The 144,179-nt window shown below is 35.9% G+C and overlaps 2 protein-coding genes across 7 annotated transcripts; one reads left to right on the top strand and one right to left on the bottom strand.

The window, feature by feature from the left end:
- Window positions 1-30,078: 30,078 nt before the first annotated feature.
- LOC122026945 (testis-expressed protein 10-like) lies at window positions 30,079-63,225 on the top strand. 6 transcript variants are annotated; one of them, XM_042585706.1, is made up of 21 exons: window positions 30,359-30,536; window positions 32,266-32,380; window positions 34,143-34,207; window positions 34,292-34,364; window positions 34,448-34,570; window positions 36,536-36,705; window positions 38,489-38,638; window positions 39,975-40,121; window positions 43,002-43,068; window positions 43,484-43,773; window positions 44,515-44,640; window positions 47,867-47,986; window positions 48,250-48,336; window positions 49,180-49,308; window positions 50,598-50,709; window positions 50,845-50,979; window positions 52,537-52,671; window positions 59,058-59,203; window positions 59,363-59,503; window positions 61,397-61,720; window positions 62,857-63,225. In XM_042585706.1, exons 2-21 carry the CDS (start codon window positions 32,353-32,355, stop codon window positions 62,959-62,961), a joined length of 2,673 nt encoding a protein of 890 aa, XP_042441640.1. In that variant the 5' UTR covers window positions 30,359-30,536; window positions 32,266-32,352; the 3' UTR covers window positions 62,962-63,225. The 6 variants fall into 6 exon arrangements, with proteins under 6 accessions (XP_042441642.1, XP_042441639.1, XP_042441640.1 ...); XM_042585707.1 differs by lacking the exon at window positions 32,266-32,380 and adding an exon at window positions 31,369-31,475; XM_042585709.1 differs by lacking the exon at window positions 32,266-32,380 and adding an exon at window positions 30,884-30,935.
- Window positions 63,226-71,725: 8,500 nt separating this feature from the next.
- On the bottom strand, window positions 71,726-72,174 carry LOC122026946 (auxin-induced protein 6B-like). Its single transcript, XM_042585710.1, has one exon. It carries the CDS (start codon window positions 72,123-72,125, stop codon window positions 71,733-71,735), a length of 393 nt encoding a protein of 130 aa, XP_042441644.1. The 5' UTR covers window positions 72,126-72,174; the 3' UTR covers window positions 71,726-71,732.
- Between the last annotated feature and the right edge of the window lie 72,005 nt (window positions 72,175-144,179).

Here is a 144,179-nt window from a genome sequence, read left to right as displayed (position 1 = left end):
CCTCAACTGGGTCAAACAGACTATTTGTGAGTGGATAAAGTTTTATCCGCTTATCCCCTTGGAGGTGCCCTCAACCTCTTTGGAGGCGCCCTCAAGACTTCAGATAGGATTTCTAGGAGCTATATAAAGGCTCCTGGAGCTAGGAATTAATTATTCAACTCTTGTACTAACTTCCTAGCAATACTTAAGAGCTTTCAGTGTGTAACAGGCTTCTCCGCCTTCAAAGAAGGAGATTCGTAGTGTGTTTTTTCAACCGCCTTCGATCAACAACTATCTAGGTTGTAATCAAGTCAAAATTGCTGAGTCTTCTTATTTTCTGTTTCTTTTATTTTATTATTATCTTACTGTTGCTATTTTAAGAGTTGAAAGCACGAGGTGAGTATATTTTATTTTTGCAGGCAATTCATCCCTCTTGCCGACCCCGCTGCACCAACATTAACGAGTATAAGAGGCTTATTCGTCTTCACCAAAGGAGATCTTTTAGAGTTTTTTTATTGTCTTTGGATTAACAACCACTTAAGTTGTAACCAAGTAAATCTTGTGTCTCGTCTTTTTAGTTGTTAATTTAATTTACTATTATTGTTGCTTTTAATTATAGTTGAAAGAACGGAAAGGGTGTTATTTTTTGTTGATAGGTAATTCACCCCCTCTTACCGGCCACCAGCAGCCCAACAATTGGTATCAGAGTCAAGTTACCTTATAAGGACTAACCGCTGACTGAAGCACTAAAACAATGGTCGGACCGATGATCTTCCCACTAAAGTTAGAGGGAAAATTTGCATCTTGGAAGAAACACACGGAGGTATTTTTCAAAACTAATTTTGAAATAGTGTTAATCATTAAATATGATTTTGTAGCTCCTAAAGACTCTCAAGGAAATGAAAAGGAAGAACATCAATAGACCAAGAAGGAGCAAGCAGACTTCGTAGCGAATGGAAGAGTCGAGTTCTACCTACTTGGCGTACTTCCACCCTAGGAAGTAAATCAGATTGGAGATTACAAATCGACAAAGGAACTTTGGGAGAAGTTCCTGGAGCTACACAAAGGAACTTTCGAAGCAAAGCTCGCAAGACAAGACTTACTTCGGAACCAGCTGACAAATCTCCTAATGGAAGAAAGTGAAACAATTGCACATCTGCACTCGAGGATCAAAGAACTCATCACCGAACTCATGAATCTCGGAGAAAAGGTAACGAATTGAGATTCATTAAGGTATGCTTTGAACGCATTTCCTAGGACACCTAAGTGGGCATCTATAGTAGATTCATTTTACATATCTAAAGACCTCGAAGTTAGTTCATTAGAAAATCTTTTTTCTACTTTTGAATTTCACGAATCAAGATGTGCAGACTTACAAAACAAAGGAGAAAAGACAACTCACAACATAGCACTAAAAGCCAACCAAAAGGGCGAACCAGATTCAGACTCTGAAACATCCATTGACGCAAATGAAGCAACACTATTAATAAGAAAATTTAATAAATTTATTTGATCTAATAAATTTAAGTCGCAGATGAAAAGGGACTATCGGAATAAAAGGAAGGTCCGATCCTATAACTGCAATGAGAAGGACACATCAAGGATGACACCCCAAACTAAAGAAGGAGAATGGCAAGGGCAACAGACCAAAGCACAATACTTTGAAGGATACATGGGATGAATCGTCGTCCTCCGAATCCGAGATTGAAGCTTACGTCAGACTAGCTCTACTGGTTGACCACCAAGAAGAAGATGAAAGTAGCTCAGAAATGAGCATTAATGAAGGGGAAGGATCATCATAGGAAAGCTCCGATGAAGGGGGAGCTTCAGTTCACGAGGTAAGTGAGGTACATGCTCTTTCACCCGAATAATCTTTCTAATTTATCAAAATACCTTTTTAAAATTTATGTAAATTAAAAAATAAAAATGCTTATTTGAAAAGGCAATTAGCCAAGGCATGCCCATTAGAATTATTCAATAGTTTAAAGTTAGAAAACAAAAAATTAAAAGAAAAAATAGAATTATTCAAACAAAATTCTGCATGCACAAATATCTATAATCATTCAAATGTTAGACCTATTGGTAGGCTAAACTGGTATTTATGATTTCACAGGGGTCAACTTAGAAAAACTTCCAGAAGTTACATACACTCCAAATTTTTAATTAACCCAGTAGGAAGGAACCTATATTGGGTTCCAAAATTGTATTTGGATTGAATTTTCTTTTGAGCTTTCAGAGAGAAAATTAAATGTTTAATTTCTTTAAGAGACTTTGTCTAGAAAGTGGTTGTTGCTCCAATAACCAAGAAGGCCTAGTGTCTCACTACAGTCTAGAAGTCAATTAATGAAATAAATGTTTAATGGACTAACTATTAAGCATTTAAATTAACTAATGCTTTCAATATTTGCCAAAATTCTATCAGAAATTATTTAGAAACTTTTTTTATTTCATCACTTATACTTTTTTTTAACAGTTAGAAATTTTTGAGCTTACACCTTAATATTTTTCTAAACTTTTTTTTTAGACTTTTTAATGTTATTAAAAGGGGGAGAAGGAAGAACAAGTCTAAGGGGAGGATACCTAGCAAAGTTTTTGCTTAGAAAATTTTTTACTTACAAATTTTTACTTGCAAATTTTTCCTTAGAAAATTTTTTTTACTTGCAAATTTTTCCTTAGAAATTTTTTTTCTTACTTGTAAATTTTTACTTAGAAAAATTTTTTACTCGCAAATTTTTTTTACAAAAATTAAAACTATTTCTTTTTGTTGTTTATCCTAACTTAACTTAGGTTTGATCATATCAAAAAGGGAGAGATTGTTGAAATCCCGTGGTAGTTTTGATGTGATCAACTAAGTTAAAGTTAGGTCCGATGTATTGGATCCTTGTGCCTAAGTGTGCAAGAGCTTAGGAACACAAGATGTCAAGAGAAAGATGCAGCTAGCGAGAAGGATAGCACGGGAAGGGAGCTGATAAACTCGGTGTATCTGAGGGACGAGGTGCTGTGGAAGAGTGCACCGATGGACAAGAAGAACATACACAGCATTCATGGGATGAGAAGTCGGGGAGGAAGCCTGCTCGAGGAGAAGGCCAGAAATTGGGTTCAAGTGAACCCTATTCCGGATGGACTAAATCATCCAGATGATCGGAGTAGCAAAAGAGCTAAAAGGGAGCTGTAAAGCAGCTGGAGGCACTCTCAATAGAGATTAAAGGTGCCTCCGCGCCTTTTAGAGGGAAGGCACCTTCAACAGGGTTGAAGGCGCCTTCAACCCACCATGGAAGGCACCTTTAACGCCTTCAACCTTGATTGAAGGTGCCTTAAACCTGGCGAAGGTGAACGTTGCCAAGGATAATGTTTTATCCTCGGCAGGTAAAATTTCATCCCTTGAAGGTGCCTTGAACCTCTATTGAACGCACTTTCAAGCTACGGATAAGATTCTACGAGGGTTATAAAAAGACCCCTAAACCTAGGAAATACGTAATCAACTCTAGTATTCATTTCCTAGCAACTGTCTGAGCAATTAACGAGTGTAAGAGACTTCTCCACCTTTACCAAAGGAGATCTTTTAGAGCTCTTTCATTGTCCTTGGATTAACAACAATCTAGGTTGTAACCAAGTAAATCCTATGCCTAATCTTTTTAGTTGTTAATGTTGGTCCCTTTGGAGGCCGGGAAGAGGGGAGGAGTGAATTGCCCTAAAAAAAATAAATCAACGATTTCTTGACTTATAATTGAATTAAGAATACTTGTAATTAAAAATAAAGAGACTAATTAAACAGGAAATAGACACAAAGGAGTTACTTAGTTTACAATCAGAAGATTCCTAATCTAAGGAGAATGAAGCCTACTATATGAAGATCTCCTTCGGGCGGAGTAGCCTCTTACAGTGTTAACAACACACAAAGAAAAGTAGAACAAATAGAAATGAATTACAAGTTGTTGTTTTTTAGCTTCTTGGACAAATGCTATATTTATAGCCTTAGTCGGGGCGCCTGGAAAGGTTCCAGGCGCCTGAGAGGGGATAAAACTTTATCCCTTTTCGCATAGATCACGTTTGATCGTGATCTGGATAAAATCCAGGTCCAGGCGCCCGGAAGGGTTCCGAGCACCCCAGACTAGTCCGGGTGCCCGGACTGGTTCCGAGCGCCTGGACTGGTTCAGGGCGCCTGAACCAAGAAAGTCAACAGTGTTGACTTTTTCAGTCCGGGCCCTCTGCTCCGGTTCAGCTTGCCTCGATCCGGGTCTTCCACTCCGGCTCCACTTGCTTGGGTGATCTCGGCCATCTGGAAAAGGGCTCACCCGAACCCAAGTTTCGATCCTTCTCCTCGAGCAGCCTTCTGTTGACCTCCACAAGTGTACGGAAATATCGCAAGTAATATAAAAGATAATTGTATCCACAGGGATTGGAATAAGCATTAAGAATGTCTCAAAGCGAGTTAGCTAGACAACAATTTAATGAGTTAACAAGTACAAAGTAAATCTACCAAAGGTAAAGATGCAAATGAAAAGTTAGGAAACAAGAATAAGGACAATGATAAGGGATGTTCTAGGAGTTTTGGTTTCTTTGTAAGGTTACTCAATGTAAATGATCTACCCAAATCTCATTCCTCAATTGTCCATCATTTGTAGAAGGTTGTCGGTTCTCTCTTACAATAGACAACCAGCCTAAGATTGAAATCTACACCTAAATGTGATCAAATAGGGATGAACCTATATTGTCCTTACACGGGCTTGCCTGTCACATGCGTCCCTCGGATAATCAACATAAGAATTCATCTCTCATCAAATGCATCTAGGTATAAAGATTAATGCATAAATCTATCATACCCCCTTGAATGACCCTATTTCACCTTCAAGATCCTCCCTCAAACGTCCTTACACGGGCATGTTCCTATCACGAAGATCCCTCAAAAAATCGAATGAGGAATTACCTCTACAAGATCCACAAGATATTCAAACCCTCAATCAAGCATGGTAATTAGGCACAATTACAACATTCCACACAAGATCAAATAGATACAAAACAGGACAAACTCATAGAAATGGAAAATTGACATATCCACAAGAGTTTTACATCAAGATTTCCTTATAAATACTCCCTCCATCCTAGAACAAAAGATCTACTCCATAAATCAAAGAAAGAATCCGAAAGAAAGAAATATTACAAGCATTTTTTATCCCCCAAATTCAAGAAAAGAGAGAAAGAAAATTTATCTAATGAAGGGAAATCCCCCAAATCTCGCTTTCTCCCAAAGGGGAGAAGATCCCCTTTCAATTCATGAAGGAAGTCTTATATAGAGGGAAGATTTGGGCGCCACACGGCCCCGTGGCACGGCCGTGTGAGGTTCACACGGCCAGAGTCATTTCCTTCTCTGCCAACCTTACACGGTCGTGTGTGGTACATGGCCATGGCTTGCTTCTACCAATACTCCCTTTGCACGGTCGTGTAGATCTACACGGCATGCACTACCTCTAGCTCTAGAAACCTAGCACGGTCGTGTGGTGTACATAGCCAGGGCCCTCTTGCTCACTAGAACTTCTGCATGGCCGTGTGATGTACATGGCCAAGGCCTTCCTGGTCTCTGGAAATCTCACATGACCGTGTGGTGTACACGGCCAGGGCTCCATCTGGCTTCAAATCCTTACACGGTCGTGTGAGGTTCACACGGCCATGGCAACTTCCATCTCTACTGCATCCACACGGCCAAGGAACTCCACACGGCCTGGGCAACCCCCCATGGCAGGGCCGTGTGGCTCACAGGGCTTGTGCCTTTCCTCCTTGTTCAAGTGTCAAAATCTTCTCCAAATTCGACTCCTGTGTACACAAAATGCACAAAAGCAGATCTCCGAACAAAAAGAGTAAATATGCTCAAAAGGAAAGTTGGAAGTACGAAAGTGCATAGATAAAGCATGTACAAAGTATGTGAATGTACGTCAAAACATGCTAAACAAGTGTATACAATCTACGCACATCACACCCCCAGACTTAGACCTTTGCTTGTCCTCAAGCAAAATGTTGCAATCTAAATTCATATGTTCTACAATGCTCTTATATCCCTAATGTATTCTCCTAGCTCTATCAAAAGGTTTCATTAGTAAGCATGATCATGAAAACAAATTGAGTTTGGCTCAAGCATAAGTACCCTGTGCACAATGCAAAAACAACTTAAAACTCTTCAAGTTTCAATCTATGTCCTAGTCAAGTTGTCATCAAGCTTGAATTCCTAATGTTTCTAGTGATAGACAAGTAACCAGTGATGGACACTTACTTGCCACACACTTGGTTCATATTTCTCAATCAACCCAAGGTCTAAAAGGCGTGCTCAATCTCAAGAGAAGCTAAGCAGTCATTTCTCCAGTAACCTAACTCGGTCTCAAAGGGGTGACTAGCTAGATTCCACTCACAACAACTATTTTTTATATTCCCTATTCATTTTTTTTCTCACACTTTCTTTTTTTGTCATAAGTATTTGCATTGTGCAAATCTTATTCACAAGTGTACTTTTAGCACAAATGTTGGGATATTTTGATTTTTCCAAATGAGCTTACATGAGTTGAGCCTCATCTAGTAACCAAAATGAAGTTTGAGAAATCACCATGGAAATCAAGTACTAAACAAACAAGATGAATCATGACTATTTCAATGATATCAACCATTCAAGAATCAAGTATAGGTGTAATGAAAATAAGATCCTTAAGGTCAAGCCAAAACTAAAACTCATCTCCATATGATACTTAGCTTATGTCATGCTACCCAAGATAGAGAAAAGAGGTACATTAAGCATACTACTAACATCATTTGAGCATCATGAATCTAGATAATGAACGTGCTAACATTTAATCTTGAAGACAAGAAAGCATATAAGTGGAGTTTGATGTTCTCAAGATATATGCCACAAAAAATCAAAACAAAATGCAAGACATAAGCAAAAACAAAAACAAACAAAGCAAATCAAATGCATCTAATGCATCCCCCCAGACTTAAACTTTTCATTGTCCCAATGAAAATTAAAAACAATGTGGAGGAGATTTTAAGAGAAGTTACCAAGTGATGAGCTCCAAATGGTTGGCATTCATGTTTTTAAAGATACTCCTCTATCCAATGCTCATATTCCTCCACAACTTTGAATTCTACAAAAAGAAAAAGATAGACAAGAAAAATTAAGTAGAGGGTATGATTTATTATCAATGAAGTAAAAAAGAAACTAGAAAGAACTAAAGACATAAAAGAAAACAAGGGAAATGAACTTGGGTTGCCTCCAAGAAGCGCTTGTTTAAGGTCATTAGCTCGACCACCTCATTAGATTCATCTAAATCTCGCTCTTGGAGGGGTAAGATATTTTAGAACCCTCCTACCAGGGGTTCTTATTATGGAGAGAGCTTTCATCAATGGAGTTACAAAGTAAAGTATAACTCTCTCCATCTTCGTCTTCTTAAAAGTTTTTTTAGGTGGTCGAAGATGGTTTAGATTGAGCTTCCAATCATTAGCCCAAGTGAAATTTGCACATGCAAAGAAAGAGCAAATCTCCCACAAACATATTAGATAAGATAGAGCCATAACCATATTAAGATAAGCAGAATAAGAAATAAAAACTGAATCACATCCAACAAAGTCAATGATAGGTGCCTCTATAAAATTTTTCAAAAGATCACAAGAAGTACTAACCTTGCTTTGCTAAGAAATACCTGATATTTCTAAACATGTGGATGTGATTTCCTCTAAATCAAATGATGGTTCTGGCTCAGGCTCAGGTGTTGGCGATATCAAAGATGGTGATTCTTGAGACTCAACCATATCTACATGAGTCCCTACACATTGGTCCACAACATGCTCAATCCTTGCAACTCTTACAACATCTAAGGATTGTGCGGACAAAGGAGGTGATTCTTGAGATGTTGCTTCCACAACACAGCTCCCTACACATTGTTCCATATCAACATCATCAACACAAACATCAAAAAACAAACCCACATCAATATCCTCAATAGGAGAATCAACTATAGGAGGATTAATAACTTCACTTGCAATTTTAAATTGATCTACCACATCACATTCATCATCTAAAAATTTAATGTCACTACAACACCCTGTAAAATTTGGAGATAGATCTGAAAACTTATTTACCACTGCTTTATCTTCACAATCCTCATCTGAAGAGTCTTCATATTTATACAAATTCAAAAATCTGAAGAGGCACTAGGCCTTCTTGGATATTGGATCATCAACCACTTCTAGACAAAGCCTTTTAATGAATTCAAATATTCAATTTTCTACCTGAAAGCCCTAAGTCTTAATTATTCTTTTAATTTAAACACGTTTTTGGAATCCAATAGAGGTTCCTTCCTACATGGTTAATCAGGTATTTTCTAGGTACATAAGCTTTTGATATTTTTCTAATCTGATTTTTATGAAACCTATAGTACTAGTTTAATCCTCTATAGTTTCTAAAAGCAGAAATATTTGAATAAGTAGAATTTCTCAAGTTTTCTATTTCTTCTTTTAATTTATCATTTTCTAGACTTACTTTATCAAAATCTTCTATCAGACATGATTTTGCTAAAATTATTTTTATTTCTAAGTTTTCATTCTTTAATTTATTATTTTTACTTTTTAATTTGTACATAGATTTTGCCATAGATTTAATACCATAATAAAGTTGATCAGGAGGTAAGAGGCATACCTCACTTACCATATCAAACTTGAAGCCTGACTCTCCCCCAGCTTCGCTGCATTCATCTGAAGTCACTCCCTCTTCATCAATGTTGGCTTCTGATGTGATTTGCTCTTCATGGTTCACCATCAGTGCTATACCGGCATATCTTCTATTTCGGACTCAGATGATGAGCTGTCGTCCCAAGTAGCTTTTAGAGTCTTGTACTTCTTGGATATCTTGACTTTATCCTTCTTGAGTTCAGGGCAATCTTCTTTTAAGTGTCCTTCCTTTTGACACTGGTAGCAACGAACCCTTCTTCTATTTCATGGATTTTTCTTATTCTGTATTTCTTTAAATTTATTAGATCTAAAGAACTTTTTGAAATTTCTTACCATATAAGCTTCTTGATCTTCTTTTGAGTCTGACTCGGGTTTATATTTTTTAGTTGCATTTAGCGCCATAATCTAGCTTGAGTCTTTTGATGTCCATGCATATCTGGTTTCATGTAATTCAAGAGTAGAAAAGAGTTCCTCTAGGGAACTTACCTCCAGGTCCTTCGAGATGTAGTAGGCGTTGATTATTGAGGTTCATTCTGGAGTCCTGGGAAAGACATTGAGTGCGTAGCGTATCATGTCCCGGTTGGTTACCGTTTCACCGAGGTTTTTGAGTTCGGTGATTAGTTATTTTACCTTTGCGTGTAGATCGGCTACCTTCTCACCTTTTCCAGACGGATATTTGTCAGTTTGTTTCGAAGTATGTCTCTTCTTACAAGTTTGGCTTCGGATGTGCCTTCATGGAGTTCCAGGAATTTTTCTCAGAGTTCTTTGGACGACGAGTAGTTTCCGATACGGTTGACTTCTTGAGGCGGCAACATGCTCAACAAGTGATATTCCACTTGGTTATTTGCTACGGAATCATTTTGTTCTTTCTTCGTCCAAAAACTTTCTTCTTTTTCCTCTCCATTTGATTCGTAGGAGCTACAAAATCATACTTTATTATTAAATGAATTTCAAAGTCTGTTTTCATAAACACCTCCATACGACGTTTCCAGTGTGCGAAGTTTCCCTCAAATTTTGGTGGAACAATGCTTGGTCCGACCATTGGTTGCTTTGCTTCGATCGACGGCTAGTCCTTCTGAAGCGTCCTCACTTTGATACCACTTGTTGGTCCATTTGGAGGTCGGCAAAAGGGGAGGGGTGAATTGCCCTGAAAAAATAAATCAACCCTTTCTCGACTTAGAACTAAATTAAGAATACTTGTAATTAAAAATAAAGAGACTAATTAAACAGGAAATAGACATAAAGGAATTACTTGGTTTGCAATCAGAAGATTGTTAATCTAAGGAGAATGAAGCGCACTATCTGAAGATCTCCTTCGGGCAAAGTAGCATCTTACAGCATTAACATCACACAAAGAAAAGTAGAACAAACAGAAATGAATTACAAGTTGTTGTTTTTAGCTTCTTAGACCAAGGCTATATTTATAGCCTTAGTGGGGGTGCCTGGAAGGGTTCCAGGCGGGTGGGAAGGGATAAAACTTTATCCCTTTTCACATAGATCGTGTTTGACCATGATCTGGATAAAATCCAGGTCTAGGCGCCCGGATTGGTTCCAGGCACTCGGACCAAGAAAGTCAACAGTGTTGAATTTTTCAATCTGGGTCCTCTGTTCCGGTTCAGCTCGCCTTGATCCGGGTCTTCCTCTCCGGCTCCGGTTACTTGGGTGATCTCAACCATCCGAAAAAGGGCTCACCCGAACCTAAGTTCCGGTCTTCTCCTCGAGCAGCCTTCCTCCCCAATTTCCTGTCTCTCGAACGTCGCGTACGTTCTTCTCGTCCACCGGTGTACTCTTCCGCTGCACCTCATCCCTCAGACTCACCGAGCCCGTCAGCTCTCTCCCTGTACCGTCATTCTCGTTAGTCGCGTCTTCCGCTCGACTTCCTATGCTCCTGAGCTTCTACACACTTAGACACAAGGGTTAAACCAAACAGGACCTAACTTAACTTGTTTGATCACATCAAAACACATTAGGGTTCCAACAGTTAATTTAATTTACTATTATTGTTGCTTTTAATTAGAGTTGAAAGGACAGGAAAGGTGTTATTTTTTGTTGATAGACAATTCACCCCCTCTTGCCGGCCACCAGCAGCCCAACAGAAAAGACCTTAAAAATGATGGAAAATATCCTTAAGGGGCAAAATGAGCATAACCTAGGTTCAGTAACACAAGGGTCATCCAATGACCATAAAGGTTTGGGATACAAACTTAAAGCCAAGAAGGATGTAGTGTCATACCATAAGGTTCCATATAGTTATGGAACTAATCCTAGGTCTAGGAGTCAAACCAAAGTTACAAGGGAGGCCATCCCTAGAGTTAACCTTGAGAAGACCGACGTGACTAAGGCTTTTAAGAAGCCTAAGAAAGTCACCAAGGAGGTCACAAGGGAGGTTATCCTTAGAGTTGACCAAGGGGAGTCTAGCGTGACCAAGGTTTCTAAGAAGCCTAGGAAGGTTATTAGGAAGGTATCAAAGAAAGTTATTTCTAGTGAATACCTAGCACACCCAAGGAGCACCAATCAATTTTGAGTTCCTAAGAGTGTGTTCTCCACGCCCTAGATGAGTTTAGAGAGTATCAACTCTAATCGAATGGGTAGTTAACTCAACCTTAGTGAAGTTGACACTTGGAGCCATTTTCAAAGTAGTTGTACTCCTTGAAAATGAGAAGGATTAGTTGGTTAATCTTTAGAAGAGTAAAATGTGTTAGAACTTGAGGAAGTGAACTTAATTTAAATTAACACAAATAAGAAAAATGTAAAAGAAAAACCAAGTTAAGTTTTGACATTTTCTTAGAAGGAAAAGGGAGGGGGGCAATCTAGGATTAATCTTAAGTTAGCAAATTTTTAGAGATACTTAGATAAATAATCTAGGTATATTTATTTATGCTAAATTATCATTATTGCTTGCCCATTATATGCCATAATATCATATTTTATATACATATTTATTATGAAAAATAAAATATAAAAATATCATATCATGTCATATATACATCATGTAGCTAAAAGAGTTTTTCTTTTGAAAAATATCCATTTTGATGTATGATATAAATCATCATGTATTATTTTAAATTCTTTGTAATTTAGGACAATTACATTTATAAACAAGTGACATCCTAGTTGGATGATTAATTTAACAATCCTAGATAGATATGCATAATCCCTTAGATTAGGACAAAATCAAAATCTACATCTCACAAAGATCATAAGGTGACTGTATGTGCTTTAGTATACATTATATATAAGTGAGATGTTAGGATGATGAACAAGACTCAAGAAGTTGATTTAATACATCTATTTAAGTTTTAGCTTCATCAAAACACATAGTTATCTAATAATTGGGAAAGAAATGTACAAGTCATATACACTTAGTACAAGGAATATGGTTGAAAATTAGTTTTAAAAATGATTTCAAAATACTTTTGAAAAACCTTGGTGAAGACTATTTGTTGATAGTAATCACCATTAAAAAGTTGGACACAAACTTGGAAGAAACATTGAAGTTTTCAAGAGTTACCAATTTTGTGTCAATTTTTAAAAATAAGATGTATTTTCTTATAAAATTATTTTTCTATGATAGTATATGCCTTAAATAATGTCTATAAGAATTTTCATAATTTTTATAATTTTTTAGATTTTTTGAGGCATTTCTGAAATTCGGCTGAAATCGATTTCAGAAATCAGAAATAGTAATTGGTGAACGAGTCTGTCACACCCGTAAATCAAAATTAACACTTTATATTCAATGAACCCCTTAACTACACAAAGATGTTATAGTAACAAGTCCAGGGTTGAATCTCTCACGGAACTACCAGTAGGATGGTAATTTAGAATTGTTTGTTATTCATATTTTTGGGATTTTTGACATGTAAATGGGGGTTGATTGATTTTGACTCTAAACCTAACAATTGAAATAGCATAACAAGTAGGAAACTAAGCTAAAACTTGAATGAAATATACTAAGTATCATCAATTAATCCACAACGCATTGTCACTCTATGCTATGGACTTCACCATCAACACAAGTAATCTATGGTATGAAATAGCAAGACATAAATGAAATCTAATCAAAAATAGTAAATGAATTGAAAGGAACCAATCCAACTTGCAACCAACTCTTCAATCAACCCTCTTGTTGTCACACAAAAGAATTTGCTCTTGGGAAACACCCTTCAAGCAATCGATGAAGAAGAAGAAGAACCCAACTCCCAGCTAAGGATAGATATGCCTTTGGGAAACACCCTTCAAGCAATCAATGAAGAAGATCCGAATGCCCCATCTGAGAATAGATGTTGCTCACAGCTCCTAGAAAACGCCCTTCAAACTTGCAAACAACTTTGTTGGATGATGGAAACTCAGATCAAGATCGTGGACATGGAAAACTCCTCTTGTCACGCTCTGATCCTCGAATGTCGGTTGCTGGTTTGAGTCTCGGGGAGTGAAGTCACAGATTGGGGAAATGCCTCCAAATATGCAATGATTCTAAAAATGCAAACCAGCAGTAAAGTCGTCGTTGAAACCTCCTCTGGCAAACTTCTAGGTGGTCAAAAGATGGTCTAGAAGCTGTCATGAAACTCCCTGTCTGATGGCGGTGCTTGAGGAGATGATCGGAGATAGAATCGGGAGCTGCGGGCGAAAAATCATGGATGAACAATAACCCGATCTATTGTTCATCTGCGAGAAAACTGCATTTTATACCTTGGTTTAAACCGGACTTTGGATATGGTTTGGGTCTGGTTCAATGGAAGTTTTAGGGATTTATGGAGGAGGATTTGACTTGGGTTAAGCTCCTTGGAATGAGTTGAATCGAGTAGAATTTGAGCTTCTCTATTTGTTGTATGAACCAAGCTTGTTGACCCTTGATCATTCACCAATTGGAGTCAATTTAAGTGTCCTACAAAACAAGAATCAAATCGTGAAGAAATATCAAGAATTAGAAGAGAAATGTATTTAAGCTCAAAACAATCATCCACGTATAAACATGATAATAATTGTATATTAATATATGCAATTAAATCTAATAAGCCCACTATCAACCCAAATGAATATGCCAAATTAATGAGTTATCAAATCCCCCACACTTATTCTTGCACATCTCGTGCAAGTGAACAAAACTAAAGAAACAATTAAAGTTGTATCCCCTAACAATTTTCATTCATGTTTAGAAAATAATTAAAGCAAGTTACCTAGGATTGTCAAGTTCTAATAATTCAAGCATTCATGAACTCAATTCTTAACTTGGTTAACAACATAATGACTTTAATCCGATATGAATAAACTAAGAATGATATCAATAAACTAACCCTCATTAGAAAATTTTTTGTAGCTCTCAATCCTAATCTTAAATATAAGCAATAGTAGAGATCACTCAAGCTACTTATGTTTCATGCACTACTATATGCTTGTTTATCTTCTACTCTCCACCACGAACCAAAGCATTAAAATACATAATTATGAAGGCTTAAAATGATGACTAAGAAATCATGGATCAAATCAAATCTAAGTATAAGTGTTTAGGCAAGAAAAGAAGTCAATATGATTCAAATGAAAGTGGAAGACATGAATGTGTAAAAGAAGAAAAGAAATGAAGAAGATAAAATTCAAAGTACTAGTGGAAGACATGGACACCAAAGAATGGTATATAAATGAATTCCGAACATATTTCCCTCTTTTCTTCTTTGAACTTACTGCCTAATGCACAACAATTATTTTCCAAATTTTTAGCTTCTAATCTTTTCTTCTAAGTCCTTTTCCCATTGTTTCCTTCGTTCAGTAACTCATGAACATATATTTCCTTCTAGTCTTCAACTTTACATTTTCAAATTACACTATTGACTCTCAATTTCATTTCTGATTCTTATAAAACTGCTTCAAGGTGCAGATTCTACAATTCTACAATTTCTGCAATTCAATCTACCTAATGATCTCCCTTTAAGCCAAGCTTCACCATATCAGTTCTATAATGATTTCCCACATCATATTTCTTCAATTAAAACTTGAACAAAATTAATTCCAAATCGGAAGCTCAATCTAGCCATTGGATCTGATATAGAAATTCTAAGTCAATGCAATTTCAATTTCCAAGTTCTAAATTGTATCGATTTCATTTACAGATTTCTACTTCAGAATTCAGTATCTGTTCTTCCAAATAAGCTTCTCTTTTCTTAGTTAATAAGAAGATTATCTTTAAATAAGTCGAATGACTTAAATCATCTCCAGCAGCTCACAGATTCAGCATTTCGAAACCCCTTCATTCTACATCAGTTTCAAAGATACTGATTCTTCAACCATGCCACTTCCATCTTCAGGTTCATAATTCTTAACTTGAGAACAAACTACTTAATTCATTCCGGGTGCAGCTTATACAAAAGTTTCTTTAGAGACTAAATTGACAGACTTAAGAATACAGTTTGATGTATCAACACTTGCTCCCATTACTACCTCTACATGCTTTCTATTCTCTAGTATTTTTAATTGCTTTCATTCTTTTCAAACTAGAGTAGCAATTTTGAATGTCAATCTTCCAATTAAATTCCCTATCCCACTCTTTGATCAGATTCCATCAGCTATAGAATTCTTTACTAGAAATCACATATTCCATTTCAGCAACTTTGAAACTCAGAATTTGTACCAATCAACACTTCAGAAAGTAAGAAAAAAATGTTGTCACATTTGTTTCTAATAGTACAATGTCTTCAAATAATTCCTTACTGAATTAAAGAGCTAACGATGCCAAGTTGGAACACATTTAATACTACTTTAGATTTGAGTTTGGTTTTGTCTTGCTGCCCTACTGCATTTCTTGAATTAATTCTCAACTCAGCTCACAATGTAAGCTCTTCAAACAAATTGGTACTTCCTTAATTCCATTCAAAGAGATCCAAAATGACATGGAAAGACTTGGTGCAACATTTGTCACTGTGAATACCCAAGCTTCACTATTTTCCTCATTGCTTAGGAGCCGGTGAATAAAAATTGATACAACATGTTACAATTCCAAAACTGGATTCTGTCTCCAGCTTACTACCCATGCTATTTTGTGAAATTAATTTCTAAAGATGATTTCTAAAATTTGTTCCTTGATTTGCTGAAAAATGTCTTTATCATGCAAAATAGTGCTCTACTGAATTGATACAAACAGATTAAATCTTAGCTCCCTAATCCAGCTTCTCAGTTAAAATTTCTGCATAACAACCTCTTAAATATTTAAAAATGTGTCCATCCAATTCGTGGATACATGGTAATCACAGAAAAAACATTTATCAGTGAAAGATGATCAAACTCCAGATTCCATCCAAACTTGAAACATGCAGTTTCTAAATTTTTGCAATCTGTTTCACTCTAAGCTACTTTCACTTCACCTAACTTTGAAGTTAAATCTCTGTATATCTCCATTAGCAGTTAGAAAACAACAACTCGATTCCTATTTTATTCAGCTCAAAAATATCAATTCAAAATTTTAATTCAACTTCTTAAAATTTTAGATTTTCCAACTCCTACAATTCCTGTATTATTGTGTTGTTATCACTGCTTCTCTGTTTCGACAGATGTCAACTTAAACTTTCGGGCTTCCATTAACTTTTCTTCAATTGCCATTAGTATTCCTCGTTTGGTTAGATGAAAAATAATCATTTTGTGTGATTTTGAACCCAAACAACAACTTTGATTCCCATCACAGCAGACTATCCAATCATCATGGCAACAATTCAATTTCAGCATTTGACATGGTTTCAATTTGCTTTTGTTATCTCATTGTGCATTCAATCAATGAAACAACTTGAACCAAACCTCCCCCACACTTAAAATATGTCCATCCTGGATATATAAAACAATTCTCTTAGCTGACACAGCAGAGAATAAATTCGGCATACTGAATTCTATATTTTTCAAGTTGGGCCTGATGTGTAGCATATCAGGCCTAATGTGGTCCTGATATGCACGATATCAGGCCCAATGTGTATTTCATTATGTTCAAGCATTTTCAATCCTTTTGCACTTGAAGAAGATCAAACTGAGTGTTACTATTAATTGGAATTAATTTCAGTGCCTGCATTTCACTGAATATGCCACAGTTTCTAATTGTTAAGTTCAGCTTCAGTTCTTAATTTTTTTTGTCACAACTGATTTTGTCATAGGTTGCATTGCCCTTACTTACAATTTGTTGAAAAACTCACTGTTTCTAATTTTAGCAGCCAGCTTCCAAGAAACAGATTCTTGTTCAGTTGCAATTTTGAAGCTTTTGAGTCCATGGAAGATAAACTCCTGGAGTTCAGATCTTTTGTAAATCTATCAATGTCAACTAGAAAGCCTCCAAGATGGAAGAATGATTAGTGGGTTGGATTCTTGTTGTAGATTTTCAATAGGCTTGCACAGAACAGGTTGCATTCATGTCCTAGGTCACACTTGCTGTAGAAACAAATATGAACCTCTTGGACTAAGTTTCAACACTACAGAATTATGATGATTTCAACTTCAGTTATGAAGAACTCAACTCATTACAACCTCCCAATTTGTACTGACATGATAGGAAATCAAATTCAAATTGTTGATGGTCATACGCAACATTAAGATTTGGCATTGAATAGCTTCCTTTTTAACCTTTTTGTTGATGTGTTGTTTGCTTTTATTTGTTGTTAATTATAGTTCAGATTTTCAGACCAAGTAATCCCTAAGTTTGGAATCTTGTTGAAACTGAAAATGTTGTAACCCAATTGATACTAAAAGGATAAGGACTCATCTTCAGAAAGTTCAGTTCAGTTGACACTTCCAGCAATTAAATTTAGTGAAGTTGCATGTTCTTGAATCATAAGAGGCTAAAACAAGAGAAAATCCCAATTAACAATGAGATAAGAAGATTAAATTCTAGTTCTCAATTAGCATTCAACCAATTAAAGCTCGATTTTAATTCCCTTCGGATAGAAAATTCAGTTACAAGTTGGCACAATCTTTACTACTTCATCCACTGTTTCTTCATTGTTTTGTATAGATTTGAGTAATTTTTCATCATTTACAAGTAATACTCTTCCTTGTTTAGCTGGAAAATGATCTCAATTTGTGTGGTTCATAAATCATCAATTTAACCTCCAAAACAGCAGCTTTCAAACATCACAGTTTCTATTTCAGCATCTCAGTTAAAGCACTTTGGTAATCTATTCTCAGTTTAAAACTTGAAATAACTTGGCATTTGTTTCTAAAATTTCGATCACCAAGACCTTATATAATCCTTCATTACTCTTGTAAAATTTCTAGAAATAGGGATCAAGGATTCCATCTCAGATTTGAAACTCACAGAAATTGGAATTTTGAATTTCTGAACATCAATTCAAATTCTAAAATATGATCTTACTGATTTCTAATCAAGCTTTAACATTTCATCCCTATAGATTATCTCATTTAGCCTTCAATCAATACCATCTTCAATTCATTTGGTTTAGATCAGAAAGACCAATTAAAAAATTGACACATTATTTACAAATTTGGGCAATTTCCAGCATTCAGTTTCACAGTTTCTATTTTAGCGATCAGAATTTTGTCCAATCCAATATTTTCGAAAAACATGGAATGAAAAGAACACCATTTATTACTGAAAATACAAGAGCTTCACTTGAGTTTGTCAATGATTTGAGTACTGCTCCAAAGATTTTTGATGCACCTTCATACACAATCCTGCATCTCCATGTTTCTGCATATTTTTTTTTTCTGAATTTGTAGATTTATGCATTTGAGCATGTTCCCAAAATTCAGCAAGCCATGTTTCTGAAATTCACTTTCAGTAGCATTCCAAATTTCAGTATTCATATTTCAATTTTGTTGTACACATAATTCAGTAACCTAATAAGTATCAATTTCTGAATTTCTAAATAATTTCATATTGCTTCATAAAGGATATAACTCAAGGATTGATTCCATTTAGCACTCCAGTATCCAAAGTTTGAATTCAACTCCATGATTCTTCAAAACAGTTTAATCCCTTTGGCACAAGAAAACTCTTATTCACTTCAACTCATTTCCTATTTCTGCATTCCCAGTAGTGATCAGCTTCCTTGTTTCTACCTTTTTCCATGTTTCCACAACAGAATTGTTTAGAATTAGTGATGTTTCCAAAATTCAATGGTCTTCTTCAGCCTTCCATTAGTATGGAACTCTGGAGTTAAAGCTTCATAATGGTCATTTAAGCTCCTTTCATATTTACAACAACACAATTTTAGAATTTGAAACTCACTCCCACTGATAGCTTCTAAAACTTGTTTCATTGCATTGGTTCAGTAATTTCTAGCTCTAAAATTCAGTTATAAAGTTTGTAGAGGTCATGGAGGGAGAAGAACACCATTTGTTTTGGATAATGCAAGTTCTTTATTGCTTTTTCTAACTGCTTTGAGGTACTGATCGAAATTAGTACAAATGATACAAACTTTTAAACCTCTTCACTTCTTTTCATTTCATTCTTTGTTGATGTCTTTATGCTAAAATGCATCTATTTGCAATCATCCAAAAATTGAATAACTTTCAATACTCCTCCAAAATTTGGATCCAAGTTCAACGTTAGAGATTTCTAAGCAATTTTCATCTTGAATCTTGAGAACTCAACTCAAGTAATCCTCAAAAACTTTCACAAAAGCTAATGTTACCATATGTTTCAATTGAATTCCCATACAGCAAAGAACCAATCCAAATGCTCCAAGAACCCTATTCGATTAATTCAAAAATCTAAACCCAAGAATTCAAATAATGAAACTCATCCAATAGAAACAAAATGATCTCAAAGTATATTTCATACTTCCTCCCACACTTCAACTTTATCCATCTTGGCCAAATAATTCATCATATAATAAACAAAGTATTCACATCCAAAAGATTAAGAAATGAGAGAAAATGAAATGATATGATGATTAACAAGAAGATTAGCAATAAATTGTGTGGACGAAAGAGAAACAAATAGATTCATCTTCATAAAAATGATTCAATTATTGGTATTGTGATTTTGAAAGAACCAAAGCAAGTTCTAGAGTACAATCACACAAGTACATCACACAAATAAGGCTAAATCCTCACTAGGTATTCAAATTATCATCTCAATTTATCAATCAAGAATCCATCATTAAGTATTAACTTTATGTAATCTAAGAATCCAATCATGACAATGAATTTCAAAACTTAACAATCAAATTTAACTAGCTTTTAAAATTCTCTAAAATGATATAAAGAAATGTAAGGGGTACATTTTATTCTTTGAACCAAAACTTCTTTGTAGAAATGAAATGATCCAACATAAAGAAATGATATCTACAATGAAGGATTTATTTTCAAAAACTAAAATCATACTATGTGAAAGCTAATGTAAGCAAATGAATTATTCATGCAACAAAGTAAAGAAATGTATATCTACAAATGACAAATGAAAGGTGGAATGAAACAAACTCTCCTGAATTCTGATGGTCGAATACGATTCAGTAATAGAAGCCAACTCAGAAGTGGAATACATTTAATGGTAGTGAGCCTCTTCTTCATGTGATCAATATAGTCAAGTTCAACTACCTCCATCATCAAAGCCTCAATTGGATCCATGGCTACTAAATACATATCCTGGTCTCACCTAAAATAATGAAACAAAAAAATCATTAGACACAGGAAGCTCAAAATTCCAAACACATGGATATATGAAACAAATACATATCAAGGCACTAATCAAAATATTAAAACAATCCTAAAATCACCAAACACTGTATAGTTCCCCGACAACGACGCTAAAATTTTGGTGAACGAGTTTGTCACACCCGTAAATCAAAATTAACAATTTATATTCAATGAACCCCTTAACTACACAAAGATGTTATAGTAACGAGCCTATGGTAGAATCTCTCGCAGAACAAATAGTAGGATGGTAATATAGAATTATTTGTTATTTATATTTTTAGGATTTTTGACATGTAAATAGGGGTTGTTTGATTTTGATTCTAAACCTAATAATTGAAATAGAAAAACAAGTAGGAAACTAGGCTAAAATTTGAATGAAATCTACTAAGTGTCAATAATTAATCCACAACACATTGTCACTCTACACTATGGACTTCACCATCAAAATAAGTAATCTATGGTATGAAATAGCAAGACATAAATAAAATCTAATCAAAAAAAGTAAATGAAATGAAAGGAATCAATCCAACTCGCAACCAACTCTCTTGCTATCACAAAAAAAAATTGCTCTTGGGAAACGCCCTTCAGGCAATCGATGAAGAAGAAGAACCCAACTCCCAGCTAAGGATAGATATGCCTTTGGGAAACTCCCTTCAAGCAATCAACGAAGAAGATCTAAATGCCCCATCTAAGAATAGATGCTGCTCACAGCTCTTGGGAAGCACCCTTCAAACTTGTAAACAACTCTGCTGGATGATGGAAACTCAGATCAAGATCGCGGATAGGGAAAACTCCTCCTATCGCACTCTAATCCTCGGATGCGGGTTGTTGGTTTGAGTCTCGGGGAGTGAAGTCACAGATTGGGGAAACACCGCCAAATAGGTGACGATTCTGAAAATGCAGACTAGCAATAAAGTCGTCGTTGAAACCTCCTTCCGACGAACTTTCAGGTGGTTGAAAAATGGTCTAGAAGTTGTCTTGAAACTCCCTCTCTGATGGCGGTGCTTGAGGAGATGATCGGAGACGGAATCGAGAGCTGCGGGAGAAAAATTACGAATGAACAGTAATCCGTGCTACTGTGCATCCGCGAGAAAACTGTATTTTATACCCTAGTTTGAACTGGACTTTGGATCTGGTTTGGTTTGGTTCAATGGAAGTTTTAGGGATTTGTGGAGGAGGATTTGACTTGGGTTAAGCTCCTTGGAATGGGTTGAATCGAGTAGAATTTGAGCTTCTCCATTTATTGTATGAACCAAGCTTGTCGACCCTTGATCATGCACTAATTAGAGTCAATTTAAGTGTCTTACAAAACAAGAATCAAATCGTGAAAAAATATCATGAATTAGAAGAGAAATGCACTTAAGCTCAAAACAATTATCCACGTATAAACATGATAATAATTGTATATTAACACATGCAATTAAATCCAATAAGCCCACTATCGACCTAAAAGAATATGCCAAATAAATGAGTTATCAGTAATCAACTAGGCTAGTCGATTACCACATCCTAATCGACTAAGGAAGTCGATTAGGAGAATTCCCGTGAGCACAGTAGCTCACAGAATCGATTATAGCAATAGATTAACACCTGGGAATCGATTGAATCCCAACTTCAGTCAATTACAACTGGTCTTAAGCGATGACGAGTCTCATTTAGGTGCTTAAGATCATGATTTCAGCTTAAATAAGTTTATTTAAGTTGAATAAGTCGTGTTTAATCATGTTAACCATTCCTAATCCTAGGAAGTGCTTAGATGAGCATTCAAAGGTAGTTTTATTGTTGAAACAAGAGAGGATTGGTTAAAGAAAGACTAAGTTGAAGTTTAGGATGAGGTTTGCGTTCAATTTGATTATTAAACCTTGAAACTTTAAAATTTTAGATTTCCTAAAGATTTAGGAATACCAAGTCATTGTTGGTGCAATAACAGAAGTTTAGAGCATGTTTTGAGGGAGAGCTACTCCTTAAAGACATGTATTTATTTTTCATGAAACCATGGAAGGTAGAAAACCTTTATTGTGATGAATGCTCAAGGTTAAGTATTGTAAAATAATGGAAGATTGAATATCTTCATTGTTGGAGCGTAAATGCTCTAGGATGAGCATTGAATGATGATTTAGTGCTCAAGGGTGAGCATTTGGGGATAATGAAGGGTATGAGACCTTTATTGTGATATTGTGAACAACAAGTGAGGTTGTAAACAACGTATGGATAACTCTTCAAAGGAAGAGTTTTTGACGTATGCCAAAGGAGAAAAATGTAGGGTTTAAGTTAGACCTTCTTAACCCAAGGGGGGAGTTTGTCCTCTTAGTAAGGGGAGAATGAAGGAAACTCTCATTCATGCTTTGACATGAAGAAGAAGAAGTTGAGGCTATGAGATTAGCCTAATTTAAACGTATTGTCAAACATCAAAAAAGAAAAGATTATTGGTGTAATTTCCTTAGGTCAAAGTTGACCAGTTTGACTAAGCTTGAGTTGACTTAAGTTTGAGTGTTGATGTTTAAGTTTTGATATTTGATAATATATGGAGATTGCAGGTGCAATTATCCATATGGGGAGATTATCGGTGTAATTCTCCATTGGTCAAGGTTTGACCAGTTTTGTATGAAGAAAAGTCAAGTAGGTCAAGATTAAATGAATACTTGACTGGAATGTCCTAACTGGAGGTTAGGCAATGGTAAGTTCAACAGGAAGGTTGGCAGAAGAAAAAAAATCCAAGTGAGTCACTGTTGACCAGACACTTGGTGTGGAAAGTCCTAGTGAATGAAGTCAGACAGTTGGAAATCCCTAGTGAGTGAAGCTAGATAGAAGGAAAATCCTAGTGAGTGAAGCTAGGTGAAAGTCTTGGTGAGTGAAGCCAGACAGTTGAAAGTCTTAGTGAGTGAAGTTAGGCAGAAGGAAAATCCTAGTGAGTGAAGTTAGGTGAAAGTCCTGGTGAGTGAAGCCTGGTAGTTAAAAGTTCTGGTCAGTGAAGTCAGACAATTAAAAATCCTAGTGAGTAAAACCAGGTAAAAATCTCGGTGAGTGAAGCCAGTCACGTGAAAATCTAGGTGGGTCAATGTTGACCGGACACCTAGTGATTTGAAGTCTATGTAGGCCAAAGGATTGACCGGATACTTGATACAAAGAGAAAAGTCCAAGTGGGTCAAAGGATTGACCGGACACTTGGTGAAGAAATCCTAGCAGGTCAAGATTGACCAGATTCTAGACTCTCCAACAGGTCAAAGTTGACCGGATGTTAGATAAAGAAATCCTAGACTTCGGTTTGGGAAGTTAGGATTTGGCAATCAACTAAGGTAGTCGATTACCATAGCTTAAGTGACTAAGGTAATCGCTTAAGCTTGGAATTGTGAAAAAGGTTCTTTAATTGATTGGTGTAATCAATTAAGACATCGTAAGTGATTAGGGTAATCGCTTACGGTGACTTATGCTTTAAACAGAATGGTTCTGTTCGAAGCTTAAGAGATCAGGTTGATCGCTTCAGCTATTTCTCACGATCGGTTAGAATATTGTTGAATCGATCTAGCTAATCGATTCAAAAAGACCTAGTCGACTGGGGTAGTCGATTAAGGTTGAAAATATAGTCGTTTATGCAGGTTGTTGACGTGATAATCAATTAAGGGGATTCTTAATCGATTAAGGCACCAATGGTTGTTGGTGCACTCGATCTTTAGGGTTTCGATATTTGACAATATACCTAAGTTTGGTCAATTTGACCAACGGTTGATCCAAACAGGATATGTTGTTTGGAAGAGAGAAGTCAATTCAGGACTAGATGATTATCAAAGGTAAGTCCTACCCAAAGGATAGGTAGGTGAGAAGTCTACTGAGTGGCTAGTCCTAGCTGGATGTTAGGCAAAGTGGAAGTCCTGGTGAGTGAAACTAGGCCCTAGTGAGTGAATCTAGGTGGTGGAAGTCCTGGTGAGTGAAGTTAGGCCCTAGTGAGTGAAGCTAGGTGATGGAAGTCTTGGTGAGTGAAGTCAGACCTAGTGAGTGAAGCTAAGTGGTGGAAGTCCTGGTAAGTGAAGTCGGGCCCTAGTGAGTGAAGCTAGGTGATGAAAGTCCTGGTGAGTGAAGTCAGGTAATGAAAGTCCTAGTGAGTAAAGCTGGGTAACTCTAGGGGAAGTAACCCTAGGCTATATGTGATCTACTGATTTTTGGTCGATCGCGTGTGGTCGACCGGACCAACGAATCTTGAAATATGTTAACACAGTCTAACTTTACTATTTTATGTATTGTGCTAACTCAGTATTGTAGGGAAGTTCAGCTATAGGTTAGCGGGCCGATCGAATAGCTAACACGAAGTCTAAACAGGTTGACGGGCTGATCGTATATCTGACAAAGCGGTAAGTTAAGGTAAGTCACTGGAGGGGAGTGACTTGGTGATGACGCGTTTCCCATTTGAGAGAACAGTAGACATCAATCCAACTTAGATTCATTTCAAAAATCTAAGTTAAGATCTTGGCTAGATTCTGGTATCGAGGAGATAAAATCTAATTACTACTCTGTTTTTATAATTGTGCTAACTTTTGTTTTGCAGAGGAGTATAACGTTTATTGCCTCAGACTAATTTTTTTCTGGTAGAAAAAAGCTTTGCTGGAAAAAGTGGTCCGAGCGCCTGGAAGGGATCTGGGAGCCCAAAGTTGGTTCGGGTGCCCGAAACTGGTCCAGGCGCCCAGAATATAAAAGTCTATCTTGTCGCAAACATGGAGCGCGCTGATTAGCTGGGCCGACGTCACAGTCCAGGCGCCCGAAAGGGATTTGGGCGCCTGGAGCTACATATATAAGAAGCCTTCTGCCAGAGCATGAAACACAACTTTCTACCACGATTGCACTATTGTGCATTGCTCTAAAGACGCTCCTGCGATGTTGCAAAGCATCTCCGACAACCTGCGACTCAATTTTAATTTCCTTAATGTCGGTAATTTAGTTTTATAGTTTTTGTACTAATCTTGTAACTCTTTTCATGAACTATTAGTGGATTGCCCAATGAAAGCACTCAACGAGTGTGGACCTTAGAGTATGAGTCGACGAAGGCTCTGAACCAAGTAAAAATTTGGTGTGTTAGCATTGCTCTTATTTTTCTATTTCCGCTACTTATTCGATTAAGTTTCAATAATCGCTATTCATCCCCCCCTCCCTCTAGTGAACTTTATGATCCAACAACGGTAACCCTAGAAAAGGGGTTTTCGAGCACTGTTTCAGACAACTCTTCACACCATCTTCTTAGACAGTTCTTGGAAGCTTACGGTTGAAGTGTTGTTGCACTTCCAAGCTTTAAGAGGTAGTCAAAGCAAGAAAAGATCTAGGATTCAAGGTTTAAAGTGTTAGTCAATTTATATTTACATTTGATTCCTTATTTTGAGTTGTATTTTCTTATTTTTTAGTTGTAAGAGGTTTCTCCATCTCCGGATTACTTCCAAGAATGAGTTGTTTTCATAGTGGAGAGTGTGTCGTGTGTGAATCCTTGGATTAGTCATCTTTTTTCGAGGTGAATACCAAGTAAATCCTATTATTAGCATTGGAGAGCTTTACATCAAGTTTATCCGCTGCACATCATCATCGACAAAGCGAAGTGACTAGCTATTCACCCCCCTCTAGCTCCGAAGTGTCCCAACAATTATAACTTAATTACCTTGAGGAATATTCAAGTCATTCCTTCTACTAATAACATCTCTTAAGACTACCATCTACCATAGATGCTTCATAACTCAATAAGACATGGCTAAATTACATGTTTAATATATATACACCCAAGACATTGGTTGCAATTTTACCTTTTATGTTTCAAGATATAGATCTATCAATTGCTAAGACATTGATATGAGTTGCGCAAGAAAAGATCCTATGGAAGATATTTCATTGGTTGAAAGCCAACAATTCGTAACACTGCTTAACTGGAAGGAAGACCGAGAGTCTTGCAATGAATTCAAGACCAAGAAAGGAGAATGACTCTTTGCCACTTCTAGTCAAAATAAAATGCAACCTTTCATTCATTTCCCTAGTTGCATGTATTTGTTTAATGGCACTTAAATGCATATTTGTTTAATTGAACTTTGTTATTAGCAAAATTTATGTATTTAAGGAGATGTAATGAGTGAAGAGAGATTCGAAGAATAAGTTCTATTTTCTCTTCCTAAAGGCTAAGAGATCTTTTATTGGAGAAATTCTAGAGTTTGGTGGTGCTTGTGCTGTACCCGATCATTAGTTTTCTCGCCATCAATCGAGAATTGGTGGTGTCACTGTATCCGATTCAGGGTTGGTGCTCGCAGTTTGGCATCAGACATGAACCATTATATAAGTCTCATTTAATACTCCTAAATAACCCTATATCCAAAGAAATATCACAAAATTAAATTAATTTATTATCTATATTAAAATGATTAAAGTTTTTTTTATAGAAATTATCTACTTGTACCTTAAACCAATGCCACCTCCCATCCGCATAATTTTCTATGATTAGTTATGGTTTCCTAAGCAAAATATTGTGTACCCTTATAATAAAGTTCAAACCTAAATAAAATTGGCTACTAAGTACTAATTATCTCGTCGGATCTAGTTGTTTGACATTTAAGACTCTATTCTTCACATTATGTGGAATAATATGAAAAAAAGATATTACAAGTTCACTGATTAATATATTTTTTATTTCCTTTCAATTTTTCATGGGTCATTAGCAAATAATAAAGTTTAGCTAAAGACCTTCTACCATCCTACAATTATAACTCATTGTTGATAACTATGAAAAAGCATCTTATTTAAATTTATAGACCCAATATTTTATCTATACAATGTCTGATCAATATATGATATGCTCCTCCTAAACCTAGCACTCCTCTTGACAACTAAGACAATTGTCAACAATAAAAGTATAATTATCTTGCTTTCCATCGTCTTCATACGCATAATGAGTACTATAGAAATCATTTTCATCTCTTGCCTTGTTGACAACTGAGCCATATCAACCTATCATGTAAAAAGGCAGCAAACTAAAAAAAAACTAGCAAGGTGGAAAGTCCCAAAATAGGAGGTATAATAGGAGAGTTAAAAGTCCAAAAATTTAAAGCAGAAATTTACTTCTTCACCGATGGCAAGCTTTTGAAACGAATGGATCCAAAGATGTGAGAACCACTCGGTGTTTTCAAAGCAAATGGAAACGAAGGAGATTTATATGAAGGGGGAGAAATAGTCGGCTAGGGTTTTAGTTATATCTTGTGCGGATTGAGTTTTGATACAACTTTAGGGGTATTATTGTCCGAAAGAGTAAAAATTGAAGGATAACTTTGGATTTTTTTTGTTAACCCGGAATCACGTAAAACCTCACACTTACGAGGTAATCAGTACATTCCAGATTATATGTTCTCATTTATTAATGTGACAGACATACTTCATAATCTTCAATCAAACATGCCTTAAGTGACTCTCATTAGAGAGTTTTGATAATTAAAAGTCCAGGGTAGAAAATGAGCTACATGCCAAGTATATGAACTAGTTTCATTCATTCAATAGTAAAAAATAATTGAACAAAAAAAAAATTTGACAGCACAAAATAGGGTCCGCTCAAGGTATAGACTATTAAGACATATGCCTAAGACTCCTATTATATTAGGGCCACTCAATTCTCTCTCTATATATAGAGAAAGAATTTGAATATTAAATATTTAAAATTATAATGAAAATAAGTGTTAGTCAAGAAATTTTTTCCATGATAATTTTAATTATTAAATTACATTTTCTTTACTCATCAAGATTAGATTTAATTGATAATTTTAATTTTGTTACTATTAGAGAAAAAAGTAAAGTCGTCATCTTAGCGGTCTCTCCATGACAACCCCATACTCTTTGGAATAGTGTAAATAGGGGAGCATTTGCCCTAACACAACAACCCTTTATATGGAGAGGGTTAATTTTTTATAGTAAAGTTAAATTTAATTGGTAATTTTTTTTTATTAAAATTTGATCAATAGTTTTTAATTTTTTATTGATAAAAGATTAATTTACCATCAAAATTAAGTCTGATTGATAAATAAAAAATATTTATTGATATTTTAAAAAATATTTTAGAAAATAAAAAACATATTTAATATCATACTATTATTTATATCTAAATTTTATATTTTTCTTTTTCTCTGATTATTTTATGTCCTTACTCCTCTGAAATTATTATACATGTTTTTTTTTTCTTTTTTGAATAATTCGTTGTCAATGTTTACTAATATTTTTTTACTAAATAAATTTAATTAATAATTTATCAAAATTAAAATGAATAGAAAAATAACATGATGGATAAAACTCTCACCAATACGAGATCTAGAGGAAGAACCTATTATATGCCATGTTTATATCTGTTGCTCACTCTTATTTCTTGGTCATGTAATAATAATTTTATTATTGGGTTAAAACTTCCTTCATCAAAGTTAAAATCAATTGATATTTTTTTTAAAAATAATAATTAAAAAATATATTAATATATTATTATATTTATTATGCATTACCAAATTAGTTAGTTATCTTACTATTTTATTAAAAATTTTCCTCCTTTATTAACTAACTTTGGTGAAGCCTAAAATGCATTTGCGTTAATGTCCTTTTTTTTTCTATTTACACTAAAAAAAATTCCAAGGTTTATTAGTAATTCCACAAGCGAACCAATCAGTGATCTAGATTTCAAGACTCAGCTACAACGTATTATTATGAATTTTTCTCATAATTAATTTTATTTGGTTGTTTTATATAAAAAAATATAGTTATCTTTAATCCCATATATTGGAATTGACAACACTATGATCAAAGAAACTTCTATAAATATTTTAGGCCGACGATGTTAAAAAATATACTTTTCTTAATTTTTTTTTACTAAGACAAGTATAATATTAAATTAAAATAAATTTTTGCATAGGGAAGCTCATTACTATTGCATGGTCTAACGAATATTACCCAAATAATTAATTCTTGGTTTATAAGGGTGACACTAGAAAATCCAAACAATTCAGATTTTCAAAGATCCAAATAATTTATATATTATTATATTACACACGCAATCCGTGCACGATCATACTAGTTTTAATAGTTTATTGGTAAAATTTAACGTTATTTATTTATTTAATTAAAAATATTCATTATACAATATATATTACATTATAATAACTTATACTCGGAAATTTAATATAAATTTTTGTTTTAAAAATTTTAAGAAGTGAGGTTTATGGAAAATACAGTTTCAAAATAATCCATGTTTTAAATTTTATTAATAAAATTAAATATCACTAATAATAAGTTTAATATTTTAAGGAAATATTAAGGCCTCAAAATAATAATTTTAATATAGCCTCAAATGGTTGCCACAGATCTGACACAAGAGACCGGGTTGATTTTTCTTTTTTTTTTTACCCAAATGCTATTTATCTTAACTACTTAATAATAAGACGACAAAACAAAGTGAAAACAATACATATATTTTTAAAATAACATCGGCTTTTGGAGTGACTATATTTCTTTATTTATAAAAAAAAATTCTAATTTCAAAACTACTAAAAAGAATATCAATTTTTTTTTATCGTAGAGAGAGGGAATATATTGAAAAATAATGAGAGAGATAATTTAGGAGACCACTCTTTTTTTTTTTTTTTTTTGGGTAAAAAACCGAAAATAACATTTAGTATATTTGTTTTATTTAAAATTTAAATTATGATTTTATTTTTTCTTCTAACGGCCGCCTCTTTTAATCCCTAATATAATTTATCGCGTTGGCCTCACTCATCTCTCTCGCGCCGACCTCCTGCGGAACAGCAGTCTCTCAATCCAACCGGCGATCGCCAACTTCTCGTCGCCGACGCCGTGAATACCTCTCCCTGACGTCACGACTAGGGTGGTCGACGCTGTCCGCGTTCGCCATTGTCCGTGTCTCAGTTTCTCAAAGGTGTTTCGTAACTTTCAAGTATGATTTTCTCTACGTTTTTAGTTTCTATTTTGTATGACTTTCTATGAGGCCAGGTGGGCAGCCCGACCCCAATTTTGTTTAGTTATACTTGTTAAACCCTATTCTATTTTTATTTGCGTACCTTTACCCCAATGCACGCGCGGCTGCAACTTGGCGTTTTTTCACACGCCAAGTTGCTTTACCCCGGAGGTCTCCGCCGCAGGTGCTTCTTTGCACACGATCTTCTTCTCCGGCGTTTTTTCCACCAAGACACGGATCCACCGAACAAGCTCAAGCTCAGGTAATCCTAATCTTCTCCTCTGACCTTCTTCTTCGTCCTTCAAGGCTGCATCGCGCGACACCAGTCACCGGTGACCAGTTCAGTCCTAATCGCGTGGTGGCTGTTGCACGCGATGCCGGACGCTAGACGCTAGTGTGACCTAATTGCGTGGTGGCTTCGCCGCCTTGCTGCTTCCGCAGCCACTGTATACCGTGCCCTTTTAGAAACAGTGAGGTGCCGCCATCACTCTTATAAAAGAAATTGATGTTGAGGCCAAATATTAAGTTTTTCTAACATTTAAGTCTGATCTATTTATTCCTTTTAGCAAGTCATAGACTATTGATCCAATGTCAATAATTCTTCCTTAGGATTTCACCATGGTTTGGACATATCCCGTGCTTCTGCAGCTGGTCATTTGAAGTGCGGAAATTATTATTCTGATGAACAATTCTATTTCCTTTTTTTTTTCTGTCCAAAATGTTCATCGAGTTGAAGTAATTCAATATGATAGACTTTTTTAGGGTATTTTAAGATATGCTTCTACTTGCCTTGATGCCCTCAAATACCTTCTATAGCTCAGAAATTTTTGATAAAAATTCTTTTGCTACCATGAATCACTATTCTATTTTTTATACCCTCTTTCTTGTTATATTGTGATTGGTATTGGAATCTAGCATGAGTGACAAGATTTAGTTGGCCTTATCTTCATGTGATTTGCTCGTTTTGTATTCTGCTTTTAATCCCTTAATCTTCACTATTTGATCTTAGAGTTTTGAGTTTTTGCTTGGAATAGTAATTTAGTATAACTTATTACGAGCAATAAATACTAAGAGTAAGTTTATTCAATTTGAAGATATGGATATTGATATTGCGATCAACCTCTTACAAGGACTTGATCAATTTCTTGATGAGTTTAGAGAAGAGGGGTTTGCTAGTGCCATGAATGAAGCTAAACAAATGGTAAGTGAAATGGGGATTGAACCTATTTTTTTTTTTTTAAACACATCATTCAAAGAAAGAAACAATTTGATGAAAGTGACAATGATGATGTGATACAATCAGGTGAAGAATCTTTTAGAGTTGAATATTTTCTATTTATAATTGATCAAGTTCGATCTTCTCTTCAAGTTCGGTTTGAACAATTTAAACAATATCAAGAGATTTTTGGGTTTTTATTGAATTTGGAAAAGTTAAAGAGTGAGCCTTTAACTTGCTTGATGAAGTCTTGTATGGAGCTTCACCAATTTTTGAGTCACGATGGACGTTCAAACATTAATGGTGATGAGTTGTGTTCAGAGTTGATGGTCGTGAGATGCTACTTAACAAATGAAAAAAGAACAATTGATATGCTACAATGCCGGGCAAAACTGAATGGTTTATTTTCAAATACTTACATTGCCTATAATATTTTGTTAACCATACCAGTGATTGTTGAAAAGAAGTTTCTCGAAGTTGAAGTTAATCAAGAATTATATTCGATCAACAATGTCACAGGATATATTAAATGGGCTAGCAATGTTATCGATTGAGAAAGAAATAGTCCGACAATTGGATTATGCAAATTTGATAAATATTTTTGTCTCTAAAACAGTTAGACGAGTAGTGTTTATGTAAGTATTTCAAATATTTGTTAACATTTTATTGATGTAATATATTGTTTTTGATTTATTTATGTATTTAGTGTATCAGTTATTTTCAAACTGAACTTATTTACACAACAAAAGGGTCCACTATTTATTATTCATTTCAGGCCCTATCAAACACCGATACAGCTCTATTTCTATGTCTGAGTAACGCTATTCGTGGTGCGAGAAGGCTACCAAACAAATTTTTATTTATGCGATGCGGGATTGTTACATGGCTAGGTGAAGCGGAGAATGTGGATTCTCTATGCGATTTCCTCCCTATGAGTGGCGTCCTTTGTCAATTCAACCTCTATAATTTACTAGGCTAGGTTTTTCGTATGCTTTCTGTGTAGCCTAAAAGCTGATTCCTGGAACATAGATGCATGGCTGATTTTATATGTAGATATCATTTCACTGGATCGATAGGCAATAATGTAATATGATTTAATTGTTTTTGGCATATAAATTGATTTAGTCTTTTTATTATCGTTAATATTAGCGCACTTTTACTATGATGGAAAGTTAGATTCTTCCTCAGATTAGGATATGATGAAGATAAAGATGTAACATACATAACACATACATAACATTGGATAATTTACTTGTGGACATGAGTCAGATCTAGATAGCAATAAAACCTTGCACCTATGAGATGGTTTCAGGACAATTAGTAGTTGCATCAATTTCTCTCCTTGACCACACATTGACTGCATGAATGAGGATGAGCTTGAGCTATGTTTCATAGTCACATAGTGATATGTGCACATGGTGCCATTCTCTATTGCATTTGTGTGGGACATTGCATGTCAAACCATGCTCAGTCGATGATAATTATAGTTGTTAGCAGTTGTACGTGAAATTGCGGTGTTATATTCATTATCAAGTGACCTATAGTTTAGAACTAAGATTCAAACCATGGTGCAATTTTTAATTAAATTTTAATAATATGGCTAAAAGGTTCTTACACACTAGATTTTAACCAATGTGATATGAAAACCTCTCTATATATTCAAATAATATTTTTAAATAGTTAGATGGAAGTTGGCATTTGAAATTACTATTAGTTAAAATTTTAAAATATGAAAATCTTTAGATGTTTTTAAGATATATGATGCCCTTTTAATATTTTAATTTTTCATATTAAAATATTTCTTGTGATTTTTACAATCTTGGTTTATTGTTGTTTTTGGCTTAGCAGTTGCCAAAGAGTTTGCCACATTGCCATTATTGGGACCATGACATACCAAGGGCTATGGAGATCCACTTGCGAGAACAATTTTATATAGAGTAGAATATAATTTTTAGCTAAAGAATCTAAGAGACACTCATTTTGATTTGCTTACATAGTGCAAGGAAAAGTATTTGCTTTTTGGCTGTAGCACAAATTTGATAAATACTAATGGTTTATGATGCTTTAATATGACAAAGTATCAGATTGCTTATTTTCATTCTTTAGATATTATTTATACATTCTAGGTGCACAGAGCTCACTGGAGGCATAAAAACTATGTAGCCAATCCTGAATAGCTGGGACACATACTGCTTATTGAAGATGATGATGAACCTGTGCAATATAGGATTTGCCATTTCCAAGCATATTAGAACATTTTTGAAAGATCATGACCTGTTTAGGATGTAGATGATATCTGTTCCTTGATAGTTTGTCGGACTGCTTAACAAAATGCTTGGGTCATGTTTATGAAAATCATGATATTTTGGTTCTTTGAAAGCATTTTGATTGCTTGATAATAATTTATCAGTACAGTTTTTTGTGAATAACATCATGGTATTTTTTTTCTTTTTGGCATATTATAAATAAACCTTTCCATATTGTGTCAAATGCGTCAAAATTATTTATTTCATTAGTTTCCTATGATATTGTAATCATGCTGTTATTCTTTTTCTATGAAATATTAAAAAATCACACACACACAATATATATATATATATATATATATATATATATATATATATATATATATTTGTTTTTTTTAATGATCAGAGTTAATAATGGTGCGGGCCAAGCCAGCCTCTTCCAAGAAACAAAAACGTGGAGTGGATTTCAAAGTAAACTATATCATCTTCAAAGAATTTATCCCTTTCTCTTGGTTTTAGGTTGATAAATCTTATCTGAATATTTTTTTATTTCAGAAAATAAGGCATAAGATTGGACGAAAGTTGCCACCGCCAAAGAATGCGACCATTGTGCAGATTAAATCTAAAGGTACGGAGTCTTTCTCTTCCATGTTTTGCCCAAAAACTATAAAACTTGTTTTCTTACATGTTCTTTTGCAACACCGCAAGCAGCCATTGTGCTTCCTCAGCAGAGTATTGCATCAGAGAAAGAAGGGCTTGCTGTGAACAAGAAAGGCCTGACACTAAGAGAGCTCCTTCAGCAGACATCCCACCACAATGCTAAGATAAGGAGAGGTATTCATCAAGTTTAGTTTATTTGTGTATAGGAACCATATATTATGACTATTATGTTCTTTTCTGATCAATGAATGTGATGGTTTAGAGTCAAAGAAATTGAATCTTTTTATTTTAATTTGCAATCAAAGACTACTAGACGTTAGCCATGGTGGGAAGAGCCCAAGATTTTATCCCCTTCTAATGATATCCTTTTGTTTTTTTTTGTGTGTAGGATGGGGTGGTTGGGTGGGAGGTTGAAAATTTTCTCTGCTCTGCAGTGTGTTATATATATTTTCAAACAAATCTATGTTTTTAAATATTTTTGAATTTTAGTTTGTAGCTAAATTTTCAAATTATACCTTAAAATAAATATTGGAAATTGTATTTTAATATAGTTCATAATGCTAAGATTTGAATCCTTACGTTCTACTTTAATCTTCCATAAAATATAAATATATTTTTGCATTTATTTATAGTTAGAAACTAAAGGTTTTAACTTTTAAGTAGAATTGATTGATAATATGTAAAAAACTCTTTCACAAATAAGATGAAGAAGTGAAGCAATAACCACCATGGATGGACATGAAATCTTTGCAATTGAGTGTTTTATAGAGCTTTTGTTTAACAATATGATTAAATTAATTAATATATCATTTGTGTGATAGAGGGAAATTTATAGTGTTGTGAGAAGAATTTGAATTCTCATTAGATGGTTTTATAATCCATAATAAAAGGAAAATAAAATTTTATAAGACTGTACACCACCCACGCTTTTTGTGAAGATAGAGCCAAAGATTAAATTTCATTCCATGCTGATTGACATGGGTGAAACTTCATATTCCGCTGGCTTGCCAACACACAAAACAAGCTCGAGGTGATGAAACTCTACCAAGAGACACCTTATGATGACATTGGCAATTTCATGAGACCCTTGAGACAAATGTTATTTTTTTTTCTTGAGGTTGGTGAAACTTCTGTATCATGGCGATTGCTCCAACATGACTTCTAGCAGTAGCAACAACTTCACTTGAAGTTGGTGGTAATTTCCTTCAAGGTTGGTGAGATTATCACAAGCTCTCAAGACATGCATGAGTTCCAATAACAACGACAATTTGTTGTGGTCTTTTGCGAGGAGGCTTCATGAGCTCTCGAGATGTACACAAACAAGGATCTTCTTCTTCCTTTGCTCCTTCCATATGGCCACTTTGTATCCTTCTGATTGCTTGACACTTCCCTCACCTGTGTTGTGGTTGCTACTCTCCTTGTCTTCGTTGTTACTTAAGACAACCTCTAGATCTTCCTTCCTATTCATCAGTGTTTTGTATGTCTTCCTCCTCTTCTTCCCCCATCTCCTTTTATGGTGTTTGTCTTCAGCACACCTTACACTGATACTTGGAACGGGAGACACTTCCAAAGCTGACTGGAATTGAAACCCTGACTCGGCTTGAATTTTGAACCTTGGATAGAAAACAAAAACAAAACATGGGATTCAAACTGTATGCAGTGGGAAAAAAGAGTTTTGAAATAAAATGATTTTCATTTCTGGTTGATTTTTTTTTGGCCAAATGAGTACCCTTGAGTATATTGCAATAGACCAGTTCATCTCTAGAAATAGACACACATGATCCAAGTTGAAAGTATTGTTTCTTGTCACTGCAGAACAGACATCATGTTGGTTTTGTTAGGGGTTTCCTAGAGAATGAACTGAGGTTTCAGCAATCATTCCTTTTCATATATCATTAGATTGGAGATTCTGAATGTTTGACTGTTTCAAGCTAACAACATTTCTCATGTGTATGAATATTTGTCTCTTATACACTTGTCATGGGCTTATGCGCTTTACAACTATCGGTTATCTAGTATTTTGCCTGTGAAGTTACCAATATCCTATTTTTGCTTGGCTATTCATGAATCTTCTGTGCTATAAATCTTGAATTCAAGATGCTCATGATAAATGTTTCTTCTTTCTTTTTCATTGTGAAGCTGCACTTTTTGGTATAAAGGACCTCATTCTAAAGTATCCATTGGAGCTTAAACTTCACAAGCATGCCATTATAGAGATACTTCGTGTACGTATATGTGACAATGACAAGATGGTCCGTAACACATTATATCACCTCTTAAAAAGTGTCATATTTCCTTCATCAAAAGAGGTACGTTATAAGGATGTCAGTTCCATGGATTATAGATTTGATAGGTGTATAATAACACATGTATATTTACTCTGTTGTATTACCCAAGCTTGGTACATTAGAAACCCTTAGATTGGAACATTTAGTTTTAGTCTCTTTGTTACTTATTCTGTTTGTACTTTTTTTCCAATGATGGTTTATAATTCTATTTAGTTTTAAATTCGGAAAGGGATAGCAAAGATCCCCTCTAGCACGTTAGTCTAGATGCATTGGTGAGAATCTATACTATCTGCCACGCCCTAGGGGTGTACCGCTCACTAGGAGATATCCCACTCGGCAACACTATAGTAAAAGAGACTTAGGAACCATATAATGAGGATAACTAAGAAACCAATCCGACTTTAACTTAATGCCCTCATTCCGTGTTCAGTGATTCGATTTGACCATTTTTATCGACTAAGGATTTAATTTAATAGTTTTTTTAAAAATAAAAATCAATACTTAACACTATCCCATGTTGTTCTCTAACAAATATGTGGGTTAACTGGAGCACACTTCTCAAACTGGTTAAGAAAGTCGCTATAAAGAATATGGCTAGTTATTTAACAATTTGCATGCTGAATTGCAGTGAGATAAATCAATTCTTAATGTTTTTGATTGGCACTTTCCAATTTCTAGTAATACGCCCCTTTCTTGGAAGACAAGAATTTAAAAATTAAAATCAATTAGACTATCTAACAAGAAAAATAATGAACAAAGTATGCAAAAAAGGCTAAATGTAGAAGTATTTATCTAATGCTGCCGAGTCAACAAACACATTTTGTTTTTATGTTGTTAATTGGGCTAGCAGACAATGGTTATCTGGTATGTTATAGTATCAGGATATCAGCTTGTAACCTTTTTGCCACATTGTCAAAGATTATATAAATAATTAGAGATGGGAACTAATAGTATTTTTTTCTCTATTTTCTATAAAATTGCTTTTTGGAATCTTCTATTGAAATATTCTAAAAAAGTTGAACCTAGTGAGAACATTTTATCTCTTCTTTGTAAATTTGAATTGACGAAGGAGACTGATTATCAATTAATAATTGTAAAATAATATGCTCATTCTAGTCAGTTTGAACTTTGGACAATTCAGGCTCTTCTCTAGCCTAAAAGAGAGGTGACTTTCATCTTTATAAAACTTATTGCATTTACTAAGGTTCTTATTTGTGAGATTATGCAATTTTGCATTTTTTTTTCAACTGCCATAGTATTGACATTGTGTTTGCAGACTACTGTATTGATATGCACATATTTATTGTGATACTCTGCACAAGCGAACTAACCAAACTAAAAAAATATATACATCTGAAGAAACTCCACCAATACTATGCACAAATCTCAGGAAACAACTTTGACTTCAAAAACTTTAATACGTGAACATAAACTGAGAATGTAGTATATCTTATAAAAGAATGTAATGGGCACTTGTAATCAAGGCTATCATTTTTTTTTGCCAACTCAAGCTCATTAATCTACAACTTTGAGAACTTATTAGTTCTGCACTCTTATATAATGTGCATTTCTGATTGAAATTTTGGTTTTCAAGTAAAATGATCCTTTGCATTTTTTTTTCATTCGCCCCCGACTCTAAGACTTCATCGAGGAATTTGATTTTTTTTAGGTCATACATTACCTGTTTTAGTATTCTTCATTGTTTTTCTGATCTTGTTTCGTTTAATATCTCTATTAGGTCAGTTTTTTTTCATGAATAAATCATTTCTATCATGAACAGAATTGACCATTTTCTTCTTTGCAGGATATAACAGCACCTGTAATCTCTTTACTAATGGCTTACATCTTTAATGCGATGACACTTATGACAGTTGACATTAGGCTAATGGCTTTCAAGTTTTTTAAACTTCTTGCCTTGAACTATCCATCTTCCTTCATGTTGTATGCTGAAAAGGTTGTATGCTCTGATTTCAATATGATGCATTTTATCTTATGTTTCTTTTGTCAATATATTTGTTGAAATTCTATTTACTACGGACTGGTTATTTCAGAAGTGCTATTATGAATAATTGCTTTGTAATTTGTAAATAACTAAATGTCATTTATTGTATATCTTCTTCCTTGAGTCAAAATAATTAAATATCATTTATTCTGGGTACATTGAATATTTTCTTCCTTTTAGACTTTGTTTTATCAAATGTCTTGTTTTCATAGTTGTATGCTGTTTTTTGTCATTATATAGGCTTGCTCGAACCTGCCACTTCTAATAGTAGTTTTCAACTTTTCATGTAATTTGGATTCTCAGAAAGCATGCTGATCTTTAATATTTTGGTAGATCTGCTTTACTGATTAATATTTTTGAGTAAGCTTTAGCCTCCTTGTAAATCACAAAAATGGTCTGATGGTCTAGCAATGTACATATGAAGTTCTTGTAATTTATCCATTGTACTTCACCTCTTTCTGGTTCGTCAATATCAGATGTTAGAGCCTAGAGGTGTCAAGATTGACAAGTGGCTTAGGTGTCAATCAAGCTGGACACCTTACCCAGTTTGACATGGTCCAATCCTAAATTGGCTGAGCTGTGCCTGGCACCAGGAGGCTTATGGGCCATGTTAGGCATGCACCTTGTGCCCCACATGCTATGCTGTGCCATTCCTGGTATAGGCCTGACCCACATGCAGTGCCAAGCATGGCCCATGGCTTGCCTACTACAAATCATATAAATTTTTCTATATTATCCCTTTTACCCCTAACATAATTAAAAAGAATTAAAATCTTACTTATTACCCTTATATTTTGTGAAAAATATTGAACATATTATTATTTTAATATTTTCATTTTTTTTTTCAAATATATTTCATATGTATTATAATTTATATGATCAAAATTTCTTCTCAATGAGTTGGTCATTTGGTTGGGATGGCTTGGGCTTGTGGGCACAACCTATTGACACCTCTAGCAATAAGGACAATTTTGCACCATGTGCATTTTGGTGTTGCTAGGCGAGTGACGTAAGTTGGCTGTTCCTTGCATGGGTTCTATATGTCGTGGCCTAGCCAGATTCAAACATGGAAGTATAAGGGTTAATTTGAGATCACCCCACTGTTCTAGCCATTTGAGGAATCTACTTGATCCTTAGGATGAACAAGCTAGGAACTCATCATCTATGCTGATAAAGAAAAGTTCAACTGGCTTTATAGATTAATGTTTATAATTCTGTATTTGAAGTCAGAATTTTGTGTCTGATTGTTCTGCATTATTGATCTGATAGAATTTAATGTATTTCTCAGGTTCTTGATAATTACATTGATATCCTCAGAAACAACCAAATATACCTAGTTGAGAAGAACAAGCTCATCAATGTTCTTGCTGGGCTTGCTCACTGCCTATCTTTGATAGCTAACAAAGGTCAACGTGATGATAGATTGAACAATCAGGTAGTATCTCTACTGTCTATTTTTTTTTAAAAGTGGCTAAATGCATTTTCTCTTTGGAACTATCACTTTGTTAGAATTGTTAAATTAGTGAATATAAGTTTAATCTGTTTATCCCTTTTGTGCCATGAACATTAGTGCTTCACTTCAGATTTGCTTTTCATTTAGAATTTATTTGGTGGCTTGCCCCATTCATTGACCCATTGTTCATCAAATGCTAGGATCTGATAATTTTAGTTTATTAATGGTGTTTTTTTCCTTGTGTCACTTAAGCTACCACTAATAATTCTTTTAAAACAAATCTTCTATTGCAAAACAAATATAGTGTGTACGTTGTTTGATTTGCTAATGCTGAAGTAGTTTCAAGGTAGAAGCTATGCAGTTGTGTTAAAAATACTGATATAAATGATTTTATAAAATTACTGTGCTATAAAATGAAATGGATAAAATACATTTCATCTTATTGCTTCAGTTGATTTCACCCTCATTGTCAACTTCATGTTCTTAATGACATTGATATTGTAGAATAAAGGAAAAGAAAGACAAAGTTGGCATTACATTAAGAGAGAAGATGATTTCAATCAAGGTTTAAAATCTCGACCCATGCCAAGGTTTCGGTTGTAGATTGGAACCATACCGTTTCAATACCTTATCGTGTCGTGCCGGAATGGTTTCGATATTTTTAAAATATAAAATATATATAAACTAATGAAAAATTAATCTAAATATTTTAAAAATAAAATTTTTAAAATATATATTAAATTAATAGGATAGTTTAATTAGAGTTAATTACGAGTAGTTAAATTATATTGACTATAGTTAGGAGTTGATTGAAATTATTAACATAATTTTTAAATTAAAGCCACGGTCCTGGCTTCATCTTCCGTTGCTCTGCCAATTATATTGAGGCCCACGTGAGGCCTTAGTGGTTGCCGCGGAGGCCGTGAAGCCCGCTCATGGCCTTTGCGGCAGCTGTGGCCATCGCAATGCCTTTGCGGCGGCCGCGAGGACCGCACGTGGCCTCCATGGCAGCCGCGAGGTCATCGTGATGGTTGCTATGGAGGCATTGCGACAGTTGCGAGGTCATCGCGTGGTCTTCACAGTGTGCGCGTAGAATCTTCGTGGCCACGGTATCTCGGGTGTGCCTTTGCCGATTTCGGTCAGTGAACGGGACAAATTTTTTTTGCCTATGCCGAGTAACACATCACAATATTTTAAACCTTGATTTCAATATAGCATAAATTTCTCAATTCATCATTGATTCCACTCTCCTAGGCACCATTTGAGCTTCAACATGACATGATTAGTTTGTGTTTCCTTTTCTTAGGTATTTACACCACCTTTGCCATGACACCTTCACTACTCTCTTTATCGACAAGATTCTCTTCTCTATGTCAATCTCGACTTAACTCCAAGCACTTGTTTCCTTGGGTGAAAATATGCTCCCCACTTTAGTCTTTACTTCCATTTCCTTGAACACAAATGGAAGGAGGGAAGGAAACCATTGGGGACAATTTCCCTAGACTAATGACTAATTTGGGCAGATGGAGAAGACCAACAAGAGTTGATATGATACTTGAGTGCAATGGATGACGACGAGGAAGATTCGAAGGTGAAACCTTGAGACTAAATGAGTTTTAAGAGATTATGAGCGATTTATAATGTTGGTTTTTAGGTAGACTTTTACCTAATCATGTATTCGACCAAGGAACAACTGTTTTGAGTCATAGTTGATGAATGAGGTCTATCTCGAGTTAAGTTGCGGTGGACAAACAAATTCAATCAATTGGACTTTTAGTCCAATCAATTGAATGAGGTCTATCTCGACTCAAGACGTTCTGCATGCAAATGAAATGAATTTTTATTTCAACTTGAGTTGTCTAAAGATAAATTTAGTCGGCTTAAGAAAGTACCCCTTGAAGGATAAGGATGACAACACTCATCTGAGTTGATTTACTTTTGTTAAGTCTATTGGATTGAATTCGAGTCAAATTAATATTGTTTGAATTAATTGAAATCATGATCTTATCCAGTTGAGTCAACCAACAAGTGTTGAATTGGTTGAAAATGATTTTAATCAACTAGAATAGTGTTGAGTAGACTAAAGGCATCAACGTTTTAGTTGATTATCAAAGATATGTGTCTACTGAAATTAAACAAAACAACTATGTTATCCAAGCTTGGTTTCAAGGCTCTAAAGAGATGGATAAGGGGAGCTTGTCCTGAACATTTTTACAATAACTCTACTGTTCCAAATTCACACTCGCTTTATTTTATTATAGGCCTTATTGTTCTTGTGGAATCAAAGAGCTTAACATCTTTATCTTCAAGCTCTTGCAAGGCTTTGATTTTTCTTTCAAGCTCACTTTATTTTTCTTTCAATCTTTTCCTTTTGCTTTACTTGGATTATATTCTTTAAAAGAACCTTTATATGAGTTTTCTTTGCCTCTTCAAGGAGGGACCATTAATGGGATTTGAGAAGTGACTCATTTGACAAGTCAGTATTAGGACTGGGGGTCGAACCACATTAGAATATTATTGCCAACATAGCTTTCACTCTTTTTATATTTTCGTAGCATAGCCAACTCTTTATTTAAGCTTTTGCATTCAAGTTGTTTTTTTTATCTCTAATTTTTGTCTATTCACCCTCTTAGCCTATCCTTCAATCCTACAAATTTCCTTATTATTTTTGTTCTCACATTTTTACAATCCATTATGATTTTACATTCTGGCAATAAGTAGCTTCTAAAGTCATGCTAAATGTTCACTCTTTTCTGACCCATGGTATTTTGGCTTAGAATTTGCTTAATTTCTCTATCCTTTCATCTGTTTAGTTTTAGCTTCCATGGCTTTTGTTGACAGTTGTGTCATGTCTTTTGCTAGAATCAGGAAAAATTTCAGCGAAGAGTTTTACATGCCTACAAGCTAGAGGTACATGAAGATCATGCTGGTAGGAAGAGACTACTTGAGAATCTGTACTGGAGTTATTTAATTGTTTCTTAATCTTTTATTGTCTATTTGCTAGATGAGGCCACTGCTTATGCTGAAACGGAATATACTGTCACTGCAATACCTGCACCTAGAATGTTTTAGTTGTATACCTGCATTGTTAACCTTGCAAATTCTTATCATATAACCTACCTCCTTTTACGAAACACAGTCGTCATTTATCCATGTTGCTCATAGTGCCTTTGTTTGCACTCCTACAGGATCTAGAAAAGCTTGTACTTAACTCCAGTTTGCATTCATATGGCTTTCTTTGTAACTGTGCTATATGAACTGTATTTACATCCTGTCTTCACTCACTTCTGTCAAAGTAGTACGAACTGGATCACCTAAAACTGTTGGATTTTCTTTTTCAACAGGAATTGATTCTTTGTACGTGAAACTTGAAGAACTTGTTCCAGTACTTATAAATTGTTTTTTGGAGTCGATTTCAACAACTTGTACAATGGATGTAATTGATGCTCGATCATTTAATTGCATGTTGTCTACACTTAAGTGTATATACCTGGCTGTTAAATTTCTTGGGATAGAGAAGCTTACCACTTCAGTGTTTGATGGACGTGATGTTGGACAGAAAAATTTTAATTTATATTATAACAAACTTTGGGAAACATTTCCTGTCCACCAGCTTTTTCAATCAGCAGAAAAGGTTCGTCTCTTCTTTTTTTTCTCAAATTTCTATTGTCAAAGTGCGCAGATGATAGATTTTTTAGATGCTCTCCTTTCTCCATAGATATGCTTCGTTCAATTTGCTCAGCCAACATGAGAAAGGAGAATGAGGCTTTTATATGCCTTTACATAAGAAAGTGATTAGGCTTATAGTTTCAATTTAAATAGGGTTCCATCACTGTCTATTTGTTCAGGTAATGGATGAATTTCAGGCTGTGAATATTTTACCATTCAAGTGTTCATTCAGTGATAATTTTTCAACTATTTGCTAATACCTGTGGATCTTTGAGTTCAATGGATAACTGGATAAGGTTCATACCAATACAAGGTCACGTTCATAGACAAAATAGTTGGACAAAAAATGCATCTATTGTTCCTTGGAGAGGCATGATTGATGATGATGATTTATTCATGAAGATGTATTGAGTAGTCATAGTAGAGTAACACCAGTAAAACTTTGTTATAATCAGTCACCATTTAAACTTGGAGGAAAAAAGTTTTTAAGATAGTAGACGAATCATCACGGTTCCAAACTTTCTTAAATTTAATCATAGTAGAAGTTCTAGCAAGTGTTTCCTATTTACTTTAAATTTAAGCATTCTTCATACAAAAAGCATGTATGAGGCATTTCTTTAGACTATGCAATTATCATGCGTGCTTTTTTAATTGCTTTGAAAATAGTCATGTTTTCTTGTTGATTTTTATTTGTGATCTTTGACAGGATGATGATAAATATATAATTCTTGATATCAAGATCGCTGAGATATGTTTGTGCCTAACTAAATGGGTGAATGGTATTGATTTTCTGAGTGACAAGCTTGTTGAGTTCATCGAGTATTTGTTGCTGGTAAAAGTTGCTTCTCTATTAAATTTACTTCTGGTTAGAAGTGAAAAATTAATTTTGTTTTGATTTTTTCTCAACTATTTTCCTTTTTTCTTTGTTAATATCACTGCTTAAAAGTGCAAAGACTATTGTTTGGATTTCTTCTCATTTTTTTGCTTGTTTTTGATATTATTATTTTTCTCTTCCAGCAGATGAAAATTGTTAACTAATCCTTTTATAGAAGATATCAAGTTTCCTAGTTGTCTTAATTCTTTTCTCTATCTGAAAGGTCCTTAAAATGTTGTAGTTCTTCCTTCATGTTACTTGACTCTTTTGTTTTCTCTAGCCAATGCATAAAAATCCTCTCATTCTCAAGGAAAGGTGGAAGATAAACACAGGGCAATTCCAGGATACAAAGTAACTTTTCATTAACAAGGTTACTATAATGATATGGACATGTTGGGTTGATGGAACATGCTATTAAGAGTCACAGACATAACTCATTGCGGGATCCTTATGAAGTCTTTTAGGACTATTTTTTTTCATTTATTCTTATGGTTGGTGATCGAGAAAGGATATATTGATCTTTTACCAATTTTCTCTCGGTCCTAATCCCTTCATATTTAGGCAGATTATTTTTTGAGGAAAAGAGATGTCAAGGGATCCTTAGATCTCTCCTCTCCATATCTCCATCCAAGCAGAAAGGTGTTTCTCATCCTTTCCCTCGCCTTTTGGCTCTCTTCCTTCCAAGTAAACATACTTGTCCTTAGCACAAAGTCAATAATCCTCATGCTACTTCATGGGATACAGGTGACTGGAGGGAATTGGATGTGCTATTTGTAGGAGGTGAATAAAATCTAACTACATTGTGCAATCCAAGGTTTAAAATCTCAACCGGTGCCGAGGTTTCGGTCCTAGACCGGAACGATATGGTTTCGATATCGTATTATGTCGTATCGATACGATTTTGATATTTTTTTATTTATATATAGTAATTATTAGATAAATATGTTTATGGTGTATAATTTAAAAATAAGTTGTATATTGATTTTATATAAGTTCTTCATTATTGAACAACTTAATATTATTAAAAAAATAATTAAATATAGTTTTCTTTAAAGAAAATTGATCTATCAATAACTCGAAATAAAATTGATATATCATAATATGTTACCTTAATAATACCAAATAGAGTGGGTGAATATGATGGAAGCATTGTTTTTCCATATTAGATAATCAAAATTATATAAATTAATACAAAGATGCTATTTTATGTATAATAATTATATAAATTAATTATTTATTCATTTAATTAATGATCAATTTAAATAATATATATTTAAAATAGTAAAAAAATATCAATTAAACAATAAAAAATAAATTAAAAAATTATCAAAATATAAATTTGATTTATTATTTTTTTTTTAGATTTTTAAATTTTTTATAGAATTTTTAAATAAAATTTAAAACAGCAAAAAAAATTCAGATTATTAATTAATAAAATTTATTATTATTTTTAAAAATTTTTAAATATATATTTTTTTGTTGGGATAATTTAATTAGGGTTTATAAAAACCCTTTCGAAGTATCACACTTAAGTTAGGAATTGTTTTAATTAATTAAATCTAATTTTAATTTTCTTCAACAAATAGAAGCATTGCGCTCGCGGGATGCCCTCCGACGGCATCGCATGTCGCAGGAGGCTGCAGGCAGCATTGGAGGCACCCCATGAAGCTTCGAGTGCCATCAGAAGCGTCCCAAGATGCTTCTAGTGGCGTCGGAGGCGTCCTGCGATGCCTATGGGACGCCAAGACCTGCCTTTTGGCGCGCAACACCTGCGCGTGACGCACGCGAAATCGTTCATCACGCGGTGCTGGTTTCGCTCATGATGAACGATTTCGCTCCGCCTTCGGAATTGTAAAAACTGTCTGTGCCGCCCGACATGGAACAATATTTCAATCCCTAGTGCAATCTATACAACATCATATATTCGATTTATGCGGTTATATATGCAGTCTATGTAGCCATATGCAGCCTGCATATGTAGACTAGTGAAAAATCGAAATGCACTTCATTTTAACTAGTTTAGGTTGAAGCAAATCAACTAAATGACGCTATTATTTCTTTCCCTAGTCTCTTCTAAAATAACAAGAGCTTTTATTACATTATTTGAGGGTTAATTTAAACATGTACATTAATATGCTTGTTTGTTACGTGAGATGTTCTACAATGTTAACTAAAGTATATATATGTATATATATATATATATATATGTATATATATATATACATATATATATGTGAACGCCCACGTATGCGCGTGCACACACACACATATTGGAGTCTGACCATAGATGCCTTTGTTTATGCCTCATAATTTGTATACATTATGCAATTGGTCTATCAGGTGGCATTATATACACCTCTTAAAACCTTGATTTCATCCTTTCAAATATAATACATTTGATACTATTGATGCCATAATAATCAAAATAGTAGATATTTTTAGCTAGATAACTAATAAATAGATTGATATTTATCTATCCACTAAAAGTTTAGGCCACAATCTTTACATGTAGTTTAATGTGCTCTAAATGATTTCTTGTCTTGGTTCATGTAAGATTAAACAAACTTAGGTTATGTTTTGAGAAGCTCAAATCCGTGTCCATTTGTGCAATGTTATTGCATAGGCCTTGAGTTAACCTTTCTTCTGGTTGGGGATTGCGACATGGTTTAGTTTTATGGATATTAACCTAAATCTTTCTGTGCAAATCTGTGGATGATTGAAAAGTGCAAATGCATAACTTTAGCCCTCTACCGGCTTACCTTGTATATGGTTTTTGTTAATGGAGGCTTTAGTCAACACTGCTACTTTCCATTTTCTCTCAAAAAGAGAAGGGCACTATTTCCCTTGGCTAATTTTAAACAATGTGTTAAATTTCTCCATTTTGTTGTTTATTATTCACATAATTATTGATTTCTGTGATTTTGGTTTTTACATTTTTCATATTATATGCTATTGTAAGATAAAGTGACAACTAGTGAAAGTTGTAGCCCTAGATTGTCCAAATTGTCTTAGTCAGACATCGCTAATTTGGAGTGATTCTATAATTTATCCTTGTTTTTTTCATTGATGCCAGTTTTTTGATTATAGTAGCATCTAGTTATTGCAATTTTGAAGTAAAAAAATGTAATTTGTTTGAGATTTTGTTGTAAACTCTTTGTTAGATTATTAAACTATTCTTGTTTAGGTTGGCACAAACACATGGGAAAAAGGGACACATATGGAAAACCACATTGTTTCCCTCTTACCATTTATACCAAGACTTCTTTCACAGATTACTGCCAATGGGAAGACTAGGCTTCTTGAGGTTTGTTTCCTCTTAACAAGGTTGATTATGAAATATTTATAGGTTTCAAAAAAAGAATTTGTGCACCTTTATATTTTTTTCATTTCTATATAAAAGGCAGTTCAGGGTTGAAAATCTTAGGGATTTTATTTTTTATTTAATTTATTTTCTTATTTTTTTCGTATCAATAATGTTTTTGGCATGACATTTCCTTGTTTAGCTAATCAACTCTGCAAAGGAACACTAGATGAAGCTTCTACTTACAAAGCTGAATATGGTTGCAGGCCTTTACTTGTTCTTTCAAGGAATGCAGGGTCGATTCTAGGCTATTTACAGCATATTTGTCTGTAGTTGAAGAATTATTGCTTGTTGTAAGCTCTAGTCTCATTTTTTTTTTTAAATTTGCAAAGATCATTTATTTGCCTTTAGTTAATAAAATCGTTGAAATTTAGTGTGAAAATGGCAAACCAATGATGGTGGCAGCTCTATAATACAGGCCTAAGGGTTTTTTTTTTGTCATTTTTTCTAATAATAAAAAAATAAGAGTAAGTCCCCATCATCAAGCTTTGTTTGTCCCAAGTGTTTGGGATCAACTACACTAACTTTATCCCTCTTTTATGCAAGAAATATGCTCTAGTAGTGAATAACCCTCGTGCCACATATACATGTGTGTTACAGTCGAGCCCTGTGAATAAGAAGTTAAGATTTTTTTTTAAAGGTTTAGATAAATTTAATGTTGGCTATCTAGGCCTATTGCAACCCTCAACTGTTCTCATATTTGGGATCAATATGGATGGTTTTAAAATATACTGGATAAGTGAATTATCAAAATCTTTTTTTCTAAAAATGTCAATTATTTAAATCCGTCTCAATTTTTTTTTTTAAATATCACATTTCTTAAATATAATGGTGATAAAAATAATATGTTTTCAATTTAAGTGTCTTTACTATCCTTGTGCTCCATCAAAAATTACCACTGTTATTGAATCGGGGTTTTGAGAGTAGTATAATTTAAAGACAAAATATTTAGGGGATAAATTGAGAAGCAATGAAATTTAGGTGTAAAGTGGAATGGACTTTTCTTTTCTTTATGTACATCTTTCGTAAAAAAATCTTTCAATTTCATATAATTTCATATTTTTGATTCGCCTTTTGTCTCTTGTAAAACATAATCTTATTATTTATTTTGATTTTCTCCTGTGTTTTATTGCAAGACAATCAATACTGGCCTGCAGATGCATGCATCTAGTTATCAAGATCATCTAAGCCATGAGATTGCTTGGATGAGAGAGCTTCCCAGGATATTACTGCACCTATCTGATGAACATCCCTCTAACACGATGGTTAGTGCTTAGATTAATTGCACTTGAATTCTATTGGTGGCTTTTGCTAGTTCTTGACGTTATTTTTAAAGCATGGCTATATTACTATCATTGTGCACTGCTAAGCCTGAGAATTGATAAAAAGTTAGTTACTGCGAAAAGAGAAGACCAGCCCACTTAATGCAGTGGATATTTGGTGTGGAGCATGTGAGAAAAAGCAAAAAGAAGAGAACCTAGGAGGATGAAAGGATACCTTTTTTTTTAATATATGGAGAATATCACAAACATTACCACTTGAGTCTCTTATATAGGCTTTATTACCATAACAAAATGGACCAACTATAATATTTAGTAAATAATAGATCTGGAGGTCACGAGTTCGAGTCATGAAAACAGCCTCTTGCAAAGTAGTCTGATGATGCGTATAATAATCGACCTTTCCCTAGACTCTGCATTGGTGGGAACTTCATGCATCATGCTACCCTTTAGTAAATAATAGATCTGTTGGTCAATTTGAACAAATATTACTTCTCAACAACCATTAGTTTAAGGAATAGAATAAATGTTACATTTGTTTATTATTAGCTCTATATCTTGGTTAATTACTAGAGAGTGGTGACGTATTTATCTATAGTCACACACTTTGCCAATGACCTAAATAAGAAGAATCCACAGTAATTTGCTATGTAATGTATGCATGCAAGAACTGTCATGCCAACCACATGGCTATAGTATCGGTTTAAATATATCATGCCAGTTAGATATTGGTAATTGTCATCCCATTTTATGCTATATTTGTGGGCATGCATAGCTAGGCTATTATTTATGGTTATAGACTTTGAGCATGTAAATTGAAGCAAGCATGAGATTGTACAATGCCTCATCTTGGTCTTTATTCTATCTAATGAAGTCCTTGATCACATGAATGTTGTTGACTCCCATCATTTTTATGATTGTTGTGACACTAAGACTTTCTTTTTTATGATTTGGAGCTAAAGCAGAAATGCAGCAGCTGGTCTAAGCTAATGTGCCTTGGTAGTTACTATGAACCATTTATTAGTGCATTCCTTGCACGTGTATAAATAAACTATGAAGCGGGAGTTATGCCTTTTAAATTCCTTAGGTTAGATGGTTAGTGCACTGGGCAATTATGCAGTGCACAAAGAGTTTGATCCTATTTTGACTGTCATTGTATTCATTGCTCTTAGGTATATTCTCTGAAAAATCTTTTATCTATTCATTCAGCATTTTTTGCAATTGTTAGCTGAACCTTTTTGTTTGTTGAATATCTCATTTAGAAGTTCTTACAGGTGGTTTTAAAAGTCCTACTTCGAATCGGACAATGTTTTGTGCCAAATTCACCTCTTGGTTTTGAGTATGATGCTCTGCAATTTCTCTTGCGAGAATTTTATGCTATTAGATGTAAGTGTCATTATCGTGATGGAAGTAAACTTTTTCTAGCATATTTTAATTAGTTATAATAGTTGTTGTTTCATTGTATCAACTGCTCCTGTTTGCATCCTCCAATGAAATTGAATATTTAATTGCATTTTGCAGCTCATTCAGGATCAATAAATTATGGCCCGTTTCTGAAGCTACCAAATGATTGCAAGGAACTTGCCCTTTGTTGCTTATGCTACTTTTCATGGCTGACTTCAGATTTTCTTGAATCATTAGCCTATTGCTGCTTATGTAAGCATTGATTGGACACCTGCTGTTTCAGCTTACTTATTATTAACTTTTTTAAAAAAAAAAATTAAATAAGTACTTTATCTGGGTCAAATTTAAACTTATTGGTGGCAGTAAATGTCCTCTCTTTATCAAAACCAATTTCAACTGGAAAGGACAAATTTTGGAAGAGAGTCACACTTGCAAATAGCAAGGTGAAACTATGGATTCATTTATTGGTGTTTTGGGTGGTAGAGCTATTTGTATCCCATTTGATATTAACAACAAAAGAAGTATGTTTGAGATGTCCCTCCAATGTTATGATTTATTCCAAAGTCATGTGGATATAATTTGCCATGCAAATCTAATAAATTCTTGTCCCTTACTTTTTTAGCCAATGTTCTTAACCTTTCTTTTTTTTCCTTATTAGTCCTTCAATGTTTTCTTTGTTCTCAAAGGACCTCTAGATTGTAATGTCTTCTTAATTTAATGTAATTTTTAGCACATGCTTCCCATGAGGGAAGAAATCACACATTGCAAAAACGTTATAAAACATTTTTTCCTTTGATATTTTCCCTCCATTTCTTTTGGCAGAAAAAGAGGGAGGGAAAGAAAAAATTGAAAAAATCTTTCACTATTTTTCCTTTATATTGCTTTTTGATCTGGGCAGGAAGCTCAAATCTAACCTTAAAGAATTAATTTTTTTCTTTTCAGATTTTGTTTTTGATTTATCCTTTTCATGTTGTTACCAGATAGGTATTGAAATTTAAATTTCCTTCATCCTTCCCTTGATCCATTCAAGTAAATGATCAAATGGAAAACTGTGCTTCTTACTTCGATCTAAGGAAAAAAAATAGTTTCTCACAGAAAAGTGAATTTTTTCCCTATCATCTTTCCCTTGCTGTTCTCTTCCCTTGTCGGAAACAAGGACCGGCCTTGATGGTCCCTAGATTTGTCTGATCCTGTTTCATCAAACATTAGACACTACTGCCTATAAATTTTTAGATTAGTATTTTCTTTTTCTTATTGTAGTGTCACGCATCTAACTTTGATTAATTTTGAGAGCTCCAAACACAATACACTGTTGGAGAAGTATTATTGCCAATCTTTGTATGTTGGATTATTTATCAAATGTATAAAACAAAGTCATTCTTTTGGGTACCTCTTAGCCATATCTTGGTCTCTTATATGTCAGAATAATGCGGGTAAAATGTGATCCTAAGTAGTGCGTGATTCAGCTCACAAGTTCAGCCTATTAAAGTTGCATAATGTTGGAAAAATCTTTTGAAAATTCTCTATTAGTTTGTTGGTAATAGTAGTTAAAAAGGAAAAGATATTGTTCCTATATTTTCTTGACTGACATACTAGCATTTTCTTTAGAACTAATTGGTATATTATGGTTGTCCAGTATACTACCACTTATATAGCTTTTTGTTATCTTGTTGCATGATTTTTCCTGCTTTTGTTTTATTAATGATCCTAATGATCCACCTTACCTCCTCCCCCCTTTTAAAGAATATGTATAGTGTTTCTTTTTTTTTTTTTACATTTTCTCTGTCATCCTATTTATTGTAATTGCAGGTAATGATATGGAACCACTCATACTGCTAAGAATTGTTGAGGTTCTGCAGACAGCATATATGTCTGGTCGTGTGCCTGTTTCTGAGTACATGAGTTTCTTGGTAACTTTAGTTGCACGCTTTAGAGTATCTCCTGGTAATCTCAGCAACATTCTAGCCACTACAACTATCATGGTGTTATTTGTTTTTCTAAATTCGTTCATTATTAATGGATCTTTTAGTTTGGCTTTCCTACATTGCTGCTTGGTTTACAAAACTGGAGTGAACTTCTGCATAGTTGTCCGTGTCATGAATTTTACTTCGTAACATTATTCAATTTAATATTCTTTCTTCATATGTACATTGTTAGCTGATAAACAACTAGCAATTATTGTACTTATGCCAGCCCTGTGCTTTTAATGAATGATGTACTATACCTATTTAGCATATTCTATTTTGGCATGAAAAGATCATATAAATTGTCATAATTAAAATATATCATTAGAAGGAGAGCTTTGGCGCAATGGTAAAGTTGCTACTATGTGACCCAGAGGTGACGAGTTGGAGCTCGGAAACAACCTCCTATAAAGTTGTGTGCATTGGACTGTCATTTTTTATTATTAGAAAACGATGATAAGATCCAGGTTTTAAATCTCTAGAGTGTCAAAGCTTTAGTTTTTAGCCAGAACAATACAATTTTGGTACTATGTTGTGCCCATATAGTTTCTAAATTTATTTACTTCTAAATACGAATCAATACAAGTCATTTGCACTAAGAGTTAAGAGTGAGCCATGATTTTGAGGCTTATTTACTTCCAAGAATGAATTCATACTCCGGTTATTTATGTTAAGAGTTAAAGCAAGAAGTTTCAAATTGTTATCAGCATCCATGGTAAAACTAAAACGTTAAATATTTAATTAATCTTATTAGACTCAGTATAACTTATATAAGTTATAATTGATAATTAATTACTTATAATTAATTTTTTAATAGTTATGTACTTGTAATTATTAGCCATTTACTAATAATTTTTTTTACTTATAATTATAACTAAAAAAAGGATAGTCCGGTGCATAAAACTTCCGCCAATATACGGTCCTAGTGAAAGATCCGACTACATTAAGTCTATTGTATGCAACCTTTATAAATAATTATAAATAAATAAAATAATATTTATAAAAATATATAAATAATACATTATAAGTAATTATATTTATAAAAATTACACTAATATGATATTAATTATTTAATACCAATAGTATCTATATATCAATTATATATGTATCAAGTAATTAACTATTTAATTAACTGTATTAATTAAATATATGTATCTATTAAATTTTTAATATCTATTAACTAGCAATTAATTAATAGCCAGCCTATCCCAAGGGCAAAATAAAAAAGAAAAGAAAAGTACACAACTTTCCTCTTCCCTATCAATCCCAGCTTCATTTGGACTACGTGATTTACAGCTCAATTGCAAATTGTGGCTTTGGCAAAGTCATCTAATGAAACCCCCTTTGACAATCTTAGCTCACCCCTTCAGCGTTGATGCCCCTAGATTCCTCCTTTGTGTCGGCTGCACACCAACACCCTCATCTATCCTCTATTGCCCAGTGCTCCTCTTTTATAGTTCCTCCTCTTCCCCTCCTTGTGACAGACAAGATATTTTGGTTGTGCCGTGCCACCATGTTCCATGTTTAAGTCACACAGAACGGAATAAGAAATTCTAGCCATGTATTATTTCGTAATTTCAAAAGACAATGTGTTAAGCAAACTATAGTTTTTCAATTGTTATGATCTTATACTGAATTGAATTTAATATAAGAATTTGAAAAAAAAGATAGAAAAGTTTATTGTGATTGTCCTTTGTCTTGTACACTGTCCTCTATTCTACTTGTACAGATAAAAAGTACAAACTCCGTACCTCCTACCAAGTTAATCATGCTAAAACCCAGGTTAACTATTCAGAGGAAGCTTTTCTGAGGTTCTAACTTTGTAGGATGATATTTTATTTCTTTAAGCAGTTGCATAATTGTGTAAATAGTTCAGCTTTTGCATTATGCATGTTGGTAATTTATTTTATACTCTAGCTTTATGCAATGGAGAAAGTACATATTCAAAATTTGTTTATACTCTCTTTTATGCTATGGAGAAAGTACATTTTGGAATTTTATTTTGTTTTGCATTTAGTGTTAATTCACCAAGGAGTAAATATTGCCTGGATGAGCGCAACCTGTATGTCAATAACTAAAAGCTGCTGATGTTGGAACACTATATAACAAAATATAGATTACATCTGGTAACAATCTATGCAACAAACTTCACAACAATATGTCGATTAGGGATGTGATAAGGATGAGAGTAAAAATAATTAATCGATCAACAGATTGTATGGACAAAGCTATCAATAATGTATCTGATTTATTAGTATGAATGTAACAAGAAAACTACCAATAAATGGGCAACCCAACTTAAACTGCATTATAGCATTCAGTACAATGTAATTATGATAGTAATTTTGGTTTTTCACCATAACCCTATGCTGCCCAATCTACCCATATATCAATTGCATTAGAAAATTTGTGGTCCTTAATACCTCCCTTAAATTTGCTCAAATATGTTATAATGTTATAGCTAGTCAGTTAAAGGTTAAGCAACTATGCTACTAGATCATTGTAACTAACAAATGAAAAAACAATCTTAAATGGCATTTATATTTTCTCAGTCGAAAGTAACACATATCTCTATGTATTTTGACATCTTATGAAAGGTTGAATTAGAGGTGATGTATATCTGATTGCCAAAATATATTTATTAGTTCAATAAGAGCATTATCCAACTTAGAGAAAATTATTTGTGCAAAATAAGCTTACATTTGGTAATATTCATGTCTTAGCATTTTGACTCTGCACTTTATTTGTCCACTACAGTCTGCTTTTGCTTTTTCAAAAATATCATATTCTCTCCTAGAATAATGCAACAATTTAATGTGGACATATATTTGTGGGAGAAACGTGCATCAATATATACCAATAATCATGATATCATAGAAATTCTTCTCGGGTATTCTCGAGGTACCATATATTCCTTGATTTGCCTCTCCATTGTCTTGGCATGGAGACTAGAGAAATTAGATGGCAATAAATTAGATTTTAGTCGTAACTCTACTGTACTCCTCTTGATTAGACTCCACTTGTCCTTGTATTTATCTGACATTTAGATCTATGAGAGAATCAATGGATTTAGTACTTAACACACCAGCTTCTTCAACACATCAAACACAAATTTCACTTAAATGTTTCCTTCTGAACAAGCAACTTGTATGGCTTGAAATATTCAATACCACATAAGTCTTTTGTTTAAAAGTGCCAATGGGGATAAGTTTCATCCTTCTAATTCCTGCAGTATCATTAGCGTTGATGTTATATTAATGCCATCTATATAAACATTGAGAAGAATATAATTTTTGTCCCTCGGGGCGGTGCGGTGGCTAAGGCCTGGGGAGTTGCTACATGAGATATTGGGGTCGAAACTCGGTGCATTCAAGCATACCTTGACCACTTGCACTAATGGCTAGTAGCCACTCGTGATTTACCTCCTCCGTGTTGTCCTAGGAGCGGGTTGATAGGAGCACTGGGGGCAAGCGAATCACCTTTTGCCATATGAGAAGGATATAATTTTCACTAGATACCTAGATTACCAAAAAAAAAAAGAAAAAAAAGTGAAGGATATAATTTTCAAACTGGATAAGGTGAAAAGCTGAATGATTTGATGCACTTTTGAAAAAAATTTAATTTATCAAACCTTATTTAGGAGTTTGTTTTAGCTCATATAAGGACCTTTTCAATTTATATGCAAAACCACTCTCCCTTTGAGCAAAAACCCTAGGGGTGTGTTTGGTTGGGGGTTATCCTTGATAACATTGATTCTCCATTCAAGGTTATCAACGAAAACCCTGTTTGGTTTAGGTAATCGATGATTTCCGAGTAATGTTCCATGCCCGACACGTTAGCAAAAGGAGCATGCAATCTGGAATTGGAAAACCTCGGAAAATTGAGGTTTTTCTTGATTCCGAGGTTAACAATTTTTTTTTTACCAAAAATATCCTCTAATAAGAGAAAAACGTAAAAAATGTAAAGAAAAAAAAAAGAAAAACATAAAAAAATATAAAAAACTTAAAAAAACGTAAAAAAATAAAAATTTAAAAAACATAAAAAAGAAAAAAAAACAGAAACATGTAAAAAAATGTAAATAAAATAAAAAAGGAAAGTAAAAAAAATAAAAAAGGAAAAAAGTAAAAAAAAGAGAAAACATAAAAAAATGTAAAAAAGGAAAAAAAATGAAAAAAATAAAAAGAAACGTAAAAAAATAAAAAAAAAAGAAAAAGTAAAAAAAACATAAATATGGTTGGTTTTGTGAGGGTAATATAGTAAAATATTAAACTAGGTTATTCATTAAAACCTTCAAATAAACAAGTTTTTGTTACATTACTTAAGTTGAATCAAACAACATTTGGTTTTGTTTTATTTCCCATAACCTTGGTTATGTGATTACCTAATAATCACATAACCAAAGTTATATATGATAACCTGAATCAAATGCACCCTAGGGGATTGATGTAGGTATACCTTCTTAGCAAGATTACCATAAATAAAAGAAGATTGATGTAGGTATACCTTATTAGTAAGACCACCATGAATAAAAGCATATTCTTGATGATATATTATTGTATGTTGGAATATAGCCGCTAAGTGCAAGGAAGAAACACCGTAGCAATCATTGGTGATAGGAGGAAAATATGTCAGTATAGTCAACATCACATTTTTAAGGGTACCCTTTTATCATCAAGTTAACTTTTAGCCTATCTATGGAGCCATGGGAGGATGCTGTGCCAGGAATTCAAATGTGTATCCACCCGTAGGTTTGCATAGCAAACACTCAAGGCTGTGGCAAAGGAATGAGATTGAGGATTTTGAGCACTAGCTGCATTATCAGCTGTGAGTATAATGAGGAATTTGTTCTGCTTGCCGCTAGATGTGGGGTTTGAAAGAAGTAACCAAAGGGGAAAACTTGTGAGGGAGTCATTGTGGGTTCACAAAACACTAACTAGTGTATTACTAATTCCCATTAGTGCACGACATACCTTTGATATTTTTGTCCCACATGAATGTACAACACTGACTATAACATAACTAATAACTTTTATGAGTATGCATCACAAGAGGCTCCTTCTTCAATTTTCCCAAATTTAGAAGGCCTATAACTCTTCTTGAATTCATATTTCTTGTCTTTTCTGTTGATATGAGAACCATCTTGAACTCTTTAAGTCTCATTTGGTAATAAGAACAATTTGTTTGTGAAATATAATTACCATCTTTAAATGCTTTATCTTATGTAGATAATGCAATTCAATCCTAATGGACCATGATAAAATTATAGTCTATGCTCATTTGTTTGCCAGAAAAATTTGATGTGAACAGAATAAACTTGTTAGGTTCGTACCTCCAATGCAGTTTTCAGCTGGAAGGGAAGTATAAACTATTAACCTTTAAACTTCTAATGCTTCTGTAATTCAATCCCATTCAGGTTCATTTAAGGATGAAATGTAGTCAATCGAGTTGACCTTATTATCAATGTAATAGTGTAACAGCAATAACAGGCCATATATCCAAACAATAAAGCAATGTAAAATAGTAATATCAGAAACTTGTCTTTTTTCCTTATTATTTGTCATGATTGTTGACGTGCCATGCTAGGCGTCATGATAAAAAATTTCATTTCATTATTTGACTGATACATGGAACTAGGCGGAAAACGGAACACTACTCGGTATCATGTTTCCGTTCATGGGGAGGGGAAACAAGAGACAAGGAAGATACGGAAGATAGAGGAGATGATATACCTTGAAGATAGGTGTAGAAGAATGCTAGGTGAGTTTGCCAAGGAATTGGGCCACAGATCAAGGGGAAACCCGAGGAGAAGAAAGCAGCTAAGATGGTCTCGATTCGGTGGTTGCTTGTTTTAACAGAAGGCTACAAATTCCCATCCAGTTTGTATTCCTGACCAGTAGATATCAGTAACATTCAACATGGTCTAGCATTATGGGCATTGTTAGAGGTGGAGGAAAAGATTGCACTCAACTTTATTGAATACTTGGGGGCTTGTGCAAAGTAGCATTAGGAACAATCTAATTGAAAGCATAGCAATTATTGGTATAATACATAGTTATCTTAGCCTATCACTTCTGTCAAATTGAAACATGGATATAAACTAATGTTCTACTTGTTAGATAATTTGTGAAATGAGAAACCAAATTATCACTTGTTCTATTGATTATTATGGCTTGTCTTTGTCTCATATAGCAGTTGGATATTTGTGACATTCTATATACTTTTTTAATTTTATCTCTCAACTTGCAAATATTATGAGTACAGTATATTGTTTCTCCAATGATGATTGAAATGTCTCGGAACAATAAGTAGTCATTTAAATTTTGTTTCAAATATATGCTGATTGCTACATATTGCATTTCATTTCAGAAAGGTTTCTTGCCAAAATTTTTGAGGAAGATTCAAATCAGAAAACCTTCAAGTCCATCACAGATGCAGTATTTGAATGCCTTGATCAGATCGGTGACAGTTGCATTGTCCTGAAGTTGCTTTTCAAGAACATGTTAAATGAGATGGTGTGTTGGCTTTCTTCATAAGCTTATTCTTTGCATATCTAGTTCTCCACTCCCCTATGCATTTACCTCACGGTTGAAGACTTTTGTCATATAGAAAAAACATTCTATTTCCTGTAAAAATTATGCCCTTACTATGTGATGTTTGCTTGACCTCTGCAGTTACTAAATCCTCCTATGGACAATTTCCGTGGTATGCTCAGAATGATCATTGCACTTGATGCCAGGCTAACTAAACTTTCAGATGAGGATATCGGCGACTTAAGCAAAATCCTTTGTCGATATATGGTTGATACAGCATCAGTATGTGCTTGCTTAGTGCTTGTAGATTTTCTTGTTATTTATAGTGTGTACATACATACACACACACAGAAATATTTTCAGCTTAGTTTGAGAGATGGAAAATTATGGTTTGATACTTGGAATGTCAAAATAATCATAATAAATTTCAGTGTTTTCAGTTCTCTGCAGTGTAACTCAATCAACTATAGTCATTCTAAGGAAACAACGCATGTGATGACTACTTCTATGGTCATAAAAAACCTCACCAATAAACATTTAATGGCCAAACCAAAAGGACTAAACCACTAATATACATCGTTATACATGAGAATATTAAAACTCAGTTATTATTGGATTGGACCAATCCATTGCATCTTTCATGGCTTTCAAGATTAATTCGTGCATGGCCAATGTGGTCGAATAAGTTGCTAACATTGAACCACTTGACACTTGGTGCTGAATATAAAATGTTTGCTTATGAATTTCTTGTAGAGAATGCTGAAGAAAACGTTCAAATTGAGATCTGTTATATAATATAAAATTAATTTTTAATTGTTTTTCTCATTAACATGTGATATTTATCTGATTCAATTTGTCATGTACACTGGGAGTCTGGAACTACTAACAAAAAATGATAGCCTCTTATGTGGAGTTGTGGTCTGCCCTATAATTTATGAATAATTCCCTCAATGTTTGTACTAAGGACAACACCCTATCTATCCTATTGGGTGCTTCATGTGTGTCAAATATGACATTTTTCTTTATGTACAGCACAATGTCCGCATTGTGCTACACTAGCTACTGCTACCTTCCCTCCATGTTTCTATACACTTGGTCTAAATGATCATTATCTGGTATTTGTGTCATGAGGCTAGGAGACTACCTGCCAAAATGAGTAAGAATTTAGATGGATTGCTTCAGATTTTTAATTGATGGAGTATTTTTTATTTAACCCCAACCTGAATAGAGCAGCTTGCTTGAACCTTTGTGAATTCAATGCCACCAGCATCAGTTAGCTTAACTTATCGGGATTAGGATACTTCTGTTTTTTTTGTGTCTTTAGATCTGAGTTCTTTTTGGAATTATCCAAACTAGCATCCTTCTGTCAGAGCACATGATTTAATCTTTCTTGCAATTCAGTGAAACCAATTCTCTATTCAGTTCTCAGTGTTCCTGTATTCTATTTTTTGGGTATCCATGTCTACTTCACCTGTCTAATCGGGTATGGATCAGTTTTAAGTGTATACTTGGTATAGATCAGTTTTTTGGGCATGGATCAGTTTTATGTGTATACTTGGTACAGGTCATATGTAGATATGTATATTTGCATTTTTACAAGATTTATCATGTAGGTTTGACTTAAATTTGATGGACTATAAGATTTTACTGGGCATTTCATTGTTAGAGATTGATATACATACTTTTTAATACATATTCTGTTTTGATGACAGATTTAATTATTTTTAGTGGTTCAATTTGTTATTATTTTTGACATTGGAGGTATTAAATTAAAATATGTTAAATTCTGTTAAGTTCAGTTGTGGTTGGGTACTCATTTGCTCATGGGTAGTGATGAGATGGGTACAGGTAGACTCCTAAGTACCCATCACAGGTATGAGACAGGTTTAGATTTGGATTTGCTAAGCAGATATGGGTAGTTGAAAATTTTGTGGGTACCCTAAAATCCACTCTCTGCTATTCTGATAAATAACCAAATATAATCATACTCTTTCATACTTTTATGTTTGTTGAAGTTATATGCTTTTTGGAAAGTGGTATTTTTTAAGGCTTGATTATGAAACTCTTGCATTCGAATAACATGTTGAAGTTCTTGTTTCAACAAGTTTTTAACTGCACATTAGATTTCTAAAATTTTGCTGTTTTGGGTACTTAATTTCTCTTGCTTTGACACAGTCTATGTCTGAAGATCCTGATGTGGCTTGTCGGTTCAGTGGGATCCCTACATTTGATTTTTGTCTGAAGCCCTGCATTGTTCTGTTGATTGCAAGCGGCAACGTCTTACCTTCTGTGTTGAAGTTACTCAATCAGTTCATTTCAGAAGATTGTATATTGCTTCCTTCTGAATCTGATGATAAATATGGAATGGATATCTCGAGTAGAATAAATGCAGTGTCACGCATCCTCAGCTTTATGTTTAGTCATAAGAGACTTCACATAAATCTTTCAAGAAATAAAGCACACATTGATCATACTCTTCTGATCATGCATAACTTATTGGTAACTTAAGATTCTACTAGCTACCTTAAGTAATTGGTCATTCATCAATGAACTTGATTGTTAGTTGTGTTATTGCAATATTTTGTGTTTTAAGAACATTCACAAGTTTGTTTGGCTAATTTCAAAACCACATTTACATGGACAAGTCAAATTAATGTAAAAAAAATATCACAACTTTTCTCAATTCGCATTTGCTAGTTTTAGTTACTTCACATGGGATATGCTACCATGACCTTTGTTACTTTGGATTGCTACTCTCTCTTGGTTACATGTTGATACGGCATGACATGTGTATGGGTATGGAAAACAAGCACAATGAGGCAAACTCATATATTTTCTCAAGTGAGAATATGTCTCAAGTGAGAATAGGAGGTAAAGAAAATCCGAAGAAGAAACACGAGGAAGTAACATGGAAGAAATGGAGGAGCTTATCTTTGTTGCCATAACTTGAAGGAAGAAGGCAATGATATCTCTTGCTTGTGCAGGATGGGATAGTATGGGTTGCTCGACGTTATCTTGTGAGGATGTTGAAGGGCACAATGATTAGAAGGGGAGAGATTGCGAGGGGAGTTGGAATCACAATTGAGAGTGGGGAAGGTTGCAATGGCAGAACTATATTGGTTCATATAATATCAATGAATCCTGGACACCTTTCCCCTCTCTGTACCGGACCAGTTTAGTGCTGGTTCAGGTTTGGTTCAACCACTACACACCTGGTTGCTGGGTCAGTTTAGTGCTTGTCTTTCAAATTGAATCTGATTTGAGTTCCAACCAATTCAAGCCTGATCATATTTGTTAGGAGTTCATAAATTCTCTAGTTGGATCCAAATCAAGTCTACTTGGTCCTAAATAAAGCCCTAATAACTCAAATTCAGTACTAGTTGATTGAATAACAAAATTTGAACCCAACATATTATTGTTGATTATTAATCAAGATTTATACTTTCTTTTTTGCTGAGTTCCTGTGATCCCATTTCAAAGAAATCATGTGTCTGACATCTGAATCCATACCCGTGAGATTCCTGTGTTTGAGTAACATAGATCAAGACAATGATAGGGCACTCTTTGAATATATAATGAAATTTTTATCAATGTACAACCAATATTTTGGCTGATTTATCTATCTGTATTTGCAGGATTCAAATAAGCATAACATTTCATATGAAGAAAGAGGCAGATTACAGAGTGGTCTTGATAAAATGAAGGGTAGCATATGTGATTTGTGGATAAAAAATTCATGATCCAATTAATCTTCAAAGAGTCTGCAAGGGTGTCAGTGTGAGTATTTACCTTGAAAAAAAAGGAAAAAAATGCATAGATTAGCAATTTTGTAATTCTAAATTTTCTAGTTAAATCTATTTTTCTCATGTTTCCTGTTCAAACTCTTGTGTAATTTTATGCTTTTGGTGTTTGATGTATGAGCTATATTATTTGAGTCAAGTATGTCGGTTTCTAGGAAGCAATTGATTGAATATTTAGAAGATTTATCAATATTTTAAGTCACATTAATGTCTTATTAATTTTTTTAATGCTATACTAATATTGATCAATCATTAATATTTATGCTCTATTAATGTTTATTGTAAGACATTAATATTGATTACAAGTTGTATTAATATGAAGTATTATTTATGTGAATATTTATTTTATTGACATATTTTATGTGTATTAATATTAAGTATTATATGCCCCTGTGTTTTATTTCTTGTTATTGCATTATTTTTTTCGTGCATCTAGACGATTAACATTTGCATTTTGTTGTGAGATTGGAAAAAATTGTGCAGTTCGCAAATCAATGTATTCATTCATCTACTCCTATTCGTCCATAACTTGTTAGAGAATGATTAGATATTGCATGCTTGGATTGCCCCTTAGAGGAGTATTATATTTTTGACAATTAAATGTGAGTAGATGTTGTTTTTGCCAATTTCAGTTAAAGAGCATTTAGTTAATGTTTGCATGATTCTGAGTAGCTCTTACAAAGGCCACAAATACTGCTGATTTGGAATCTTCATTGTGAATACTCTTGTATGACGATGCTAACCAAGGATATCCAAGCTATATGTGAAACTTGGGCGGTGCCTTTCACAACCAAATATATTACACAACCAATCAAAGCAAATTTTAAAAGGAATTTTCAGATGTGGGATGATCAACCCACTTTATAGTGCATATGTGATATGTGAGGGAAATATGGAGTGGATATAATGTTCATAGATAAAAATGATTAACATATGTCAAAAAGTATACTAATCAATCCATCTATTTCATAATTCCATAAAAAATAGTAATCATAAAGCGTACAACACAAGAAAACTATATAGAATAAGTTGTATCTGTTGGTGCAACATCCCTCAGGTCAAGGTTGACCTGGTTGACCAAGCTTGAGTCTTGGTTTGGGTTTCGATGTTTGACAATGCAAGGTTGATTGAAGAAGAGTCAAGTAGGTCAAGGATGACCGGATACTTGACTGGTATGTTAGGCGGGAGGAAAATCCTAGTGAGTGAAGCCAGGTGAAAGACCTAGTGAGTGAAGCTAGGCAATTGGGAAGTCCTAGTGAGTGAAGCTAGGCAGGAGAAAAATCCTGGTGAGTGAAGCCAGGTGAAAGACCTAGTGAGTGAAGCTAGGCAATTGGTAAAGTCCTGGTGAGTGAAGCCAGGCAAGAGAAATCCAGATGGGTCAAGGTTGACCGGACGTCTGGTGTGGAAGTCCAAGGGGGTTATACTTGGCACGAGAAAGAAAAGTTCAAGTAGGTCTTAGGGAGTGACCGGACTTGGCAAGAAGAGAAAAGTCAAGTGGGTGAAGGGATTGACCGGACACTTGGTGAGAGAGTCTTAGAGGGTGACCGAATGCTAGGTCTTATGTACCAACAAGTCATGGTTGACTATATGTTGGTTTAGGGGCTTTGGGCTTGGTTTTGGGCAAAATCAAGATCTGGATTGATCGACCGATTGATCCAGGTTTGGATGATCCGTTGATTGATCCAGGTTTGGATTGATCCGTGGATTGATCCGGCAGGTTTGGATCGATCCGTGGATCGATCCAGATCTGGATCGATCCACCGATCGATCCGGTGAGTCCCCACAGAACCCCTTTGGATCGATCCGTGGATCGATCGGAGAATCAATCGATCGATGGATCGATTGGGGCCTGTCGCGCGATAAGCGTGGATCGATCCGTGGATCGATCCGAAGTTTTCCCGAGAGCACTGGATCGATCCGTGGATCGATCAAGCCTCCGATCGATTGGGGCATTCCGATCGATCGGGATCAAAGCGTCGATTTAAGCGCGGCGTTCATTTCCTTGATCTCTTCACGATTCCTCCGGATCTCGACTCCTCCGGCGCTCTCGAAGATCGGATCGCGGTTCTTGAAGGATCTTGGAAGCTTTCCAGTCAAGAGGCGGAAGGCAAGAAGAGAAGCTAGGGTTAGGGTTTCTGTACTCATTGTAAGCTTTAAGCTTGTATTTTGTTTCCTTTCCTTTCTTCTTGTCTTGAGAGTCTTGTAGGGCTTCTCCCCCTTCGGTAGGAGAAGGAGTGTTTTCGTAGTGGAGGGTGCGTGCGTGGTGTGGATCCTTGGACTAGTCACCTCTTGTGAGGTGGATACCAAGTAAACCAACCGGGTTAGCGTTGTGTGATTTGTTTCTGTATTTTCCGCTGCATATCTTGAAGAAACAAGCAACGCCGAGCAACGCCTAGCAACGCTATCAGAGCGAGGCCGCTCTTCACCGGAATCATCACCGGAAGGGTCAAGCGTAACAAGAAAAGCTAGAGGGTGAAGAAGTTGGAGCAAATTCTTGAGTTCAAGACTTTATCAAGCTCAACTTCAAGATGCAATTCCAAGATGTCACGAGTTTCGATTCTTGGAAATCAAGAATCGAAAATTTTCTTATGATGGAGATGAAGCGATGGTTTGCTCAATGGAAGGTTCAAGGCTCAAGAAATTGAAGGGTAAAGTTCTCGAGAGGAGCGAGTGGAGCCAGAAGCGAGTCCAGGTGCGAGGCCAAGTGACCGAGCTCTTGGTGATTTAACACCGTCCTTCTGGTGGAGAATTTGAAGATCTGAAGGAACTATGGAGCAAATGGCGAGCTTGAGAGATCCCTCCATCGTCTGAGGCAAGAAGAATCCAGAGGGTGACTCTTTGGAGCAAGACGAAGAGGAGGAGAGATGTCCGAACCTCAAGAAGAGGAAATCGAAGTTTCATTCTCGAGGAATGCAGCGAATGGAACAAGGAGGAGCATACTCCTTGTTTCGTATTCAATGATGAAGCCTCCACCTCTAGGATTGAGGGGAGCAATCATGGTGACGCCGGATCAAAGAAGCTTCTACATCCGGGTCGAGAGAAGAAGAGGAGGAAGAAGCCTCTACCTCCTCAAGAAAAATCAAATGGAGGAGAATCAAGGTCCGATCTAGAGGAAGCTTCTACCTCCGGATCCAAAGGAAAGATGTCATCCACATGAAGGTATAAATATTTCAATTAATAATAAAATCATATTATATGCTTTGAATGTAGGGAACACGGGAGCAAGTGTCCCAACTTGGCGAAGAAGGGCGAGTGACCAGAGGAGAAGCCAGGAGACCATCCCGGAATAAAAGGAGCGAGCACATGTGTGCTTTCTTGCAAAAGGCATTGAAGTCGATGCCCGAGGGAAGAAAATGGTCAAGGCTCGAGGAGGCGTTAGTCGAGGGAGCCTCAAGGTAAAGAAAAGGTAACATTTATTGAGCCTACCCTTTACATTATGGTAAAAGCATGATAGTTCTAACTTATATCATTTTAATGCTATTTACCATGAAAATAGAAAGCATGATAGCGTTAAAGAAAAACATATAGCTTTTCATGCTAAAACTACTACACCTAAGGCTAGGAATGTAGGTAAAAGTCTAGGCAAGAACTCTAAGGATTGTAGCTACAAGCCTAGACACAAAAATGCTCATGAACTTAATGGAAAACCAAAAACTAAGGACTTAGTGATGGAAAATCAAGTCTTGAGGTCAAGACTTGATAAAATGGAAAAGACCCTAAAAAGGATGGAAAATATCCTATTAGGGCAAAATGAGCATAACCTAGGTTTAGGGGTACAAAAGCCATCCAATGGCCATAGAGGTTTGGGATACAAACCAAAGGCTAAGAAGGATGTGCCCTCTTACCATAGAGTTCCATATAGTTATGGAACAAACCCTAGGTCTAGTGGTCAAGCCAAAAATACTAGGGAAGTCATCCCTAAGAGTATTTTTGCAATAAATGTGACTAAGACTTCTAAGAAGTCTAAGAAAGTCACAAACAAGGTCACAAGGGAGGCTATCCCTAGAGTTGACCTAGAAAGTGTGACCAAGGCTTCCAAGAAGCCAAACAAGGTCACTAGGAAGGTATCTAGGGAAGTTATCTCTAGTGAATACCTAGAGCATCCAAGGAGCACCAATAGGTGTTGGGTTCCTAGGAGCATCTTCTCTACCCCATAGATGGGTTAGAGAGTGTCAACTCCGATTAGAAGGGTAGTTAACCCAATTTTGAGGAAATTGACACTCAAGGAGCATTTTCAAGGTTTTTGTTAACCTTTGAAAATGAAATGGAACTATTATTTACTCCTTGAAAGAGTAACATGTGTCTATTGGTGGAAAAATTGATTTTATCTTAAAATGGCACAAATTAGAAAAATATAAGAAATACCAAGTTGGGACTTTGGTATTTTCTTAGTGCTACTCTTGTGGAAAAATGAAATATGCCAACATTTGAGGATATGTTTAATTTTTAAGTGGCATAAACAAATCAAGAGAAATAAGAAATGTCAATTTAGGTTTTGGCATTTCTTTGAAGCATTTAGGGCAATCTAGGTTTAATGTTTTAAATTAAAACAAGTGGTATCGTTTTAAATTAAAACAAGTGGTATCGTTTTAAGTTAAAACAAGTGGTATATTTTGAGTTTAGCTAAGTGATTAAGGATATTTAGATAGGTAATCTAGGTATATTTTATTTATGCTAAACCTTGTCATGATTGTTTGCCCATCATATGCCATGACATCATGTCTATTTTTGAATTCATTGTTTTATTATGAAAAATCCAAAAATACCATGTCATGACATTCATACATCATGTAGTAATAGGATATTTTCTTTTGAAAATTATTTTCTTTTGATGTATGCCATAACATAATCATGCATTAAGTTTAATTCCTTGTAATTAAGGACGAATGACATTTAACAACAATTATTGACAAGTGACATCCTAGGTGGATGTCTAATATCTCTAGAATGCCTAGATAGATATGCATGATCCCTAGATTAGGGCAAAACCAAAATCTCACATCTCACAAGGACTATAAGGTGACTTGTACGTGTTTTAGTGTACATTAGATACAAGTGAGATGTTAGGAAGATGAACAAAACTCAAGATGTTGATTTAGTGCATTCTTTTGAGTTTTAGGTTCATCAAAACACATAGTTATGTGTTTTCCCATCATTGGGAAAGCTAATGTACAAGTCATGTGCATTATGCCCAAGGAACATGATGGGATATTGGTTTTGAAAATGTTTTTAAACTGTTTTTGGAAAACCTTGGTGAAGGCTATTTTTTTATAGTAATCACCATTGAATAGTTAGACACAAACTTGAAGAAAACACTAAAGTTTTTGCAAGTTTTCAAGTTTGTGTCAATCTTTGAAAATATGATGTATTTTCATAGAAAGCTATTTTTCCATGATTAAGTATGCCCTAAATAATGTCTACACGAAATTTCATGATTTTTGGATTTTTGTAGAATTTTCTAGGGGTTTCTGAAGTTGACTGAAATGGAATTTCAGCAACTATCAGAGCTCCGATCGATCCATGGATCGATTGGAGTACCTGAATCGATCCGTGGATCGATTCAGAAGGCAAGTCTCCCGTGAACAGAAGCTCGCTGGATCGATCAGTCGATCGATCCAGGTAGTCTGAATCGATCAGTGGACCGATTCAGAAAGGTTCAATCGATTGGAACCAAACTCCAATCGATCCAAGGTGCTGATTTTAGCTAGGAAGGTCTGATTTCAGCAATTTGAACCTGTTTTAGTCTACGTAACCATTCCAAACCCCTCAATACACATTTGTGTACATAAAAAGGGTGTTTTCGTGTTGAAAACAAGGAAGGCTAAGTTGAAGTTTAGGTTGAGGTTTGTTTCAAATTTTGAACATTTGAACCTCAAAACTTCTAAATTTGGGTTTCCTAAAGGTTTAGGGATTCCAAGTCATTGTTGGTGCAATGACATAAGTTACCACCATGTCTTTAGGGGGAGGGACTCTTTAAAGACATGAAAAATTATTTTTCATGAACCTTGGAAGGTGGTTAACTTTCTTTAAAGAAAATGCTCATGTATGAGCTTTTGAACTTGAAATGGGGAGTGGATATCCTCATTATTTCAAGTGGGAACTCAAGTTGTTAGAAAATGCTCAAGGTTGGGTATTTGTCTACATTGAGGGAGAAGTTAAGGATAAATGAAGGGTATGGGATCTTCATTATCGTGTTGATCACAACGAGTGATGTTGTGAACAACGATGAGCAACTCTTCAGGGGGAGAGTCGTCAACAAATGGATTTTTTGATGTGTAACCAAAATTGGGGCATGGGTTGATGTGTGCCCAAAGATGGGTTGATGTGTGCCAATAGGGGGAGAATGAAAGGGACTAAGTTAGGCTTTCGTTACCTAGAGGGAGTGTGCCCTCTTAGGGGGAGAATGAAGGGCTTAACTTATGTATTCATTACCTAGTGGCATGAAGAAGGTTTAGGCTATGGGATTAGCCTAACTTACATGTGGTATTGTAAGTGATAGTGTTAGTATTGTCAAACATCAAAGGGAGGCTTTCGTTACCTCGAGGGAGTGTGCTGGTTGACTAAACTTGAGTCTTGGTTTGGGTTTCGATGTTTGTGATGCAAGGTTGATTGAAGAAGAGTCAGTAGGTCGAGGATGGGATACTTGATGGAAGTCTAGCGGTATGTTAGGCGGGAGGAAAATCTCGTGAGTGAAGCGGAAAGACCTAGTGGTGAAGCTAGGCAATTGGGAAGTCCTAATGAGGGAAGCTAGGCGAGGAGAAAATCCTGGTGAGTGAAGCCGGTGAAAGACCTAGTGAGTGAAGCTAGGCGATGAAAGTCCTGGTGAGTGAAGCTGAGAAATCCAGATGGGTCGAGGTTGACCGGACATCAGTGAGAGTCAGTAGGTCGAAGGATTGGCGGATACTTGCACGAGAAAGAAAAGTTCAAGTAGGTCTTAGGGAGTGAGATACTTGGCAAGAAGAGAAAAGTCCAAGTGGGTCAAAGGATTGACCGGACACTTGGTGAGAGAGTCTAGCTGGTCAAGGGTGACCGAATGCTAGGTCTTACCAACAAGTCATGGTTGACTATATGTTGGTTTAGGGGCTTTGGGCTTGGTTTTGGGCAAAATCAAGATCCGGATTGATCAGATTGATCAGGTTTGGATTGATCCGTGGATTGATCCGGCGAGTTTTGGATCGATCGTGGATCGATCCAGACGCTGGATCGATCCACCGATTGATCCGGTGAGTCCCCAGAACCCCTTTGGATCGATCCGTGGATCGATCGAGGATGTGAATCGATTGGGGCCGCTTGCCGCGATAAGCGGATCGATCCGTGGATCGATCGAAGTTTCCGAGAGGCGCTCCGGATCGATCCGTGGATCGATCAAGCCTTCCGATCGATTGGGAGCATTCCAATCGATCGGGATTCGACCGTTAGCGTCGATTTAAGCCGCAGGCGTTCATTTCCTTCGACATCTCTTCACCGATTCACTCCAGATCTCTCGCCAACTCCTCCACAGCGCTCTCAAAGATCAGATCGCCAGTTCTTGAAGGATCTTGGAAGCTTTCCAAGTCAAGAGGCGGATCAAAGGCAAGAAGAGAAGCTAGGGTTAGGGTTTTCTGTACTCATTGTAAGCTTTGCGCTTGTATTTTGTTTCCCTTTCCTTTCTTCTTGTACTGAGAGTCTTGTAGGGCTTCTCCGCCCTCGGTAGTTACCGAAAAGGAGTGTTTTCATAGTGGAGGGTGCGTGCGTGGTGTGGATCCTTGGACTAGTCACCTCTTGTGAGGTGGATACCAAGTAAACCAACCGGGTTAGCGTTGTGTGATTTGTTTCTGTATTTTCCGCTGCACATCTTAGAAGAAACAAGCAACGTCGAGCAACGAGCGAGCGACGAGCTATTCACCCCCCCCCCCCTCTAGCTACTTTTGGTCCTAACAGTATCTATTAGTCTCATGCATATAACTATTACCTTAAGTGTTCATCACTAGCAAAGCGAATGGTTAACAATTACAAGTTAGTTGCATGCTACCAGATTAAAGCATGGTTTAGTGTTTCACAATCACATTAATTATCAATTTTAGTGAAAAAAATCATCACAAAAGTCTGTAGTTTTAGATAATTAAATGAACGAAACCATTTTTTTCCTTCCAAATTTGACTTTATTGATAGTCTGCTTAGCATGCATGTGTCTACTCAGTTTGCTTAAGTGCTTGGATGTCCTAAAGGATTATATATCACAGATGTAATATGGCCCCTTGTCTACAATGCCTAGACAGAGTCTTGGACTGCTTTCTTAGAACTCTAATTCAAAATCAATACCCAGTCTATAGAGAGGTCATATAAAGGTCAAGAGGATAAGGATAAGGTCAATAGTGCTAGTTGGAATTCTTGTTGTAGTTTCAATAGGTTTGCAAAACACATAAGATTGGAATTCATAATTTATTTTATATTTAGAAGACACATTGAAGATTTTGAGATTTTTGTAGCTATTGCAGAATATTTCCTCAGTTGTTTCATTGCTCATGCAGTGTTCTTTGTATAATAGAGAAGAAAGATTTATAAATTAGAAGTATGTCGAAAGATTGCAATTTTCCAAGTCCACTCATAATCAGAAATAAAGAAAGAAAACACAGGACTAGAACATAGATTTTTTGGGGGAGAAGTGTCATCCCTCACCTTGCATCCACATTCGTATCACAGAAACAAGAAGATAGGTTTCCTATCGCACATTAGTAGCAAAACTCTTCCTTATTCTCCTCCACAACCCTCACTATGCTCTCAAACACAGATACCTTACATGGAATTCTCAGTACACCTTCCTGCTCAAACCCAAACTCATCCTCTGCTTCCCTCAGCAGAATCTCAAACGCCCTATGGCTCAAATATTCAGTTGGGATCACAAACCTCTGCATCTCCTCTCCCACACACACAGCAAGGCACCCTCTCGTTATGTTGCTGTTGCCGCTGCTGGAGAAGGAGAGGTTCCTCTTCAGGAACTTGATGCTCTTCTGTCTGCTACTGCAGCTGCTGCCAGTGGGAGAAACTGTCAGCTTCTTCCATTTCTTCAGCATCTGTTGGAGTCTCACCACCTCTGTGATCTTGTTGGGCCTCTTCGAATCCATGCTTCTCGTGGTGGCTCAGACTAATGCTGATGGAGGTAAGGACTATGATTGTGTCATGATGCTTCAGTTGTATGAGAATTTATAGAAGCTGGGAGACACAATTCAACTACCTTTTTGCATTTCTTTTATTAACAAATGCAATATTTTATTGGCATTATTGCTCATAATTGCAGAAAATCTACCTTCACACAACCACTAGATCTACTCTGAATTGTTCTTACAAAACTGAACTGGTTCAGATTTACATCAAGGAAAATAAAACTAGTTCTAACGATCTATTCATCATTGCCACAATCATATATGGATTGGTTAAAGGATTCCCATGTGGGTCTATGGAATTGATTCCCCTCTAGGAGCAAATATGCATGCAATCTTCTCCAGATGCAGTTTTTGGTACTTGCTATTGTTTTCTTATGTCCTTTACCATCCTAAGCATCTACGATCTTAGTGTTTTAAATTTGATTTAATATAATTGCTCCTCGCTTCATAATGCAGTAGGGATATTTGTTTGTCTGTTTTATATTTGTTTTTAATGCATTTGCATGCTTAGGAGAACATGACAGTTTGACAATGAGCAAACTTCATGTGCTATCTTCTGTTTCACAAACTGTGATCTTCATTTTTGTTCTTACATATTAGTCCATTAATCTAATCATTTGGCAGGTGAACATGGTTAGTAATAGTGCGTTATATATATTTCTACTCCAACCGCCATATAATCATTTAAGATATAAACATGATGATTGATCACAATATATTTCTATATGAAAATCATTTTTATACCAAATTGTACTGTATATCACAGTTATATTATTTTCACTAACTAATAAATTGAAGAGTATACTGAATTGCTTTTGGAAAAATCTTGATTGATCTTGGTGCACTTTAGAGTTGACAGTTTCAAGAGATTCAGGTATATTTACTGAAATTGAAATATGGCCATTTTATGAGTTTTGTCACAAAGAATCTGAAAGAAATGAAAGGTCTGTGCCTATTTTACCTGCATTTTGTGTTTGTTGAAGCAATTTATTTTTCATCTTCAATGCAATTGTTGTAGTGTTGCTGACAATCCGAGCACTGTCATGTCAGCTATCAGCTCATGCAGTAGTTATTTTAGTCGGAGACAGTTATTATCTCTGCATCCTTAATGTTAATAATTAATGAAAGAGATGAACATTTTGTTTTAATCTCTGCATTCTTATACAATCCACATGCCTCGTATAGTCACTAAAGTTATTGCAACTTGAGGAGTGCTTCTGCAAGGTTCAGATGACTATACGTGCTTCTGAAAGTTATGGATCTTAATTTCGTACCTTTTTTTTTTGGAATTTTAATTTTTGATAGAAAATATTTGTCATGAGATTAAAATCTTTCTTTTTTTTTCTCGATATTCTCAAGTAGGATTGGATTGAGTATTTGATTAAAATTGAATCAAAATTACTTACTTGAAACCAACAAATTAAGATTTTTTATTAACCAAATCAATCGAATGTTTTAATAAAAATTGACCAAATTGAATATATAAAATATATATTAATTTGGTTAAAATTTGAATTAATTAAAATTTTTAATATTACGAGAGATTTATTGATTAGTTAGGAATTTATAAGTTTATTTACTTAGTAATTTATTGATTAATTTTTTTTATTTGGTTTATCTCGTTTATTTGGTTTAACTGAAAAGGAAAAAAAGGACTTAATATTTGAAATTCAACCGAACCACTGTTTTCTTCTTGTGAAATAAGTGAAATGAATGAATTTTTTATCATAAATTTTTTTTTCTTTCTTTTCCACGGATTTTTCCGATTAGGAAAAAGAGAATAATATATATTATTATTATTATTATTATAATAATGAATTATTATAATAATGAATAATATTATTTCCATTTTTTAATCTAGTACACACAAAAATAAAAATTTATTCATTTCCAAATAATTTTTTTATTTGATTCTATCCAAATCTAATTTTCACACGAAGTCTTGTCATGTGAGGTCTGGGGAGGATTTATTATACGTAGTTTTATTTTATTTTTTTTTGCCAGAGGTGATTTTCAGGATTTGAACTCGTAAGAGTTTTTAAAATTGAAAGCCAATCAAATTAATTATTTTTTTAGAAAAAAATAATTTTAAAATAATTAAATTAAAATTTTAAATTCGATCGGTTTAGTTGATTTGTTTGGTTAATTGAACTTGTGCGCACCTATATTAGTTGGTGGCTGAGAATGGTAGAGGGGCGTCGGAGATAGGGCGTATAAAAAAAACAGAGACGTTGTTGGTTGAACGCGTCGCGGAATGAGGCGGAGGTTGTTGGGGAAAGAGGAGTAGTTGAAGCCATGCGAAATGTCAATGATGGAGGCGCTGATGACCGTTTAAGCGGAGGGGCAGGGTTGGCGTTACACACAAGTGGCCATGGGAGAAAATGGGAGAGAAGAAAACTTTAAGAGTTTGAGCCAAAATTCATTATCATTCAAATCAAATGATCTTTTAAATTAAAAAGTATTATTATTTTATACCAAAATATATTTTTTTTTTAAGTGAGGGATCATTTCCGGAGGCAGGATCTCCTGGATCACTTTTTGTGGTGCAGGGGATGTGCCACTCCCATTTGCGATCAGATCACGATCGCGATCCGATTGTAAATGGTTGCGATCCCTTCTTGAGTTTATCGTCCCCACCAAGTTATAGTTTTTGTTCGGAGACACCTTCGCTCGGCGCCCAGTAATCTGACCACTTATTCACCACCGGAGGCCTTCGGGCGACCTCCGACCATCCGCTCCGAACAAAAATTATAATTTGATGGGGACGGTGAACCCTAGAAGGGATCGCAACCATTTACAACCGAATCGCGATCGTGATTCAACTGCAAATGAAAGTGACACATCCCCTGGATCACAAAAAAGTGATCCAGGATATCTGTGGTGCCATTTCCGACTAAATGAGATAATACATTAGGTCTTCTCCTAAGATTTAGAAGGAAGAGATAATACATTGGGTCTTTTAAACTCGGTTACAGGTGCCTTTTTTTCCCTATACATTCGATGTGTATAGAATAATGAAATATTTTTATTACATTTGATGAGTATTTGATTTGTGCGAGAATTATCCTTAAAGCATTACGAAAGATTTCTGTACCTAGGAACTTTAGGGTGCATATCTTTTATATCAAAAGTTGTATTGAAGGGGTAGTTTTGTGTTCTTCAGTACCTCTTGGATGCCTTATATATTAACTATATCATCAATCATATAAAAGGAGAATAGTTCTTTGAAAGTTTTTACAAATAAATAGTGTTGTGCCCTAAGTACTATTCTAAAGTCGGAGACTAAGTATAACAACATTAAATGGCAGCCTGATGTTAATGTGCGGTTTCAGAGAAGAATGGATTGAGTTTTCGAACTGTAACAATATTGAATTTCAAAAATCACACGTGAGGAATGTAGGTTCCATGTAGGCAGGCTAAAAGGGGTAAATAACCTCTAATAAATATTCAACTTTTTCTTGCTACTTAGCAACAACAAGCATGGTTAAACAAAAAGAAATGCATACAGTAAAGAGATAGAATTTACTTGGTTCCAATCGGAAAAGTTGTTAATCTAAGGTAATTACAAATCTCCACGGAAGTTAAAGCTGAACAAAATAAAAACAGAATTATGAATTTGAGCACAGAATGTGTTGTATTGTACTTCAAAGACTAGAGTTTTATTTATAGCTTACTGGTTGCAACTAGCAGTTTGTTGATGTGGCACATTCTGAGCGCATGGACTTGGTCCGGGCGCTTGGACGTGGTCAATTTGATCCACTCTGCAACGACTCTTTATCAACGATTTATTAGTTCTTGGGCGCCTGGACCTGGTCCGGGCGCCTAGAGTCTGCTGATGTGGACTCTGTGCTAATCCTCTTCGACAACGGTTGGCTGACATGGCAGTACATCCCAGGCACTTAGACCTAGTTCGGGTGCCTGGAGTTCGGGCGCTTGGACCTGATCTAGGCGCCTAGACACGATTAACTTAGAGTTGACCTTGGGTGATTCTCCGGCTGTCCAAAGTTGAGCTCACCCGAATCCAATTCCAGTCTTCTCCTTGAGCAGTCATCCTTCTAGCTTCTTATCCTTTGGAAGCGCCGTATGCGTCCTTCTCGTTCGTTAGTGTACTCTTCCACAACTCCTAGTCCCTCGGATGCACCACCTGGACCTAGTCAGGGTGCTTGGAGTTCGGGCGCCTAGACCTGATCTAAGTGCCTAGACACGATCAACTCAGAGTTGACCTTGGGCGATTCTCCGGTTGTCCAAAGTTAAGCTCACCCAAACCCAATTTTAGCCTTCTCTTTGAGCAGTCTTTCTCCCGGCTTCTCATCTCTCGGAAGCAGCATGCACGTTCTTCTGGTTCGTCAGTGTACTCTTCCACAACTCCTCGTCCCTCGAATGCATTGAGCCCGCCGACTCGCTTTCCGTGTCATCCTTCTCATTCGTTGCATTTTCCACTCAACTTCTTGTGTTCTCAAGTCTCTGCGCACTTAGACATAAGGCATAAAATCGCAGAGTCTAACCTAACTCGGTTGATCATATCAAAACTTAGTTGGATGCTTACAATCTTTCTCTTTTCGATGTATATCAACCCAAGTTAAGTTAGGATTAAAACAAATAATAAAACAATAACTTTGCAATTATTATAAGAAAAAATTACAATCAATTTAATTAACAAATATTAAAATTTATATCTCCCCGTTAACTCATTTTCTAAATTCTCCCTATTTGATCACATAAAAAAATGTTAAGAAAAATACTTAAAAAGTTAGAAAAATATTAGAATATTTTTTAGATTTTAAATAGAATTTTCAGTTATATGTATTTTTACCAAAAATAATTTTCGAAAGGAGGTATTTTTTCCAATTAATTTTTTGTTTTTACAAAAATAATTTGAAAATAATTTTTAGGATTTCAAAAATGTTGAAACTTTTTTCTTGATCAAACAGGAATAAATAGTTGGATTAGGATAAAAATTTTCACGAAAAATAAAATTTTATTTTGACTAGAATAAATATTTTTAAGAAGACAGGTTATTTTCGAATATAAATGCTTAAAATTAGATTTTTGTTCCTAAAAGTCCTGTTGATTTTTCTAAAAATTCAAAATGTACTATCTTCAACAAAAAAAAAATAAAAAAAAATCAGTTTTTCCAAAATTAATATCAGAAAAATTTTAAATATTAAAAAATATTTTTGATAAAAAAATTCATAAAAACTCATATAGCTAGTTGAAAAATCTCAAAATTTTTTATTCTAATAGAAAACCTAATTCATTGTCACAAAAATTAAGTTTTTGATAAATCAATTTTTGAAACATTTTTAATCATTAAAATTTATTTTTTGAAAGAAGAATTAAAAGAATTAATATAATAGTCAGAAAATTTTGAAAATATTTCTATGAGTAAATAATGTCTTTATTTTTCACAAAAACATTTTAACATAAAAGATAAACAGAAGATATATGAAATAATCAATTTTACAAACAATAATAAAATTGAACTAAATTTAAATTTTTGCATGCATAAATTAATTTAATCTGACTAAGCATGATTTGAGAATCCAAAATAAATTTCTACCTATTGGATTTATCAAATATTTCATTGGAATGTAATTTCTAACTACTTTTGCAATACTTTTATGGTTTCTTAAATACCAGTTAAGTTCTCCATTATTTCTAGAATATGACATTTGTGAGAAATTTGAATTAAAGCATCTAGAGTCATTTTTCAATAAATCTATTTGATCTTTTAATTTTTTATTTTTCATTTGAACTTTATCAAAATTTTCTAACGGGCAGGCTGTTGCTAATTTAATTTTTAGATGAAGGTCATCCTTTTTTAATTTAATATATTTGGACCTTAATTTAAATAATGATCTAGACATAAGTTTAATACCATCGTATAATTGTTCAGAGGTAGAAATCGTACCTCACTTATCATGGTGTCAGATTCGTAGTTTGATTCTCCTCCTTTATTGCTGCTTTCTTTAGAAGTGGCTCCTCCTTTATCGATGCTCACTTCTTGATGACTTGTCATCAGTGCTATTCTGACATACTACTCATGCTCGGACTCTTCTAAGGATGACTCGTTCCATGTTGCTTTGAGCTTCTTGTGTTTAGATTTTCTTTGCTCCTTTGCCCTTCAATCTGGAGCAGTTATCTTTGATATGCCATTCTTCATTACATTTGTAGCATCGTACGTTCCTTTTTCCAGGAATGAACTTTTGGCCCGTGTCTTATTAAATTTGTTAGTTTTAAAAAAATTATTCAATTTTCTACCACCTGAGCTCTTTCATCTTCGTTAGCCGATGAGTTTGAATCCGGTTCCGGTTCCGGTTCGTTCTTCTTGGCTTTGAGTGCTAGGTTCTGAGTTGATTTTTCTTCTTTATTTTTTTAAACTTTCATATCTCGACTTGTGTAATTTGAAAGTAGAAAATACATTTTCTAATGTACTTACCTTGAGATCCTTGGATATGTAAAATGAGTCTACTATAGATGTCTACTAAGGAGTTCTTGAAAAATGATTTAACGCATATCTTAGCGAAGCTCAATTTGTTACCATTTCTCTAAGATTTGTGAGTCCCATAATCAGCTCCATGATTCTTGGGTGTAGATGAGTCTGTTGATATGGAATCTGTGCTGATCCTCTTCGACAATGGATCGCTTACATGGCAGTACATCCTAGGTGCCTGGAGTTGGGGTTTTTGGACTTGATCCAGGTACCTAGACACAGTCAACACAGATTTGACCTTGGGTGATTTTTTGGCCGTCAAGAGTTGAGTTCACTTAAACCCAACTCCAACTTTCCCTCGAGCAATCTTCCTCCTAGCTTCTCGTCCCTCGGAAGCACCATACACGTCCTTCTCGTCTGCCGGTGTACTCTTCTATAGCTCTTCGTCCCTCGGATGCACCGAGCCCGTCGACTCGCTTCTTGTGTCATCTTTCTCGTTCGCTGCGTCTCCAGTCGACTTCTTGTGTTCCTAAGTCTCTGTGCACTTAGACACAAAGCATTAAACATTAGAGTCTAATTTAACTCAGTTGATTATATCAAAATTCACCCGGTATACTTACAGGGAATTTGTTTCAAGTTGTGAAGAGCTTTGCTAAGGTGACAAACATGGCGATGAAGGAAGGCATTACAAGTGGTGAACACATATATTCTTCTTCTCAAAGATTACCATTAAGAAATGAATTTTTGGTATAGTACAAAGAGCACATTGACAGAGAGACAATGGCAAAGAGGACATGCACAAATGTGAGCTTGGCCACCAAAGCAAATGTTTCTTAAAATGTCAAAATTTCAAATGTCATCATCCTCCGATTGGACCAAAGATAGTCTTTTTCTTTAAATTGTAGGATCAAACTCGACACTAGAGGGGTATGAATAACATTATAAATTTTAAAATGAGCACATAGTAAATAAAATAATTGAATCAATTAGAGTTTGTATAGTGGAAATAAAATTTACTTAGACTGATTCAATTAAGTATATCAAAGGCAATAAAAACATGCAATAAATTTAGCTAATAGTTTAAACATATAAGTTGATCAATCAAACCAGAAGTATAAATATGCAGTGGTTATAAAATATAATTGTTATTCCTAAATTTATCTTAGGCTGAGAAACCTTATAACAAAAAATCTAAAAAGTTTAAGCACAATAAAATAAATAAGGCAACACTAAAATAAATGGAAATGTTACTTTAGGTGTTGCCAATAAGAAATGAAGCGTGTGTTGTAGTGTATCGTAGTACAAAAAGAGAAGAAGCGCTTAGAGCACGAGTACAAGAGATTAAGAGATGAGTGAATAAGTGACAGAGTGAAAGAGTGATTTTCAACCTCCATCTCTAAACTCCTTATATAGGACTTATCTAGTTGTTTGGAGCCTTCCTGAAAACTTGTATCCATTCAATAATGTTAACAAAGCTCGCCTAGACAAGGATTAAACTTCATCTTGATCGGCTTGATCAGATTGCCGATAACACCATCTCTCGGTCGATTGGAAGCTGCTATGGTCGCCCATATTCTCCGGTCGCCTAGATCTAATACGATCACTTGGACCCTCTGAAATCCTTTCATTGAGAGTTATCACCAGGCGGTCGCCCTCAAACTCCATTCGATTAGCTAGAACTGTTGAGCATGCTTCCCTGTAATGGTTACATGTAATGAATAGGATACAGAATGTAAAGTTACTCGCACTTACGTTAGGTCTAGATCAACTTCTAGTTGACTCATCTAGATTGAGTTGCCAAGCCACAACTCCTAGTTGCTTTCACTTAGACTTTCTTTACCAAGCTTTCAACTCTCAGTTGACTTCACTTGGATTTCAATCACCTAACATCTAGCTAGGAATTTGTCTGCCAAGTCTTAATCACTTGGATTTGACTCACCTAGCCTTTAACTATGAATTTGTTGTTGGTGCAGGAAGCATCCGACGATTGAACCTATGTTTTGATTATGTCAAAGGGTTCAAGTTAAGTTGTGTTGTTATCTAATGTGCTTGACTGAGTTTGCAGGAAAGTCTTAACTGCGGTTAGGCAGATGGAAAATCCTAAGGGGCGGTAATCTTAGGTCCTAGGGGGTGATAACCCTAGGTGGTGGAAAATCTTAAGGGGCGGTAACCTTAGGTCCTAGGGGGTGGTAACCCTAGGTAGAGGAAAACCCTAAGGGGAAGTAACCTTAGGTCCTAAGGGGTGGTAACTCTAGGCGGAGGAAATTCTAAGGGGGGGTAACGTTAGGTCCTATGGGGAGGTAACCCTAGGTGGCGAAAAACCCTAGGGGATGGTAACCCTAGGTCCTAGGGGGTGGTAACTCTAAGCGAAAAGTCTAGTTGGTTAGGCGGACCGAACTGGCATCAGGTATGCTCTCCTGAGTGGAGTAGGTGAGGACGCGTTCCCCGGAAGAGGGAACAGTAGGCGTCGATTCGACCTAGGGTTTCCGGTCGGAAATCCAAAGTTAGAACCGGACAGTCCATGACTGTTAAGCTTTCACATTATTATGTTTATTGTGTGTGCTAACTTTGTTTTGCAGGATATGTGGTTGGTTTGTGGACTAACATGTTTTGCAGAGACAAAGGAGTAAGATTAGCCTCGGATGAACAGCACCCGAGGTGCCCTCATGGAGCTTGAGGCGCCTCGGGTGCAAGGCAGAAGCTGCATTGGAAGCAACATTGGAGACACCCTCATGGAAGCTTGAGGCGCCTCGGACGGCAGGTTGGAGGCGCCTTCAAGGCTTATGGAGGCGCCTTCAAGAGGATAGACGAAGACTTCTTCTCAGCTCATCCACGCGGCTGACTCGACACTTTGGAGGCACCCTCAAGGGGCTTTGAGGTGCCTCCAACAACCTATCTAAGAAGATCTTGACCAGCAGCTTGAGGCATCAATTCTCAAGCGATCAATCTTCTTCGTGCTGCTCAATAGACGATCCAGAAAAGCTGTAGCAAGTCCTCGACGACCAGGAGCCTCAAACTTAGTTTTTTGTTGTCGGTATAAGTTTTATTACAACTTTTAATTGTACTTAATTTGTAATACTTTTTTGAAATTATAGTTGTTACCCAACGTAAACGCTCAACGATCGTGGACCTTGGAGTAGGAGTTGCCCAAGGCTTCGAACCAAGTAAATCTTGGTGTCCTTGTATCTTGCTTTTATTTTCTATTCCGCTGTTTTACTCTTGTCGATTTTTGAATCTGAAACACGTGAAAGCCACGAGCGCTATTCACCCCCCGCTTCTCGATCCGACAATTGTCTGCCAAGCTTTAATTACTTGGACTTGATTCACCTAGCCTCCAACTAGGAATTTGTCTGCTTAGTCTCAACCAAGACTTAACTCATGCATAACTTTTAATCAGGACTTTTGATGCCGACATCTACTAGGACTTAGTCACTGTCTGATTCACAATCAGAACTTTATTGCTTGTTAAGTATCCTACACTTGCAAACTTGACACAATTGGTTAAATCATAACTAATCTAACTTTAATCTTAGTCATATATTAAAACTCTAGGTTAAATATTATACATCTAACACTAATAATTTCTCCTTTTTTGATAATATGAAAATTAAGTTAAAATTAGTAAAAATAATCAAAATGTTGAAATTTGAATTTATATTCAATGTATGAAAGAAAAAAAATAAGGTTAGTGCAGTAATACATCATTTTAATTTTATAATTTAACTGTTTACATTTCTCCCATTTTTCTTGTATATCAAAAATGAGTTACATCATCATTATAGAGTAAATAAAGGAATGAAATTGTATATAGTCAAGTGTAAAAATAACTCAAGTAGATAAACTAATAATTGATTTGCAATTATAAATAGAGTTCAAGTCAAACAATAGTCAAAGGTAAACTCAAACCAAGCACAGAATATGTAATAATAAACAATATAATCCAAGTTAAGTTAAATGCAAGCAAAGATAAGCAATATAAACAATGAAAGTCAGGTCAAGCATAGCATAAGTCAGCCACAAGTCAAAGTCAAACTTAAGTTAATCTATTATGCACAAGCAAGTCTTCTTCTAAGTATACTGAACTCAACTTCAACTAATGGTTTTGTAAAAATATCTACTATGTTAGACTTAGATTCAACATATTTGACTTCTTTGTGTTTGGTTTTTGAATGATGTACGAGATTTTTAGTCAAATTAATGGAGTTGATGTTTTCAATCATTACTTGGACCATTTTATAATTAAGTTTATAGTCTTTAATGTGTTCATCATCCACAGTAATTGAGCAACACATCCATGTATGTCAACATATTTGGCTTCAGTAGTAGACAAGGCTACATAGTATTATTTTCTATTACTCCAACTTATTAATGATTGACTTAGAAATTGACAACTTCTACTAGTATTTTTTATTATCTAACTTACATCCAGCATAGTCAAAATTGGTAAATCCTGCTAAGTCAAAATTGATTGCTCTTGAGTACTATAGTCCTATTTTTTGGGTCCCTTTTAGGTACCCTATAATTTTTTTCACTGCTGTTAGATGTGATTCTTTAGCATAGGATTGAAATCATGCACACATACCTACTAAAAATAAAATATCTAGTCTACTAGCAGTTAGGTATAAGAGTCCACCTATGTAGGATCGAAAGCACTAGAAGGGGGGGGGGGGAGATGAATAACGCTCGTAGATTTTTCACTTTTCATAAAGCACGATTGAGTAAACATAGTAGAATTAAAAATAAGTAAAGAAAACAATACCACAAGTTGGTTTTACTTGGTTTGGAGCCTATGACGACTTCTACTCCAAGGCCCGCACTCGTTAAGTGCTTTCGATGGGAAATCCACTAGTAGTTCAAAAAAGGTTACAAGAATTGAGTATAAGAACTACTATGATTAGAAACAGTAAATAAAATTATACCGACAACTTTTAAAGATTTGAAGTTGCGAATCTACTGTCGTCAGAGCAGCGTTTAAGCGTCGTAAAAGCATTTTCTGAATAGCGCGCAGGGAAGAAACTTCTTTGAATTGATGTGATTGAATTATTGATCGAAACCTCTTTTTATAGCCCTGTTCGGGTGCCTGGATCCCCTGTCAAGTACTTGGACTGTGCTGACATGGCGAGCTCTCATTGAAACTTCAATCTGGAAGTTTATCCACGTTCGGGAGCTCGGACCCTCTCCGGGTGCCTGGATCGTTGACGTGGGTTGACCAGTCATTGCGCTTCAACTCAGCTTCTGGATGAATTTTTCCTGTCTGGGTGCCTAGAGCAACTTCGGGTGCTTAGACCGCCGGGGTGCCTGGCCAAGCAGCCGCTTGGGGGCGCTCCCTCATCAAAGCTTGTTCGGGCGCCTGGAACAACTCCGAGCACTCAAACCACCTTTTTTCCAACTTTGCCTTTTCTACAAAAAAGAGTTAGTACATGCAACAATATATATAAAGAATAAGTTTTGACAACCTCCGGATTGTCCGATCTTGGCTTTGAGTTTCATTGAAACTCTAGGTCGGATTAACACCTACTGTTCCCTCTTCGAGGAATGCGTCTTCATCTACTCTTTTCAGGAGAGATTACCTTTTGCCAGACCAGTCCTCCAGACATTCTGGACTTTTGCTCATTTTTCAACACATCAAGACTTTCCGTTGGACGTCCGTTCGCTGACCCGTCCAGTCTTTTGCCTGGTGTCTGCGACCCCTAGGACTTTCACCTAGAGTTCTCGACCCTATAATTTCACCTAACATCCTCAACCTACCAAGACTTTGCCCAGTCTCCCAGACTAGGACTTCGTTGCCTAACCATAACTAGGACTTTCCACTTGCCTAGTATCCACTAGGACTTTCTTTACCTAGCCTCAACTAGGACTTCTATCTTTCCTAAGATCACTTAGGACTTTTTTGTACACTCAGCCAAACATGTTAGAACAACAAAAAGCTTTAACTTTGAACCATTTTTCATAATCAAAACTTAGGTTCGATCATCTGGTGCTTCCTGCACCAACAACCTATATCACTTCTATAGTATTTGCATCGACACTTTTTCCACTTGGGTCATTGTCCAATTTTACATTTAGGGCCATTGGAGTTGCTAAGTTTTTATAATTTTCTATTCCAAATCTTTTAATTAGTTTATTAGTATACTTAGTCAGATAAATATATATACATTCTTTGGTTTATTTAACTTGTAACCCTAGAAAATAGTTAAGTTCGCCTACTATGTGTTGGTCCCGATGCGGTCGACAAGAGGGGGGTAAATTGTCTGCAAAAATAAAATTATCCCTTTCTCATTCTTTGGACTTTGATTAGTAAGCACTATTAATTTAAGTAAAAATAAACTAAACAACTAAAATAAAGAAGAGACGAGGAATTACTTGGTTACAACCTAGGTGGTTGTTAATCGCTTTGAAAGTGCTCTACTAGAAAAACTCCTTTGTTGAAGGTGGAGCAGTCTCTTACAGACGTTGACAACTCATAAGAAAGACTAGGAAGTGATTACAATACTTATAATTCAGTTGTTGTACAATTACTAACTCCATGAGTCTTTTTGTAGTCCATGGAAAAACCTATTCATTGCTTGGAGGCGCCTCCAAGAGGATAAACTTTTATTCTCAACTCAACGATTACTACTAACGGATATGCTCAGTTGAAGGCGCCTTTAATGAGCTCAAAGGTGCCTTGCACTGTTCATGCGAGGCACCTTCCCAAGCCATTGGAGGCTCTCTCCATGAAGCAGATCAGCCTTCCATGCAAAGGTGCGAGGGCACCTCCAAGCCTCTTGGAGGTGCTTTCCATGAAGTAGATCAACCTCAATGCTAATCTTCTTCGTGTAGGTGATGCTCCGGTTAACTAGAGTTGAGCTCACCCGAACCTAACTCCGACCTTCTTCTTAAGTATACTTTCTCCCCGACTTTTTGTCCCTCGATACGCCATGTGCATCCTTCTTGCTATCAGGGCTAATTCAGCGTACTCTTCTAACTCTGATTCTGATGATGATGATTCATCTCATGTCGCCTTCACGATCTTGTGCTTCAATCTTGTTGGTCTTTTGCCCTTGTCGTTCTCCTTATTCTTTAATTTAAGGCAGTCATCCTTGATGTGACATTCTCTTTGGCAGCTGTAGCATCAAACTTTCCTTTTGCTTTGAAGGTGCTTCTTAGCCTATGACTTATTAAATTTATTAGCTTTAAGAAATTTACTAAAATTTCTTACCATTAAGGTTGCCTTGTCTTTGTCAATTGATGCTTCAGAGTCTTGATCGTCCGTTCTTGCCTTCAAGGTAATTGCCTGACTTGACTCCTTCTTTAATTCTATACATCTAGATTCGTGAAGATCTAAAGTCGAAAATAAACTTTCTAATGAACTTACATCTAGATCCTTAGAAATTTAGTAGGAATCAACTATGCACATTCATTCTTGTGTTCTAGGGAAAACATTCAAAGTGTACCTTAGTGAATCTCAGTTTGTTACCTTTTCTTTGAGATTCATTAGTTCGGTGATCAGTTCCTTCAGTTTGGCGTGCAATTACGCTATTGACTCTCCTTCTTTTGGTCGGAGGTTCGTCAGTTGGTTCTGGAGTAGGTCCCATCTCGCAAGCTTTGCTTCTGACATTCCTTCGTGTAGGTCTAGAAACTTCTTCCAAAGTTCCTTTGCTGATCCGTAGGCGCCGATCTTGCTGACTTCTTGAGGTGGCAACACACTTAGTAAGTAGAATTTGGCTTGTCCATCTATCACAAAGTCTACTTGCTCCTTCTTTGTCCAAAGGTACTCTTTTTTTCTTTGTCTTTTTGATCTTTTGGAGCTACAAAAGCATATTTAATTATTAATAAAATCTTAAAGTTGGTTTTAAAAAAATACTTCCATTTGCTTTTTCTATAGGGTGAACTCCCCCTCAAACTTCGATGGGTAGATACTTGGTCTGACCATCATCTTGTTTTCTTCGGTCAGCGGTTAGTCCTTCTGAAGTGTCCTCGATTTGATACTAATTATTGGTCCCGGTGTGACCGATAAAAGGGGGGGGGGTGAATTGCCTACAGAAATAAATTGATCCCTTTCTCGTTCTTTAGACTTTGATTAGTAAGCATAATTAATTTAAGTAAAAATAAACTGAACAACTAAAATAAAGAAGAGGCAAGGAATTACTTGGTTAGAACCTAGGTGATTGTTAATCCAAGGCATTAAAAATACTCCATTAGAAAAACTCGTTTGTTGAAGGCAGAGTAGCCTCCTCTTACAGACATTGATAGCTCACAAGAAAGACTAGGAAGTGATTACAAAACTTGTAATTCAACTGTTGTACAATTCCTAGTTCCAGGGGTCTTTTTATAGCCCTTAGAAAAACCTATCCATTGCTTGAAGACACTTCCAAGAAGATCCAGGGTGCCTCCAAGAGGATAAACTTTTATCCTCAACTCAACGGTCATTGCTAATGGATATGCTCGGTTGAAGGCTCCTTCAATGAGCTTGAAGGCGCCTTGTATTGTTCATGCAAGGTGCCTTCCCAAGATATTGGAGGCGCCCTCCATGAAGTAGATCAACCTTCCATGCGAAGGCACGACGGCACGTCCAAGCCTCTTGGAGGTGCCTTCCATAAGGTAGATCAGCCTCCAAGATGTCTTCTTCATGTAGGTGATGCTTGTGTTAAACAGAGTTGAGCTCACCCGAATCTAAATATGACATTCTCCTCGAACAGACTTCCTCCTTGGCTTCTCATTCTTTGGATACGCTGCGTGCATCCTTCTCATCTATCGGTGTACTCTTCCTCAGCTTCTCATTACTTGGATGCACTGACCTTATCGACTCACTTGTCGTGCCATCCTTCTCATCTACTGCATCTTCCGCTCGACTTCTTATGTTCCTAAGCTCTAGTACTCATAGACCCAAGGCATCAAACATAAACATGACCTAACTTAACTTAGTTGACCACATCAAAACCACCACGGGGTACTTACACTAAGTTCATTTGAAATTTACTTTCCATAGTGAATTTAAAATCTTTTATAAATGAACTGTTAGTTGATCCAAAAATAATATCATCAACACAGACTTGAACAATAAAAATGTCTTTAACATGGGTTTTGATGAACAGAGATGAATCAACTTTACCTTGTCTAAATCCTTTAGAAATTAACTAGGCTGACAATCTTTCATACCAAACTCTAGGAGCTTGTTTTAGTCTATAAAGTGCTTTTTTGAGTTTTAGTACATGATTAGGTTTATTTAGGTTTTCAAATCTTGGTGGTTGGGCTATGTATATTTCTTCTTTAATAAAACCATTTAAAAATATTGATTTTATGTCCATTTGAAATAGTTGAACCCTTTATGTGTGGCAAAGGGTAATAGCATCTGAATGTACTCAAGTCTAGCTACTGGGGGTCATGTCTCGTTATAGTTTAATCTTTTTACTTGACTAAACCCTTAATCTATGAGACAAGCTTTATTCATAGTAATTTCTACTTTTTTCATTTAGTTTATTCCTGAATACCCATCATGTTCCTGCAAAAGTTTTTTACTTGGTGTTGGTGTTAAGTCCCAAACTTAGTTTCGATCAAACTGAGTTAACTCTTCTTGCATAGCTATGATCCAAATCTGAGTCAAGTAGAGCTTCATCTATGTTCTTTGGTTCTATTTTGGATATTAAAACTATTTGACTTATCAATGAGTAGATCTGATTCAGACTCCTAAGTTTGGATCTCCTATAATTTATTCAACTGGATGATTAGTATTGGTCATAGTGTTCTTATAGTTTGATTTTTAACTTGAGTTCTAGGTAAATCTTTGTCTGACTCATGTCTGACTTCTCTTAAGTTATTGTTAACCACTTTATCAATTTCTAATTGAATAGATTGATCTATTTTGGTTCAATCTTCATTAAAGGTTATATTTGAGGTTTTTTCAATTTTAAGGGTTTTCTTATTATAACTTCTATATCCTTTACTATTTGTTGCATACCCTACAAAGATTTCTTAATCAATTTTACTTGTAAATTTTGGTAGGTTATCTTTAGTGTTTAAGATATAGGCCTTGCATCCAAATATTTTAAAATATTTAATTGGGGGTGTTTTATTAAAGAATACTTCATAAGTTGTTTTTTTGTTGAATTTTGTTAATATGAGTTCAATTTTGAACAAAAAAGGTTGTGTTAATGGCTTCTGCACAAATGTAACTAGGTAAATTAAACTCATTTAATATTGTCCTGGTTGCTTCTATTAGGTTCGATTTTTTCCTTTTTACTAAGCAATTTTGTTATGGGTTCCTAGGACATGAGAATTCATGTTTGTATCCGTTGTGTAGACAAAATTTCTTAGACACATGATTATCAAATTCTTCTCCATGATCACTTCTAATTTTCTTAATTTTAGTATTCATTTGATTTTCTATTTGTTTAATAAATTGTATAAGTTTATTTAAGGTTTCATCTTTGTGTTTTAAAAAATATATCCAAGTAAATTTTAAAAATTCATCAATAATTACTAAACAATATTGACTTCCATTTAATGATTTAATTTTGTTACACTCAAATAAGTCCATAAATAAGCCCATATGAATTCTTTCTAAGATGTGAGTTGTTTGATTTGAACTAGTCGATTTATGGGTTGATCTTGTTTGTTTACCCTTTTTACATGGATAACAATTTAAGTCATCTGATTTAGTTAAGGTAGGTAAACCTTTAATTAATCCATTTGTACTCATTTTTTATATGTCTAGCATGAATATGAGTTAGTTCCCTATGCCATAGCCTATTTTCCTCTTGTTGTGAAAGAAAGCATGTGTTATAAACGCTATTTTTCCTAGTTCCTAGTAAAGTTAATTCAGGTTCTTTGGTAACAATACATTTGTTAGATAAGAATTTTACTTTATATCCGGTATCACAGAGGTGACTTATTCTAAGCAAATTAAAACTTAGGTTTTCTATAAACAAAACTCTTTTAATAAATAACTTTGAATTTAATACAATGTTACCTGAGCCGAGTACCTTTAGCTTCCCATTATTTTCGAAGTAGACTATCCCTATTTCTTTTAGCTAGAGTGATGTAAACATCTCTTGATTTTCAGTCATGTATCTGGAATAGCCACTGTTCAACATTCATTCATGTTGAATTTGATTTGTCAAGTTTTGAGTCAAACTTGGCAATGATTGCAGTGCAACATATTTGTTCTAACTCAGTTTCTTTATTTTTAGCAATTAACTTTTCCTATAGCTCTTTTGCATGTTTAAATGATTTGATCTCCTTAACTTGAGGATAAGTCAGATCGTAATGAATTATGTTTGTTGACTTTGCATTTGACTGAGTTGTTTGTTTCATGTTGCTTATCCATGACCCAACCTTCATAGCTCACCTTTTGTATCACTTGGTAAGTCAATTCCATTTTGGATACTTTTCCAACATTCTGAGTTAGTTTAAAGAACGTCTTCTATCTTTCTCCTCCAATTGACAAAACTTTTGTCATTATAAGGAGGGCAGGTTGTGCTGAATCTTTCCTATAACGACATATCTTAAAAGCAAATTTGTTCAAGTTGTATTAAGGCTTAGGGTGAGATATGGGTTTGGTATGGTTGTAATTATGATTTGGATTTGGTTACGGGCTAGGATTGAATCATTAATTAGTTTGTTTGTTTCATTCTTAATGCAGGTTTTGTTTTGGGCTAATTGAGCAAAAGTTTTTGAAATTGGTTCTAGGTCGTGACGAGACACAAAGCTCTTCTTGAGTATTGAAAAATGACCACTTTCTAAGATAAAGATTTTTTAAGAAATAGAAGCTAAATCAACTTAAATACAATACTTTGGTCTAACTAGTTTAAAGTTATATGAGTTAACTTCTTCTAGTTCCACTTGACTAGATGCGCCAGGTAGGGCACTCCTTACCCATACATGTACCTAACTAGGCTTTCTTAGTGTACTATCAACTCAACCCACTCTGATACCAAATTGTAGGATCAAACTTGACACTAGAGGGGGGAGCCGGTGAATAACATTATTGTATGATCGCTATGTTTGCAATCTTGCAACCTCAACAATCCCCCCTCAAACAAAGGACCACAGGGTCTCCCTCAGGCATCGGGTCACTCTTGACCTGCTCAGGGCCTCCCCTACTTCATTCAAGGTTTCACCCACATGGTTCGATCTTGGATTATGGCTCTGGCTCGTGCTTCTTCTGGTGGTTAGTCTGGTGAAGAGCAACCTCGCTCTGATGTCAATTGTAGGATCAAAAAGAATTTAAATATCTCCACAATAATATGATATTGTCCACTTTGAGCCTAAGCCCTCATAGTTTTTCTCTTGGAGTCTACCCAAAAGGCCTCATGCCAATGGAGATATTATTTTTCTTATAAACCCATGATCTTTCCCATGTATTTTCAATATGGGGCTATGTTTGTAACCTTGCAATACCAACAGTTATAAATGTTAAAATGAGCAGATAGTAAATAAAATAGTTGAATCAATCAGAGTTAGCATAGTAGAAATAAAATTTACTTAGATTGATTCAATCAAGTATAACAAAGGTAATAAAAACATGCAATAGATTTAACTATAATAGTTTAAGCATGCAAGTTGATTAATTAAGCCAGAAGTATAGACATGTAACAATTATAAAATATTATTCTTATTCCTATTTTTCCTAGGAAGAGAAATCTTACAGGAAAATAATCTAGAAAGTTTAAGCACAATAAAATAAATAAGAGATCACTAAAATAAATGAAATATTACTCTAGATATTGCCAATTAGAAATAAAACATGCATTGCAGTGTGTTATAGCACATAAGGTGAAGGAGAACTTAGAGCACAAACACAAGAGATTAAGTGATGAGTGAATGAGTGATTATGTGAATGAGTGACTTTCAACCTCTGCCTTGAAACTTCTTATATAGGGCTCATTCGGTCGTCTAGAGCATTCCTGGTCGCCTATATTGGTATTGATGTGGCTACAACTTTTATCCATTTGATAATGTTGACAAAGGTCTTTGGTCTACTGGACACCCTCCAGTCACTTGGATTAGGGTCAACTTCATCTTGATCATCTTGATCAGATTGCTGTTAATGGGGTCTTCGGGTCACTTGGAAGCTGCTCCAGTTTAGGGGGTTTCAAGCTGGCTTAAAAAATATTCAATTTGTATTCAAAATTATTGAATTTGAGCCAAACTTGAACCTTTTTGATAATTTTTTAAGTTGAATTTGAACCCATAATATTTTGTTCGATTGTTCATGAGCCTCTCACGAGCCAAACTTGAATCAAATTCTAATTATTTTTACATAATTTTAACTTAAATATATTCAAATTAAGATTCAAATGATTTGAATCAAATTTGAATTTAAGTCATTTCAAATTATAGTTCGAATATGCTCAAATCAAGGTGCAAACAATTCGAATCAAACTTGAGGTCGAGCTAAAATTATTTGCATTTTCGAGCTTTGAATCGAGATTCAAATATCATATATATTTTTCAAGCTTGAGCTCAAATATCAATATTTCTATATAATTCAGCTCGATTCAATTCGTTTGCACCCCAATTCCGGTTGCCCATATTCTCTGGTCGCCTAGACCCAATACAATGTTGGATCGAGTCACATGTGAGAGGGGGGGGGGGGGGGGGGAATCACATGATTTTGAAAACTTGTCTTTTATTTTTAAAACTAAAAGCAAAGTACGTAATAGAGAAAGGAAGTCAAAAAGTGAAGTAAAAGAACAAGTGAACAACAATGCAAACACAGTCAATTTACTTGGTTCGGAGCCTGCGACTACTCGTACTCCAAGACCGAGGTCCTGTGGACCTATCAATGAGTAATCCACTAAAATACCTTTTCTAGTACCTTCGAAAAAGGGAATCGAGTACACAGAAAGATAGAACAAGTGCAACACCCTGCACTTGTCCTTTTGCAAATAGCAAAGTGCACAAATTACAAATTAGTTACCTAACAACTTTGAAGATTGTCAACTTAGGCTCAGTGTTGGTTGGTTCCTTGGCAGTAGTCGGGCATGGCAGCATTAATATTGTAGCAAAGTCACAGCAAGAAGCCGGAGAAGTTGGATCCTCAAATGGACGCGTAGAGGCTTGTATGGATGTTGTTATTGAAGCTTAGGTCGAAAAGCCTTTATAAAGGATGTGGAAGGCGCCTCCAACTCGACAAATTCGATCCCAAACAAGTTGGCCCTTATCCACGATGAGGTTTGATTTTTATCGTGTGGAAGGTGCCTTCCATGAACTTAAGGTGCATTCTATAAATAGTGCCAAGGCGCCTTCCACTGCTTGAAGGCACCTTCCTCCATCCCTTGGAAGGCATCTCGGGTACTGTTCACTTGAGGTTTTTGGTACCCTTCTTTCCTTGGAAAATGTGTTAGTCCAATAAATCAAATAATAACCCGCAAGACAAATGTTAGCATAATAATACTGAGTAATAATTAGACCCTGTCTCCCCGAGACCAGGATCTAGTCAAGGTCTCAGTTTAGGAATTCGAAATGGACCTAAATTGGACCGACGCCTATTGTCCCTCAATCGGGACGCGTCCTCACCGAGTCACTGTCCTCCAGTGACTTACATTTACTTATCTGCCAAACATCTGATCCTTCAGACCTGTTTGGACTTTCTCTAGCCTTGCTTAATATCTAACTAAGCTAATCTACTAAGACTTGCCTCCAATATTGAGTTAGCACCATAGATATAAAATGGCAAAGATAAAATAGTGTTAGCATTATTAATAATTCACTGGTCTGGTCGATCGTGGGTCGATTACATATTACTTAGGGTTACCTTCCCCTAGGGATGCCTAGCTTCACTCACTAGGATTTTCATTGTTTGACTTCACTCATCGGGACTTCCACCACCTAGCTTCACTCACTAGGGCCTGACTTCACTCACCAGGACTTCTACTACCTAGATTCACTCACCAGGGCCCGACTTCACTCACCAGGACTTCCACTACCTAGCTTCACTCACTAGGGTCTGGCTTCACTCACTAGGACTTCCCCTTGCATAACCTCCAGTTAGGACTTACCTTTTCTGGTCATCTAGTTTTGACTAGACTTTTCTTTTCCAAACATCAAGTCCTGTTTGGATCAACCTTTGGTCAAACTGATCAGACTAAGGTACATTGTTAAATATCAAAATCATAGAGGTTGATTTTACCAATAATCTTCTCCTTTTTGATATTTGACAATTTTCTTAAGTTAGGCTTGGGTATAAGGGTTAATTCTCAAAGTTTGAGAGATTCGAAAAGTTTGAGAGTTAAGAAATATTCTTTTCTAATGTAAGATCTTAACTTTTCTAACTTAAGATCACACTCTCTCTTTGACACACATCAAAAAGACTTAACCTGAAGGTTACTCTCTATTAGGTTTTGCACCAACAATAATATTTGAAAGACATAAGTAAGTGTTTCAAAAATATAATTAAGATGTAATTTTCCAGAGTAGTTGTTAAATGGAAAATTATGTTTAATCTTTCAATCAGGACTCCACCTCAACTTGACACACCCTTAGGAATCCTTATTAACTATAAGGAAAACTTCCTATGTGCCTAGGGGGTTGGATCCAAATTAAAAGAATACCTAAGCTATTTTTAGAATATTTTTTAAAAAGGTATTTCAAAATAATTTCAAAAGTTTAAAAGAAAAATATTTTTCAAATATTTTTGTTAAAGAATTTTCAAAGTATTTTTTTTAAAAAAAAAATCATAAGGATTTAAAAATACTATGTTAATTAAATTTGTCTTTTAAATAAGTCTCCCCCTTAATTTGCCACTTCTTTAGGAAACCCTTATTAACCACATATTTGTCTGGGGGTCTACAAGTTTATGGTTGACTTTAAAGGATTAAGACACTAAGTGTTGGTCAACAATCATTTTAAGACACTAAGTGTTGGTCAACAATCATTTTCTTTTCCTAATATCTAAACCATTCTAGATTTTTAAACATGGTAATCTTACGTGTTTAGGGAGATGCTTAATATGTATTATCTAAGGTAGATATAATTTATTTTTTTTGTTTTTAAATTCTAACTTAAATAATCTAAAATTAGTCATGAATTCAATTTAATTAATTAATGTCTTGAATCATTAATTAATCATGAATTATTTAGCTATTTTGGATTTAGAAATAGAATTTTAGATTAATCTTGAGTTGTATTTAAGTCAAATCTAATATTGTTTTCATATTAATTGATTAATTTTAGAGTAAATGAATAAATTATATGTTAATTTATTAAGTTAAGATTGAGTTAATAATTGAATTTCTAATTAACTTATTAACTAAGATTAACTATAATTTAATATAATTTAATCTTAATTTGAATTAACAAATAAGTTATAATTATTTTTGGATTAATAGTAAACATTGAATTATTTATTGAAAGTAATTAATTTTATTTAGTTGATTAATTTACACTAGTATTGGTTGGATTAATTGATTAGAATAATTAAAATGCATATTATTAAATGAATTATTAAATTAAGATTAACTAATTAAAATTTGAGTTAATTGATTGTTACTTGAATTTAGATAAGTTTATAAATTTGAAATAATTAACTAAGATAAACACTTATTGAAGTTCAAATTTAATTAAGTTTAAATTTTAAGTTTTAAGTTTCAATTTTAAGTTGATTAAGTTTTAGTTGATTTAATTATTTGTTGAATTAAGATTTAGGTTTAAGTTAATTAAATTAATTAAACTTTATGTTTATGATTTCATTAAAGTTTTTTTAAAATATTTTTTTAAAAAAATTTTAAAGATTTTTTTAAAAAATAATTTTTAAAACAATTTTTAAAAATAATTTATAAAGATTTTTAAAAAATAATTTTAAAAGAATTTTTAAAATAGTTTTTAAATGATTTTCAAAATAGGTTTTTAAAAGAATTTGTAAACAATTTTGAAAATATTTTTTTTTAAAAAAAAATTTTAATTTTAAAATAAATAATTTTTAAAGGTTTTTAAAAATAATTTTTAAATAAATTTTAAAAGAATTTTTAAAATAGCTTTTAAATGATTTTTAAAATAATTTTAAAATAATTTTCAAAATAAATTTTAATTTTAATTTTAATTTTACTTTTAGTTTGGTTTTAATTTTAAATTAGTTTTAGGTTAAGTTTAAAGTTAATTTTTAATTTTAATTTTAATTTAATTTAATTTAATTTATCTAATTTAATTTAATTTAATTTAATATAATTTGATTTTAAGTTTAATTTATTTTAATTTAATTTTAAGTTTTAATTTAAATTTGAATTCTGAGTTATCTCACCCAGTATATGTTTCAATTAGAAATTTTATAATTTTGTGAGATGATTTAAGTGAATTTTAGGGTTTGGTTTAACTTTGTGTTAGATTGAAGTTTGACTTTGGGTTCAACAAACATACATTTTTTGTATAAAGTTTTAAGCTGTGGTGAGTCACCTGGACATCATTAGAATAACCATTCATTCGAAATTTTTCAAATAGTCATATCCACTAAACTTAATACAAAACTTTAGTCTAACTGGTTAGGATTGGTAAGGGGTAGCTTCAGTTAGTTCCAAAATTCGTAGGCATATTTGAATTCTCTAATTTTGCACACAATTTTATTAGGCAATAGCTCTGAAATAAAGTTTATTACCTTTTGGTTTGCTTCTGAATTTTAAGTGGTTCTTTTCAATGTTATTCCATAGTCGAAGTCGCCTATCATGATGAAGTACTCCATTTGTATCCTCCACAGATTGAATTTGTGCCTCATGTACATCTCATATGGAGGTGGTTCATTGACATTTCGACTGAGCGTCTCTTTGTGCTCCATTTCAAATATCTCGTAAAAGAAATTAGAAGGAATGTCTTAAGGCTAGATCTTGAATTAGTAGAGTCTGAAGTAAAAAGGAAATATCAATGACTCGAGTGGTGTTGCACCAACTTCTAGTAAAAATCGAACAAAGAAAAGTTATTTGAAGAGGTAAACTTTTACCGATTTAAATAGAATACGAAAAACTGAAATCCAAAGAAAATAAAACAATTCCCCCTGGCTTGATTGGTGGTTGCACCAATTCAGAGCAGAATCTGCTCTGATACCACTTGTTGGATCGAGTCGCACGTGAGAGGAGGGGTGAATTACGTGGTTTTGAAAATTTATCTTTTCTTTTTAAAACTAAAAGCAAAGTACGCAGCGGAGAAGGGAAGTCAGAAAGCGAAGTAAAAGAACAAGCGGACAACAATGTAAACACAGTCGGTTTACTTGGTTCAGAGATTGTGACGACTCGTACTCCAAGACCCAGGTCCTGTGGACCTATCGATGGGTAATCCACTAAAATGTCTTTTCTAATACCTCCGAAAAAGAGAATCGAGTACAAAAAAAGACGGAACAAGTGCAACACTCTGCACTTGTCCTTTTACAAGTAGTAAAGTGCATAAATTACAAATTTGTTACCTAACAACTTCGAAGATTGTCAATTTAGGTTCAGTGTCGGTCGACTCCTTGGTAGTAGTCGGGCGTAACAACATTGTAGCAGAGTCACAGCAGGAAGCTGGAGTAGTCGGATCCTCAAATGGATGCGTAGAAGCTTATATGGATGTTGTTATTGAAGCTTAGGTCAAAAAGCCTTTATAAAGGCCGTGGAAGGCACCTCCAAAGGCCTTGAAGGTGCCTCCAACCTAACAAATTCGATCCTAAACAAGCTGGCCCTTATCCGCGATGAGGTTTAATTTTTATCTTACGGAAGGCGCCTTCTATAAACTGAAGGCACCTTCTATGAACAGTGCCAAGGTACCTTCCACTCCTTGAAGGCACCTTCTATCCCCTGGAAGGCACCTCGGGTACTGTTCACCCGAGCCTTTTGGAGCTCTTCTTGCCCTGCAAAACGTGATAGTCGAATAAACCAAATAATGACCTGCAAGCAAGTGTTAGCATAATAATACTGCGTAATAATTATACTCTGTCTCTCTGAGACCAGGATCTAGTCAAGGTCTCAGTTTAGGGATTTAAAATGAACCTAAACTGGATCGACGCCTACTATCCCTCAATCGGGACGCATCCTCACCGAGCCACTCTCCAACAGTGAGTTACCTTTACTTATCTACCAAACATCTGGTCCTTCAGATCTGTTTGGACTTTCTCTGGCCTTGCTTAGTATTTGACCAAGCTGATCTACTAAGACTTGCCTGAAACACTGAGTTAGCAAGATAGATATGAAATGGTAAAGATAAAATAATGTTAGCATTATTAATAATTCGCTGGTCCGGTCGACCGCACGTCGATCACATATTACCTAGGGTTACCTTCCCCTAGGGATGCCTAGCTTCACTCACTAGGACTTCCATTGTCTGGCTTCACTCACCAGAACTTTCACCGCCTACTTTCACTCACTAGGGCCCGGTTTCATTCACCAGGACTTCCACTACCTAGCTTCACTCACTAGGGCCTGACTTCACTTACCAGAACTTCCACTACCTAACTTCACTCACTAGGGCCCAGCTTTACTTACTAAGACTTCCACTATATAGCTTCACTCACTAGGGTCTGGCTTCACTCACAAGGACTTTCTCTTGGCTAATCTCCAGTTAGGACTTACCCTTGCTAGTCATCTAGTTCTGAATAGACTTTTCTCTTCTAAACATCAAGTCTTATTTGGATTAACCCTTGGGCAAACTGACTGGACTAAGTAGGGGTGTCAAAAATGAACCCGACCCGACGACCCAACCCGAGTCGACTCGAAAAAAATCGGGTTCCGGTTGGGCATTTTTGGGTTCGGGTCGGGTTCGGGTTGGAGAGTAAAAAAGTTTCGGGTTGGGTCGGGTCGGGTTCGGGTTGACCCGGGTTGACTTAAATATAGGGTTTTGTGGATTTTTTTGGGGTTAAATCAAATTTTATTTTAAAAATTTAGATGTTTTTATATATATTAATATCATGTTTGTATGATAATGATGGAGTATTGAGATAAAAGTGAAGAATTATAGGGAAAATAGCCCAAAAAAGTCATTTTGAATAGGATTTTCGGGTTATATGGGTCGGGTTCGGGTTGAGGTGTTTTGGGTTGAACTCGAGTTCGGGTTGGGTTCGGGTTGGGTTAAAAAAAAAAACTCAACCTGACCCGACCCACCCGAATTGACACCCCTAAGACTAAGGTACATTGTCAAACATCGAAACCCTAGAGGTCGATTGCACCAACATACAGTCCTCTGGACCATTCAAAATCCTTCCGTTGAGAGTTATCACCATCCAATCACTTTCGAACTCCATCAGATTGCCTGGAACCATCGAGCATGAATCCCTGTAATATTAGTTGCTTCTCAGAATATTGTACTGGTTCCCCTGTATAAAAATTTTGTACAAGTCCCGAACCTTTTCTAACAACCTATTGTGTTCTTTAGAAATTAAAATTGGAATCGCAAATAGAACTTAATATTATTGATTCCAAGTTCAACTTATCTGTTCTTAGAGGTTTAGACTTGGATTGCAATCGATGCTTAACATTATTAATCCAAATCCACCCACGTTACAAAGTTGATTAAATATTTATTTCAAAGATCGGCTTCCAGGTTAAACATGGCGAGACACTAGGCCTTCTTGGTTATGGGATCATCCACCACTTCCTAGACAAAGCCTTTCAAAGAAATTCAATATTTAATCCCCTTATAGTAACCCTAGATTTAACCACTAAGAACAATCGAATCACAAGATCAAAAAACAAAAGAAACACAAAATCGAAATATAAAATCGATTGCCTAAAACCAATAGTCTCTTGTGTTTGGTATTTCAAAATCCATACAAAGAAAAACTAGTAAGATGCGGAATAAAACTGCTAGTTATACCTTTCTTTGTAAACAAAATATCTTGATCTTCTATTGTATTCCTCTCCTTCTTTTGGGCGTCGTGTGGGTGATGATCTACCAAGAAGAAATCCACCAAAACCTTCTACTCTTTCAAGTTTCGGCCACCACCACAATGCTCAAGGGATGCTAGAAAATAATGCCTTCTTTCTTTACTTCTTCACCTCCAAATAACCGACCACCAAGAGCTCCACAAGGGTTGATGCCACCGACCACCAAGAAGAAGAATAGGAGAAGAAGAGAGGGCCGGCCACCAAGGATGGAAGAGAGGAACAATAGAAGAGGGTTGTGTCTCATGAAGACACCTTTTACCTCTCTTTTATAATCCTTGGTGAATCCAAAAAAGAAAAGTTTTATAAAAAATAAAACTTTCTTTTATTCCTCTATATGGTCGGCCACAACATGTTTAAATAATCAAGGAAAGATTTTAAACAAAAATTAAAATCTCTCTTTTAAAACATCCCTTATGTGGTTAGCTATAAAAGGAATATTTTATAAATTAAAATCTCTCTCTTTTAAATCCTTTTATGGATATCTATAAAAGATAAGATTTTAAAAATAAAACTCCTTTTATATCATGATTATAAAAAGGAAAAGTTTTTCTTAAAAATTAAAATCTTTCTTTTAACATTATAGATATCTACAAATAAGGAAAGATATCTAATATCTCTTTTAATTCTTTATAGAAAATCTATAAAAGGAAAGATTTTAAATTTTAAAACTCTCTTTTAAAACCATGTGGATAAAAACATAAAAGGAAAGATTTTATCAAAATTATATTTTTAATTAAATTCCCCTTTCCTTTCCTTACTTGGCCGGCCCCTTGCTTCGGCACCAAGCAAGGCTTGGCCGGCTTTAGCTCTAGCTCCAATCCTGGCTTGGCCGACCCCTTGCTTGGGCTCCAAGCAAGGATAGGGTCCTTAGCATGGGCTAAGAGGCAAGGCTTTGGGTGGATATAAGACTTTATATAAGAGGCTACAATAAGGACCGAGAGGAGGAATTAGTTTTGGTCTCCCGATGATCTTGAATTTCCCGTGTTTGTCCCAAACATCCAACTCAAGTTCATCAATAATAACTTATACCGCTAAAGAGCTACTATTGAACTCCTGCACCAATCCCAAATTACATTATGAGCTCCTTCTTATCATGAGTGTGTTAATCTCCTTGTGTTTAAGATATCGAATGTCATTAATTAAATGAGTTACCGACACTCACTCAATTAATATCTAGCTCCAAGAATAGTATCACTTAACTTTATTGTCATGTCGGACTAAGTCCACCTACAGAGTTTACATGACAATCCTTATGAGCTCATCTTGGAAACATCATTAACCTAGATCACTAGGACACAATTTTCTTCTATAACCAATAACACATCATATAAATAATATTATTTCCCAAGCTATCAGACCTTTTGATTTAACGAGCTAAATCTCACCTATTGATAAGTCAAAGAAATAAATACTAAGTATACGTGCTTGTTGTTATATTGGGATTAAAAGTACACACTACCATAATAACTGAGGTTCTATTCTTTTATGCATTTAGTATAAAAAGAACAACCTCAAATGGTCCTACTCAATACACTCTAAGTGTACTAGTGTAATTTTATAGTCAAGATAAACTAATATCAAATTACACTACGACCATTCCAATGGTTTGTCCATTTTCATTTTGGTCGTGAGCTACTATTTATAATTTATAAGGAACTGATAACATGATCTTCTGTGTCACACCAAACACCATGTTATCTACAATATAGATTAAATGGACAACTACATTTAACATAAATGCAGACATTTGACCAATGTGATTCTTATTTCATAAAATAAAAGTTTACAAAAAGCTAGGCTTTTAGTATACACTCTAACATGTAATGGTTACATGCAATGAGTATAATACAGAATATAAATTTACTTTCACTTACGTTGGGTCTAAATGTTTAGCCTTCACTCATCTAGATTGAGTTGCCAGGCTACAACTCCCAGTGACTTCCACTTGGATTTTGTTTGCAAAGTGCTCATGTAACGACCCCACCCTCCTCACTATTAGTCTGTGAGGGTGGGACCGCTACTGGGCTACTAACTATACTTAACTAGAGTTGCTCACATGAAATTAAGATTACTTGAAACTCTCAGAACTCAAAGCATACAATATGTAACAACGGAAATCATACTACTCAAGCATACGTTCACAGCTAAAAACTATACATAAATCTGAACATACTAGAAACTATATATAGAAATCTACACAAGCATGCAACAATGATACAACTCAGATAATAAATCAATGTGCATAGCAATTAAAAGAAAGAGTTCTAAACATAAAATATCCAATGAGCAAATCTAACAACATGAAAGAATAGTTTCAACATTCTGAATATAAAATCTTAATAAATTTTAAGCTAAGTCCCAAGGCTTCCATGGTCCAAACATCACACATCCATCCGCACCTCCTTGTCGCTTTCCTTCGCTATAGCTTTTCCTTTCCTTTATTTGCAGTAAGAGGAAATGCAACTATAAGCAAAAATGCTTAGTAAGCGCTATCTAACTCACAAAACTCGAATATGCATGTGAACATACTGAAATGCTAAACATGTAAAGCTGCACATCTAATAGCAAATAACAGCAAGAAAATTCTAAATAACATGCTAGCATAAAAGGAACTAAACTTGCTGAATTTTAAACTTATGTGAAGCTTATTTCACTTGTTTAAAAACTTATACTTTTATACTTGAAAATAATAATCTTTTGGGCCCAGGCTTAGTACCATTGCGCGGTCCCTAATAGAAACTGAGGTAGCGAGCCACCGGTCCTACGAGGGTAAAGACCTTGGTCTTACCAAGGCCGAGACCTCGGAAACAGTCACCTGGATTTGTTTAACGACAACCTCGGAAGTCGGGTACTAGCCTTCTCAAGTAAAATACTTATACTTGTTAATACTTCTAATAAAAGAATGCTTCATAAATCAAGAAGTAAGCTAAAAAAAATAACTGTTCATATTAATTGCATAGCACAAACCAAAATCTGTACAGCAAGGCTAAAGAAGGCTGTTCGTGCCCCTTTTTATAGCACAAATCTAAACTGTATAGCAGCTCCAAAGGGTTGTTCATGCTTAATTACTGGAAACGAAACAAAAGAAAATCTAGCTGCATACTAAAAGGGAGTAAACTAAAAACCGAACTGCACAATGAACTCTTCATGCACAAGTCAAATTAAGCTTGCTGGAAATTTAAAACATAACCCATAGAAAACTTGTTCATAGCTTAAACTTATATAAGGCAACCGAAATCTGTACTAACAGTGGAGAGACACGGCAAGGACCACTAGGCTACTTAATTGGTATTGATGGCTACTATATTGATGGCTACTATATTGATGGCTACTGTAAATTCAATTAAGCTACTTAACCTTTCATTGCAGTGACCACCGAAACCAACACCTTTCCCCCTGTTCAATACCACGGCAAGGAAACCAAAAGGGACCAAAATACAACAAGTAAGGATAATTGCTACTGTAAACCTAAAACCATAATTGTTCTTCATGCCCAGTGCCACGACAACAACAAAAGAAAACCAAAGCATAACCATTCTGCAGTAATCCACAAAAAAAAAAAAAAAACTACATGCTTAAAAAAAAACTAAACTCTTTCTTGTTCATTGCCTAGTAGCAGGAATCCGAAGCCTGTAACCCTTCCAACTAACCGATCATGCCCATAAAAACTCACGAACAGAAGGATTTAAATCAACATTTGGATTTCTAGTTATAAGGCCTAAAAACACAACTCATATGCTTAACCTATACTAGTCATCCTCTTTCTTTCTTTGAGGTTTACGGCAGTAAGCACAAAATAGACAATCTTTACAACATGCTTCGAATTCAAGAAGAACAAAGGTCCGAAACTACTCCTACTGCAGGTGAGAAGCACTTACTTTGGTTTCTTGGACTCACAACCAAGAAGAAGCTTCTAGGGTTTTCGGAGAGCTTGCAAATCCAACCTTTTCTTCGTGCCTACGGATTCCCTCGATGAGAAGGTCTCTAATCCGTGAAAAGCTCACGGGATTTGTCCTTCGCCAGCTGTTGGAGACGAAGCCCTAGTTTCGGCTTCGTCTTCGGCCCAAATCGAGCCGCCGTCGCACGTGAGGGAGGGAGAAGGGAAAAGTTAGGTCACGAGCAAATAACTCAAATTCTTCTCTTAATACCCAAATATTTCTGTTATCTATTACCACATAAATATATTTCGCCCTCTCTTTGATCAGCACGGCCCTGCTGGGTTCTTGGTCATCACTCTTCGCTTAAGTCTCGGATCGGGTGGGAGGTCGCGAGTTCGAACCTCGGCCGAACCTCTTTATTTTTTGAAACTTATTTCTTTTGGTAAAAATACCAAACGAACTTCGAAAATTGCATAAAAATACTCTAAAAATTCCTAAAAATCTCTAGAATATTTCTAAAGTATTTCTAAATATTTTTAAGCACTATTAAGACTTGTAATGAGGAAATTTGGGTTGTTACAATTCCCCATACCTTATAAAAAATTCGTCCTCGAACTTAGAATAATTCTGGATATTTCTGTCTCATACTATCTTCACACTCCCAAGTAACTTCCTCGTAATTCTGATTCTGCCAGATGACCTTTACTAATGGTACTTCTTTGTTCCTTAGTCTCTTAACTTCTCTGTCCACTATCTGTGTAGGTCTGCTCTCATAGCTAAGATCCTCCTGGATCTGCACTGACTGAGGCTGAATCACTTGGCTAGGGTCGTGAAGGCACTTCTTTAGCATAGAGACATGAAATACATTATGTATTGCTGACATGTCTTATGGTAAGTCCAGCTTGTAAGCTACTTTCCCAATCCTTTCTGTGATCAGGTATGACCCTACATAGCAGGGACTTAACTTGCCCTTCTTGCCAAATCTCATCACTCCCTTCATCGGAGCAACTTTGAGAAAAACTGAATCCCCTACTTGGAATTCAAGTGGCCTACGGCGTGCATCAGTATAACTTTTCTGTCTACTCTGGGCAGTCTCAATTCTCTATCTGATCTTCTGGATAGCCTGAGTGGTTTCATCTATCATTTCGGTCTGCCTGCCCAATTCTGATTCCATCTCTTTTCTTTCTCCAGCCTCCAGCCAGCATATAGGTGATCTACACTTTCGGCCATACAGTGCCTCATAAGGTGCCATCTTGATAGTGTCCTGGTAGCTATTGTTGTAGGCGAATTCAGCTAAATACAGATACTTGCACCAACTACCCTTAAAATCTATTACACAAGCCCGGAGCATGTCTTCTAAAATATGATTTACTCGTTCTGTCTGTCCATCAGTCTGGGGATGAAAGGCTGTGCTGAACTTGAGTTTGGTGCCTAGTGCATTCTGAACACACTCCCAAAAATGAGAGGTGAAGCGCCCATCTCTGTCAGAAATAGACTTCGGGACTCCATGAAGTTTGATCACTTCCTTAACGTATAGCTGTGCCAACTGCTCTATAGAGTGAGACACCTTGATGGCTAGAAAATGGGCAGACTTGGTCAATCTGTCCACTATCACCCATATCGCATCATATCCATTAGTAGTTCTTGGAATACCTGTTATAAAGTCCATGGATATTTCTTCCCACTTCCACTCTGGTATTGGGAGAGGCTGTAGAACTCCTCCTGGTCTCTGATGTTCTGCTTTGGCTCTCTGGCATGTCAGGTAGGTATTGACATATTTTGCAACATCTCTCTTGAGTCCAGACCACCAGAATCTCTGCTTCAAATCTTGATACATCTTGGTGGAACCAGGATGCATGGTGTATGGTATACTATGAGCTTCTTCTAGAATCTTCTTTCTCAATTCCTCATCATTGGGAACACAAAGGTGGCTCCCTTGATAAAGAACTCCACTGTCTGATACCCGAAACTCTGAATTTTATTCTTTTTGTATCCCTTGTTTGATCTTCTGGATATCTGGATCTTCACTTTGCTTTCTCTGTATATCCTCAAGCAGGGTTGACTCTAAGGTCAATGCAGAGAGTTGCCCATAAACAATTTCGACTCCAAAATCTAATAGTTCCTTCTGTAGTGGCAGTGCTAATGATGACAAGTACATCAGAGTTGCACTGGACTTTCGACTCAGTGCATCCGCCACTTTGTTAGCTTTACCTGGGTGGTAGAGGATTTCACAGTCATAATCTTTGACCAACTCTAGCCACCTGCGTTGTCTCATGTTTAAATCTTTCTGGGTAAAGAAATACTTCAAGCTCTAATGGTCAGTGAAGATTCGGCACTGGACTCCATACAAATAATATCGCCAGAGTTTTAGTGCAAAGACCACAGCTGCCAGCTCAAGATCATGAGTGGGGTAATTCTTCTCATAATCTTTGAGTTGTCTGAAAGCATAAGCTATAACCTTCCCTTCTTGCATGAGAACAGCTCCGAGGCTTGTCACTCTCTGGAACAGTCAGAATAGGAGCACTGGTCAATCTCTTCTTCAATGCTTGGAAACTTTGCTCACATTTATCTGACCATTCAAACTTCTTATTTTTCCTAGTTAAGGCTGTTAGTGGAGAACCTATCCTAGAAAAGTCCTCCACGAACTTTCTATATTACCTAGCTAAACCAAGGAAGCTTCTGATCTCCCTGGCGTTTCTGGGTCTACTCCAGTTGTTGACCGCTTCTATTTTGGCAGAATCCACCTGGATACCTTCTTTAGAAATGATGTGACCTAGAAACGCCACCTGCTCTAACCAGAACTCGCACTTTGAGAATTTGGCATAAAGTTGCTTTTGCTGAAGGGTCTGCAGTACTATTCTCAAGTGCGTGTCATGCTCCTCTGGGGTCCTTGAATAGATCAAAATGTCGTCGATGAACACGATGACAAACTTGTCAAGGCATTCTCTGAACACCCTGTTCATTAAGTCCATGAAGATCGCAGGTGCATTAGTCACACCAAAAGGCATGACTACAAACTCGTAGTGTCCATATCTGGTCCTGAAAGCTGTTCTGGGTATATCACTTTCTTTCACTTTCAGCTGATGGTACCCAGAGCGCAGATCTATCTTAGAGAACACTGTTGCCCCCTTTAATTGATCAAATAGATCATCTATTCTAGGAAGAGGGTACTTGTTCTTAATTGTCACTTTGTTCAGCGCTCTATAATCTATGCACATCCGCATGGATCCGTCTTTCTTCTTAACGAACAACACCGGAGCTCCCCATGGTGAATGACTAGGGCGAATGAAACCTTTGTCAAGTAGCTCCTGGAGTTGTTCTTGTAGCTCTTCCAGCTCTGCTGGAGACATTCGGTACGGAGCTTTTGAAATTGGATCAGTACCAGGAACCAATTCAATTTCAAACTCCACTTCTCGGTTGGGAGGTAGTCCAGGTAGCTCTTCTGGAAATACCTCTGGGTACTCATAGACTACCCGAACATCTTCCTGCTTGGGTCCTTTTTGTTCTTCTATATTCACAATGTGCGCAAGAAAAACTAGTACACCCTTTAGCTAACATCTGGTGAGCTGTGAGGGAAGAGAGGAATTTCTGGGTCTTCCTCTTCGGCACTCCCGTGAACTCAAAGGATGGTTCACCTTCTGGGCTGAAAATCACTTTCCTTCTGCAGCAGTCCACCGAAGCACTGTACTTGCTGAGAAAATCCATACCCAGAATGACATCGAAATCTTGCATCGCAAGGACTACTAGATCAACATATAGCTCTCGGTCTGAAATTCTGGACTCCATGACTTCCCCAGAAGGTAGGGTCGTTAAAAACTTAGAGTTCATGCTCTCTGTAGGCATCTGAAATTCTTTGGCAAAGAGTACTGATATAAAAGAATGGGTCGCCCCAGTATCAAATAGTGTAGTAGCTAAATGCTGAAAAATAACTACTTGACCTATTACGACCGTAGAGGCACTAGAAGCTTCCTCTTTAGTGAGGGAGAATACTCTGGCACTGGATGAAACTGGTGGGGCTTCCAACCTTCCTTGACTGAGCTGAGGTCCGTCCAGAGTTGCAGGCATGTAGTGTAACTGAGGCTTGTTCCCGTATTGCGCTGCCTGTTGCTGAGGTGCTTTGAGCTTGTTAGGACATGCCTTAGCTAGGTGTCCTTCATGACCACATGAATAACATCCAGTCATACCCACAAGACAGGCTCCTGGATGTAGTCTCCCACATTTAGGGCAGGGAGGGAACTTGGTCTGCTTGTCTACTGGACCTCCCTTTTGGCTACCTCCTGTATTCCATCGTTTCCTTTTGTTATCTTTGCCCTTCCAGTTCTGCTTACTTGCCTGGGGCTTCTGACTCCCTGCTGTCTTGTCCTCTATCTTAACTGGCTTGAATTGCGTTTGTTGTGCATTGATGCTGTTCAGATAGTGCTCATCGACTAATGTCCTGCTGACCAGCTCTTCACCAGTCTATGACCGGTGAGTTCCACTACTCACATTAAGTGCTATTTCTGGCCTTTCAAAGTAAAATATCTTAATTACTTCTTCTTTAAATGCCTTGGCATTTTAACAAACACCTTGTGTGCCAATATCCCTAAAGTCTTGACTTTGGGATCTACTTAAGACCTTGGCCTTTTTCTTTCTTTTCTTTATCTTTCTTATACTTTTCTTAAACTCAAAATACTGATAGGGTATTTTTCCATATGCATCTATAAGTGAAACTAACTAGGTAACACACAATCATACATAAAATACAAAAGAAATCTGCACATACAATATTTCTACGACGAGAAGTCAACGGAAAACACCTCTTACTACAGGTGAGCAGTACTTCTAAACATTTCTCTATACTGCACATAAATAATAAAGGAAAACATTTATAGAAAGTATAAATACATTCTTACTTAAAGACGGCAAGACTGATGCTGATGTATGTGTGATGCTGGAGAATGGGAACTGCTCTGATACCAACTTGTAACGACCCCAACCTCCTCCCTACTAGTCTGTGAGGATGGGACCGCTACTAGACTACTAACTATACTTAACTAGAGTTGCTCACATGAAATTAAGATTACTTGAAACTCTCAGAACTCAAAGCATACAATATGTAATAGTGGAAATCATACTACTCAAGCATACGTTCACAACTAAAAACTATACATAAATCTGAATATGCTAGAAACTATATATATAAATCTACACAAGCATGCAACAATGATACAACTCAGATAATAAACCAATGTGCATAGCAATTAAAAGAAAGAGTTCTAAACATAAAATATCCAATGAGCAAATCTAACAACATGAAAGAATAGTTTCAACATTCTGAATACAAAATCATAATAAATTTTAAGCTAAGTCCCAAGGCTTCCATAGTCCAAACATCACACATCCATCCGCACCTCCTTGTCGCCTTCCTTCACTATAGCTTTTCCTTTCCTTTATCTGCAGTAAGAGGAAATGCAACTATAAGCAAAAATGCTTAGTAAGCGCTATCTAACTCACAAAACTCGAATATGCATATGAACATACTGAAATGCTAAACATGTAAAGTTGCACATCTAATAGAAAATAACAACAAGAAAATTCTAAATAACATGCTAGCATAAAAGAAACTAAACTTGCTGAATTTTAAACTTATGTGAAGCTTATTTCACTTGTTTAAAAACTTATACTTTTATACTTGAAAATAATAATCTTTTGGGCCCAGGCTTAGTACCATTGCGCGCTCCCTAATAGAAACTGAGGTAGCGAGCCACCAGTTCTACGAGGGTAAAGACCTTGGTCTTACCAGGGCCGAGACCTTGGAAACGGTCACCTGGATTTGTTTAACGACAACCTCAGAAGTCGGGTACTAGCCTTCTCAAGTAAAATACTTATACTTGTTAATACTTCTAATAAAAGAATGCTTCATAAATCAAGCAGTAAGCTAAAAAAAATAATTGTTCATATTAATTGCATAGCACAAACCAAAATCTGTACAGCAAGGCTAAAGAAGGTTGTTCGTGTCCCTTTTTATAGCACAAATCTAAACTATATAGCAGCTCCAAAGGGTTGTTCATGCTTAATTACTGGAAACGAAACAAAAGAAAATCTAGCTGCATACTAAAAGGGAGTAAACTAAAAACCGAACTGCACAATGAACTCTTCATGCACAAGTCAAATTAAGCTTGCTGGAAATTTAAAACATAACCTATAGAAAACTTGTTCACAGCTTAAACTTATATAAGGCAACCGAAATCTGTACTAACAGTGGAGAGACACGGCAAGGACCACTAGGCTACTTAATTGGTATTGATGGCTACTGTATTGATGGCTACTTAAACTTATATTGATGGCTACTGTAAATTCAATTAAGCTACTTAACCTTTCATTGCAGTGACCACTGAAACCAACACCTTTCCCCCTGTTCAATACCACAGCAAGGAAACCAAAAGAGACCAAAATACAACTAGTAAGGATAATTGCTACTGTAAACCTAAAACCATAATTGTTCTTCATGCCCAGTGCCACGGCAACAACAAAAGAAAACCAAAGCATAACCATTCTGCAGTAATCCACAAAAAAAAAACAAAACTACATGCTTAAAAAAACAACTAAACTCTTTCTTGTTCATTGTCTAGCAGCAGGAATCCGAAGCCTGTAATCCTTCCAACTAACCGATCATACCCATAAAAACTCATGAACAGAAGGATTTAAATCAACATCTGGATTTCTAGTTATAAGGCCTAAAAACACAACTCATATGCTTAACCTATACTAGTCATCCTCTTTCTTTCTTTGAGGTTTACGGCAGCAAGCACAAAATAGACAATCTTTACAACATGCTTCGAATTCAAGAAGAACAAAGGTCCGAAACTACTCCTACTGCAGGTGAGAAGTACTTACTTTGGTTTCCTGGACTCACAACCAAGAAGAAGCTTCTAGGGTTTTCGGAGAGCTTAAAAATCCAACCTTTTCTTCGTGCCTACGGATTCCCTCGATGAGAAGGTCTCTAATCCGTGAAAAGCTCACGGGATTTGTCCTTCGCCGGCCGCCGAAGACGAAGCCCTAGTTTCGGCTTCGTCTTCCGCCCAAATCGAGCCGTTGTCGCACGCGAGAGAGGGAGAAGGGAAAAGTTAGGTCACGAGCAAATAACTCAAATTCTCCTCTTAATACCCAAATATTTCTGTTATCTATTACCACATAAATATATTTCGCCCTCTCTTTGATCAGTACGGCCCTGCTGGGTTCTTGGTCATCATGCTTTGCTTAAGTCTCGGATCGGGTCATAGGTCGTGGGTTCGAATCTCGGCCGAACATCTTTATTTTTTGAAACTTCTTTCTTTTGGTAAAAATACCAAACAAATTCCGAAAATTACATAAAAATACTCTAAAAATTCCTAAAAATCTCTAGAATATTTCTAAAGCATTTCTAAATATTTTTAAACACTATTAAGACTTGTAATGAGAAAATTTGGGTTGTTACAGCTCAGCTCCCAGCTGACTCTACCTGGACTTGAGTCACTTAGCACTCAACTAGGAATTTATCTACCAAGCCTTAATTACTTGGACTTGATTCACCTAGCCTCCAGCTAGGAATTTGTCTACTAAGCCTTAATCACTTGAACTTGATTCACCTAGCCTCTAGCTAAAAATTTGTCTGCTTAATTTCAACCAAAACTTAGCTCATACTGACTCCCAATTAAGACTTTTGATGTCTAAATTTACTAGGACTTAGTCACTGTCCGATTCACATCCAGGACTTTATCATTTGTTAAGTATCATATACTTGCAAACTTGACACAACGGGTTAGATCACAACTAACCTAATTTTAATCTCAGTCATATATCAAAACTCTGAGTTAATGTTGTGCACCCAACGTCAACATAAATGACATCTTAATTTTAGCTACGGTTTCGCTAGATATCTTTATGCCAGAATAACTTTTTTACAAATTAGCTTCACCACCTAACTTAAATACTAATCGTGTTATCGACATTGATCCTTTCAATGAAAAATGTTGCATTTTGAGGTTCAATTTTAGCCATCGTTCACTTGTTCATATGAAATATAAAAAGATTGCTACAATAAATAATGCTGCACCTTTTCGTTGAGCTTAAATTCATTGCTCAAAAAATTTTATAGTTGCTCATAATTGCACTAAGATTCTTCTAATTGAGCCACTAAACTCCACCAACTTCTGCATTTATTGTACCAAATAAAAAACAGAAATAAGAGATCTGAAAGCATCAAATATTAGATTCATACACTTGAAAACTGACTCCTCAACGGAAGAACACAGAAGATCACCATCAGGAGGTTCATGCACCAACTGATGAACCCTTCAGTTTTTAAATGATGCAACAGCTCTTCAGTATAAAATTATTTATTTAATAAAAAAATGATAAAGGAGCAAGCATGCAATGACTTAGAATTCCATAATTTTCGTTTCTTGTTTTTTTTTTTAAATTTTTTTTAAGGCCTCATTTGGATCTTGAAATGAAAATTTTGGCCCATCTAAGACACTTATTTTGAGATCAGTAAGCACTGTCTCTTATATTTTTTAAAATATTAATTTTACTATTAAAATTTCATTTTATCTTCATAGTTGTTTATTTTTCCTCTAAAATTTTCAATTTTATTTTTTATGTTAATCTCAAAGTTGTTTTACTATAGATCTATTATGCGCATCTAGCATTAGATAGACGTCATACTTATTGGTTTACTATCAAAAAGTCAATGCGTAATTTTAACATTGAAAGTATTCCTAAATAATTTATCTTTTTTTAATTATTTAACTATTTTATTTTATTAAGAGCATCTCCAATAGGTGAACCTCAAAAATGAGATTTTTTTCATTTTAGATGTGTTATATCATTACCACGTTAAAAATAAAAAATCCTACTCTTCTTTCCATTATAAAAAACCCTCTGTAGTACTATGCCCATACTTACCATTCACATATTTATAAAAAAATCATAATTATTTGTTAATGGATCACCCTTATATTAGATAATTTATTAAAAATAATATTGAAATTTATCAAATTAAAAAGAGTACACCATTAAATAATAAATTATTACAAATAATTTATAAAAAATAATCTTTTACTAATCACACTTGTAGCGTGTCCAAATATGCTCAACCAAGTCGGCTCAAAACTGATGGTGTACTTGATTATCACGTATTTCGTTGTTTCTTTGAAGGTATTTTTTAAACTCTTGGGTAGAGCCCTGAAATATATATATCAAAGGATCTTCTTCATCATTTGACCAATTGTTTACTTCATCCTCCTCATCCTCAATAATCATATTGTCCAAAATAATACACATATGCATGATATCCTTCAAGTTATTTTTGTACCAAAATCGTCCTAGACCTTTGATAATTGTCTAATGAGATTGGAGCATCCCAAATGCTTGCTCGATGTCCTTTCTTGCAACTTCTTGTCTTTGCTTGAACATTTTTCTCTTGGAAACCCAGGGGTACTGAAAGCTTTAACGAAAGTAGCTCATTTTGAATAAATCCCATCAATTAAATAGTATCATTTTGTATATTGTATGTTATTTATTGTAAAATTAACCTCGGGTACATTTCCTTGTAGAATGTCGTTGAATAAAGGTGATTTATGAAGCACACGTGACCTTGTGATTCCAAAAAATACGTGTCATATCCACAAGTCTGCAGATGTAACCGCTTTAAGCACAATTGTCGGGACTCCATGATTGCCTCGAGTAAACTGACCTTTCCAAGCAATAAGGCAATTTCTCCATTCCCAATGCATACAATCAAGACTATCCAATATGCCAGGAAAGTTGTGTCTCTGCTCATGCATTTCAAGCAAACGTTGGATATTAGAAACATTAGGCCTTTTTAAGTATTGTGGTCCAAATACTTCAATCACACACTGACAGAAATTGACCAAGAAATCTAGAGTAGTTGTTTCACCCATGTGTACGTATTCATCATAAATATCGGCAGGGGAGCCATACGCGACGGATAACTGTAGGATCTGAGAGCATGAAACAAAAACTAAATAAAGCGGTAACCACTCACAGTGATCTCCCGAAGAAATCACCGAAGAACCACCGGAGATGTCGCTGCTGCTGTCATCGAGAAGATCACCTGACGGAACCTCCTCAAACTCTTTCACGAACCAAATCCCGGCCTCTGGACGTTCTCTGACGCTCACACACGATCACCTCACAACTTGGCAGTGTTCTCTAATCATCTTCGCAACACCTTCTACTCCATCCTTTTGATCTGTGCTTGGACGCTCCTTTTATAGGAAGGCTGAGGAAGACAAAGGGGAAAGGACGCCCCTTCGTCTCCTTGGCGTTTGCAGCAAACAGGAGTTTGCAGTGATGAAAGAGACGAACCCTTTCGTCTCCTGTAACGTCCAACATCTCCCACTCGTCCAAGTCAATCCATAAGGTTATATGGTCACATAGACCATGTCAGTCACATAGACTACAAGGTGATCATGTCACGAAGACCAGAGCAAAATTAGTCACAAAGACCAAATAAATCACGTAAACTTTATGAGGATCAAGTCAAAAAGACCAGAGCAAAATTAGTCACAAAGACCAAATTAGAACATCCATTCCATACATTAGGGAAAATGGTTCGTGCGACAGCAAGCACAGTGAGCATTCAATTGCTAAGAAGATTGTCACACCCTACTTAGTTGCTCCATAGAACAAATTAGAGACATAAATGTCCATAGAACGAATCAAAGACATAAATGACTTACCTTTACCCCAGATTAAATTATTTACATCATTATGAACATTTCTAATCTCTCATATTGACTCAATGTCAAGAGCATGTTCAACATCTCCAATCAAACAAATTATTCACAATTACATTTTATGTACTGAACTAAAAATGTAACTGGTACCAGTGAATAAATGTCACAGATGTAAATCAATCTTAATATTCCTTTTTAGCTAGAATCTATTCATTCTAATCAGTCTCTTTCCTAGTTATGCTCCATAGATCGAATCATCCATAGCCAATAAGAAACATGCTAAAGTAGCAGCCACTGATCAGAACTTCAAGTAGACAACTAAATAGTCACTTAGGGTAAAATCGAGATTAACTTATAATCTCAATGATCTCACATAGTAGAGAAGCAGAGATCCATTCTCCTACTACCATTCTTGTCGCCATAGCACATATGGTATGAATCACATGCTACGATGTTATTCCCTTTACCAAAAAGAGCGCATGTTTTTCCCAAAATTTAACATGGTACAGATTTCGATCCAGACATTCCCAACGTCTAATCCTGAATTCAACATATGAATTCTAATCTAACCTCAAGCAGATTCAGTAAATGGTGGGTGCATTTACTTCAATCATTACACAAATGATCTCATCTTGACACAAATATCAAGGCAACCTTAACTTATGGATATGTCTCTATTCACAGCTACATAAGTTGTCCCATAAGCAACGGTTTTACCTCTATTTGTACTTAACAAATAGAGATGATTGTCCATGTGAGTGGACCAATCCCAATCTGCCAACATGTTTATCGAGACTTTTATTCGAATGTAACAAAGACATATACACTGAATAAATCATGACATTTTTCATTTATCACAATGTCTTTACAATTAGTTACATTCTTCGAAGTTCCAAAGACTTCACATGCCCATGAAATGACTCTTTAGTCAATGGCTTAGTAAAAAGATCAGCAAACATATTTCGTGTAGGGATGTACTCAAGAATCACCTTTTTCTTGTCAACAATATCTCTTACAAAATTATACTTAATTTCTATATGCTTGCCTTTGCTGTGATATTTGGGATCCTTGGAAAAAGCTATTGCAGCTTGACTGTCACAGTACACTATAACAGGACTCCCACTATCCTCAGCAATCTTCAGATGCTTCAGGAACTTGCTTAGTCAGACAGCCTCTTGCACAGCCGCTGCACAAGCCACATACTCATCTTCCATTGTCGACAAGGCTACACAAGCCTGCTTCTTGCTGTTCCATGAGATGACGCCACCATTCAGTAAGAAGACATAGCCAGATGTGAATTTTCTTTCATCAAGGTCCCCTAATCATTCTGCATCTGAGTAGCCACTTAGGCTTATATTCGATCCTTGAAAGCAGAGACAATAATCCGTTGTTCCTTTGAGATATCTGAATATCCTCTTCACCGCTTTCCAGTGTCTCGATCCTGGGTTTGATTGGAAATGACTAACTAAGCCAACAGCATAGCTTATATCAGGATGAGTACACAACATAGTGTACATCAAACTACCAATGACACTAGCATATGATTTTTTTCTTCATTTTGGCTATTTCCTCAGGAGTCTTGGGATACATCTTTTGCTCAAGACAGTACCTTTCGCTATAGGCGTCTGTTCAACGTTGCAATATGACATATTGAAGTGTTGCAGCATCTTAGTGATATAAGCTTCTTGAGACAAACCTAAAAGCCTCTTTGATCGATCTCTAACAATCTTTACTCCTAAGATGTACTCTGCTTCTCCCATATCTATTATGTCAAATTGTGATGAAAGCTAACTTTTGACTTCTATCACACACTTTATGTCGCTTCCAGCTATTAGTATATCATCAACATATAATGATAAAATGACAAACTTTCCTTTTTCCTTTCTTAGGTAAACACAATGATCCTCATTGATCATTTCGAAACCATAAGATAATATTACTTCATTAAATCTTATGTTCCATTGTCTTGACGCTTGCTTTAGCCCATATATAGACTTCCGAAGTCTACATACTCTTTTCTCTTGGCCTTCAGCAACATAACCTTCTTGTTGTACCATATAGATTTCTTCGTCAAGATTACCATTAAGGAAAGTCATTTTTTACATCCATCTGATATAATTCCATGTCATATTGTGCTACTATAGCTAGGATGACACATATTGATACAAACTTCACAACTGGGGAGAATGTCTCTTCAAAGTCAATACTCTCCATTTGAGTATATCTTTTTGCAACTAATCGAGCTTTGTATCGATTAATCGATCCATCTGCTTTCCTCTTTACTTTGAGAATCCACTTATTCCCAATAACCCTTCGACCCGGAGGAAGATCGACTAAATCCCAAACTTGATTCTTTCTCATTGACTCTATTTCTTCATCCATTGCAATTTTCCATTATTTTCTAACTAAGCTTCTCAAAGCTTCCTCAACTGTTCGAGGTTCCTCATCATCAACTGGGAGAACCATCAATGCCTCATTCTCAATATCAAACCTTCTTCGAGGAATAATCTGTCGACTACTTCTTCGAAGGTTAGACTATTGAGAAACTGACTCATTCAGTGGCAAATTACTCCCACTCGGTTGACTAGATTCAGACATCTCCTGATCTGTTGATAAAGAAATATTATCCTCCTCCTCTATCTCATATAGAGGAATTGTCTTATCAACTTCACCTTGTGTTGGGAACTCAGTTTCAAGAAAAGTAGCATCTCTTGACTCTATTTCAGAGATGGTTCCATCTTGTCGCTCACTAATAAAAACATAACCCTTAGAAGTCTCAGAGTACCTTATAAAGATATACTTCTTACCTTTGGGTCCTAATTTTCTATGTTCGTGAGTCTTATCATGAACGTAGGCAGCTGACCCCCAAGGTCTCAGATTACTCAAATCCGGCTTTTTGCATGTCCAACGTTCATGTGGGGCAGATGGAACTGACTTTGAAGGCACTTTGTTAAGTATATAGGCCACAACTAATAATGCATCTCCCCAATAGGAGATTGACAAATTAGCCTGCGCCATTATAGACCTAACCATTTCAAGAAGAGTCCTATTTCTTCTTTCAGCAACCCGATTTTGCTGTGGAGTTCCAGGGATAGTTAGCTGTTTAATAATCCCTTTCTCATTACACATTATCTTGAACTGATCAGACAAATATTCACCTCCACGATCAGTGCGCATGGTTTTAACCTTACATTCTAATTGATTCTCAACTTCGTTCAAGTAACGAATAAAGCAATCCAATGCTTCAGATTTGTGAGAAATCAAATACACATGACCAAAACGTGTGAAGTCATCAATAAATATAATGAAATAAGAACTCCCATTTTTAGCTTTCATATTCATTGGACCACAAATATCCGGATGAATTAATTGCAATGGTGATTCAACCCTAATAGCCTTACCAAATGGTTTCCTAGTTGTCTTTCCAGCAAGACAATGCTCACATATAGACAAGTTAATCTTAGCATGAGTGCCTAAAAGGTCCTCCTTAGCTAATCTATTCATCCATTCTTGTCCTATATGTCCCAATCTAGCATGCCAAATTTCATCATTAACATCAGCATTACTAGTAAGAGCAATGTTTGAAAAATAACCATCATTATTATTTGGTTCTACATCAAGAACCATAAAATTATTTGTTACATAACCATACCCAATTAACACAGAGTTAATTCGAAGTTCCACGCAACGGCTATAAAAATTTACATTATAACCTAAATCAAGAAGACAAATGATGGAAACCAGATTCCGTCGAATCTCAGGAGCATACAGGATATCATGCAGAAACAAGGTGCCTCCACCACGTAGGTTGAGCTTGCAAGTGCCAATTCCTTTGACTTCAATTCTTGCATTGTTTCTTACATATATCCATTTGTTGCCAGCTGGTACCCGACGATACTCCACATATGTAGCTCGATCACGTGCTACGTGGTTCGTTGCTCCTAAATCTACAATCCACAAAGAATACGAATCAGCTAACAACACTGTACTTGCAACATATTGCTCGTTGAAAGAAGACAAAGATGGATCTACCTTTTTAGGCTCAGAACACTCCCGAGCAAAATGACCCTTCTTGCCACAGTTGAAGCAAGTCAACTTGCTCATAGGTCTTTGTCCATATCTCTTTCCTTTCTTCTTGATTTGGTTTTTAACAGCAACAGCACTAGCCTTCTTTCCTTTCTTAAATCATCTTTTCTTATTCTTGGAACTAGAACCTTCAGCTACAAAAGCTTGACCAGAAATCCTTGCGGATTCAATCCTCTCCACCTCAAGTTCAACATGGCGTGAGACATTGGCGAAAGTCTTGATACTCTCACTGTGGGTCAGATTTTGTTTCATCATTTCCCAAGAATCAGGAAGGGAACGGATAACTGCTTGAACCTGTTGTTCATCGGTCAACGCATGACCACCAGTCTTAAGCTCTCGAATCATGTTACCCATCTCCCTGAGATGCTGGGCCATGGTAACATTTGAGCATTTTTTATAGCTATCAAACTTGATAGTTAGCTGACGGAGCTTACTCAGACTGACTCCACTGTACTTCTCTCTAAGGGCTACCGAGACAGCATGAGCAGATGGCAATGACTCATACTCAAATACCAGGCCATCCACCATTGAACTAATCAATATACCCTTAGCAATGGAGTCCTTCCTTTTCCATGCCTTATAGGCATCAAGGTCACGTCTGTGCTGTGCTGTAGAACCATCAATCGATTCCTCCATGATTTGATTTACAACCTCTAGAACTTCTTGTTCCTCAAGAACGTATTGTATCTTGAGGTGCCAGATTTTGTAGTTATCCCCATATAATTTCTCACCCTTATTGAGTTTAGCTATGATGTTTTTAGTTTCCATGATCTGCATAAATAAACACATTATTTATTATTTTAGTGTAATTCATATATGTGCAATTATTTATTGACTCAGTGTAAATTAGAGTTAATTTACAAAATCAAGTGATAACATTGTTTCCACTCATCATTTGTATGTTCTAATCTAATCAACATTGATCAATCATATTACACATATCCCATCTAATGAATGAATCATTATTAAAATGAACTAATCATTTTTCATATGAACTAATCATATGGATATATGAACGAATCATATTCTCATGAACTAATCATGTCATGAAATGAACTAATAATTTCCAAGTTTGTTAACATATAACATAACTTTTCATTATATAATTCTGTTCGTACATAACGACAGAAATTATTACATGACTCAAAAACTAGATGAGCTAACACTGTTCGTACATAACGACAGTAAACAGAACACTAATAAACTAGATAGGCCAACACTGCTCCCACTAGGACAAACACTAGTGCAACAACCAATATTATCCCTATTAACCTGGACTCATTTGGGATAATCTCAGATGGGGCAGCTTCAGGATTCTCCATCAGATCCATTTATGGATCTTCCTCGAACATTTCCTGGTCCTCTTCAGACTCTTCAGGCTCTTCTTCACCCATATGGTGAAGCAGCTCCTTACACAATTCTGAATATGTGATGCGTCCTTCATGACGTCCCTATACATAGTCTGCTATTATCTTAGGATACTCTGGCAATGATTGCACCAATGCCCAGATCCTATAACTGTCCAGGACTGGAAACTCTTCTTGCTCAAGTTTCCAGAACAGTCTATCAAGCCTTCTTACTGTTGGTGCAATATTCCCTAGGTCAAGGTTGACCTGTTTGACTGGGCTTGAAGTGAGTCAAGCTTGAGTCTTGATGATTTGGTTTCGATGTTTGACAATACTTGTAGACAACACATGAACATTGCAGGTGCAATTGTTCATGTAGGGAGATTGTGAAGGAGAGTCAAGTAGGTCAAGGTTGACTGGATACTTGACTGAAAATCTTAGTGAGTGAAGCTAGGTGAAAGTCCTGGTGAGTGAAGCCAGGCAGAAGGAAACCCTAGTGAGTGAAGCTAGGTGAAAGTCCTGGTGAGTGAAGCCAGGCAGAAGAAAATCCTAGTGAGTGAAGCTAGGTGAAAGACCTGGTGAGTGAAGCTAGGCAGAAGAGGACTCAGTGAAGCCAGGCAGAAGAGAAGTCCTAGTGAGTGAAGCTAGGCAAAAGGGAAGTCCTGGTGAGTGAAGCTAGGCAAAAGGGAAGTCCTGGTGAGTGAAGCCAGACACGGGGAAATCCAGATGGGCCAAGGTTGACCAGACATCTGGTGAAAGTCCAAGTAGGTCAAAGGAATTGACCGGATACTTGGCACGAGGAAGAAAAGTCAAAGTAGGTCAAGGGAGTGACCAGATACTTGGCACTATGAGGAAAAGTCCAAGTAGGTCAAAGGGATTGACCAGACACTTGGTGAGAGAGTCCTAGCTGGTCAAGGGTGACCGGATTCTAGGTTTTATGTACCAACAAGTCATGGTTGACTGGATGTTGGTTTAGGGGGCTCTGAACTTGCTTTTGGGCAAAAACCAAGATCTGGATTGATCAGTCGATTGATCCAGCAGATCTGGATTGATCAACCGATTGATCCAGCAGATCTGGATTGATCAGCCGATCGATCCTACAGATTTGGATCGATCAGCCGATAGATTGGATCATGCTCAATCGATCTGCTGATCGATCGGGTGAGTCCCCACGAATAGAACCCCTTTGGATCGATCTGTGGATCGATCCAGAGGTCCCAATCGATCAGTGGATCGATTGGGAGCTGCTGTTTGTGCGCGATAAGCCCTAGATTGATCAGCCGATTGATCCAGGCTATTTTAGAGAGCACAGAGGCACTCTGGATCGATCGGTTGATCGATCCAAAGCCTCCCCGATCGATTGGGAGCAATCCAATCGATCGGGATCCGACCGTTGGCGTCGTATTTAGCTGCAGGTGAGCGTTTCCTTCAGCAGAGCTTACACGATTCATCTCCGATCTTCACCAGCGACTCCACAGCTCTTTCTCAAGTTCAGATCGCCAGTTCTTGAAGATTCTTGGAGGTTCTTCCAAGTCAAGAGGCGGATCAAAAGCAAGAAGATAAGTTAGGGTTAGGGTTTATTGTAAGCTTTTGCTTGTATTTCATATCCTTTCCTTTCTTCTTGTATTGAGAGTTTGTAAAGGCTTCTCCGCCTTCGGTAGTTACCGTAGAGGAGTGTGTTTCATAGTGGAGGGTGCGTGAGTGTGTGGATCCTTAGATTAGTCACCTCTTGTGAGGTGGATACCAAGTAAAATCTATTTGTTAGCGTTGTATTTTGTTTCTTGTACATTTCCGCTGCACATCTTAGAAGAAACAAGCAACGCCAACCACGAAGCACACGACCAGCTATTCACCCCCCCCCCCCCTCTAGCTACTTTTCGGTCCCAACAAGTGGTATCAGAGCAAGGTCGCTCTTCACCGGAATCATCGCCGAAAGGGACAAACAAAACAAGCAAAGCTAGAGGGTGAAGAAGTTGGAGCAAATTCATCAAAGTCAAAGAATTCAAGAAGCTCAACTTCAAGATGCAATTCCAAGATGGACTTGGATTTGACACAAGGGTGGCTCCACCGTACACATCTACTAGCTTCGATCTTTGGAAATCAAGGATCGAAAACTTCTTAATGGTGGAGATAGAGCAATGGTTTGCTCTAATAGAAGGCTTCGAGGCTCCAAGAAATTCAAAGGGCAAAGTCCTCAAGAAAAGCAATTGGAGCAAAGAGCAAATCCAAAGATGTGAGGCCAATGATAAAGTGACCAAGCTTTTGGTCAATCTATTGCCTAGCCACATTATTGGAAAAATTGGAGAGTTCAAGGATGCCAAGGAGCTTTGGAGCAAATTGGCATCAATCCATGAGATCCCCTCCACTGTACCGAATTAAGAGGAATCCAAAGAGGGCGACTCATTGGATCAAGACCAAGAGGAGGACTCCAAAGTTGAGAGATGCTCAACTTCCGAAGAAGAAGTCCAAGAAGAAGCTTCATCTTCAAAGGGATGCAATGAAGAGGGCAAGGAGGGAGCATACTCCTTGTTCCATGTACAAGATGAAGATGAAGAAATCTCCACCTCTAGGATTGAGGGGGAGTAACTTTTGGTGACACCAGATCAAGTAGAAGGAGAAGTCTCCACATCCGGGTCAAGAAGAGAAGAGGATGAAGAAGCTTCCACCTCCACAAATCAAGACATATCTATTGGAGGAGAATCATCATCGGATCAAGAGGAAGCCTCCACATCCGGATCCAAAGGAGAAGAAGCCACCCCTACACAAGAAGGTATAAATAGTTCATTTAATAATAAAAATCATATCATATGCTTTGAATGTAGGGAACATGGGCATTACAAGAGCAAATGCCCTAAATTGGTCAAGAAGAAGGACCAAGTGGCACAAAAGGGCAAGGAGAAGCCTAAGGAGACCACTCCCAGAACAAAGAAGAGCAAGGAGCACATTGTGTGCTTCTCTTGCAATCAAAAGGGGCATTACCGAAGTCAATGCCCTAAGGGGAAGAAGGTGGTCAAGGCTCAAGGAGGAAGCACAAGTCAAGGGGGAGCCTCCAAGGTAAAAAGGAAGGTATCGTTCATTGAACCTACTCCCTTTAATAATGGTAAAAAGCATGATAATTCTAATCTATATCATTTTAATGCTATTTATCATGAAAATAGAAGGCATGATAAGATTAAGGAAAATCATGTAGCTTATCATGCTAAAACCTCTCAACGTAGGCCTAGAAAGGTAGATAGGAATTTAGGCAAGAACCCTAAGGATTCTAGGTATTTGCCTAAGAAGAAGAAAAATCAAGGTTTTAGTGAAAAACCTAAGAGTGAAGAATTATGGAAGGAAAATCAAGTCTTGAGGTCAAGACTTGACAAATTAGAGAGGACTCTTCGAAAAATAACAAATATGACACAAGGGTCCAAGAGTCAAAATCTAGGTTTAGGACAACAAGGGTCATCCAAGGGTCATAGAGATTTGGGATACAAACCTAAAACCAAAAAGGATGTACCTACTTATCATAGAGTTCCATATAGTTATGGAACAAACCCTAGGTCTAGTGGTCAAGTAAAGAATACTAGGGAGGTCATCCCTAAGAGTATTTTTGCAACAAATGTGACTAAGACTTTTAAGAAGTCCAAGAAAGTCATAAAGAAGGTCACAAGGGAAGCGATTCCTAGGTTGACCTAGAAAATGTGGCAAAGGCTTCTAAGAAGCAAAACAAGGTCATTAGGAAGGTATCTAGGGAGGTTATCTCTAGTGAGTACCTAGAGCATCCAAGGAGCACCAATAGGTTTTGGGTTCCTAGGAGCATCTTCTCTACCCCATAGATGGGTTAGAGAGTGTCAACTCTAAGTGAAAGGGTAGTTAACCTAATCATGTTGAAGTTGACACTCAAGGAGCATTTTCAAGGTTATTATTAACCTTTGAAAATGAAATAGATATATCATTTACTCCTTGGAAGAGTAAAATGTGCCAAAATTTTGGAAATAGTGATTTTAATCTTAATTGGCACAATTTAGGAAAACCATAATAACTACCAAGTTGGGAGTTTGGTATGTTCTTAAGAGATTAAAGACAATCCGGGCCTTAATTTAAAGTGCTACTCTTGGGGAAAAATGAAATATGCCAACACTTGAGGAATATGATTAATTTCAATTGGCATAAATTAATCAAGAGAATTAGAAATGCCAATTTAGACTTTGACATTGTCTTGAAGCACTTTGGGCAATCTAGGTTAGATTTAAAATTAGCTATGGGGTTAAGAATACTTAAGCGGGTAATCTAGGTATTTTATCTATGCTAACTTGTCATGCTTTGTTTGCCCATCAAATGCCATGACATCATATTTATTTATTTGTGTTTGCACTCACGCCTTATTATGAAAAATAGAAAAATACCATGTCATGTCATCCATACTTCATATAGTTATAAGAAATTTTCTTTTGAAAATTATTTCTTTTTGATGTATGTCATAACATCATCATGCATAATTTGAATTCCTTGTTTATTAAGGACTAATGGTATTAATTAACAAGTAACATCCTTGATGGATGTTTAGTATTCAAAAATGTCTAGATAGATATGCATGATCCCTAAATTAGGGCAAAACCAAATTTTACATCTCACAAAGACTCATAAGGTGACTTGTATGTGGTTTAGTGTACATTAGATACAAGTGAGATGTTAGGATGATAAACAAAACTCAAGATGTTTATTTAGTGCATTCTTTTGAGTTCTAAGTTCATCAAAACACATAGGTATGTGTTTTCCCATCATTGGGAAAGCTAATATACAAGTCATGTGCATTAAGCCCAAGGAACATGGTGGGATATTGGTTTTGAAAATCATTTTAAAATACTTTTGGCAAACCTTGATGAAGATTATCTTTTGATAGTAATCATCATTGAATAGTTGAGCACAAACTAGAAGAAAATACTAAAATTTTTGCAAGTTCTCTAATTTGTGTCAATCTTGGAAAATATGAAGTATTTTCTTATAAAATTAATTTTCCATGATAATATATGCCCTAAATAATGTCTACACAAATTTTCACAATTTTTGGATTTTTGTAGATTTTTCTAGGGGTTTCTGAAGTTGATTGAAATGGAATTTCAGCAACTATCAGAACTCCAATCGATCACCCAATCGATTGGAGTGTCTCAATCGATCGACCGATCGATTGAGAAGGCTATTATCGCGAGCAAAAGCTCTCTGGATCGATCAGTCGATCGATCCAGACTGGCTGAATCGATCAGTGGATCGATTCAAAGCAGTTCAATCGATTGGGACCCAACTCCAATCGATTGAGGAAGCTGATTTTGGCTGGGAAAGCCTGATTTCAGCATTCCAACCAGGTTTAGTCGAGGTAACCATTCCAAACCCATCAAAATACATTTATATACATAAAAAGGGTGTTTTCATGTTGAAAACAAAGATGGATTGGTTGGGGAAGACTAAATTGAAGTTTAGGTTGAGGTTTGGTTTCAATATTGAATGTTTGAACCTCAAAACTTCTAAATTTAGGCTTCCTAAAGGTTTAGGGATTCCAAGTCATTGTTGGTGCAATGACAGAAGGTACGACCATGTCTTTAGGGGGAGTTACTCTTTAAGGACATGAAAGTTATTTTTCATACACCTTGGGAGGTGGTTAACCTTCTTTTAGAGAAAATGCTCAAGGTTGGGCATTGAAATTAATGGGGAGTGGATATCCTCATTGTTTAAGTGGAGTTTGCTCATGGATAAACATTTGATAAAAAATGAAGGGTATGAGACGTTCATTTGGGTTATTCAAGTGGTTAATGCTCAAGGGTGAGCATTGATGATAATGAAGGGTATGAGATCTTTATTATCGTGTTGATCACAACGAGTGAAGTTGTGAACAACGATAAGCAACTCTTCAGGGGGAGAGGTTGTGGTTGATGTGTGCCCAAAGATGGGGGCATGTTTATGATGTGTGCCAATAGGGGGAGAATACATGGTTAAGTTAGACCTTCAGTACCTAAAGGGGGAGTTTGCCCTCTAGAAAAGGAGAAGAATGGAGGGAACCATCATTCAGATATTGGCATGAAGGGAGTTGAGGCTATGGGATTAGCCTAATTTCCTAACTTAACATGTGGTATTGTCAAACATCAAAAAGGGGGAGATTGTTTGTGCAATATTCCCTAGGTCAAGGTTGACCTGTTTGACTGGACTTGAAGTGAGTCAAGCTCGAGTCTTGATGATTTGGTTTCGATGTTTGGCAATACTTGTAGACAACACATGAACATTGCAGGTGCAATTGTTCATGTGGGGAGATTGTGAAGGAGAGTCAAGTAGGTCAAGGTTGACTGGATACTTGACTGAAAATCCTAGTGAGTGAAGCTAGGTGAAAGTCCTGGTGAGTGAAGCCAGACAGAAGGAAACCCTAGTGAGTGAAGCTAGGTGTCCTAGTGAGTGAAGCTAGGTGTCCTGGTGAGTGAAACAAGGCAGAAGAAAATTCTAGTGAGTGAAGCTAGGTGAAAGACCTGGTGAGTGAAGCCAGGCAGAAGAGAAGTCCTAGTGAGTGAAGCTAGGCAAAAGGGAAGACCTGGTGAGTGAAGCCAGGCAGAAGAGAAGTCCTAGTGAGTGAAGTTAGGTAAAAGGGAAGTCCTGGTGAGTGAAGCCAGACACGGGGAAATCCAGATGGGCCAAGGTTGACCAGACATCTGGTGAAAGTCCAAGTAGGTCAAAGGAATTGACCGGATACTTGGCACGAGGAAGAAAAGTCCAAGTAGGTTAAGGGAGTGACCGGATACTTGGCACTATGAGGAAAAGTCCAAGTGGGTCAAAAAGATTGACCAGACACTTGGTGAGAGAGTCCTAGCTGGTCAAGGGTGACCGGATTCTAGGTTTTATGTACCAACAAGTCATGGTTGACTGGATGTTGGTTTAGGGGGCTCTGGACTTGCTTTTGGGCAAAAACCAAGATCTGGATTGATCAGCTGATTGATCCAGCAGATCTGGATTGATCAGCCGATTGATCCAGCAGATTTGGATCGATCAGCCGATCGATTGGATCATGCCCAATCGATCAACTGATCGATCGGGTGAGTCCCCACAAACAGAACCCCTTTGGATCGATCCGTGGATCGATCCAGAGGTCCCAATCGATCAGTGGATCGATTGGGAGCTGCTGCCTGTGCGCGATAAGCCCTGGATCGATCAGCCGATCGATCTAGGCTATTCCAGAGAGCACAGAGGCACTCTGGATCGATCGGTTGATCGATCCAAAGCCTCCCCGATCGATTGGGAGCAATCCAATCGATCGGGATCCGATCGTTGGCGTCGTATTTAGCTGCAGGCGAGCGTTTCCTTCAGCAGAGCTTACACGATTCATCTCCGATCTTCACCAGCGACTCCACAGCTCTTTCTCAAGTTCAGATCGCCAGTTCTTGAAGATTCTTGGAGGTTCTTCCAAGTCAAGAGGCGGATCAAAAGCAAGAAGATAAGTTAGGGTTAGGGTTTATTGTAAGCTTTTGCTTGTATTTCATATCCTTTCCTTTCTTCTTGTATTGAGAGTTTGTAAAAGCTTCTCCGCATTCGGTAGTTACCGTAGAGGAGTGTGTTTCATAGTGGAGGGTGCGTGAGTGTGTGGATCCTTGGATTAGTCACCTCTTGTGAGGTGGATACCAAGTAAAATATATTTGTTAGCGTTGTATTTTGTTTCTTGTACATTTTCGCTGCACATCTTAGAAGAAACAAGCAACGCCAACCACGAAGGACGCGACGAGCTATTTACCCCTCCCCCCTCTAGCTACTTTTCGGTCCCAACACTTACATGCCCGTCGACTCCATAAGCAGACTTATACTCTATCTCCTGAATCTCCTCTCGGAGCTGGTTTCGCCGAACTTCGCGACGAGTCAATGTGGTAATAGTTCGTGCCATCTGAAAAATTGAATTTAAATAAGTCAGTATAAAACCGACTAACCAGTACAAAACCAGTTTAATTCAATTCATACAGGCATAATACCATCATTATAAATCAAGAAAAATAAATCTCCTTGATTTTCAAGAGTTTAAGTCGACTGACCCATTGGACCGGTTAATCAGGAGTCCAGATCTTAAGCTTAGTTTATTGTCCTCATTAGAACTAATTTAATTGGACAGGGATTTCTGACCTATGTTCTGTTATTGTTTAAGCTCATTTGAGTCAATTTCAGACTTATTGATCAAACTTAGGTCTGTTTGATCCGTCCAATTGCCCATTGGATCAAGTCTGAGTCATTAGAACAAATCTAATATTTTTGATCAAATCTGACACAACAGAACTAATCTGGTCATATTTGATCAGCCCAATTTTGTAATCAAGATTAGTAGGGGTGAGCATTCGGTTAATTTGATATTAATTTTGTATAAATTCTTTTTATTATTATTTTAAACAAATTTAATTAATTCGGTGTTAACTGAAATAACTAATTCGGTTAATTCAGTTTTAGTAAAACTTTGATTTGATTTGGTTAGCCAACACTAAATCGATTTTCGGTTAATTTATGTACCGAATTAACCGAATGCTCACCCCTAAAGATTACCCCAATTAATTCAATAAGAAACTGAACTAGTTAAATTAACAAATAATTTGAACCAGTTTTAGGTATCATTGAATCAAACTGGTCTATTTAAATCAACTAATAATTTAAACCAGACCTGTGTTTGATTAGACAAGTTGGTAGAGTTCTATTTTCAATAAATTGAACCATAAATTAATTAAATATTTATTTATTAATTAATAATACATAACTATATGTATTTAATTAATTAATAAATATATTTAATTAATATTCACAGTTTATATATATATATATATATGAAGAAAAATTAAAAAAAATTACATGCACATGCACGTTTTTTTCTTCTTACACATTTTACTGTGCTTCGTGAAAACAATGTTACATCTCAATTTTTTAATCGATTCATGAATCGATTCAGTGAGTGTACAGATGCTTTTGAAACTTTAATCAATTCATGCACAGTATTGAATCGATTCATCACTGTGCTTCGTCAAAAACGATACTGTTTGCGCTTTTGATTTCTCTTCCATCGATTGAAGAATCGATTCAGTGAGCATTTTTTTCACTGTGTGATTTTGAATCGATTGAAATGCAATTTCAATCGATTCAATTCAATTGAATCGATTGGTTAATCGATTCAATTGATGAATAGTATGCACTGTTCATCTTCTTCTTCGCGACAGAAGAAGAAAAAACGCGAGAGTGATCTCCGCGTCGATTTTCATGCTTTCAAAACCATGCTCTGATACCATTGTAGGATCCGAGAGCATGAAACAAAAACTAAATAAAGCGGTAACCACTCACAGTGATCTCCCGAAGCAATCGTCGAAGAACCGCCGGAGATGTCACTGTTGTTGTCGCCGAGAAGATCATCTCACGGAACCTCCTCGAACTCTTTCACGAATCAAATCTCAGCCTCTGGACGTTCGCTAACGCTCACACACGATCACCTCACAGCTTGGCAGTGTTCTCTAATCACCTTCGCAAAACCTTCTACTCCATCCTTTTGATCTGTGCTTGGACGCTCGTTTTATAGGACGGCTGAGGAAGACGAAGGGGAAAGGACGCCCCTTCGTCTCCTTGGCGTTTGCAGCAAACAGGAGTTTGCAGCGACGAAAGAGATGAACCCTTTCGTCTCCTGTAACGCCCAACAATAACAACTGTGCATTTCTGAAGGGGTGATAAATTACGTCTCTCATCTGCATCAATCCTCTATTTAAAATATTCTGAATGATATTACAAGACATTGATTATACTAAGGAATAACTCTCTTTGCATCTGACATCGTCGTCGGAATACTTCATCATGAAGGATATACTGACTGATCAGAGAAGTAATCATTCAAGAGGTGATCATATCTGACTACACAATCTCAATTTAAATACTTTCTATGAGTTCCATCGGAAAAACTTTGAGCTGCTAGAATTTTTTTTTTTTATGCTCAAGTAGCATTAGCATCATTTGATCTAAGTCATTATCTGAATCCGTCAAAATATTTCTTCTCTATTGATCGTAGAGATAGAACACCTAGAGTAATTGACATCGTGAGACATTTAAAATAGATCCAACTAAAGGATGAAATGGATTAAAATAAATAAGAATGGAGTGACTTTTCGGTTGAGTATAGATTGGATGAGAAAAATTTAAAATAGAGGAGATATATTTATAATAAAAAAATAGCCGTTGTAAACAATTCCCTCAAAACAACGGTAGAAAAAATATTTATTTAAAAAAGGTAAAAAAGAACGGTCACAAAAAATCAAACGGTCAAGTACAATACGAAAAAAAATAGCAAAAATTAATTAGAGAATAAAATAAATAAAACCAACCAACTCCCAAAAACTCAAATGATCAAACTATTAAAAAAACGTTTTTATTCTACCCACTAAAGCTTAAAAACCTCGGTTCAATTTATTGAATCCAGCTAAAAGTTTTTTTTTTAAAAAAAAAAAAATCTGGCCAGATTTTTGATACGATTTTTAAAAAGAAAAAATCTCTAAAAAAAAATTACCGCGGGAGATTGCCCTACCGAGATGAGTCAACATTTATCACTATTGAACCGCAGGAACCTTCCTTGGTCACTTCATGCCACCTGGCATAGTCGCCTCGTGCGGTCTATGCGGTCACGGATAGCCCTGCGGTGGTCCTGCGGGGCCGCAAGAAGCCCTATGCGGCTGTCCTCTTTCCTTTGTTTTTCTTTTCCTTAGATTTTTTTTCCCTTTTTCTTCTGTCTCCTTATATGAATGTTTTTTCTTCAAAATCTTGGATTCCTTTCCTTCCTCAGTCCTCGCTCGACACCTCGAAGTAAACAGTTAATGTTTATCCATATGCCGCGAGAGCTGGGGGAAACAGAGGAGAAGACGAAGAGGAAAGCAATGAGGTTGGCGTGGGCGTGGGTGTGCGGCGCGGAGGAGAATCCGTCGGGGACGCAGAGGGCGGCGCCAGGTCGATGCCCGTGCTGCGGCGGCGCGGTGGTGGCGACGGAGGTGGAGAAGGCAGTGCGGCTCTGCTTTCTGCCGCTGCGCCGCCACACCACCACCAAGTTCTCCTGCTCCCAATGCGACCGCCGTCTCGTATCCCTGTACCAGTAGTTCCGATCCGATCCGATCCGATCCCTCCGCATCTTCCGGCCTCAAGCCTCCCCCTCCCGATCACTCTGTTCAGTCCGAATGCTGCTTCGACATTTATAGAACTTCTTATGGTGTATAAATTTTGCCAAATATAGTGTGGATTTGTTCTTGCTAATCTAGAAACTTGAGATTCTCCCTTCAAACGGGCAATTGGATGACGAAGGTTTCTCGATCAGGAATTCTAGCAACCTAATCAATTCGAAAAGCAAATATAACACGCATAACATCGAATTCTACAATAGCAATTAAATTAAACAAAGTCGTCCACTAAATCCACTGATTTTAATAGTGATTTTAATAAGAAAAATAAAAGACAGATCTTCCGTAGAGATTTGGGTGTCAGGTGGCGGTGCCATGCTCTCCTCGTGGAGAGATACTCGAACTTTTCAATCCTACGGGGCCACGCCTCTTGTATGGGAGGGTCTGATTCTGTTATCAGCCTATTATAACGACTAAAGCGATGAACTGTGAATAAAAGTTCATTTAATAAAATTTTATATAAGGGGATGAAATAGAAATGAGTATATCATTTTAAAAAAATAATATTTAGTTAGTTAAATATTTTCTATCGAAATAAATTAATTTTTTTTTATATTTAAAGAAAAATAAGAGAAAAAAATTAGATGTAAGAGAAAAATATGATGAGAGAGAATGATGAGATATAAAGTATGATGATAAAGAAAGCATGATGGAAAAGAATGAATAGAAAGAAAGTCTGATGAGAGAAAATGAGGAAAGAGAATGTAATAGGAGAAAGCATGATGAGAGAGAAAATATGATGAGAAAAAGTATGATGGGAGAGAATGAAGAGAGAGAAAGTGTAATGAGAAAAAATAAGGAGAAATAGTGTGATGGAAAATATTGAAAAGAGAAAGTATGATGAGAGAGAAAACGTGATGAGAGAGAAAATGACATGAGAAAGAAAGTGTGATGAGAAAAAATGAGGAAGTGAGTGTGATGGGAGAGATTGATGAGAGAGAAAGTATGATGAGAGAAAAAGTTTGTTAAGAAAAAAGGGAAATAGTGTGATAGGAGGAGAGAAAAAGTGTGATGAGAGAGAAAGTGCGATGAGAAAAAAAGAGAAAAAAGAGTGTGATAGGAGAGATTGATAGGAGAGAAAGTATGATGAGAGAGAAAGTATGATGAGGAAAAAAAAAGGAAGAGAGTGTAATGGAATAGATTGAGGAAAGAGAAAGTATGTGATAAAATAAGAAGAGAGAACAAGGAGAGAGAAAGTGATATGAAAGAAAAATTAAATAAATATATTTTGATATTTGATATTAAGGGGAAAAATTTTAGTTTTAGGTTAAGAGTATTTTTGAAATAAGAGAATATTTTGATTATTGAAAATAGAGTAATGACTCATTGAAGGGGACATGAGAATGAGTCATTACCCAATTATAAGGATTGATTCCTTTATTTGTATTTCCATTCATGTAATCCAAACATTAACAATGATAATCAATGATTGCTATTCCCATTCCCCACTTTTATTCCCTTAAATCAAACGTCACCTAAGGTTAATTAAATAAATAAGTTTGAATAGTTTATTAAATTAAATACATAAAATTTAAATATATATGTGTTTACTCATTGATATTTATGAATAACATTCATAATCAATGCTAATGAACCATATTGATTAATAAAATTTTTATATTAAATAAATAATAAAATAAAATAAATAAATAAGTTTGAATTATCAAACTCAATAATTAATTAAACAACTAAAAGTTTCAAACTATTAAATAAGCTTGAATTAAGAGCTTGATAACATCTAAATGAACCAAACTCAAGTCAAGTTTGAATTGAGAGCTCAATAATATCTAAACGAACCAAATTCAAGCAAGTTTCAAACAAATTCAAACTCATAAAAAAATAAACCAAACTAAATTTAAACAATTATTTCAAAAGCTTGATTCATTTTAAGCTCGACTCAGCTCGGCTCAATTATCTTATCAAACAAGTTTGAACATCCCGAACCCCGCTCGGCTCAGCTCAGCTCAGCTCGACTCGTTTATAGCTCTGATAAAGATAACAATATATAGGTTAACAAGTTTTACATATATAAATTTATATTGAATAATATAAATTTATAATTAACAATTGGATCACTTTATGAATTTATTCGTAACTTGGACGGTAAATCAGTCCAGTTGAGCTAAGTTTTATGGTAGTTAATCTTGTTTGATAAAGCAATCGAACTAAATCAAGTTGATCTTAAAATGAACCAACTCTTTAAAATAATGGTTCAAGTTTAACTTAGTTTCTTTATTATGAGTTTGAGTTTGAGTTTGATTCAAGCTTAACTTGAGCTTGGTTCATTTAAATGTTATTGAGCTCTCAGTTTAGTTTATTTTAAAAGTTTCTTTAATTATTTATCATGTTAATAAGAATTTTATTGATGAATATAATTTACAAGTTTAGTTCGTGAATATTGTTCACGAATAATTCACAATTTTTGAATGAATATAAATAAGTTCTTATTAAATTGAACATCAAACTTAATAGTAAACATTTATAGTTCATTTATAATTACAAAGTCCTACTGGTAACAACATAGAACCTGTGTGTTATAAAATAACACGTAAATCTACCGAATAAAAAGATTAAATCCAACATTCGAATATTACGAATCTGTTAGATGAGATGACAATTTAATGTTGCCTTCTGGGTGCCCTTCAAGTTAACTAAACAAATGGTACATGAAAAGGTTGCCATTGATAATGGAATTAAGTAATTATATGAATCCAAATAGTTGGGGAAGTGAGACCCGTCGCTGTCTTTGGAGCCTAACGAATGGTAGGCCAGCCAAAGCAGGAAAACTGGTGAATTAATTAGTCTGCAGGTGAGTCATGGGATGTGACTTTGCAGCTATCAGATTAAATCTAGCTAATTCCTCCAACTATGCTCCTTGATTGTAGTTGTTTTCTTCGATCCAGGCAAAGAGATAATCCACATTTTAATCTGCTAATCCTGCTTGAGTAATTATCTCCCATGATTCTAGGGAGGAGGTTTGGTCCTGCATCTTCTTTTGATAGTTTAATATTTAAGTTTTGGCCACCTAATTAATCTTTAAGGTAGGTGATCTTTAATTTTCTATGATTTAAATAATCTTGATCCTCTATTTGTTCTTCTCATATCAGAGGTGAGAAGGTATTCTACTCTATCATCCGTCCTTTAATTTCCTACAAAGCTAGTGTCACGGGTTAGAAATTACATCCTCTTCCCTAGACGTATGCTTAACTGTAATAAGGATTGTAAGATGAACTTAGAATCCTAATAAAATTAAACATCCTTTCATTTTGTTGTATCTATGAGCAACTCTATGAATTCACTCAAATTTTTTTTAGGTTTACTCTATCTCACATTTGGAAGATGAAGGTGGGGTAAGTTCATTCAATAATCGTTTTAATATCCATAGTTGTTTGATCTAATGGTGAGTTAGTTAGATCTTTAAAATTTTCTATTAATGATTGATACAATTAGGAGGAGTTGGTCTTACCAATATAACGTTGTAGGCGGAGATCATGTTTACGATAATAAAGGGCGTACATCGAGTCCTCATTAGTGGTTCTTCTCCTAAGGAAAGCAAGAGTTCAATTTGGCCAAGTGGCTATATTTCATGCCCTGTAAACCCATACAAGGAGGTATGTATTGGACGAAACTCCTCCCCGTCAAGCTGCATTTGGTAAAAGACTTTCTTGAAGATGATGTTGACTGAGCTGCTCGTATCTATAAACACTTGCTTCACCCTATAGCTGGATATAAAAGTTTCGATCACCAAGGCATCGTCATGAGGAGTCTCTACTCCTTCTAAATCTCGGACCCAAAGCTAATAAAGGGCTGCTTCTGTTAGAGTGTATACTAAAAGTCTAGCTTTTTGTAAACATTTATTTTTAAATAAAGAATCACATTGGTAAAATATCTACATTTATATGCTAAGTGTAGTTATTCAATTAATTTATATTGTAGATAATATGGTGTGTGGTGTCACACACAGAAGATCATGTTATCAGTTCCTTATAAATTATAAATAGTAGCTCACGACTAAGATGGATAGAAACAAACCATTGGAATAGTCGTAGTGTAATTTGGTATTAGTTTATCTTGACTATAAAATTACACTAGCACACTCTGAGTGTATTGAGCAGGACCATTTAAGGTAGTTTCTTTTTATACTGACTGCATAAAAGAATAAGACCTTTGTTATTATGGAAGTGTGTACTCTTAATCCTGATATAATAATAAACGCATATATTTAGTATTTATTTCTTTAATTTATCAGTGGATGAGATTTAGTTCGATAAATCAATAGGCCGAATAAGTTGGGAAATAATATTATTTATAGTGTGTGTTGTTGATTATAGAAGGAAACTGTGTCCTACAATCTAGGTTGATGATGTCCCCAAGAGGAGCTCATAAGGATTGTCATGTAAACCCTGCAGGTGGACTTAGTCTGACATGATAATAAGATTAAGTGGTACTACTCTTGGAGTTAGATATTAATTAAATGAGTTGTCAGTAACTCATTTAATTAGTGGACATTCGATTTCTTAAACACAGGGAAATTAACACACTCATGATAAGAAGGAGTCCATATAGTAATATGGGATTAGTGCGGTAGTTCAGTAATAACTCTTTAGTGGTATGAGTTATTATTGATGAACTCGAGTTGGGTGTTCGGGGCGAACACGGGAAGCTAAGTTCATCGGGAGACCAAAACCAATTCCTCCTCTCAGTCCCTGTCGTAGCCTCTTAATTATAAAGTCTTATATCCACCTAAAGCCCACCTTCTTACCCATTCTTAGGTGGTCGGCCAGGCCAAGCTTGGAGCCCAAGCAAGGGCCGACGAAACCAAGCCTTGGATGGGATTAAGATGTGGCCGGCCTAGCTTGGAGCCCAAGCTTAGGTGGTCGGCCACATAAAAAATAAAAGGGAGTTTTTTTAAAATCTTTCCTTATGTGGAAGCCATGATTTTAAAAGAGAGTTTTAAAAATTAAATCTTTCCTTTTATAGTTTCTACAAAGGATTAGGAGAAAGGTTTGATATCTTTCCTTATTTGTAGTTAAAAGGAAGATTTTAATTTTTGGAGAAAACTTTCCTTAATTGTAATCATCCACATGTTTTAAAAGGGAGATTTTAATTTATAAAAGTTTTCTTTTATAACCAACCATGAAGGGAATTTAAAAGAGAAATTTTTATTTTAAAAATTTTCGAAAACAAATAAGGAAGTTTTAATTTTATGTTTGGAACTTGCCTTGTTTAGTGCACATGATGTGGCCGACCATTGAAAGATTAAAAGGAAGTTTTAATTAAATTTTCCTTTTTAGTCATTGGTAAGGAAAATAAGGAAGTTTAATTATGTTTAAAACTTTTCTTATTTGTCATGACCAAGGATTATAAAAGAGAGAGAGGGGTTGCCCCATGAGAAAACACATCTATTATTCCTCTCCTTTCTTCCTTGGTGGTGGTCGACCCTCTTCTTTCCCTATTCTTCTTCCTTGGTGGCCGGCGGCATATCATCTCTAGGAGTTGTTGGTGGTCGGATCTTGTTAGAGGAAGAAGGAGCGATAGGAGACATTGTTTCTTAGTATCCCTTGGAGCATGGTTGGTGGCTGAAGTTCTTCATCTCTAGGAGATTGTTGGGGGCCGAAACTTGCAAGGAGAAGAAGGAGACTTGGGTGGATTCTCATCTTGGTAGATCGTCGCCCACACGACGTCCGAGATAAGAAGAGGAATACGACAGAAGATCGTGAGGTCTATAAGTTACAAAAGGTATAACTAGTTTTGTTTCCACATCATAACTAGTTCATCTTTTGTATGAATTTTGAAATACCAAACACAAGAGGCTAACGATTCTAGGTTTTGGATTTATGATTCGATTTTGTGTTTCTTTTATTTTTTGATCTTGTGATTCGATTGTTCTTAATGGTTAAACCTAGGGTTACTGTAAGGAGATTAAATATTGAATTTCATTGGAAGACTTTATCTAGGAAGTGGTAGATGATCTCATACCCAAGAAGGCCTAGTGCCTCGCCATGTTTAACTTGGAAGCCGATCTCTAAAATACTTGGACATGTCAAGGGTATTTTATGTGTGTGCATGATTATATTTATTAAAACAGCAGGAGTTGTATTAGCCCTAGGATTTTATATTTTTGTTTATCTAGACTTCATGTACATTCCCTTGGGGAATATAGGATCGATATATGTAAAATTTTATTTTTGTTATGGATCGTATCCTTGCAAGGCGTGGTACTATTAGAGGACCAGAGGTGTAGCAGAAAAGGAAGCTCGATGAACCCGACGACATGAACCCTAGAGCTGGCAGCACACGGAGGACAATGATGGAAGAAGCCATAATAGTTGAAAAATTAATTTCCATATTTATTGCTTTTATTTACTATGATGTGTGTGATGTGTTCTTGCATGGTTAAAATTTCTCACCTTAAATAACTAAGTGGGAGAGAGATTTTAAATAAATTCCACGGTCTCCATTACTGGTTTGTAAGTGATGCAAACAAACTTGCGTGTTGGCTCTCAGTGTCTTCCTCCATAACGGATAAGTTTGTTTGCAGATCACTAGATCAAACTTCCTAAATGGATGATTATAGAAAATTATTTAGGAGCGTGTGATCTTCTCCAACTGAAGGGGCACAATCTTATTTAATGGACTAAGTATCAAGTAATGGTACACACTTAGGCACATTTAATAGTATCCTCCCCAACGGAGTCACTGCTATATTTGTGTGACAAAAGGAAATCGACTATTAATTTTATTTGTCATAAGGTTAGGATGACAAGATAATAAAATTAATGGGTAAAACTTCCTCTTACAAATGTTTGAATTTGTATACGTACATACTAACGTGACATACAAAATTCACGGTGTTTTGAGGTGTTGGTGAATTTAAATAATATTATTTGAGGACTCAATATTATTCTAAAGTCTTGACCAAAACTTATTTTGTGATTCTTAGGATGACTTTCAACCCACTGGCTATTATTCTGAAAGAGAACAAACTTACTGGTCCCAACTACATAGATTGGAAAAGAAACTTGGACATTGTCCTAACTACTGAAGGCTATAAGTTTGTACTGTTAGAGGTCTGCTCTAATGTGCCTAATAGTGATTCTAGTGAAGAGGAGATTGAGTATCATAAGAAATAGGTAAAGGCAGATGAGATGGCACAATGTTACATTATGGCTTCAATGTCAAATGTGTTGTAACATCAGCATCAGGACTTGCCAACTGCCTATGACATGATGAACAATCTCAAGGAACTCTTTGGACACCAGAATCGGGCTGCTAGACAAGAGGCTATGAGAAATTTAATGACAGTCACCATGTCTGAGGGGACACCTATAAGGGATCATATCCTAAAGATGATGGCTTACTTGAATGAAATACAAATCCTTGGAACTGAAATCTATGGAGAAACCTGTTGGTGCAACATCCCTCAGGTCAAGGTTGACCTGGTTGACCAAGCTGAGTCTTGGTTTGGGTTTAGATGTTTGACAATAAGATATTGATTGAAGAAGAGTCAAGTAGGTCAAGGATGACCGGATACTTGACTGGGAAGTCCTAACTGGGATGTTAGGCAGGAGGAAAATCCTGGTGAGTGAAGCCAGGTGAAAGACCTAGTGAGTGAAGCTAGGCAATTGGGAAGTCCTAGTGAGTGAAGCTAGGCAGGAGAAAAATCCTGGTGAGTGAAGCCAGGTGAAAGACCTAGTGAGTGAATCTAGGCAATTGGGAAAGTCCTGGTGAGTGAAGCCAGGAAAGAGAAATCCAGATGGGTCAAGGTTGACCAGACATCTGGTGAGAGTCCAAGTAGGTCAAAGGGATTGACCGGATACTTGGCACGAGGAAGAAAAGTCCAAGTAGGTCTTAGGGAGTGACCGGATACTTGGCAAGAAGAGAAAAGTCCAAGTGGGTCAAAGGGATTGACCAGACACTTGGTGAGAGAGTCCTAGCTGGCCAAGGGTGACCGGATGCTAGGTTTTATGTACCAACAAGTCATGGTTGACTAGATGTTGGTTTAGGGGGCTTTGGGCTTGGTTTTGGGCAAAACCAAGGTTTGGATGATCCGTGGATTGATCCAGCAGGTTTGGATTGATCCGTGGATTGATCCAGCAGTTTGATTGATCCGTGGATTGATCCAACAGGTTGATCGATCGGTGGATCGATCCAGAAGATCTGGATCGATCCGGTGGATCGATCCGTGAGTCCCCGACGGAACCTCTGGATCGATCCGGTGGATCGATTCAGAGGTCAATCGATCGCTGGATCGATTGGGACGCCGCTGCTTCGCGAAAGTCGGATCGATCCGTGGATCGATCCGAAGTTTTTCCAGAAGCGCCCGGATCGATCCGTGGATCGATCCAGCCTCCCAATCGATTGGGAGCAATCCAATCGATTGGGATTCGACCGTTGGCGTTGTTTATAGATGTTGGCGTGCGATTTCTTCAGCAGAACTTCACCGATTCATTCCAGATTCATCACAGCTCCTCCCCAGCACTCTCTAAGCTCCTCACCGCCAGTTCTTGAAGGTTCTTGGAGGTTCATCCAAGTCAAGAGGCGAGTTGCAACGAGAAGAAGAAGAAGCTAGGGTTTTTACTGCATTTCTTGTAAGCTTTTGCTTATTCTTTACTACCCTTTCTTCTTCTTGTACTGAGAGTCTTGTAGGGCTTCTCCGCCCTCGGTAGTTATCGAAAAGGAGTGTTTTCATAGTGGAGGGTGCGTGCGTGGTGTGGATCCTTGGATTAGTCATCTCCGTTGGAGGTGGATACCAAGTAAACTCCTAGTGTTAGCGTGTTTGTGTTTGTTTATGTATTTTCTGCTGCGCATTCTTGAAGAAACAAGCAACACCGAGCAACGAGCACGCGACGAGCTATTCACCCCCCCTCTAGCTACTTTTGGTCCTAACAAAACCTAGGTCGATATTATTCTCCAAATGCTACCCAAAAGTTTTGAGCAATTTTGCCTGAACTACAACATGAATAAAAGGATTTATTCATTGGCGGAACTATTGACAGAACTTCAGGAAGCAGAAGGGCTATTTCGTCATAATTCTCAAATTCACTTTGCTGAAAATATTTCTACTTCTAAATCGAAAGGCAAGAAGAAGAAGAAACAAGCTGGCTCAGCAAAGAAGGTGAATAGATCTCTATGTACTAGACCAAAAGCTGGAGTGAAGAAGCCAAATGGCAAGTACTTCATCTGCAAGCAGTCTGGACATTGGAAGGCGGACTGTCCTCGTAGGAAAGAGAACAATAAAGGTATATCTTATTCTCTAGTAGTTGAAACATGTTTAGCGGTGTTATATACCAGTACCTGGTGTGTAGATACAGGAGTCACTGATCATGTCTATAATACATTGCAAGGGTTCTAGGAAACCCGACGACTATATGAAGGAGAGATAACCGTCTACATGGGCAATGCTACGAAAGTGGCGGCTATTGCAGTGGGAGACGTCTACTTATCATTCAATAGGAATAGAACTTTGATTTTGAGAAATTGTCTTTATTTACTAACTTTTAGAAAGAATTTAATTTCAGTTTCTAAACTGTTTATGGATGGATATTCTATTTCTTTTGATAGCAAAGTAGTTATCAAGAAAAATAAGGTTATTATCTATTCTGGTACATTAGTAGGCAATTTGTATACTCTAAATCCAATTTCTCCCACAAAACAACAAATGAAAATTAATAACACATCTTCTAATTCTAATAAGAGAAAGGAATCTTCAGAAATGAACCAAACATATCTTTGACATCTAAGGCTTGGTCATATTAACTTGAGTAGGATTCAAAGACTAATAGCCGATGGACTCTTGGGTTCATTAGTGTTGAAAAACTTTCTAACTTGCGAATCTTGCTTGGAAGGAAAAATGACCAAGAGACATTTTAAGGCCAAGGGATATAGAGCCAAAGATGTGTTAGAACTGGTTTATTCTGATTTGTGTGGTCCTATGTCTATCCAGGCAAGAGGTGGTTTCGAATATTTTGTCTCTTTTATAGATGACTATTCGAGATATAGGTGCATTTACTTGATGCGTCGCAAGTCTAAATGCTTTGATAAGTTCAAAGAATACAAGGCTAATGTGGAGAAACATCATGGTAAAAGTATCAAGACATTACGGTCTGATCGTGGTGGCGAATACCTCTTTGGAGAATTTAGGAATTACTTATCAGAGGTCGGGATTCAATCTCAATTGTCTGCACCTAGTACACCCCAACAGAATGGTGTGGTAGAATGAAGGAATATGACTCTTATGGAAATGGTTAGATCAATGATGGGTTATTCAGAATTACCAAATTCATTTTGGGGATATGCTTTGGAAATAACAGTGTATATTCTGAATATGGTACCTTCTAAATCAGTATCCTTTACTTCCATAGAATTATGGAATGGACGTAAGCCTAGTCTGAAACACATTCGGATTTGGGGTAGTCCAACACATGTGCTGGAGGGAGACACTGACAAATTGGAATCACGTACAGAAGTTTGTCTGTTTGTAGGATATCCTAAAGGAACGAAAGGTGATTTATTTTATAATCCTAAAAATCATAAGATCATTGTTAGTACCAATGCTCGATTTTTAGAGAAAGATTATGTAATAAACCATAAGCTTATGAGTGAAATTGTTCTAGAAAAATTAGAGAGGATACGTCTAATCTAGTACCAACAATACAAGATGAAATATCATAAGAAACTGCAACACGTGTCACAAATGATGCATAGTTACAGACAGTGCCTCGTCGTAGTGGGAGGGTTGTGAGGCAACTTGAAAGATTCATATTTTTGGAAGAGTCTTCGGACTTGATCCTAGGTGAACATGAACCTGATCCCCAGACATATGACGAAGCACTCCAAGATAAAGATGTAGTATCTTGGCAAACAACGATGAATTCTGAAATAGAATATATGTATTCTAATAAGGTATGGGAGCTTGTAAAACCATCAAATGGTGTAAAAGTCGTTGGATGTAAGTGGATCTACAAAAGGGAAAGAGGGACATATGGGAAGGTGGAAACCTTCAAAGCAAGGCTTATTGCGAAGGGGTACACTCAGAAAAAGGGAATCGATTATGAGGAAACTTTTTCACTAGTAGTCATGCTTAAGTCTATCCGAATACTCTTATCTATTGCCGCTCATATGGATTATGAGGTTTGGCAAATGGATGTCAAGACAGCTTTCCTTAACGGAAGTCTTGAAGAAAACATCCATATAAAGCAACCAGAGGGATTTATTGCAAAAGGAAAAGAACATCTAGTGTGTAAGCTCAATCGGTCGATTTATGGACTGAAGCAAGCTTCAAGATCTTGGAACATCCAGTTTAATGAACTAATCTAGTCATACAGATTTATTCAGTGTTAGGATGAGTCTTGTGTATACAAGAAGTGTGATGGAAATGTGGTGGTATTTCTTGTACTATATGTAGATGGCATTTTGTTAGTTGGAAACAATATCAAAGTGTTGTCGGAAGTAAGGGTATGGTTGTCCAAGTAATTCGATATGAAGGACTTGGGAGAATGCGCACATATTCTTAGGATCAAAGTAATAAGGGATCGCAAGAAAAAAATGTTGTGTTTATCCCAAACTTCATATATCGATACAATCCTAGCTCGTTTTAGCATGCAAGACTCCAAGAAAGGTTTTCTACCCTTCAGGCATGGAGTATCTTTATCTAAAGAGATGTCTCCAAAGACATCAAAAGAGATAGAAGAAATGAAGACAGTTCCTTATGTTTCAGCTGTAGAAAGCCTAATGTATATTATGTTGTGCACGAGACGAGATATCTGTTTTACTGTGGGCATGGTTAGCAGATATCAAAGTAATCCAGGACAGGGACATTGGACTGTCGTAAAGCATATACTAAAGTATCTGAGGAGGACTAGAGATTATATGCTGGTATACCAAGCAGATGATCTGCTCCCTGTGGGTTACATGGATTCAGACTTCCAATCAGATAGGGAGAATAGTAAGTCTACATCAGGCTATGTGTTTACTTTAGGAGGTGGAGTCATAGCATGGAGGAGTGTTAAGCAGAAATGCGTTTCAAATTTAACCATGGAAGCTGAGTATGTGGCAGCCTCTAAGGCAGCCAAAAAATTTATATGGCTTAGGAACTTCCTAATGGACTTAGATGTGATTCAAGGTTTGTCCAAAATCATCACAATTTATTGTGATAATAGCGTTACAGTAACAAACTCGAAGGAACCACGAGCCCATAAGGCGAGTAAACACATAGAGCGCAAGTACCGCCTGATACGAGACATCGTAAAGCAAGGAGAAGTTGTTGTCGCCAAGATTGCATCAGCAGATAACCTGACAGATCCTTTCACTAAGGCCCTTCCGGCGAAAGCTTTTGATCGTCATGTTAAAGGAATGGGAATCAGATGTATGGCAGCATTTATGACAGCATAGTCTTTTAGTATAAGTGGGAGATTGTAGAGTGTATACTAAAAGTCTAGCTTTTGTAAACATTTATTTTTAAATAAAGAATCATATTGGTCAAATGTCTACATTTATATGCTAAGTGTAGTTGTTCAATTAATTTATATTGTAGATAACATAGTGTGTGGTACACAGAAGATCATGTTATCAGTTCCTTATAAATTATAAATAATAGCTCACGACTAAGATGGATAGAAACAAACCATTGGAATAGTCGTAGTGTAATTTGGTATTAGTTTATCTTGACTATAAAATTACACTAATACACTCTGAGTGTATTGAGCATGACCATTTTGTTGGAGTGTATACTGAAAGCCTAAGCTTTTGTAAACATTTGTTTTGAATAAAGAATCACATTTGGTCAAATTGTCTACATTTGTTTGTAGTTGTTCATTTAATTTATATTGTAGATAACATAGTATGTGGTGTCACATACAGAAGATGATGTTATCAGTACCTTATAAATTATAAATAGTAGCTCACGACCAGAATGGAAAGGAACAAACCATTAGAAGGTCGTAGTGTAATTAGGTATTAGTTTATCTTGACTATATAATTACACTAGTGCACTCAGAGTGTATTGAGTAGGACCATTTGACACTACAACAAAAACTGCAAACAACAACGGATATTATCCGTTGTCGTAGGGTAAAAAAATCGTTGTAACTGAGGGTGTTGTAGAATGTATTGCCCTACGACAACGGTTTTGAATCCGTTGTCTTTGTAGATATTTGACAACGGTTTTTATCCGTTGTTGTTTATATGCCCAAAATTTGGCTGCGAAGGATACGACAACGTTTTAAAACCGTTGTGATAGATAATTTTAACAACAGAAATAAACCGTTGTGGTAGACATTTTTTACAACAGATATAAACTGTTGTGGTAGATAATATTTGACACGTTTTGTTTTTTTAACAACAGTTTTAATATATTTTACAACGGATAAAATCGTTGTCTTTTATCACTTTTTACAAAAAAAATTCGTTGTGGTTTACCTAGTTTTTACAATATTTTTAACTGTTGTCTTTAATGCTCATTAATACCAAACAACCAATCTTATTTTACTATAAGCAAACCACCAATGCAAAACTAAATATTTACTACATTAAATCCAAAATA

This window comes from Zingiber officinale, chromosome 10A, assembly GCF_018446385.1.
Source record: "Zingiber officinale cultivar Zhangliang chromosome 10A, Zo_v1.1, whole genome shotgun sequence".
Taxonomy (NCBI): Eukaryota; Viridiplantae; Streptophyta; class Magnoliopsida; order Zingiberales; family Zingiberaceae; genus Zingiber; species Zingiber officinale.
The sequence above is the reverse complement of the archived record's forward strand: the minus strand, read 5'-3'. Positions and strand labels throughout refer to the sequence as shown.

Bases quoted from the DNA above. Each gene is read 5' to 3' on its own strand.
- LOC122026945 (XM_042585706.1), top strand. From the start codon at position 32,353: ATGCGATGCGGGATTGTTACATGGCTAG. The intron at 43,774-44,514 runs GTTCGTCTCTTC...GATCTTTGACAG, and splicing joins TTTTTCAATCAGCAGAAAAG to GATGATGATAAATATATAAT. The intron at 48,337-49,179 runs GTAAGCTCTAGT...TTTTATTGCAAG, and splicing joins TTGAAGAATTATTGCTTGTT to ACAATCAATACTGGCCTGCA.
- LOC122026946 (XM_042585710.1), bottom strand. From the start codon at position 72,125: ATGGATTCGAAGAGGCCCAACAAGATCACAGAGGTGGTGAGACTCCAA.